General features: G+C 36.8%; 7 protein-coding genes and 1 long non-coding RNA gene across 14 annotated transcripts; 4 read left to right on the top strand and 4 right to left on the bottom strand.

Moving 5' to 3' along the window:
• Positions 1-48,240: 48,240 nt before the first annotated feature.
• On the top strand, positions 48,241-55,601 carry mrps22 (mitochondrial ribosomal protein S22). Of its 2 annotated transcripts, none has more exons than XM_058799119.1 (8): positions 48,241-48,417; positions 48,897-49,045; positions 49,274-49,438; positions 49,681-49,824; positions 49,907-49,990; positions 50,084-50,229; positions 50,802-50,910; positions 55,412-55,601. In XM_058799119.1, exons 1-8 carry the CDS (start codon positions 48,294-48,296, stop codon positions 55,499-55,501), a joined length of 1,011 nt encoding a protein of 336 aa, XP_058655102.1. In that variant the 5' UTR covers positions 48,241-48,293; the 3' UTR covers positions 55,502-55,601. The 2 variants fall into 2 exon arrangements, with proteins under 2 accessions (XP_058655102.1, XP_058655100.1); XM_058799117.1 differs by having other exon boundaries at positions 48,888-49,045.
• A 1,182-nt stretch (positions 55,602-56,783) lies between these two features.
• ech1 (enoyl CoA hydratase 1, peroxisomal) lies at positions 56,784-70,330 on the top strand. The gene is made up of 10 exons (XM_058745250.1): positions 56,784-57,062; positions 59,199-59,367; positions 59,720-59,808; positions 60,465-60,589; positions 60,822-60,870; positions 61,441-61,505; positions 61,681-61,751; positions 61,845-61,916; positions 62,087-62,237; positions 69,828-70,330. The coding sequence occupies exons 1-10, from the start codon at positions 57,032-57,034 to the stop codon at positions 69,930-69,932; spliced, it is 927 nt and encodes a 308-aa protein (XP_058601233.1). The 5' UTR covers positions 56,784-57,031; the 3' UTR covers positions 69,933-70,330.
• Positions 70,331-70,486: 156 nt separating this feature from the next.
• Positions 70,487-78,436, top strand: LOC131520781 (thymus-specific serine protease). Its single transcript, XM_058745248.1, has 11 exons — positions 70,487-72,092; positions 72,362-72,461; positions 73,260-73,389; positions 73,471-73,594; positions 74,107-74,184; positions 74,286-74,333; positions 74,423-74,707; positions 75,629-75,761; positions 76,390-76,569; positions 77,715-77,866; positions 77,998-78,436. The coding sequence occupies exons 1-11, from the start codon at positions 71,853-71,855 to the stop codon at positions 78,049-78,051; spliced, it is 1,524 nt and encodes a 507-aa protein (XP_058601231.1). The 5' UTR covers positions 70,487-71,852; the 3' UTR covers positions 78,052-78,436.
• An 8,709-nt stretch (positions 78,437-87,145) lies between these two features.
• meis3 (myeloid ecotropic viral integration site 3) lies at positions 87,146-99,682 on the top strand. Of its 4 annotated transcripts, none has more exons than XM_058744604.1 (14): positions 87,146-87,438; positions 89,694-89,843; positions 90,165-90,260; positions 92,221-92,360; positions 93,085-93,253; positions 93,722-93,772; positions 93,861-93,911; positions 94,460-94,609; positions 94,696-94,804; positions 95,667-95,812; positions 96,531-96,607; positions 96,839-96,897; positions 96,978-97,064; positions 97,172-99,682. In XM_058744604.1, exons 3-14 carry the CDS (start codon positions 90,249-90,251, stop codon positions 97,360-97,362), a joined length of 1,242 nt encoding a protein of 413 aa, XP_058600587.1. In that variant the 5' UTR covers positions 87,146-87,438; positions 89,694-89,843; positions 90,165-90,248; the 3' UTR covers positions 97,363-99,682. The 4 variants fall into 4 exon arrangements, with proteins under 4 accessions (XP_058600587.1, XP_058600586.1, XP_058600585.1 ...); XM_058744603.1 differs by lacking the exon at positions 87,146-87,438 and adding an exon at positions 89,352-89,452; XM_058744602.1 differs by lacking the exon at positions 87,146-87,438 and having other exon boundaries at positions 89,521-89,843.
• A 1,963-nt stretch (positions 99,683-101,645) lies between these two features.
• Positions 101,646-119,698, bottom strand: rinl (Ras and Rab interactor-like). Of its 2 annotated transcripts, none has more exons than XM_058744875.1 (12): positions 118,581-119,698; positions 117,322-117,453; positions 117,050-117,209; positions 112,759-112,867; positions 112,027-112,099; positions 111,341-111,429; positions 111,134-111,234; positions 109,533-109,755; positions 107,775-108,386; positions 106,732-107,049; positions 103,231-103,362; positions 101,646-102,583 (listed from the first exon to the last, which is right to left on the bottom strand). In XM_058744875.1, exons 2-12 carry the CDS (start codon positions 117,366-117,368, stop codon positions 102,141-102,143), a joined length of 2,307 nt encoding a protein of 768 aa, XP_058600858.1. In that variant the 5' UTR covers positions 117,369-117,453; positions 118,581-119,698; the 3' UTR covers positions 101,646-102,140. The 2 variants fall into 2 exon arrangements, with proteins under 2 accessions (XP_058600858.1, XP_058600859.1); XM_058744876.1 differs by having other exon boundaries at positions 117,322-117,450.
• Positions 119,699-119,851: 153 nt separating this feature from the next.
• sirt2 (sirtuin 2 (silent mating type information regulation 2, homolog) 2 (S. cerevisiae)) lies at positions 119,852-125,886 on the bottom strand. Its single transcript, XM_058744877.1, has 16 exons — positions 125,576-125,886; positions 125,360-125,406; positions 124,754-124,805; positions 124,564-124,674; positions 124,311-124,352; positions 123,901-124,007; positions 123,756-123,812; positions 123,113-123,181; positions 122,862-122,991; positions 122,705-122,764; positions 122,278-122,333; positions 122,119-122,195; positions 121,868-121,919; positions 121,718-121,785; positions 121,143-121,209; positions 119,852-120,805 (listed from the first exon to the last, which is right to left on the bottom strand). The coding sequence occupies exons 1-16, from the start codon at positions 125,583-125,585 to the stop codon at positions 120,671-120,673; spliced, it is 1,140 nt and encodes a 379-aa protein (XP_058600860.1). The 5' UTR covers positions 125,586-125,886; the 3' UTR covers positions 119,852-120,670.
• Positions 125,887-126,590: 704 nt separating this feature from the next.
• dmac2 (distal membrane arm assembly component 2) lies at positions 126,591-131,792 on the bottom strand. Its single transcript, XM_058744878.1, has 6 exons — positions 131,520-131,792; positions 129,961-130,154; positions 129,619-129,699; positions 128,206-128,345; positions 127,128-127,290; positions 126,591-126,982 (listed from the first exon to the last, which is right to left on the bottom strand). The coding sequence occupies exons 1-6, from the start codon at positions 131,535-131,537 to the stop codon at positions 126,784-126,786; spliced, it is 795 nt and encodes a 264-aa protein (XP_058600861.1). The 5' UTR covers positions 131,538-131,792; the 3' UTR covers positions 126,591-126,783.
• A 5,118-nt stretch (positions 131,793-136,910) lies between these two features.
• LOC131520714 (uncharacterized) lies at positions 136,911-140,106 on the bottom strand. Of its 2 annotated transcripts, none has more exons than XR_009266115.1 (4): positions 139,936-140,106; positions 139,331-139,378; positions 137,718-139,216; positions 136,911-137,529 (listed from the first exon to the last, which is right to left on the bottom strand). It is a non-coding gene; the product is annotated as an uncharacterized LOC131520714 (long non-coding RNA). The 2 variants fall into 2 exon arrangements; XR_009266114.1 differs by having other exon boundaries at positions 137,718-137,811.
• Between the last annotated feature and the right edge of the window lie 4,073 nt (positions 140,107-144,179).

The following is a 144,179-nucleotide window of genomic DNA, read 5'->3' as shown; positions in this document are numbered from 1 at the left end:
TTCCATTGGTTCCACTGTGGGCCTTTGCACTGGTTGTGCTCTTGGGTTTCTATGGTTTCTGATTATTACCTTGTTTGTTCCTATGGTTACTGATTATGTTCTCCTGCCTTGAACGTGACAGCAAAATGCTCAATTCTAATTGGAGGATGAATATTCTAAGGAGTGCAATCACCTTCCAGGAAACGCACAGCTATGAATTACTTCTAGGTCTGTTTGGAACACATTACAGTTCCAAATCACTGTGCTAAATTATTTAAGTTAAGGTTAAAAAGTTCAGGTCCTTACAACCTAAAACAGCAAAAGAACCAAAATTAACAAGGACACTGACCAAGCAAATAAATTTGACCAACATATGTTCAGTGCTGTCCCGCAACTGACTTTTTAGGGTATATAATTTGCAAGTGAAAAGCTAAATAACATTGCTAAATAACATTGCAAATAGCAAGGTGGTAACATTGCTGTTCTTGAAGAAAATTTATTTACAGTTTCTCTATTAATGGGGCGTTGCTGCTGAATACTGATGAGAGATGCAAAGACTCTTTGAGTGTGCATTATTTTTTAATAATGGCCCGTCATTAGTAATTCCTTACACACACACAAAAGACACACACACATTGACCCCCATGCGTTGTGTGTGAAGGGTGTCACAGCAGAATGACCTTCCTTATTTCAGATGTGGTAACTGTATCTGCTCTGACCCCTTCGACCTTTCCAAAGCTCACCCCCTGCCATCTCTGCCTCTCTCGCACACATACGGCTGAGGCAGCCCAGTCCCTTATTTGTTCAGTATGCAGGACTAATTTTTCGCATGTAGCGAGTGCACAAGTTGTGCGGCTGACCGATCTCAACCCTCGGCTTACCTTATGGAGTTAGTTACTGTCACACACAGTTCAACCCTGACACTACCAATCCAATCATGCGCTCCGACAAAGAAAGAGAGAGAGAGATCGCTTGAAGGGTTCCAATGTCTTTCCAGCCAGTGTCTCACCCCCCTGTTTAAAGCTCTGATCCTTATCGTAATTAATTCAATAAACTCGCAATGTGCCGCCAACCTCTTAGCCCCTCTGTCAGACGTGGACATGGATAGACTTTCACTATTCATGTCTGTATGCTTGTGTATGTGTGTGTGTGCATACAAAGCAAACTGCTCTCTGTGAGGAGTTCTCAGTTCGGTGTATGAACTAGCATCTTAGCAATTGTATCTGAGTGTGTTACTGGAATCTGGAATTATATTGGGTGTGTGTGTCTAGGTGCATGTTAATATCAAGTATAATCATGAACAGACTAGGCACAAACGTTGTTCATGCAGTAGGGCAAAGTATAAAGGTTTAATTACATTTGTTTTAGACTTTAAAAAGAGGTTTCTCCTAATAACTTAAAGCTTAAAAAAGGGAAATCCTAAACCAAGGTCATTGTCACTGCAACAGTTTTCAGTGTGTGTTTATGTGGGCCATGTTTGGACCTCTTCTTTATTTGAAATAATTGTATCTACATAACATAACTGCAGTTTTGTAGATAAACTAATTAGCTAGATTCTAAATGACTTGAATGAGCTTTATAATGCTTTTGAAATTTTTACATAAGTGTTTTCCTATGAATGTGAGTAGACACTTTCACACAAATCTGAGAGTCATGTCTCAAAATCCAGTGAGCTGACTTGCTGTCTTGCTACGTTTACTTCGAGTTAAAGTTACTGTAATTACCGTACAAGATGGTGATCCTTAGATTATGCTCTAGACCAGCTGTTTATGTCCTCATAAATTATTTGTTTCTACCACAGTTCTCATAATGACAGTGAGTTTATGTATCTTAGTATCTACAAATTCCCATAATGCATCATTACAATGATCAATATACAATATACTAAAAAAAAAAAATAATAAAATAAAATAATAATAGGCGTGAATAGAAATGCAAATGGAACAGCGAGTGACAAGCTAACGGGCTAGCAAGCTGCACTCGCGGTTTTTAAAAGCGAATGATCAAATTAGTTAGATTAGTTTGAAAGATAACACCAGAACTATGGTGGGAATTAAGTTATATATTATCACTTTAGACAAAAGGGAGTGAAAGTAAGGTAGAGATTCAATAAAAAGCGAAGGTACACGGAGCTACAAACACAAACCTCTCAGCAGCACAACAGACTGAAGCAATCGAACAGCAATGGATCCCTGTCCAGCATTGTCTTGTTTAGGTAATGCAAGCTGTTACGCTGTCCTGTGCTTTCTATCATTCCTGGATTATTGTGTTTTGTTTGATTAGAAGACTGCTGCAAATCTCTTCCTCTGTTCAACTTTGCCTTCAATGTGACAGAATACTGGACCAAAAAAATTGACTTTTTAGACCTGCTGTGCCTCACCCACTACCTAGACTGTGAGTTTATGTATCTTAGTATCTACAAATTCCCATAATGCATCATTACAATGATCAATATACTATAGTTTTTACAGTAGTTAATTCAAATGGTTTTAACACCCTGTCTTTTTACACAGGCTTCACATTCACAAGCTTCACAAAAAGCTATTAAGATCAAGAACCCTAGGTTTTGAGACACAATCAAAATTTTGGTTTAATCACACACATAGCACTTACCGTTTCAATCTTCTTCCAGGATTTTAGTGCACTACCCATGAAGTGCTGATTGATGCTCTGGTAACCAGACTCACCAGCACCTGGCTTAATCTGCACGCTTCGCACAGGTAACTAAACACTCCAATGGCATTAACTATCTCAAGGAAATCAGGCAGCACAGATGCATACAGATCCCTTCATGGCTACACCAAAAGCCATTAGCTACAATAATATCCAAAGTATCAGTATAAACAGACTAAATGTCATCATAGAGATTTAAAATAATTGGAAAGGTGATATGGATGGACACAGAACAGAAGCAAGAGGTATGTTATATTTTGCTAGGACTTTTTTAATGCTGCAGGTTGTGTGGGTAAAGATTGGAGAGTGCTACCCGTAGAGGAGAGGTGGATTTGTCCAGGGCTCAAAAGAGCTTACAAATAGTTTGTTAAGGTTTAGGGTTATCTGGGCCACCTAAGGCATAGTAAAAAAAAAAATTCTCAAAGCATTTATGTATTTTGATAAATACTTATTTATTTATCTAAGCAGCTGCAGTCATTTATATTTAGAGGTCTTACTACAATATGTGAGCATTACTGCATGATCATTTATTTGCGCATTAGCAGCATTTTATACACTATGTTTACATATAATCTACAAAGTAATAACTATGGATTTACCAAATGAAAGGTGTAGCAAATTCATTATTAGAAGACCAGTGAGAGTGATGGGAATCAAATCTTGTCACAAAACATGGCATCAATCAAATACAAGTTCAGTGTGATGTAACTATCCTGCGGTCACCATTTATTACATTTCAGAGCATATCACACTATTTACCACTGACCTTCGGCCCTGCTGGTGAGTCAGAGTGACCGCCATTGAATAGGGTAGGGAAAGGGTTTTCGGGGGTGGGGGGGGGGGGGGGGGTCAATGCACTCAGGATATTTGACCAGAATTTGCCCTCTGCCGCACCCCCGCCCGCCCTGTCCTCTCCGTTCCCCCTCAGATCAGTCAAATTGGATCAAGATGACACCAATAATTGATTCAAGCTGCAGTCGCGCTCAGACCCAACGATCCATATCTGAATGCGTTTGTAACTGGTGTCTGTGTTCACAGCGCTCCATTGCGGCTCCATGCAGCCCAGTTTACCTTGGCTCAGCCCGGCTATCCTTTCAGTCTGATCTCCCTCAGAGAGTCCTTGCACCATTACATCATGAGAGGAACAGTGAGGTTACAATTTTCACAGATATTTGGGAAATTATAGCTCCATCTTTTCATCAGCTTTTCACTTTGCACAAAAAAGCATGTGTTTTCTTGAAAATTGACAGTTCTGGTAACCGGATGTAATGGGTTGCTGAAGATAAACAAAGAACTGAGAGGGAACTTTGGAACTTTGAGAGCAGAGAGATACAGTGACGGTAACAGACAGACATACTAAACTGTATTTTTATATATGGTATACCATGGCACTGAATTATGACCATAATCAGTTACCTTTAGCTTTCAATGGTACTCCAAGGTACATCAAAGCATGGCAGATTTTAGTACTATTTTGAAAATCAGTGCAGTTTGCACCGTGTATGTAACCTAAGGCTATGCTCACACTGCAAGCATCAGTGCTCAATTCTGATTAATTGTTCAGACCTGATTGTTTTAGTTTGGCTGTTCATATCATTTATTTATTTAATTTTAAAAAATTTGATCAATATGAGATTTCAGTGTGAGCTGACCTGCATATGCAAAAGAAGAATAATGAGACAGCATGCAGCATGCTGTCAGACTGAAGTAAACACAGAGGCCAATATAGTGATGTGCCAAGGAAACCAGGAAATTTGTGAGCATGTGTTATGGAGGACGAAGATGAGGATAAAGACAGCAACATTTTTAAATATGTATTGTATGACCCCTTTAGTTCAGGTTGTATTGAGCTGCCACTGTAATACTTCAATACCTCACTCACTGTCCCTCCACTGACTACCTCTACAACTGTCCAGTATAACATTTTTAGAGTGACTCCCATCAGTGCAGAATTATGACAAATGTTGATCCAGAGTGACGAAAAAGAATTCACATGAATTTCGATATGACTGTTCAGACTGAGGTCACATTGCAAAACGTCTGACCTGTACTGGATTTAGAACCACATATGGAAGTGGTACAAATCGGAATCAAAAAGATCAAATTTGTTGGTTTGTGCTGTTCACATGAAAAAAAGAAAAAAACGATTTGAGTCACATATAATAAAAAAAATTGGATTTGGGCCTCGTTTGTCTGAACGCAACCATAGTCACCGTAAAAACTGGTACAACAAGAAACTCAAGTGCTCTGACAAGAATTGTAACTCTAGTTGCTCCAGTGACAGAATAAATAATCGAGACAGAGTTCACATGGTCTGTATAGATTAGCGTGACAGTATTTGTTCTGAGTTTTAAATATTTTCCCACCTCTAATTAGCAATTTTCAGCCTGCTTGGGTCCAAGTAAAATGTTTAAAGTTGTAACGAACTTAAATCAAATAATAACAGAGAGAGATATGAACATGCTCACACACTGTCAGACAGACACACACATACAGTAACACAATAAGAGAGAGTGAATGTGCAGTCTTAACTGGCAATGACATATTTATTTTCATTCCACATGTAGACTACTGAAACCTTCATCACCCTGCACTGCTTCAATAACCTCATGCTAACACATGCAGATACACACAGAGCACTGATACACAAACACAGACAAAGCACTAATTAACTGTGAATAGATACATGGGAAGACCAAGGCTAGTTGTTATACTTTTCACTCTTCCAGAGCTGTTTTTTTTTTTTTTTTTAAAGTCAAGTCTTGACAGAAAAAAAAAAAAAAGATATTGAACATTTTCCCGATTTTGCACAAGAAAATATATTGATAATATTAATATATTGAATTCAACAGCTGTTCACCTGTTTTAGTTCAAAACTGGGTAACACTTTATTTTGATGGTCCCTTTTGAACATTCTGTTGACACTAAATAATGTTGCAACTACTTGTCAACAAACTCTCATAAGAGTATTAGTAGACTGTCTGCTTCATATCTACTAACTCCTTATTGTGTTGGTCTCCCAACAGATATTCTACTGACTATACGTAACTTTGCAAGAACGTGTCAACTTAATCTAACCCTAACCCTACCAGTCAACTAATACACTACTAACACTTTAATGAGAGTTAGTAGAAATGTAGGTGCAACATTACTTATAGTCAATAGAATGTGTTAAACGGACCATCAAAATAAAGTGAAGCATTTTAAAAGTATGAAGCACAAAACAATCCATGAAACATCAAAAAGCAATATACAAAAATATCAAACTGAAGTTCTGGTTCAATGAAAAATAATGATCAAATGTATGAAATAAAAACACTTAAATAAAAATATGTCAATGTGCACAACTCGACTTTCATTGTACAAACAGTATGCCATTGTGTTAGTATTTTTTATTTTTTTGGTATTGTGCTCATCTTATGACAATGACCAAAATACGATATTAGAATTTTCAAAATTAATCATAATTCATAAAATTATTTAAATTTAAGACAGAGTTGAACTGCTGTTGAAATCAATATATAAACCACTTCTGAGAAAGCAAGATTTTATGCAATTGGATGTTTGACTCGACATTTTAACTAGCCCTGCTCTGCAATATGTTTGTGTATATGTGTTCAGAGTGACGATCTTTTGCTGCTGCAGTACACATGGTCTATGTGTTCTGTTATCAGATGATGTGATCAGGGAGTACTACTAACACAGCATTAAGTGATGCATTTAATTATAGTTCACATTATCTAACCCTGAAGCTCACAGAGAGCTACAGTACATACACACACTTACACACACAAAGCCACAATAGCTGATTTCATTCTCTAAGTTACCATGGAAAATAATCAAATTTCCACCCTCTTCCTAATATGTAGGATTTTTTGATTAAATGGTTGGCGATAGCTAAAGTGACTAACATGTTAGATAATATGTTGTAAGCACTGAGGTTAAAGTGTATTCTTTCACTCCCTTTTATAACCTTAGGCAGACACATTCTACAAATAAACTGAAGACAATAGACTGAATCCAAAACCAAAATAAAACCACAAATAAATGAGGAATTTAAAAGCTTTTAACACTATTTGACATATTTACATTACATTCAAGTTTGATGTAAAAATGTATAGCAAGTTTGAGCTGATAAACTCATGGGCAGCACTCTGACACGCAGCGTAGTTGCGCTTTGGATGACCGGAGTTTAAATCCCAGCTCGTGGTACTTTAAGATCCCATCCCCCAACTTTGCTTTCTGTCCATACTCTTCAATGTTTTGTCTGAATAAAGACAAAAATGGCAGATAGATACTTTTAATCAAAGCAATATGCAGTGCATTCAAAGTATAGCTACATTTTACCAGTATGTGTGTTCCCTGGGAACTGAACCCATGACCCTGGTGTTGCCAGCACACACACAGTTTATTTACATAAGTGTGACCTCTCACCTCAGTATCAACCAGAAAAAGCATCATAATTTTAGGATTTTTTTTGTTTGTTTCTAAACTGTTGTATTTATGCCCTGCCTTAAGTCTTTATTGGTGGTTTACGTCATGGTGCAGTGCATTCTGATGCTGATACCAAAACACAAAGACCATATCCTTCTATTGTGCCCCCCTTTCTCATTCACGCACACACACACACACACACACACACTATCGCCCAGCTCTAATCTACTAAATGCAACTATACTGTAAAGCATGAACATATTAAGATATTATAAACATTAACATCATGATTTTCTGTAAAGCTGCTTTGAAACAATGTGTATTGTGAATAGCACTATACACATAAATTTGAATTGATTTTGACTAGTAGCACCAAATGAAAACGAACAGATAGCTTAAGCATTTACACCGCCTCTTCCGCTCTGGCCTCATCTTCTATTTTTCGGAACACAGGTATTCCTCCCCCAACTCACACCCATTGGTGAGTTACTTTATTCCAATACATAATTTATTCAACACACCGATGCTTTATTTCACTTCCTATATCACAGTCTTTGATAAGTCTCTATTACACAACTCTTTGGAATACTTGATTCAGTCAGACCAATTATAAATAACTGACTGGCCATCTAGGCTACTTGTTTTCTATATAGTATTGCTTTGTTTCTCTCTGAAAACTCAAGTAAGATAATAAAATAAAAGTCCAATCAATATTTATTTAGCAAGGAGTCAATAAGGAGGTTGTTTTTGAATACTTTTGTTGTGCCTTCCGGCACACAAGAAGAGAAGAAAGACCTGCAGGTCACACTTTATATTAGGTGGCCTTAACTACTATGTACTTGCATCAACAAATAAGTACAATGTAGTTATTGTGGTCATATTTTATTGCAAATCACTACTGCTGCTATTGCGGTGGGATACGGGTAAGGTTAGGGATAGGTTTGGTGGTATGGGTAGGTTTAAGGGTGGGTTAAGGTGTAAGGGATGCGTCAACAGTGTAATTATAAATAGAATTACAGAAATGAATTACAGATGTAATTACATATAGGTATTTTTAAGAATATTAGTGCAATGTAAAAACATGTATGTACACAATAAGTGCATTGTACCAAATGATTCATTTAAATGTAAGTACACAGGCCACCTAATATAAAGTGGGACTGACCTGCAAGTATGAACAATTATATATTTACTTGGTATTTAGCATATAGCATTATAAAGTGACACAATATGTCTATGTTTGGAATGGAATACCATCTTAATATTTTTAAATACTGCACAGTGTTGTGTGTGAAATTGAGGTTACATTCTCTGTACGCATTCTCCGACAACAAGCCAAAATATCTTATGCAATCTTTCTTAATTCTAGATTAAATTTATCATGGTTTTAGTTTTTTTTTTTGTTTGTTTTTATTGGGAAAACAAGAAAATTATTCTGTATAAGAAAACCCGATATATTACAACCCGATATGGATTTTATTAATATAATCAATATATTATTTATACAAATGTAATTGCCTCTGCAACAGGGCTGTAATGTAAATAATATTTAATTTAGCATACAACTACAATACAAGTGACCACATAAATAACATAAAGGATACAGGCTGTTTTCATAATTGTGTATTTATTGGATTCTTGCTTCTTGTGTCAAAACATTTCATTACTGTATTTGCTTTAAAACTGTGTCTGAAATCGACCACTATTCCCTCAATCAGTATCTCCAGTGTAGTGAATGACATATAGTTCACTACATGAGAAAGAAGTGAGCAAAAATTTGCTCTTCCTTGCAGTGCATTATGGGAATTCCCTCTGAAGTGTGCATAGGTTGTATACTTCAGGTTGCAGTACATTATGGGACTATGTTTTTGGACACCTGAAATAATGCGCTATATAACGGGATAGAGGACACAACTTTGACTTGTGGCTGAGTGGTGAGGTGATGAGGAACAGGGTGATTCAGTAATCAGTTGAGAGTGACCATTGTAAGGAAATGACGATGGAGCCTGGTGAATCCAAGAATGCTGCGTCCCAATTCGCATACTATCCATCCTAAATAGTATTGGAAAATAGAATTAGTATGTCCCAAATCATAGTATGTTTTAAAAAGTATGCCAAAGATTCACGGATGGTCTACTACTTCCGATTAGAATTCGAAGTGTAGATCGATGCACACTCTAACGGCTAATATTGCCCACAACACATTGCGCTGTGGATGAGGATTCGATTAGAACTACAAACATGCATTAAAAAAGTCTTAAAAAACTACAAACATGGCGGATATGCACGACCGACGGACAGGTAGAGAAAGGGATTTGAGTGATAAATAATCAATGTCTAACCTGATGAAAAAATATTTATTTAATGTTATCCACTTTATATTTCATTTGCATAATTTTCCCTATTAATAACCCTATTAGAAAAAAGGGCATCTCAGGTCTTACCAGTCTTTGAGTCTTACCTGTCAGATAGGTCCTTCAAGGTATCTTGGGAGTGGTTGGTGGGGAGGGGGGTCCAAGTCGCAACATGTACTGGGGTGCCTCAGGGCTCAGTTCTTGGACCACTTCTCTTCTCTGTCTACATGACATCACTAGGTTCTGTCATTCAGAAACATGGATTTTCATATCACTGCCATGCTGATGACACTAAGCCCTACCACTCATTCCATCCTGATGATAAATAAATTACATACAGTTACCTATGTATTCCCAACATTTTATCATGTAATTGTTATAAGTAAAATGAAAAAGGAATATATAGTAATGTTAATAATTAGCCAGTCCACAATTTCCTTTTCTACTTGGGTATGCAGGGCATTTGCAGCTTAAATGGACTGCACACCCCTTCTATGATGACTGCTAGTTGACGTGTAATTTCAAAGTTACTTATAGTTAGTAGAATGTCCAAAGTGGACTATCATTTAAAGTTTTGTTCTTATCCAATGGTGTCAACAGGTCCGGAACCAAGGGGGGACATTCGTGGGCCATGACCCCCAAACGAGTTACTGTGCCCACCCTTTCCATCCTCTCCCCTCCTTGCTGGACGTGATTGATTTCGAAAGCGAAAGTGAAACCAAATAAAATGGCACTCATATGAAAGCGATTTCAGCTTTCTTGAGAGTCAGCAACTACACACGATCTCAGATTGCATGCTGCCCACCCAGAAAAAATGCAAAAACGTACCTAAAGATCCTTGCGAACAGAGATTACACTTAGGAGAAGATGACAGATTCATATAAAAACCTTTCATTGGAGTCAAGTAAACCCTATGCAGCAATTTCCAATTAATCATTTGGTGATTAGGGTTTTTAGAAGACAATTTAAACATACCCCATACTTGATCCGAAAATAAAACATGCACATCCTCATTAAGATCCTTAGCCCAAACAATTGTAATAGATAAAGGTTTGTATGAATGCTCAAGAACAAAGAGATAGATGACTGAGGCAGAGGAGGGAGATTCCTCAGAAGGAAGGATTAGTTTGCACAAAGGGTGAACAGGCAGTTGAGAGTTCCAAAGCACCCCATATGCCCGTAGGGACGATCTAATGCGCAAATACATAAAAAAGAGGTGCCTGGCAGATTATATTGAGTTTTGAGATTCTGGTAGGATTTTAAACCACTATCATCATAGATATCTCCCAGACTGTTTACTTTATTATGAGTCCATTGCAGACAATGAAATGGAGTACTGCTTGACAAAACATTATTATTGTGGAAAATAGGCGAATGCCTATGACCAGTGTTGGGGAAAGTTACTTTTAAAAGTAATACATTACAATATTGCGTTACTCCTTAAAAAAGTAACAGACACACTTTCTATTAGGTGGCCTTAACTACTATGTACTTGCATCAAAAAATAGGTACAATGTATTTATTGTGGTCATATTGTATTGCAAAACACTTTTTCTGCTGTTGCGGTGGGATACGGGTAAGGTTAGGGAGAGGTTTGATGGTATGGGTAGGTTTAAGGGTGGGTTAAGGTGTGAGGGATGGGTCAACAGAGTAATTATAAATTTAATTACAGAAATTAATTACAGATGTACTTACATAAAGGTATTTTTAAAAAATATAAGTACAATGTAAAAACATGTATATACGTGCATTGTACCAAATGATTAATTTAAATGTAAGTACACAGTAGTTAAGGCCACCTAATATAAAGTGGGACCAAAGTAACTAATTATGTTACTTAGTTACTTTGGTCACACTTTATATTAGGTGGCCTTAACTACTACTGTACGTACTTACATAAAAAAATAAGTACAATGTACTTATTGTGTTCATATTGTATTGCAAAACACTTTTGCTGCTATTGAGGTGGGATACGGGTAAGGTTAGGGACAGGTTTGGTGGTATGGGTAGGTTTAAGGGTGGGTTAAGGTGTAAGGGATGGGTCAACAGTGTAATTATAAATGTAATTACAGAAATTAATTACAGATGTAACTACATATAGGCATTTTTAAAAATATAAGTACAATGTAAAAACATGTATGTACACAATAAGTGCACTGCACCAAATAATTAATTTAAATGTAAGTACATAGTAATTAAGGCCACAAAATATAAAGTGGGACCATTATGTAACCCGTGACACCCGAATATCTTGCAAGTTATTTTATCAATGGACCAGTAAGCTCAGCAGTTTAGGTTCGTCCGAGGAGAAAGATGGTGCGACAGCAGTGAACAACTCAGACACGGGGTTTGAGGTAAGAATAAGAAAATATTATATTTTAACAAGAACCACAGAAAAATTAAAAATAAAAATAAAAATACAGTGTACAATGACCTCAGTTTAGTTTACATTCAATAGTAACGATTTGTACCGTTTTTCTTTCCTTACAGGTTTTATGGTAATATCAGTCGTCAAGGTAAGTTGATATTTCCCGTCTGTTTTTCTTTTCTTTGTTGATAGCTAATTCACCAAGTTAATTTTTAAAGATATTTATCATCAAGAATGTAATCAATATTTTCCTTCTTTAACTGTTTTGTTCTTAAATTTGTTCTTAGTTTAGTTATTCAATACTTTGAACATTTACCCATAAACCTTAAACAACCTTTGAAAAAAAAAAACAATAAAACAAAATTACATTCAGTCTGAATACTTCAAAATTGATCAAGAATCCAATGCTCGTGATGAACACTCAGAATGATTCTTTGAGGAAAAAGTAAATAATAAAAAATGAAAAATAAAGAAAATCAGTTCACAAATTCAGTCCAGGAATCCAGGAATTGATGAAATCTGCAGTCTCTAAAGTCTATGCCGAAATAAGAAGTGTGATACGAAATTCCACTCCTACCATTTGAAGATATACAAGTTCAATTTCTGTGTTCTTTCAAAACAGGAATGTTCACAGGCTCCAGTTAATGGGAGGCTCGCCAGTCCAACTCCACCGTTACAGACACAGGAGTTGAGACAGTTCACAATCCAGGAAGGGTTCACACTTCACTCGATTCACATCCAGAGCAGACCACGTTCAGCAGCTGAACGTCAACAGACATCACACGGAACCAAAACAAGCAGGAAAAAAAAAACCTGGCCAAGGAAACTCATTCAATATACATATGAAGCAGGAAAACTCCCGATGGTACACGTTTGAAGATATCACTCTCAGACACGATCTGCTTTTCTCTCAATCGTCCTTTATATTCAATTCTGAAGCACTGAATCTCCTGGAGCAGCGACGGACATCTGCTCTCATCTCAAGTTCACGGAGAAAAGAAAGATCTAGAACGCACTGCGTTGTAAAATTGCCGCGATAGCGGAAAACGTAATGACGTCATTCAAAACGCGATTTCATTGGATGTAATTATAAGCCTCAATACTTTACATTTATTTATGAACATAAATATATATAATGTATTAAATCACAGGTACATATTTATTCTGGCAGTACTTTTCATCCTTTTGATGTTTTTATTTGCTCTATTATTCTGTCTCTGCTACTACCCACTAGTAACCTGGGTTACACCTTCCCCCCTTGAATTCAGGCACGTCCTCGGGCATGCAAGGGGTTGAATTGTTACTACAGTGGGGAAAGCACCTGGTACATCAAAGGGCTGATCACTGGTGGATGTTTGTTCTTCCAATGAAGTGGTAAAGGCAGAGCTCAAACCTTGTAGTAGGGACTGGATGACCAGTGTCAAAGGATTTCTTTTACTGCGTCTAGGGCCACTGGCGCCTAGGTCATCATCCATGACTGGTTGGTCACTTGATTGAACTTCATCACCCACAGGGTCTAATTCCAGTACTCTTCCGCTGGTCTCCACTTCAGCCATATTTCCATCTTTTACAGACTCAACTCCATAGGTGTTGAAATCAACAGCGTTCACCACAGGTAAGTGATTCTCATTGTCATTATCTCGTTGATTATCCGTTAACTCTTCTTCTAGTCTAGTGTCAGGTAAGGTTTCCTTTTCCGGGTTTACAACAGCAGAAGGGAATTCAAAGGACTCTGCTTCAGGTAAGGTTCCTTTTACAGGATTTACCGCAACAGGGGGTGGTTCAATGGGGGGTGGCTCCACACCAGGTATGTTCTTTACGACCATGGGACTTCCTGAAGAAAGTAAAACAGTCGTAATGAATTCCAACTGGCGTCTTGAATTTCTAATATGAAGGGAGTCGTCGTCATCAGATTCTGACTGATCGCTCATTATATGTTCTTGGTGAGCAGCTTCTAGAGCAGAGTTAGATCTGGTTCTAGGCTTATGTTGTACATTTGGAGGACCCGACTCTTCAATTTCATTCACAGATAAAAACCCACAAGGCCGAAGTAAGTCACGGTGTAAAGTGCGAACTGGACCGTTCTTTCCTTCAGGCTGGACTACATACACTGGGAGATCTCCAACTCTCCGGATGACTACATAGACATCTGGCTCCCATTTGTCTGCCAGCTTGTTCTTGCCTCTCAGTCTCAAATTCCGTACAAGGACTCTATCTCCCACATCGAGAGTAGAAACCACCACATTTCTGTCAAATCTGCGCTTGTTACGTTGAGCCACTTTTGCAGCATTCTTGATGGCAATCTCATAGCTCTCCCTTAAACCCTCTTTCAGATCCCTCACATATTGAGAGTGAGACTTGGTAGATCCATTCACTGGCAGGCCAAAGGCCAAGTCAACTGGTAGCCTGGGCTGTCTACCAAACATTAGTTCATAGGGAGTATATCCCGTCACATCATTTCGAGTGCAATTGTAAGCATGCACCAAAGGCTTCACATACTCCTTCCAGCATGACTTCTTTTTGTTCTCAAGAGTACCCAACATCTGGAGAAGGGTTCTATTCAATCTCTCCACCGGATTTCCTCTCGGGTGGTAAGGAGTAGTTCTCACTTTGTGTATGCCTACAATGTGACACAGCTCTTTGATCAGATGTGACTCGAAATCCGGTCCTTGATCGCTGTGCAGTCTTTCCGGAAATCCATAATGTACTAGGAAGTTTTCCCATAAGCATCTAGGCACAGTTTGCGCCTTCTGGTTCCAGGTAGGCAAAGCCACAGCATATTTGGTGAAGTGGTCTGTAATGACTAATATATCTTTGGTGTTACTTTAATCTGGCTCTAAGGACAAGAAGTCCATACAGACCAACTCCAACGGTCTGGTAGTCTTGATGTTCACCATTTCCGCTGCTTTCTCTGGGAACGCTTTCCTACGTACACATCTCTCACATGTCTTAATCTTCTCTTCCACAAATGATGACATTCTTGGCCAAAAGAATCTGGTCCTGACAAGGTCAAGAGTCCTTTCCATGCCCATGTGCCCCATATCATCATGAAGACTCCTCAACACTGTTCCTCGCAAAACCACAGGTAAGGCTAACTGATAGAGTGTGCTTCCTTGATCTTGTCTCTTCCTGTAAAGCAGTCCATCTCTTAATTCTAACCGGTTCCACTCCCTTATCCACAAGGCAGTAGCGAGAGACTGATCCTTTGGAGTGGAAGGCTTCTCATTCAGCTCCAAACAATCAATGATGACTTTAAGGTCAGGATCCATCCTCTGCTGCTTTCTCAACTCCTCATTGGACAGGCAAGGAATAACCGGAAGACCATGCTCATTCTCCTGTTCAAACTCATCAGGTAGGACATCTGCATGCAGAGCTAAGGACTCAACAAGGGCAATGGAAGGATTGGACAATTTGCATTCACCCGGGAACTCTCCAATTTGATGTCTGTCGCAGATGGCTTTTATGGCTTCTGGCAGGATAACAGAACCTTCAGCTCCAGATTCATCTAAATGATGAAGGGTAAACTGTTTTATCCTCTCCCTCTCTTTCTGGGATGCAAGGTCATCCAAGAGCTCGCCATGTGGACGTCTAGAAAGCCCATCTGCATCACAATTCTGACTTCCAGCCCTGTACTGGAGCTTGAAATCGTAGGTGGACAGACTTGACAACCAGCGATAACTGGTAGCATCCAGCTTCGCAGACGTCAGAATGTAAGTCAAAGGGTTGCTATCCGTTACAACCACAAATTCTGCTCTGTATAGGTAATCACTGAACTTCGATGTAACTGCCCATTTAAGAGCCAGAAATTCTAGCTTGTGAGCTGGATACCTGGTTTCACTTCTCGTCAACCCTCTGCTAGCAAAGGCAATCACCCGCATTTGTCCTTCTTGTTTCTGATATAAGGCTGCCCCGAGCCCAGTGGTACTGGCGTCAGTATGCAGAATGTAAGGAAGCTTTGGATCTGCAAATCCCAAAACAGGTGCAGAGGTGAGTTTCTCAATGATCGTCTCAAAGGCTTGTTGACAAGACTGATCCCATCTGTCCCCAAACTCCTTTTTTGGGTCAAGATACTGTTTGCTCTCGTTCCCTTGTCTCTGACCTTTTCGAAGAGGTGGATACCCTACTGTAAGGTCATTAAGGGGTTTGATTATCTTAGAATAATCCTGAATGAACCTCCTGTAGTATCCAGAAAACCCCAGGAAGGATCTTAATTCCTTGAGGTTCCTAGGTCTTGGCCAGGTTTTAAGGGCCTCGATTTTCACCGGATCTGTCTCCACTCCATTCTCAGATACAATATGACCAAGGTATCGAACAGAAGTCTGGAAAAACTTGCACTTTTCAGGTGACAGCTTTAGCCCATATTCCTTGAGCCGTTTTAAAACGTGCAACAGCCTTGATTTGTGCTCTTCCAAACTTTCAGAGAAAATGATCAGATCGTCGATGAAGACCAACACCTCCTTCCTATTCAAATCACCCATACATCGCTCCATCAGCCTTTGAAACGTACTTAGGGCGTTGGTGATCCCCTGGGGCATCCTATTAAACTCCCAGAACCCCAGGGGACACACAAAGGCAGTCTTACACTTGTCAGCTTCCTCCATCTCAATCTGATAATATCCCGATTTTAAGTCAAGGACAGAGAACCATCTTGAACTGGTCAACACTGAAAAAACTTCCTCCAGATTCGGCAGGGCATATGCATCTTTGATGGTTTGTGAATTGAGCTTTCTGAAGTCAATACACAGACGTACAGAATTGTCTTTCTTCTTTACAACCACTATGGGGGAAGCAAAGGAGATTCTGAGTCTCGGATGATTCCAGCAGCTAACAAGTCCTGCAAATGTTTCCATACTGCATCAATGTCCTGAGGATGGATGGGTCGAGGCCTGTGTTTAAAAGGGGTCTCGTCATTAAGCTTTATACGGTGAGTGACTTTGTCTGTATGACCATAATCTAAGTCGTGCAAAGCAAAGACTTCGGGCATGGTATTCAGTTGATCTGTAATCCGTTTTTTCCATTCAGGTGTCAAGGGAGAATCTCCAAAATCGAATTTGAGATTGGAACGAGCAGGTAGTTTTTCATTCACAGCGCTGGAATTTGTTTGTCCACTCTTCATTACCTCTTGGACTGCCCGCATTTCAGCGATTATAGTTCTGGGATGGATGGTAATGTCGGTTTGGGTGTCATTCCTTAACACAACGGGTAACTGATGTTGCCTCTTAGAGGGTAAGGTATGCAAACAGCTGGCAACCAGCAAACCACCAGGTAAGGCGGGTGAAGTTGGAGACTCTAAAGCTACCCACTTCTCAACAGGAAGGCAGTTAACCAGAACATGTCCGTCAAGGACTACTGTACATCCTGCGGGTACTAACTCTGGAACATGTCCCTTGAATTTCACCCAGCCTACTACATCAGCACTTGCTTGTCTGTGCCTTGCTTCCAGAACCTTTTGCACTGCACGGTAACCATGGAAGTTAGATTGAGGACAAGATGTGGGCTGCTGGACATAGTTACAATAAAGGGCATCTAATGAATTAGTGCCAATCAGAACTTGAGGCGTGTTCATCAAATCTGGAACTACCAGGGCTAGAGTAGGTACCTCCATCTCTGTTCAAAGGAACTCTCTGGGGAATTTTAGAGTCAGTTCCACATATCCGAGATAAGGCACTGCTTGTCCATTCGCCCCTTCCACTTGCAGCAAATTATCCAACGACTTAAGAGGACAATCTGATAAATATTCTTCGTAAAATGACCAGGGAACCGTGGTTACCTGAGATCCTGTGTCCAGAAGGCAGGAAACCTTTTTCTCACCAACAGTAATTTGGGCAGTGCACTTCACTCCCACTAATCCTCTTGGTAAGTTCCTTGAAGGGAATGTGTCATATGCATTTCGGTTGGACGGGTGTCTAGGTTTCTTAGGGCAATTCCTTCCCTGTCCAGTCTCTGTATGCCCCACTACAGAGACCATCCTCAGTTTAAAGGTCTCATAGCTGCAACGTGGTGGGCATCCCACTGGGCCTGTCGCTCCCTCAGCTTGTGTCTTTTCTCTGCAACTTTAGTAGGATCAGAGCATTACTGCAGCTGCTGGCAAGATGACCATCTTCCCCGCATCTGAAACAATACCCCGGACGGGGTCTGCTATCAGGCAGTCTACCATCTCTAGACCACTCTGCTGTGCCTGGTTCAGGTAGCGTGTGCTTGATGCTGCTTCTGGACTGAGGGAACTTCTCAGAATGGTGTCTGTACATCTCAGGAGCAGTCATTTGAACCTTCAAGTCAGTGATCTGCCTCTTTAAATCAGCAATTTCGGTTACTTCCACATCACTCTTCATTTTTGAAGTGGCTGCAGTTTGCATAGCTGTAATCTGGGCTTGTAACTCAGTAACAACTTTTCTCAGTGCACTCACCTTGTCTGGTTTTGCATTTTTTGCCTTATCCTTCTGGCCTGAATGTTTTTGCAGAGCAACAACTTGAGCTTGAAGTTCACAGACTTGCTTGGCCAGAGATATATCAGCTTGGTCATCTTGTGCATCACATAGGTGTGCAGATACCTGGTGAGTTGACAGTCTCAACTTTGAGGGGGCAGGACACTGCTTGTTCAGCCCTAAATGTTTCCTCATTCTTTCTTCTTTCGAAGCATTCTTATCTTCTTCTGTGCGGATAAGAACTACTAATTCTGCAAATGAAGGAGGGTTAACTTTCCTCCTTTCCAGCTGAAGATCAGCAATGAGGCATTGTCCCAACAGCCACGACAAAACTGCTTAAGAAGACAGCAGTCTCTCTCACCTTCAGATATGCCACCTCGTCGGATGGCAGTGCTCAAGAGAACCTGCAATCTGTGCAGGTAAGTTGAAGGTTTCTCACCATGATTTTGGAGAGTGCTCATGAACCTGGATAGCAATTCATCTCCATCTTCTACAGAGCCATATACAGATTCTAACAACTCCAGATATACTGCAGGTAGGCTGTTGGGTGAGACATGTTTAACAATATCTGCTGCTGGGGGAAGCAGACTGTCTAGAATTTTCCTGGTCCGATGTAAGTCAGAAATAGAAGGATCTGTCAGTAGAAGGTCGACACTTGCACACCAAGTGTCAAAGTCTGGTTCGTTAACAGGTCTAGGAGCTTTTCCAGAGAAGGACCTGAGACGGAAAGAGGTATGATGTAATGGAGCTGTGTCATTGGTTTGGACAATGTGCTCAACTACAACTTTTTGTACACTGGAAGGATCAATTATGTCCATGGTAAGTGCTGGATAGGATGACACAGTAACTGCAGGATTGCTAGTTCTATGGTTAGGCTTTTTCTTGGACAGGTTTTGTGAGTTTGTATACTCAATTTCGTGAGATGGCGAGTTTCCTGATGAAAGAGTAGCTACTTGTTCGGTGGTCACGCTCTGTGGTATGACCGGGGATGACTGTCCATCTGGTGAGTCGACTGTGCTGCTATCATGTATTTGAGAATCTGCTGCATTTGGGTTTTCAAGTCTTTCACCTGAAGAAGGTGATGTCTCAGCAAGAGAAGGGCCAAATTTCATCTTCAGTAACTCCGCCTGGAGTATTTCCTCAATTGATTTCCCACTAATACTAGCAATGTTTTGCAATTCTTCCAGATACCCCTTAGCGGCACTGTCACTAGCAACATGAGGGTAGACGCAGCTTAAGGCACGCACAATAAAAGTGGTACCTGGGGTTGACATACTAACCACTGTTAGAGGCAACAGAGGCATCAATGTTTTCATTGCAGAGCTGCAGGTAAACTCTATGATAGCATGATGATGGAACTCAGAGTTTGGGTCATCAATGAGAAGATTTCGACTAATACTGCCATATCTCAAAAGCCATGACTCTAAGTCTGTGTCTGCCTCAGTCAGTGTCAAACCACCAACAATCACTGCATTTGAGATGTTTACATTCTCTTTCTTAATGATATCCATTATGTTAAAGTTCTGTTCAATATGTTATCTTTCTAGTTAACTCAGCTACTCTAATCAGTCACTGTTGTTGCAATCTCTCTCCTGGCTGGCTCGCCACTTTTCGGCTGTAACCCGTGACACCCGAATATCTTGCCAGTTATTTTATCAATGGACCAGTAAGCTCAGCAGTTTAGGTTTGTCCGAGGAGAGAGATGGTGCGACAGCAGTGAACAACTCAGACACGGGGTTTGAGGTAAGAATAAGAAGATATTATATTTTAACAAGAACCACAGAAAAATTAAAAATAAAAATAAAAATACAGTGTACAATGACCTCAGTTTAGTTTACATTCAATAGTAACGATTTGTACCGTTTTTCTTTCCTTACAGGTTTTATGGTAATATCACTCGTCAAGGTAAGTTGATATTTCCCGTCTGTTTTTCTTTTCTTTGTTGATAGCTAATTCACCAAGTTAATTTTTAAAGATATTTATCATTAAGAATGTAATCAATATTTTCCCTTCTTTAACTGTTTTGTTCTTGAATTTGATCTTAGTTTAGTTATTCAATACTTTGAACATTTACCCATAAACCTTAAACAACCTCTGAAAAAAAAAAAAACAATAAAACAAAATTACATTCAGTCTCAATACTTCAAAATTGATCAAGAATCCAATGCTCGTGATAAACACTCAGAATGATTCTTTGAGGAAAAAGTAAATAATAAAAAATGAAAAATAAAGAAAATCAGTTCACAAATTCAGTCCAGGAATCCAGGAATTGATGAAATCTGCAGTCTCTAAAGTCTATGCCGAAATAAGAAGTGTGATACGAAATTCCACTCCTACCATTTGAAGATGTACAAGTTCAATTTCTGTGTTCTTTCAAAACAGGAATGTTCACAGGCTCCAGTTAATGGGAGGCTCGCCAGTCCAACTCCACCGTTACAGACACAGGAGTTGAGACAGTTCACAATCCAGGAAGGGTTCACACTTTACTCGATTCACATCCAGAGCAGACCACGTTCAGCAGCTGAACGTCAACAAACATCACACGGAACCAAAACAAGCAGGAAAAAAAAAACCTGGCCAAGGAAACTCATTCAATATACATATGAAGCAGGAAAACTCCCGATGGTACACGTTTGAAGATATCACTCTCAGACACGATCTGCTTTTCTCTCAATCATCCTTTATATTCAATTCTGAAGCACTGAATCTCCTGGAGCAGCGACGGACATTTGCTCTCATCTCAAGTTCACAGAGAAAAGAAAGATCTAGAACGCACTGCGAAAACGTAATGACGTCATTCAAAACGCGATTTCATTGGATGTAATTATAAGCCTCAATACTTTACATTTATTTATGAACATAAATATATATAATGTATTAAATCACAGGTACATATTTATTCTGGCAGTACTTTTCATCCTTTTGATGTTTTTATTTGCTCTATTATTCTGTCTCTGCTACTACCCACTAGTAACCTGGTTTACAATTACTTTTTATGGTAAGTAATGCGTTACATTACTTTTGCATTACTTTCGCATTACTTTTTAAATATGAGCAGGGCTTGATTGTTTTTAATATACGAAGTTCTATTTATAGCAAATGTAAAAGCCCTTTCACACCAAAAAGTGTAATGAATAAACCTAAGGCTGAAGGAAAAGTAAATAAACGTCTGTACAGTAGAACGCAGGAGAAGAAGAAGGTTTAACACTCTTCAGCAATAAAAAAAAAAAACAATGAAGCGCAATTGTTAGTTTATGTAAAGTCATTTTTGCTTATTAGTATGGTTGAACTGGATCATCAAAGGTCAGCAGCAAAGATTAGATGGGATTAGATACATTTGTGTTATTTAACATATTTAATTATTGCAGGTTTGCATCATACTCTGAGTTTGCATTTCACTGTTTTAATTCATTTTGATGAATACCAAATCTGTTTTTTTTTGTGAGTGGGATGAATTAATGCACATTCACATTTAGTCTAGAACTACAGTAACATCATGTTCACACAGTGCACACAACTCCTCTGCACTTCCGATTTCTCCCAATATGGGGACAGGAGACTTGTCAGTCAATAAATTGGAAAACAAAGTAACTGGCGTTACTTTTTTGAAAAAGTAACTCGAATATTTTCTTGTAAATTAAAAAGTAATGCATTACTTTACTAGTTATTTGAAAAAAGTTATCTGATTACGTAACTGGCGTTACTTGTAATATGTTACTGTTCTGCCTCCGTTAGAGGCTGTGTACAATTTATGATGGACATTTGCATTTACCAATATTATATTTTTGTAATAATGTTCTGTATAAGTTTATTTTTGCCTGCCGTTATTGTGTAGGTTGTTATGTGAGGACTCTTATTTTGACGTGTTTCCGCGAGCGACGCACAAGCTCGTGACACAGCAAGCCTTGACATGTTTGTGCCGCATTTGTTAATCCTTCTTCTAAACCCTGTCGAAAGCGTTGGCTGTAAGTTCATTTAAATCATTAATATGTCCAGTTTACATTACAGAAGAGTATGTTCAGTTTAAATATGATATAATCGAAGATGTTTGTGATTGCCGATCGCAAATTGCATTGGTGCTCTGCATTGAGAATGCTTCTAAATTGCTTCTGAGTTAGCTATGTATCTGTATACATTTTACTTGTTAAAATTATAAGTTTGTTACAGGTTTGATAATTACTTTTCTATATTTCTTTTATTTCATTTACAGTTTTACTCGGTTCAATGGCCGCAGAGTTTGATTGTGTAAACCACACATTGCACTATTAAAGGAGCAAGGTGCTCATATCCTGGCTCTTGAACAGAGTTTGGCTTGCTGTTTATTTATATTACACGCTGGGAAAGCAAAACATATAAAGAGAACAGTACAGTTACCCCCAACACTGCCTATGACATATTGTAACTAGTTGTGAACGTCTTTCAACATCCCTCGATGTGGAGAGGAGGTGGGTTATGATGGGACCAAACCGAGATTTAAACTGCCTAAGCGGAACCCCCGAAAAAACAAGATGCTTCAATTTATACGGATAAACAATAGATTCTTCAATTGCTCTCCAAGACACAGAAGCGTCAGGATCAAACCAAACTGATAAAGGGCGGAGGGAAAAGGCTTGAGCATACAGTCTAAAATCGGGGAAAGAAAGACCTCCATGTAATCTACATTGTTGTAAGGTAGTCAGTTTAATACGAGGACGTTTCCCATCCCATATATACCGTGAAATATATGCATCAAGTTTGTTCCAGTAGCCAATCGGTGGAGTGAGAGGAATCATGGAAAAAAATAAATTAGGTAACACTTTATATTAGGTGGCCTTAACTATAAAAAAATATACGCACAATGTATTTATTGTGGTCATATTGCATTGCAAAACACGTTTTCTGCTATTGTGGTGGGAAATGGGCAAGGTTAGGGGCAGGTTTGTTGGTATGGGTAGGTTTAAGGGTGGGTTAAGGTGTGAGGGATGGGTCAACAGTGTAATTATAAATGTAATTACAGAAATTAATTACAGATGTACTTACATAAAGGTATTTTAAAAAATATAAGTACAATGTAAAAACATGTATGTACACAAAAAGTGCATTGTACCAAATGATTAATTTATTAATACGTGGGAGAACTTTCATTTTAATCACCGATATACGAGCCTGAAAAGAAGTAGGAAGGCGAGACCAATTTTCCAAATCTAAGGATATTTTGGCTAGAATACTATTATAGTTGTTTGAGACAATTTCCTGCAGGAAAGGAAAAACATATATCCCCAAGTACTTAAAGTTTTGAACCAATGGAATAGACATAGAAAGGGACATGGAATCAATTTTAGAATTGAGGGGAAGTAAACATGATTTACTCCAATTAATTTTAAATCCAGAGAGAGATCCAAAATGGTCAAATAAATTCAACACATGAGGAATAGAAAAGATATCATCAGCAAACAAAGAAATATGATGATGAGTATTCCGTATAATTATGTAAAGAATGGGTTAGAGCAAACAGCACCTGTGAGAACAGTGGCTGCTGGATTGGCACACAGATCTTTTATCATATTTATGAAACTGGATCCTAGACCCAGATGCTGTAGAACCGCCCATAAATAGTTCCATTCTAGCTGGTCGAAAGCTTTCATCGCATCTAGAGAAAGTATGATACAGTATAACCTGCGCAAATTATCCGAAGCTAAGCGAGATTTAATAAATCCTTTTTGGTCATGATGAACTAGCCCAGTGTTTCCCAATCCCAGTCCGCATATTTTGTATGTATCTCTTATCACGTACGATGTTTGTTCTATTCGAACGTAAGTGCCCTGCGAAGTGGACATCACAGGATATTCCGCCATGATTCCAGTTCGAAGCGAGTGTGTATGTTCCATTCAAAGGGCATTAAAGTGTGCAAAACGTGAATGTAAATTGTGTATATGTCGAAAGTCGGATCTTTATCTTTTTTTAACAAGAGAGAAATAACAGTTATATTAATAGATGGGTGAAATGAGTCTTGAGTAACTGAAAATTTTATCATATCTAACATGAGAGGGCCTAAATCCGACCAAAAAGTAGTATACAATTCGATTGGAATACCATCTATGCCTAGGGATTTCCCCTTGTTCATAGATCGGATTGCTGACTCCAGCTCTTGAAGAGTGATTTCAGTAAACTCAGCCAATTTATTTCTGAATTGACTGCAAAAGTTTTCATCCTGTAACAATTTAGGGTTAAATCGCCATCTAGTGGCACGAGATGTCAGAGGGATCAAAGATAATCAGCACAAATTTCCATCATGATCCGACAGAGATAAGGAACAGATATCGGCATCACGAACATCTGAAGATAAAGAAGTAGAAATTAAAATATAGTCAATTCGCGAATAGGATTTATGAGTAGCAGAAAAGAAAGTGAAAAATTAGCAGAAGGATTAAATAAACGCCAACTATCCACCAATGAGGATGAGGTTACACATTGCCAAAGTTTGTCAGAACAAAAAGCTTGAGAGTGTGATTCCTTTGGTCCAGATCTATCTAGGATATGCAACATTACAGAATTCTTATCTGCACCCAATACAATTTTAAAATCCGAAAATTTCAAGAGATAGGTTGACAAAACAGAGAAAAAAGTAGGGTCAGTAGTACAAGGGGCATGAGCTATATTCCTATTCTCCACTATTGTTTTTATATGTGTTATTCTACCGTCTGTATCACAACTTTTATCTAAAATAGTAATATTTAAAGTCCTCCCGCACCAATATTAGGACACCCTTGGTTTTAATATCCGAAGATGAGTGAGATACCACTTCATAAAACTTATTATTACACCTGTGTATATCCTCCTCTTTCAAATGGGATTCTTGAACTAACACTATATCAATCTTTCTTCTTCGCAAAATATCCAGAAAACCTGTACGTTTGTAAGGGCCATTTAGGCAATTAATATTACAACTCAAAATATTAAGGTCAGACATAGGTATCGAACAGAATTACTGCATAATAAGACAAACTACAAGTTTGAAAATAAAACCAGTTGAGTCTACCATTACTCCCTGTCCGTGTATCGCAACAGTTTAAAGATGAAAACCCATGGTTTAGCACGATCTGAGGAGAGCCTTGTGTACACGCAATGCGCTCACTCCACTTCAATCTCTTTGCCCTGCCAGAGACGGGAGCCACGTCGGTAGTGATCTTTTCAAAAAGCCCATAGGGTTGTCCTTTTTCGGAACCTTCTGGCAATCCGACCAGACGCAGATTACTGCGCCTATTGCGATCCTGTAAGTCCACAACCTGTTGCTCGAGCGTGGCTACACGCCTATCATGATCTGCGACAACTTTCTTTTGTTCTCTCATCTCCCCTGTAAGAAGATCCAATTTAGAGCATAGCGACTGAACAACTGACATGTGAGAAGCAAACTCGTTCCGCATCGCCAGCAACTCAGTTCTCAGAATGTCCTCAAAGTGTGTAACAGTGTTTGCTATCTTGTCCACCATATCACTCGCGGTCGGTAGCTTGGATTTCTTCTTAATCGGAGAAGCCGACAGAGACAACTCCTGCTGTTTCCGATTGTATGCCATCAGAGAAAGTATTATTAATGAATAAAACTTAAAATAAAAGGGGAAAAAAAATCAGCAAAAAGGGGCCAAACGTACGGAGCTCTACTAAAGTGCGACTAGGTTCAGGAGCATGTCACGTGAATCCCATATTGATACATTTCTGAAAGTTAAGTGTCTATCAGACCCCAACTAAGCATGCCAAAAGGTAGCAAGAACCCCAAACAAGTTGAAGAAATGCAGAAAAAAAACCTTGGGCGAAACCAGACTGAAAGGGAGGACTAGTATTCCTTTAATGCCCAAAACACACTGCACGATTTTAGCAATCCTATAAAATCATTTCATGTCACACTGTGCGACATGGATCTAATTAACTTGGCTACAATGTGTGTGTAGACTGTACGATGATGACACCTATCAACTCATACACTACGACGCATGGTACTATAGTAGAATAAATTGTCATCAGCATGCGCTAGTTGTAAACAAAAAGAGCATGACAAATCACACTTTATGAGTTGTATTTTTTATGTGTGCTGAAAAAAGTGGAAGCGGCGAAAGAGGAAGGGATAAGAGCTTGAGGTAAGCAGTTTTAGTGCCATGTCGCATTGATTTCATGTGACATTTTTATTGGTTGGTCAGTAAACGTTTATCTTTCCAGCAAACTCACTGTGCGATGATCATGCTGTATCGTAGGCTATCTTTGGTTGCAAGACCTTGACAACGGTCTTTGAAACTCTCTCACTGTACGACACAGGACCACCGATTAAGAGCCACGATCACAGAATGAATAAAAATTTATACCGGCATTATTGTGGACGGTATGATATGGCACACCCCTAATATATAGTAGCTACATGTGAAAATACATTACACACACACATACATATATATATATATATATATATATATTCACACATACATGACACAATAAATTTGCTCATATTTGGATACATATATTTTGCATACATGTTCACATATACAGTATATGTGACATTCTACTGCATATATGTTAAATTATGTGTAGCCAATATTTATATATTTACAAATATATAATTCCATATATGAAAATATATTAAAATAAATATTTACCTTGAATTGTGTTCATATATTGCTAATATATTCCCATATAAATGTGACTATATGAGCACCATATACAATATCTCACAGAAGTGAGTACACCCCTCACATTTTTGTAAATGTTTTATTATATCTTTTCATGTGACAACACTGAAGAAATTACACTTTGCTACAATGTAAAGTAGTGAGTGTACAGCTTGTATAACAGTGTAAATTTGCTGTCCCCACAAAATAACACAATATACAGCCATTAATGTCTAAACCGCTGGCCACAAAAGTGAGTACACCCCTAAATGAAAATGTCCAAATTGGGCCCAAAGTGTCAATATTTTGTGTGGCCACCATTATTTTCCAACACTGCCTTAACCCTCTTGGGCATGGAGTTCACTAGAGCTTCACAGGTTGCCACTGGAGTCCTCTTCCACTCCTCCATGACGACATCACAGAGCTGGTGGATGTTAGAGACCTTGCGCTTCTCCACCTTCCGTTTGAGGATGCCCCACAGATTCTCAATAGGGTCCATCACCTTTACCCTCAACTTCTTTAGCAAGGCAGTGGTCATCTTGGAGGTGTGTTTGGGGTCGTTATCATGTTGGAATAGAAGGGAGGGGATCATGCTCTGCTTCAGTATGTCACAGTAGAGGGTGACACGGGAGTGCATTTTCAAACCTCTCCCGTTCCACTCCCACAAAAAAAAATCTCGTCCCGTCCCAATCCCACGAAAAAATTTGGGGAAAATCCCGTCCCGTTCCACTCCCGGAAAAATTACTCCTATTCCCTCCCACTCCCGTTTTTTTTTTTTTTATTAATTTTTTTTTGGCCGAAATCTGTCAGTTACAGTAAAAATATAGTACAGATCACAGCGTGCCCACCTTAGCTGAATAAAAACCCAAAATGTAGTTTTTTGTTATTATATTGAACTGAAAGCCAATTTATGCACAGTGTAGGCTACATTGCACACATTGAATTTTATGTAAATCATCCATGCTAACACACATGTTTTCTATTTGAATTTTGTTTTTTCATTTGAAAGTAGACATTTCACTCTCTATAGATCTATTTTTCAAAGACGGAGTTTCAAAGTTTCTCGCTCAGAGCAGAGCATGTGAGCGGAGCGGGAGCAAGCGGGGAGCGGAGCGTGCGAAATATTGTCGGAGCGCGGAGCGGGTTTTTATCCAAAGGCCGGAGCGATCGCTCTGTCTCGCTCCGGTTCCACTCCGATACCGCTCATACCACGAGTCTAGGGCATGCACAAATCCACCCAGAATTCACCTGTACCTTCAACAATTAACAAAACTGTCAGCCTACACTTCAAAAATCGTTCGTTGTGAAGGAGAGATGGAGTTCTTGAAACATTTCCAAAAGCAAACCGACAGGTCATACAGGTGCACAATTATAGGATATAGGCTGTGTGGCGGACGCGTTGCAGAGCAGGTTTGCTGCAGCCACACTGCCTGCGGAATACGCGCGTATCAGGTGCGGTCCAACCACACTGCAAACCGCGGCCCCGCAACAGAATAGAAGTGAAGCGGATTTTTTCCGCAACAGTCACGCAACAAACCCGCTCCACGTCCGCCACACAGGCAGTGTGTCCCAGGCGTAAAGCTTCGGTTGAAAACGGCAGGTGTTAGGCATGCAGAGGAATTTTAAATTTGAGCGAGCGTTGAGCGATTTCACCGGATTTCACTTGAAATAGTAGGTGAGCGGGGAGCGGAATTGAGCGGAGCGGTCTGGTGCGACTTTGAGCGGTGGAGTGAACACCCACGTGAGCGGGGAGCGGAAATTCTGACCGCTCAGCTTCGCTCACATGCTCTGGCTCAGAGACCTAAAACGCACCCTGTTTGCTTTAAAGCGCAACGTTTCGTTGTTATTCTGAGTGTATACAAATAAACGAGTCTTTACAGATTCGAAAGATGTATTAGGCTACTTTTATCTGTATGATCAAAAATTACGGAGATTTTAAGAGCAAGTGAGCACACCGGCACCTGTCCTGCAGCGAGCGCGCTATTCAGCTTCCACTCTCCACACAAACACTTCAATAGCGCACATTTCTCTAGGTTAACATCATATTGAGCGGCCATGTAAAGTTGCTACTACATACATCTTTCAGATGAAAAACCATATTTGAGGTCGATGAATGAAAGTGTGTATTACCACATAGACCAGCCGTTAAAGATCTGTCCGTCACGGACTGCGTCATTCACTTAACCAGCCACACCAAAGCAAAAAGGAGGAGAGCAAGACAGGGCAACTACAATTGAGTTCAGAATTAAAATATACAGTTTATAGTTTATTTATATAAAAGGTATATTTGTGTATAAAGTTGGGTATCATTACTATTCCCGGTCCTGCCCACTCCCGATGACATTTTTTCCTGTCCCGTCCCAAGCACGTGATTCGTAGCGATTTTGTTTCCCATCCTGTGGGATTCCCGAAAAAATGTCAGCCTCTATGTCACAGTACATGTTGGCATTCATGGTTCCCTCAATGAACTGTAGCTCCCCAGTGCCGGCAGCACTCATGCAGCCCCAGACCATGACACTCCCACCACCATGCTTGACTGTAGGCAAGACTCACTTGTCTTTGTACTCCTCACCTGGTTGCCGCCAGCCATGCAGACCAATTTGATGCAGTGTGCGTCATATGGTCTGAGCACTGACAGGCTGACCCCCCACCCCTTAATCCTCTGCAGCAATGCTGGCAGCACTCATACATCTATTTCCCAAACACAACCTCTGGATATGACACTGAGCACGTGCACTCAACTTCTTTGGTCGACCATGGAGAGGCCTGTTCTGAGTGGAACCTGTCCTGTTAAACCACTGTATGGTCTTGGCCACCATGTTGCAGCTCGGTTTCAGGGTCTTGACAATCTTCTTATAGCCTACGCCATCTTTATGTAGAGCAACAATTTTTTTTTTTCAGATCCTCAGAGAGTTCTTTGCCATGAGGTGCCATGTTGAACTTCCAGTGACCAGTATGAGAGAGTGAGAGCGATAACACCAAATTTAACACACCTGCTCCCCATTCACACCTGAGACCTTGTAACACTAACGAGTCACATGACACCGGGGAGAGAAAATGGCTAATTGGGCCCAATTTGGGCATTTTCACTTAGGGGTGTACTCACTTGTGTGGCCAGCAGTTTAGACATTAATAGCTGTGTGTTGAGTTATTTTGAGGGGACAGCAAATTTACACTGTTATACAAGCTGTACACTCACTACTTTACATTGTAGCAAAGTGTCATTTCTTCAGTGTTGTCACACGAAAAGATACAATAAAATATTTACAAAAATGTGAGGGATGTACTCACTTCTGTGAGATACTGTATGTTGACATATATTCCCCAAAATATGGAAAGCGGCAATTCCTTATGTATTATTCAGTATATTGTAATATATTACCACAATGTATTATTCTATATAATTACCAATATACTGAAAATTCTTTAATATATTGACTGTTCATATATAATAAAATATATTTTCTTTCGGTAAGGGATGGCAGATAATAACCGTCTTACCTTTTCAGGTTTGGATTCAGAGGTGTTTGTGTGCTGAGTGATGCAGATTCATTGGTGCTGCGGATGTTGCTGACTCTGTGACAGTACCCCTCCCCCCATCCACAGGCAGTTCCTGATGACCACGGCAGACAACGACAGGGATGGCCTCTGCCTCTCGGTGCTGGACGATCTGGGTTCTTCGTATGGAATTCGAGGAGCAGAGATGGGTCCAGAATGTCATCACGGGCAACCCAAGTTATTTTCTTGTGTCTCCGAACTGCCCTCTTCAAGTGGATGTGATCTGAGTCCCAGACCCTCTCGCTCGCTTGAAACCAGTGGTGAATAGCTGGAAAGTCTGATGGTTCACCTGACCAGGGAAACAGGGGTGGTTGGTAACTAAGTATGCACTGAAAAGGAGTTAATCCCGTGGTAGCTTGATGCAGAGAGTCTATGCATACTCAGCCCATGGGAGAAAATGGCTCCAGCTGTCCTGATGTTCATGACAATATGACCACAGGTATCTTCCAATCTCCACAGCCTGTTACGCACAAGTAGTGGTACAAGCTTGCCTTTTGTTAGATGATGAGGAACTCTGGATATGGCACAGACTGAGCATTCTTAGATGAGGATATCATCAATATAGACGATGATGAAATGGAGGAATTCACGGGAAACACCTCAATGTGGTGGTAGTTTGGTTGCCAGCTGCTTGTTGAAGACATCCTGGAACGCCCAGTATTCTGGAGGAATTTCTTGTTGCTTGGAGGTGTTCAGACTCTCAATGGAAGTGGAGAACACAACAACATTTCTAGAAAAAGGGAATGGTTTCTGTTTGACAGGCAAGAATGTGGTCTTTTTAACAGTTTTTATACAGTTAGCAAAGCAGTTCTTACTCCATTGTTGTAGCTCACTAGTGTTCCAGTTTATGAGCAGGGCATGTTCTAACAACCATGGGCGTCCCAAGATGATGCCAGCCATGGAACCCTTCAGCACCATGAATGAGATCCTTTCCTGATGTAAATGTTCACAGTGGAGTGTCACAGCAGGGGTGCAATGATGAATATAGCCAAGGCCCAGCAGTTTTCCCAGGATAGAATTGCACATGGAGAACTTGAGGACAGGGTTTCCTTTGGAGCTGAAGCTTACGGAGCAGGCTGAGTGACATGAAGTTTACAGCAGATCCAGAATATATGAGGGTTTTCACTGTAATTGATTAAAGGGAAGTCATTACAATAACATCAGAACGGGACACAGAGACTGTGGATGGTGAGAAACATTATATATTCAATTTTTAAAAATCCCTCAAATTCCACAAAGAAAACTAAATATTCACAAAATAATCATGCTGACTAAAGGCAGCATCACAAAAGTCATTAACACAATGCTCTGATTGGTTGTTACATGTGTTTGATTGTGAGCATTTTGTCATTCACTGTAGGCAGATCAATTGCTTGTTGATAAAAATCTTGCACCTGGAGATGACCCATCACATTGTACCTGGAAAGGACAAGGAACTTGGAATTGTTCCACGTCGTATTAGAAAATGATCACAGAATTCGTACTTGAGGTCAGACATCTGACTGGTAAATATGGAGAAGATCAATCAAGCCTAACTTCAGTGAGAGGTGTCATATTCAAGATGTCACTGAACATTACTTCATGGTCCATATGTTATTTTTAATTGGAAGAGTTCCAATGTGGCAGAGCAGCATAATTAGAATGCTTTGAAGTGGGAAATTTAATTTGAAGTTTTCCCTCCTCCTTTAGTTGGAACACTGCATTAATAAGTCAAAGGTGTCAGCCATTTTATTCCAAAAATGTTAAAATGTAATTTTCACGAAAGAATGCCATTAAACAATATAGGTCTATAAGAGGTGGTGGAAATGACACTGTGGTGAGATTATTAATAACTTTCAGAAAAAGAAAAAAAAATGGCAGAATTGTTAGGAGATAAATTTATTATACTACTGAAAGTGTCCAGACCCAAAAGTATCCTAAGTTGTTTTAAATGTATAGACATTAATATGGAGTTGGTCCACTTCCACTTTCTAATACAGTTGAGTTTGGAATATCTAACAGGGATGAAATTTCACAAACTGGCTTATTGTAACTATGGCATCCTATCAAAGTATCACATTTGAATTCCCTGAGCTCGTAACTGCATGGCTAGGTGCTTGATTTCATAAACCTGTTTTAATGAGTCTGACTGAAACACCTGAATTCATGGGCATGTGGGTGAGGTCGTATCCTAATTCGGTTGCGCAGTGATTAATAATTTGGAGTCCAGGACTCGAAGGCTGGAGGCGGAGACAGGGATCCTCATGCCTAGGCAGAGCTGGAGACTGGAAGGCCCGAGGTGGACCAGAGCGCCCAGATGGCTCTGACTGAGGGTGAGCTGAGGGGCTACCAAAAACCAGTGGAGACAGGGCTGAGTGTCACAGGTGCGTGGTTGTAGTATATAATATAAATCAAAGACAGGAAAACGAAACAGCATCAACTCACATTCCCATTTATTTAACTAACTTTTCCCATTTAATGAACTTAAGATCGGACAAAACTACAAGGGGAGAACTGAGGATTTATATATAGACAGAAACAAAAGAGCAAACAAGATAATGAAACTCAGGTGGGGACAATGAATGATAATTAACAAACGAGAAACGGAACCAGACCAAATAAGGAAAACGGGAACTTCAGACAGGTAGACACGTGACAGTACCTCCCCCTCCCGGAAGGCGTGTCCCGTGCCGCAACAGTACCACCGGGGAGGGGGGGGTGGGCGCCCTGGAAGCCGGTGCAGGACAGGGATACTGGGGAGGCATCCAGGGCGGAACAGGAGACACTTAGAGACCATGGCGGGTCAGGGGACTCTGGCGGCCATGGCGGGTCAGGCGCTCTGGCAGAACCAGCTGAGACACAGGAGATTCAGGGCTAGGCGGAATCAGCGGAAACTCAAGAGACATAGGAGACTCAGGGGATAAAGTAAACATGGGAGACTCAGGAGAATTGGATATTACCTCCCCAAACCAGTCAATTAAATCAGCAAAGATGTCAATCAGTTCCTCTAAATAATTTCCAGAGGCCATTTGTAGCTCAGGTGGGAGTATAGACGGGGCTTCCCTCCAAGCTGTCAATCTCCACCAGTACTTTCTCAAGCACGTGCAGTGATGTCGGCTCGTGCACCTGGTCAGGCATGTTGTCAGGCTCAGGATCAGGGGGTGATGATTGGCTCAGTCGCGGTTCTAGCACTGGCTCTCATGTCACGGCGGGCTCAGGCTCTCCGTCTTAGGTTGGCTCAGGAGATCGCTCCGTGCATTGCGTGGAAGGTGGCTGGCTGGCCTCTGGGTTGGGAGTGGGGCTGAAGATGTCCTCCTCAGCGAGGCAGACTGAGAAATACATTCCATTATTCTCCAGCACCAACTCCCCAAATGCGGCAAAATCTTCCTTTAGACCAACCACTGGAAGGTGTGCCTTGGACCACTTGCTTAGGTTGATGTGGTCCTGTTAGTGTGTTTGGCATCTAGGTCGATGAAGTCCCGTGTGTGGTCTTCTAGCAGACGGTCTCCCTGCTCCAGGCATAATAGTGGAACCGTGGGCAGGTCCATGGGAAGACGGGAGGGGAAAAAAACAAAAAGAAAGAAAAATGCTGAAAAACTGTTTTGGTCCGTTCTTCTGTCATGCGTTGATGACACAAAACACACGAGGATGATGGAAATCAGAAAATACAATGAATCCAACAGATAAGGCAAGGAAACCAACTAAACCCATATGAGAACGTACAAAGAATGGAGTAGAACTCAGGGCTTAAATAATAAGGAGAACTAACAAGACAATTAACAGAACAGGTGAACAAGATCATTAATCAAACACACTGGGAAACTGGGTGAAAAGACAGGTATGGAGAGAACACAAAGAAACAGCAAACAAAACATAACCCTGACAGAGTCTTCTGGCTCAGCTGGTAAAGTCTATTACACCGCTTTTGATCTCAGTCTGTCTGAAAATTCTATTTTCACATGGTATGTTGTCAAAGCCTTAAATTATTCATATATTCATATTCTGTATTTGTTCATAAAGAAAATGTTCTGAAGAGCTTGAAAAAAAACAAAAAAAACAAAAGCACATTTCAAATTACGCACACTGAATGCACACACAGTGTGCCCCGGTCCATAGCAGAGGTGGAAAGAGTATGAAAATATTCTACCAAAGTAAAAGTACCATTACATTAATGAAATTTTATTTAAGTACAAGTAAAAGTACCAGTCTAATAATCTACTCAAGCAAAAGTAAAAAGTAGATCATTTAAAATTTACTCAAAATTACTTAGTTACATTTTAACAGTGGGAGCAACCTGATCTCACAGAATTCCGTGTAATGTTCACGGACTTAATTAACCCCGAATCTGTGGTAGCATCACGGAATCGCCGAAAATCCGTGCTGGGCTCACAGAAGGCATCAGCCGTGGTCCATGCACGGATTCACTGGTTCAACACCAGCGCTGCATCGGACCACGTAAAAAGAGTGACTCCGATGCAGTTATACTTTCACTGGAGTACCTGACCCCACCCCTACCCTAAACCTACCCAGTTCTGAACAATAATGATGACGATAAATTTCCCAGTATCGCGTCGGCATATTGATGCTAAGGGTTTCCGTGCGTGGAGCACGGCTGATGCCTGTCACTGACTTACATAGGTATCACTCCTGTGAGCCCATCACGGAATTTTTTCCGTGAGCCCATCACGGAATTTTTGGCGATTCCGTGATGCCACCACAGATTCGGAGGTTAATTAAGTCTGTGAACATTACACGGAATTCTGTGAGATCATGTTGCTGGGAGGGAGGCAAAACTGGGATAGGCCAGGGTGTCAAACTCGATTCCTGGAGGGCCACAGCCCTGCACAGTTTAGATATAACTCTAATTAAACACATCTGATCCAGCTAATCTAATCATTTAGGATTATTTGAAAACTACATGGTATGTGTGTTGAACCCAAACTCTGCAGGGCTGCGGCCCTCCGGGAACTGTGTTTGACACCCCTGGGATAGGCCTATAAATGTCAGACTAGTTGTTTTTAATTAAAGGAATCAGTTATTTAGAATAATAAGACATTTGGGCTGTAACCAGGCAAATTAAATCAGTATCAACAAAATTCATCTTTGCAATGCAGAGGAAACACAGAAGCTTCATCTGAAGTGGCATTTAGATGTATTTACACACTGTTTAATGCAGGACATGAATGCATTTAACCTGCAGTTACAAATGCATAAATAATGTTTTGATATGTAAGACATAAAATATTGAATACTCATTTGAAATTATATATGAAGAGTTCAGATGCAAAAGCCTCTAAGTGCCATCTGAAATTTTCATCTAAAATGAGCATTTTTATCAGGCCGCTATGTTTAGGTTCAGTTATTTTACTCTAATGCAATATATAGGTCATTTTCTATGCAATTAAAGTGAAATAACTGAACATAAATATAGGAGCCTGATAAAAATGGTCATTTTAGAAGAAAATTTCAGATGGCATGTAAAGGCTTTTGCATCTGAACTCTTCATATATATATACAGGGTTTAAATTGGGCCGGGGCCGTCCGGGGCTAAGACCCGGCACATAGACTCCAGGGCTCGACATTAACGCTTCATTAATGCCAGACAAGTAACATGATTAAAACATCAATAACCAAAAATAACTATGTAAACACCAAATGCAAGTATTATTCTGATTTCATTACATTTAGACTAGAGTAAGTGGCGAATAGTGGATATATTATACTGTATATAATGCATCTGTTGACAGTATAAGGTTGCGCTGCTGAGGCGCGAGGTTCACGCAGCCTCTCGAGGAGAAATCAAAACACGCAACATTAAGAAACTCAGCATACTGAGGTAAAAATTCAAAATGGAAAGTTTTTATATTTAAAATACAGTTAGTTAGGCAACATCATTTACCATTACGACTGTTTAATAGTTCTATAAACAGTTCAATGAGCAAATACAATAATAATAGGTCACTTACATTTTTGGCGGTATCACAGCGCATCTCAAAGCAACCAACCGATTCATTGCTAAATGATTCCGTGTTTTGAACGAATCGGTTGAGTCAAAGTATCATTAGCCCATGCATAAACATCTTATGAATCTGCCGTTTGAACGAATCGTTTGAATGAATGACACTCATTAAAGCGCACTACTGGCACATACTGACGTTTTAATTTAGTTTAAAAGTATAATTTCCACCCTTTCTTTTTTGTATATTCAATTTTTTTTTTTTTTTTTTAAAGAATCTCATAATTTAATGTAGTTGTATTTTTCAGTGTAAATGATTTAATTTGATAACGTATAGATAATAACAATCACATTATTATAATTGAATTCATAGATCAAATGTAAGAATTTGAAATGAAAGTTAATGAGATTAGTGGGAAAATGCCCTCTATAAAGGTAAAGAAAAAAAAATACCTTGGATAAAATGTAAAAAACATGCAGATTTTTAGCCTATGTCACAGCTGATAGAAAACCGATGAGAATTTTGCATTAGAATAAATCATCTTTGCAAAAAAACAAAACACACACACACACACACACACACACAATACATATTTCCATTGTCCTCATTTGTAAGTCGCTTTGGATAACAGTGTCTGCTAAATTACTAAATGTATATATATATATATATATATATATATATATATATATATAAGCTCGATACGATAGAGCTCCCCCACATAACAAATCCCAGTTTAACCCCTGTATATATACATATAAAAAAAATCTAAAGATACTTTGAATGTGAAATTAAAACCGCCAGTAGGTCAAGTCAAGTCAAGTCACCTTTATTTATATAGCGCTTTTAACAATATAGATTGTGTCAAAGCACTTAACAGTATCAAATTAGAGGATGGAGTGTCAGTAATGTATAATGATAAGATTAAACACTCAATTTTAAATTTTCAGTTAAAGGCATTTCATTATTGAATTCAGAGATGTCATTGTCTAGCTCAGTTTAGTTTAAATATTATCTGTGCAATCAAATCGGCGATAATCGCTAGAAATTAAGTGTCCCCAACTGAGCAAGCCAGAGGCGACAGCAGCAAGGAACCAAAACTCCTCTGTGACAGAATGGAGAAAAAAACCTTGGGAGAAACCAGGCTCAGTCGGGGGGCCAGTTCTCCTCTGACCAGACGAAACCCGCAGTTCAAAAGTTTATATTTCTATTTTAATTTTGTTGCAATTTCTAACAATAGTAGTATTATGTAGTTAGGTATTTTATTATATTTTAGTTATTTTGTTATATTTTTTAGTTTTATTGTATTCAATCGAGGTTTTCACTGGGGATATGTCTCTGGGGGTCATCTGGGTGTCCTGGTCTCCGCTGACGATCAGGGCTGTAGACATCATCTCTTGGTGCTGATCCACCATCTGATCGGATACGGACTGAGAAACAGAATAGGAAAGAAACAGACAAATATTAGCGTAGATGCCATTCTACTTACGATGTAACGAGTACATCGTGTGTTATGGGGAGTGTTCCCGGTTCCGGTTGATCTAATTAATGCAGCCTAACAATCCTTTAACGGATTTGAATAATAGAAGCGTATTAGTGTGTTATGTGTAAGCCAGGCTAAAGAGATGGGTCTTTAATCTAGATTTAAACTGATAGAGTGTGTCTGCCTCCCGAACAGTGTTAGGTAGATTGTTCCAGAGTTTGGGTGCTAAATAGGAATAGGATCTGCCGCCCGCAGTCGATTTTGATATTCTAGGTATTATCAAACGGCCAGAGTTTTGAGAACGCATTGGACGTGGAGGACTATAATGTGATAAGAGCTCGCTCAAGTACTGAGGAGCTAAACCATTCAGGGCTTTATAAGTAATTAACAAGATTTTAAAATCTATGCGATGTTTGATAGGGAGCCAGTGCAGTGTTGACAGAACCGGGCTAATATGGTCATATTTCCTGGTTCTAGTAAGGACTCTAGCTGCTGCATTTTGGACTAACTGTAGTTTGTTGATCAAGCGTGCAGAACAACCACCCAATAAAGCATTACAATAGTCTAACCTTGAAGTCATAAATGCATGAATTAACATTTCTGCATTTGACGTTGAGAGCATTGGTCGCAATTTAGATATGCTTTTGAGATGAAAAAATGCAGTTTTACAGATGCTAGAAACATGGCTTTCAAATGAAAGATTGCTATCAAACAGCACACCTAGGTTCCTGACTGATGAAGAAGAATTGATAGAGCAGCCGTCAAGTGTTAGATAATGTTCTAAGTTATTACATGTGGAGTTTTTAGGTCCAATAATTAACACCTGTTTTTTCAGAATTTAGCAGTAAAAAATTAGTATCATCAACATAACAGTGAAAGCTAACACCATGTCTCCTGATAATACCTCCCAAGGGTAACATGTAAAGTGTGAAAAGTAACGGCCCTAGTACTGAGCCTTGAGGTACTCCATACTGCACTTGTGATCGATATGATACCTCTTCATTCACTGCTACGAACTGATGGCGGTCAGATAAGTACGATTTGAACCATGTTAAGGCGCTTCCATTAATGCAAACAAAGTTTTCTAGTCTATTCAAAAGAATGTTGTGGTCGATAGTGTCGAACGCAGCGCAAAGATCCAGTAGAACTAATAAAGAGATACAACCACGATCAGATGATAGAAGCAGGTCATTTGTAACTCTAATGAGAGCAGTCTCAGTACTATGATACGATCAAAATCCTGACTGGAATTCCTCACAGATATGATTTTTCTCTAGGAAGGAATATAATTGTGAGGATACTAACTTTTCTAGTATCTTTGACAGAAAAGGGAGATTTGAAATCGGTCTGTAATTAACTAGATCTTTGGGGTCAAGTTGTGTTTTTTTAATGAGAGGCTTAATAACAGCCAATTTGAAGGTTTTGGGGACATATCCTAATGACAATGATGAATTAATAATAGCCAAAAGAGGATCTATGACTTCTGGAAGCAGCTCTTTTAGTAGTTTAGATAGAATCGGGTCTAACATGAATGTTGTTGGTTTAGATGATTTAACAAGTTTATACAATTCTTCCTCTCCCACAGTACAGAATGAATGGAATTGTTCCTCAGGGGATCTATAGTGCGCTATCTGATGCGATACTGTAGCTGACGGCTGCAAGGATACAATTTTATCTCTGATAGTATCGATCTTGGAAGTGAAGTAGTTCATAAAGTCATTACTGCTATGCTCTTGGGAAATGCCAACACCTGTTGATGCTTGATTTTTCGTTAATTTAGTTACTGTATTGAATGAATACCGAGGGTTATGTTTGTTTTCTTCTAGAAGAGACGAAAAGTAATCAGATCTAGCAGTTTTTAATGCTTTTCTATAGGATAGGGTACTTTCCCGCCAAGCTAAACGAAATACCTCTAATTTAGTTTTCCTCCAGCTGCGCTCCATTTTCCAGGCTGCTCTCTTTAGGGTGCGAGTGTGCTCATTATACCACGGTGTTGGACTCTTATCCTTAATCTTCCTTAAGCGTAAAGGAGCAACCGCATCTAAAGTGCTAGAAAAGAGAGAGTCCATAGTTTCAGTTACATCATCAAGTTGTTCTGAGCTATTGGATATGCTGAGGAACTGAGATAAGTCAGGAAGATTATTTATAAAGCAGTCTTTTGTGGTAGAGGTAATGGTTCTACCATATTTGTAACAAGGAGTTGGCTTTACAGCTTTAGCTATATGGAATATACAGGAGACTAGATAATGATCTGAGATATCATCGCTCTGCTGCCAAATTTCAATGCCACTGACATCAATTCCATGTGACAGTATTAAATCTAGAGTATGATTTTGACAATGAGTAGGTCCACGTGTTGTTTAACACCAATAGAGTTTAGAATGTCTATAAATGCTGATCCCAACGAATCTCTTTCATTATCAACATGGATATTAAAATCATCAACGATTAGGACTTTATCTGCAGTCAGCACTAACTCCGATAGAAGATCAGTAAATTCTTTAATAAAGTCTGTATGGTGCCCTGGTGGCCTGTATACAGCAGCCAGTACAAACATCACAGGGGATTTATCATTAACACTTGTTTCTTTGGATAACGTTATATGAAGCACCATTACTTCGAACAAATTATACTTGAAACCCGACCTCTGAGAGATACTGAAAATATTGCTATAAATTGTAGCAACACCTCCCCCTTTACCTTTTGGACGCGGTTCATGTTTGTAACAGTAATCTTGGGGTGTAGACTCGTTTAAAGTAATGTAATCATCTTGTTTTAGCCAGGTTTCTGTCAGACAAAGCACATCTAGTTAATGGTCAGTGAACATATCATTTACAAAAAGTGCTTTTGAAGAAAGGGATCTAATATTCAAGATCCCTTTCTTATATTTCTAATATTCAAGTAGGTGTCAGCAAGTCACTGTTAATAAGTGAGTCATTGCAATTGAACTGAATCATTTAAACGATTGATTCATTCAGGAACGAATCACAGTCATTGCTCAGAGACGCAAAACTGTGCTATGGTGGCTTTGTTTGGAATTATCTTTGTTGTTGAAAAAACAGGCAATATGGTGTCTAAAACGCAAGTCTCTTAATTAACTTCTTGTTTATTTAACTGTTGTAAAATTAGACTTCACGGCACTCTGTAGGAGAGTTTTGTTTTGTTTTTGGCTAAATATTGATAATGTCAAATCGCACATAGTTAAAACAACAATTACGATATTATTGCAGACATCGCACAAACTGTCAAAGCTTCATTTTAACCACCAATGCAACGATGCAAGTATTTACTTTACCTCTAGTTACATGCTTGCGAAGGGTTGATGTCGAGATTTTATACGCAGCTTGGTCTCCCTAGGCAAACACAGTTTACACTGCATAATAGAGCTTAAATATGGCCAGGGGTTCACTTCATTTCCTTCGAGTTCAACTTCAGCAGACAATGGGGTTTGGTTTTCAGCCTGTCTTGTCCGTCTGCATCTTTCTTCTGATTTTAGCGCCAGGTTGTTCTGCTGCCCATTATTTACTGCAGTAGTTTCCAGGGAGCGACTTTTTTTTACTCAGTAATTAATGTGTTTTAAAATGTAGCGAAGTACAATACTTCAAACAAACTATGCTTAAATAAAAGTAAAATTACAGATTTTAAAAATTACTTTAAAAAGTAGAAGTACACAAAAAAAGCTACTCAATTACAGTAACGCGAGTAAATGTAATTTGTTACTTTCCACCTCTGGTCCAGAGACATGACGGCACACAGTGGATTACATGCGCTAGCCAAGACAGACCACAAAATGTATCTGCAGTCTTTTAGTACCAAGTCCATGACAAGACAAATTTTTATCTTAGCTTGAGATGGACTTAAAACAGGGTCTGGGTATTACAACATTGTATTTCTGCATTTTCTCTTGTCTTACTTACTGCACCAGTAATTCCAAAACATATTTCTGTATCAATCCAAAGAGTGGAACATTTAATTTAAAAAAATTGACAGAGCATGTTGTTTAGCCACTGAAAACAATCCTCACTTTTTTTATATAAAATCCTTTAGACAGCATGATTAACAAGAAGGAGAGACCTGAGGGAGGGAGAGAAAAAGATGAAGGTCTCCTCCACACAGCTGTTATATTATCAGTCTGTGTGTGTCTGTGTGTATGAGATTGTGTAGTAAAAGTACAGTTTGCGCTTATCTTCAGGGTCACTGTGAACTGGGATCCAGCTGTTGTGTGTATGTGAAAGAGAGAACAATTTCTGTGATAAGAAGTATCTTTGCAAAAAGTATGTTCAGAAGCAGCTCTTCATTAATAATTATATCACCTAATCATAACAACAATCATTTTCCTTTTTGTGTTCTTGCGTGTAAACTCATTTCCAGATTATCTGGAGCTGACAGTTATAAACAAGCATCTTTTCCGCAGTTTCTGATTGTTCTGTAAGAATGGGGAAGCATTAAAATCAGGCCTATAATTAGAGTCCCTCTCATTCAGCAGCTACATTTGCTATGTGTGTTTGTAATAGTAATAACATTCCTGTATTGTGTTCTTAGTGATTACAGTCTTCCTACTCTTGCCTCTGAGTGTTAGTGTAACAGTGTTTGTATGTAGATATTATAGTGCTTGATTCTGAATTGCTGTGACTTTCTATTCTTCTGTTTCAGTCACAGGAACCTTTCTTCACAGCCACCATTTTTATAATGTCAGTGGTGGAAAAGCAAAAGCAAAAAATTCGAAAATATTTGAAAATCCAAATTAAGAAATATTTTGAATATCATTTTTTGTCTATACCAGAAGTAAACACAGACATTGCCAAATCTGACATTTGCAGAGATGTACATGTATTTAACCCATAAACCATCAGTGAGTACAGAAGCAGACCGGTATGAATATCTTGTTTTATGCTCTAATTTTGTCACAGTATTACAAAGAAAGAAAGAAAGAAAGAAAGTGAGATGATATGTAGCTGCTGCTTTCAGAGCACTGGAAAAAGGTCCTCGAAAAGAACGCGCAGAAGGCAACCCAGCATGCATTTGCCATCTTTTTGCCATTTGCCAGTTATTTTAAAAATTACTGTTGCATTTCATTCATGTTGTTATTCATTAAAAGTATCTTTTAAAAATGCAATCTCTGGTCAATTAAATAAACTGCAATATCACTATATCAAGTTTAGACACAAAAGTAAGAGTTTTTTTGCTGCTATTGTCATATCCCACACTAGCATATGTATATGTTAATAACTTTCTATCATAAATAAGGCTCAGTATCACATCAAAAGAAATTATCAACCTATACTGTAGCAAAGTTTAAATTATGATTCACAAACTGAGGTTACACTTTATTTTGAAGTGTTCTTGTTACAGTGTAAATACACAGATAACTATTATGATCTTTTAAATTAGCATTATAAAGGCGTACGGTAACACTTTATTTTAAGGTGTCCATAATACAGAGTAATTACCTAATTAAGTACTTAGTAGTAGCCGTTGTACTTACATGAAACAAAATGTACTTACCATGTAACTAAGTTATGGAACAGCCTGTACTTACAGTTTGTAATTATGTACATGTAATAGGCAGCTACGGTTACCGAGTCTGTTACACAGCTACTTATGTAACCAAAAGATTGTTACATGTGTTGCAGACTTTATACAACGTAATTATAAATGTAAGTACACAGACATAAGCTACTTAAAATAAAGTGTATCAAGATTGTACTTAAGTGTATTTCATGTGTATCTATACTGTATACCTTATCCAGCTGCACCTTAGTTTGATTTAACCCACCAGTACACAGCTTAAATACATGTAATACATTTCTAATTACATTACAATTACATAATATTACACAAACATAAGCTACTTAAAATAAAGTGTATCAAGATTGTACTTAATTGTACAAGTAGCTGTGTAACAGGCTCGGCCTGTTACGTATGTGTAACAGTAGCTGCCTATTACATCTACATAATTACAAACTGTAATTACAGACCATTCCATAGTTACATGGTAAGTACATTTTGTTTCATGTAAGTACAACAGCTACTACTAAGTACTTAATTAGGTAATTACTTTGTATTATGACACCTTAAAATAAAGTGTTACCAGGCATACTACTCTTACTATTAATACTATTTTTGCAAGGCCAAGGTTATTGGTTTGATTCCTAGGTATAAAATCATGAATCAAAGTTTCATTGGATGAAGGGATCCACCAAAGAAATAAAATGTGATATTGGTGCATGTATGCATTTATATACAGAACTGAAGTAAAAGTAGATTTTTAATTTTTTTTATTGTGAAACAAACAAACAAATCCACTAAGACCACTTTTGCTGTTTATGTTACTGTTCAGAATGTGTAAATACTGCAAGATTACTTTCTTAAAATGAAAGTAGAACTATAATGAAAAGGAAAACAAGAGAGCAATTCTTTTGGGAAGCAGATGAGTGTCACTGTGCCCTTTTCCAATCTCTTCTTTGCCTCCCTCCCATTGAAATGAGAAATACCAATGCTCAAGTCCTTGAAGCCTTAGAGCTGCCTCTGAGAGCACACACACACACACACACACACACACCAACAAACTCCTTTCCATTTCACTCTTTCCTGAAACCTCAGTTTTTTGACTAGTGTGAAGAAACCAAAACGAGCATAGACTGAATTAGTCTTTATATACAATAAGTGTGCATGCATAGATGTGTAATAACACAATCACACACATTGCCTGTGCAGCCAGGCAATCCTAGTTCAAGCTCTGACCTTCCTGGACACACACACACATTTGTTTACTTAGCTCTCTAAATGGAGACATTCCATAGAATTGTATTGTTTTTTTTTATATATATATATATATACAGCTAGTTATAAATACTACAGTCTAACCTTAGCCTACAGCCTAACCCTAACTGAAAACTTTCTTGAATTTTTGCAATTAAAAAAAAAATCTTAATTGACATTATTTATCTATGATTTAGCTAATTTGTTGGTAACATTTTGTCACACACACACACACACACACACACACACATCAGTACACTCTCACATAGTGTCCTAAATTCTATAATCACATCATATAGCTGTGCATGAAGCTCGACAATTATAGGTGTGTGTGTGTGTGTGTGTGTGTGTGTGTGTGTGTGTGTGTGTGTGTGTGTGTGTGTGTGTGTGTGTGTGTGTGTGTGTGTGTGTGTGTGTGTGTGTGTGTGTGTGTCTGGTTCAATATGGAGACAGCTGTTGCTTGTTGAAAGGCTAAGTCTTGCCTCTGGTGACTACCCTCCACCATTAACATGTTCACGCGTACGTATACACACACACACACACACACACACACACATACACACACACATGCATGATTACTTAGTTATCTTGGCTAGCTGACTTTCCTTAAATTTCTGTTGTTTTTACACACCACTAATTATAAACACCACAGTCTTTTGCTTATAGTTTGGCGACAAAATATTTCACAAACAAAAGCCCCCTTTGATGATATTCAGGTACATGTTTTGTTTTTATTAATGCAATCTGGTTTCTTATAGTGGATTCAGGGTTATGTTTGTAGTTGCATTAAAATAAAGTGGCCATCATTATTTAAAAAAATAAATAAATAAAAATCATATAAGGGTCAAAGCACATTTTGCTTTAAATCAACTGATATCAGCAGGTTTTGGTGAGGGGTGAGTTTAGGGCTAACCCTAGCCCTACCCCTAAACCTACCCTTACAGAAAAACTTCTGCTACTTCAGATTTTTAAAACACTTCATTCTGTATTATTTATAAGCTGTTTTTCTCATGGGGACCAAAAAATCTCCACAAAGTCTCCACAAGGTCAGAATTTACTGGTATTACTATACTTGTGGGGAAATAGTAATAACGTAGTGAATACCAGGTACACACACACACACTTATGTTTGTTTCATATTATTGAGGACACCTCATAAATCTCCATTGTTTTTATATCAGGTTAATATTTTCTATAGCCTAACCTGACCCCTACCCCTAAACATAACCCTCATAGAAACATAGACTTAAATACAAACATGATTTGGACTAGTGAGGTCTGGCTCTCTATTCGGTGTTTAACAGGTTTCACAAGTACAGTCATACCACTACACACACACACACACACACACACACACACATACACACACACAATTACCCTGATCGACCTTGGTCAACAACAGTAGTAATGAAAAGGGAGACAGTATCATAGCTCAGCTATTAGACTAACATTGCATCAGATTATTGTAAATAGTGAGATCACTAAATTAGTCTGTTAGTGGTGATCACCATCTGTCTGATACGAACAGCTATGAGCACCTTTAGAGGACATACAGACCTTCTAAACACTCAGGATCCCACAGTCAGCTCTTTGGGTCTGCTCAAAGTGATTGACATAAAAAAACATGCATACATACATAAATACATAAACAATTTTAACAAATAATAATAAGTTTCACCTAAAAACTCATAGCTGTTCACATGAGATAGATGGTGATCACCCTTGTCAGGAACCTTGAGGAACCCTTGTCAAAAGTGGATAGACAACACAAACAGACAAACCCAACAGATAGCAGATTTTTAAAAGGTATGTAATATGTGGTGCTATTTTTCAATTATTTGATCAATGATAAATGTCAGTATCACAGCAGTTTAGCAAAATATGAGCAAACATCAGCATATACAAAAAATAAATAAATAAATAAAAAATGAGAAGATTGATTGATTGATTGATTGATTGATTGATAACAATTGCTTTGAATCTGGGCATAACATCTAAGCTGATAATGTAGCTATCTTGTTGAATCCCGGTGTCATCTGATTTCAACTTTGGGGTGTGCAATGAAAACAATTTATTTAATTATTTCATTAAGGATATATTTGACCATGTTATTGTCAAAAAAAAAAAATAAATAATAAAATAAATAAATAAAGTACATAATAAATAACTAGCTTTATTTTTGTCTGTGTTGGTACGTCAAGTTTGCGCGTGGATGCGCTGTATTAATCCAGGATAACTGTAAACCTCTGGCGCCATCTACTGAGTAAAATATTCTGGTCTCATGGAGATGATTTGACCTGTATACAGGTTCACCATCTGTACCATTACTTGCTTTATGATCAAATGTTGGGGTCTAATTTATGTTTGTTTTACTATATTTGTGAGGACATCTCCATGGACTTTAAATCAGGTTTATGATATTTTCTAACCTGACCACAGCATCTGATCATATCCCTAAAGAGAAACCTGTGCAAATCACTGGATTTATATAAACATGATTTGACCGATTTATAAGCTTTTTTGGCTTGTAAGATCGAAGTATAGCGCCATCTTGCGACAAAAAACGTTTAACCTGGGCTAAAAATACAGGGCTTTAATAGGCCTAATATTTTCAACATGTATGGTGAACACAAAATATTTCAGCATTCATTTTTTGTTGGGATATTTGTTGCTGTATTTATTTTAATTAAAGTCTAATTACAAACCATATTTAGAATACATTTCTCAGATCTCCCACTTGAGGTATGAATCTACTGGCTGGCCACAAGTTCACATACAGTTCAGGTTGATCAATTTTACAAATGATTAGCGAATTTGACAGTGTAATAGTGTACTATTAAAATTCAAGAGAGAGATCAATGATCCTGTCATTAATTCAGAATTCTGGCCAGTGTTGCAATACATAGGAAAATGCGTCCTGTACTTTACTTGTTCTTATTTTTTGTCCCCTTCTACATGAAGGTAGAGCTGCCACTTAGTAAGCAGTGATCTAGTTTATCAATGGCCATTTCATTTGCATGATAATCTTGATAGGCTACTTGTTAAACTCTGTGTTTACAGTCCTAGCAGGTCCAGGCATGATGCGCTCATCGTGTTCATCACACTCGCATTTGTTATTAGATTAACAACTATTTGGTACAAATATGTATATAGTTTACCCTATGCTAGAACATTTTATATGGTGCATTTTTTTCTTTTAAAATTTTACCTTTATGTGGATTTATCTTTTGGGGGACATTTTGCCCTTTGTCAGTGGAAGAGAGCAGCCTAAGCTTCAATAGCCTACTGAGTTTAGTACGCAGGCATTTGTGAGAACACAACTGACAGCCTATCCTCTAATCTACAACATATTTACCATTAAACATTCATTTTTTGGGAATTGTTATGTTACAACAAAACGTTGTTTTATAGAACATAATGCACAGAGAATTTTGTTTTCGTTTTATAGGCTACCACTGGTGTGTTTTTCTTTTTTTTTTCTTTTTTTTGCGTACATGTGTTTTCACTTGGTAAATATAAAAATCTTTTTTTGTTTGTTTGCTTGAATGAAAATGGTGGTAGACAGTGAAAAAGCTGTCCCTTTCTCTTAGAACTCTGTTCTCGGATGTTATTTACTACATCTCCCAGCATCCCTTGTGGTTCTTTGAAAGGTGGAAGTTCAATACACAGCCGCAGTGATATCATTTACAGCATGGCTGCGTTCAGTTTCACAAGGTGTTTAGTAAGGTCTTACTTTTGCGTTAAATGTGCAACTCATGTGCAAACGCGTTTGCAGACAACTACGCGAATGTTCTGTGTATCAGCATCACGCAGTAGTAAGTATAGTCACTGTAAATGAGACGTAATGGTTCTGTGCTTCACAATAGTGTAGAGCTGACCTTGTATATCACGTTTAATGTTGTGCAGTTTTAATGTCTCATGTGGCTACTAAATATAAAATAGCTTTGAAGTCATTAGAACACTGAAACGAAATTCATGCTTAACGAAAAAGTACAGTTCGATGACCATTTTGCTATAGCTAACAAAATTACCATAGTAATTTACCGTGTTTTATACTTTGATGCTGGTGTTCTTATTTGGAATTAATTTTTACGCATTTAAATGTTGAGCTGTTATGGTAATTAAGTATATAAGTAGTGTGGTATATTTTTAAGTATTTGTATTACCATGCGATAACATAACTGTTAAGTTAAGCGTCATTCAGGTGATCAGTGTTTGGTCGTTCATTCAGTCAGTCATTGATTGATTGATTGATTGATTGATTGATTGTCCCTTCTTCTTCCAGACTTTGTAGATGTACCTAAAGCTCAGTTCACAGACACCGAGGTTCAAGACATTCTGACCAAAATCACAGGTCTGGACCTGACGAAAGTGTTCCGACCCATAAGACAGCAGCTAACGCCACCTAAATACAAGCTTATGACAGACACAGAATTAGAAGAGGTGAGATTTTTCATGATAGATCAGGATTCGTGATGGGATGGAATTTGTGAGATGATGGTTATATGATATAATAGGATTAATGAGGGAATGAGATGCATCATGAAATGGAAAGAGATTCAGTATGGCATTTGGGAATAACATCAGATAGCGTTTGTGGTGTGATTGTGCAGTTATTCTATTCTAAAAACTGCGGTCTGAATTGGGTTCATGTGTTCTGCTGCTGAGCAGGCCGTGCATAAGGCAGATGAACAGGCGAAACATTTGCTGAAGATGCCACCGGTCCTTCCTGAGAGGAAGCCCATAAATGATGTGCTCTCTGAAGATCAGATGCTAGAAGGCATGGACACTGCTAAATATGTCTTCACTGACATCAACTTTAACGTCCCGCATCGAGTAAGTAAAGGACATTGTTTAGCGAATCTGTGTTGTGTAAACTTTCATTTTACATTGATTTTAAAAGTAATTTATGAACATTCCTGTTCTTGGGTAAAAACCTGAATGAGCCAATCTTTTTTATGTACTGTAATTTTCTGATCTATTAATGCAATTTCTGATCTTTTTGTGTGTATACAGAGGTACTGTGTTATTTGTCTTTCTTACTGTTGGAATTTTTGTTTCTCACCATTATTCCAAAGGAAAGATTCATTGTTGTGAGAGAGCCCAATGGAACCCTAAGAAAAGCAACATGGAATGAAAGAGATAGGCTAATACAAGTTTATTTCCCCAAAGAGGGTCGTAAGATTACACCACCACCCATATTTAAGGAAGAAAACCTTAGGGTATGGAACGTGCAAAAGCTGATTAAATCTCATTGATTTGCACATGTATTCATTTCTGATGAGTGTTTCCTTCTCTCTACAGGTGGTCTTTGAACAGGATAGACACGAGGAGGCACTAAACCAATGCGTTGTCCAATTCGAGCCAGACTCTGCAGAATTTAAGAACGTGAGTTGCTGACAGACAGATGTGTGCAAGGGTTGGCTGATAAACTGTACCAGTGCATGAAAAAATGAGAAGAATATTTATATGGTCTTTTAGGTGCTCATGCTGACCTATGAAGACATTGAAAAGCATGGGAAATACGATCTGCTCAGATCCACAAGGTTCTTCGGTGGTTTGGCCTGGCATCTGGTTAATGGCCGACGAATTGATGGCCTTCTTGTGGACATGTTGCAGAGAGACCTGTGAGTATGTTGGAGAAAAAAGGAATGATCTGGGTTCAGTGCATAAGCAGATGGAGTCAGTTTCCACAGAATTTTTTTTTTTTTTTTTTTTTGATTTGTCACTCAGTTTTGTAAAAAGAACAAAAGCGAGCTTAGAGTATTGCACTTGCATTGAATATCTATTGGACAAGTGTACCGTACAGTTTAAAAGCAGGAATTAATCTTGTATTATTGACACGATTTATGCCATAGCAATGTTTATTGTTGGTTTATAAATTGTCTTTTTTGAAGAGTTTCAAGTGTGCGTTATTGCATTGCTGATATAATTCCATTGGGGAAGCGTTTGCACCTTGTAAAATGTGCCTTATACATAGTTACATCATATCACTTTCTGGTATCCTTGCGTGTATCATATGAAAGGAAAATGAAGAAAACACAAAAGAAGCTTTTTTTGTTCTTTTTTTTTTTAAGTTCTTGGAAGTTTTTGGTTCACTGGCATTGCTCCAAGCACCTTTAATTTTAATTTAATTATGCATTGTGTTGTGAGAAGTCTGGTTGCTTTATAGGATGATCATATGTTGTCATGGTTTCAGAATGCAGGATGCGGTGAGGTTGGTGTATCTGTTCAACTTGGTTCATCCTCAGAGTGAGTCTGCACAGCAAGCTCAAGGACAACAGGCTGCTGGCCTGGACCTGCTCAAGGTGAATACACAGTACATGGTCATCAGTGGGGGGTTTTTTGTGCATATCAATTCCAAATCTGTTACTGTGACCACAAATTTTAACTAAAGTTCAAGCATAACTATAATGGTTTGAAATTATGGTTTTCTATTACCATTTCTTATTGTTACTATTAATTAATGTGCATGAAAAAATGTCCTGTGGTTACTGTGAGCTCCCGTGACCTCAAAAACCTTTAAGCTGTATTTTAGACTGAGCCATTTCTTTTTTTAAGATGTGTAAGTTAGGGGTGTCAGTTGATTAAAAAATTAATCCAGTTAAAAACTCTAACTAATTGCTCAGGTTATTTAAACATGTAATCATAAATGGATTGAATCTCTAAATGTATGTAAGGTCAAATTGTCACTATTATCTAACTATTAACTATGACTTTTGCCTCAATAAACTCCTAATTTGCTGCTTATTAATAGTTAGCAAGGTAGTTAAGTTATCTAAAATATAGTCATGCAGAATAAGGCATTAATACATGGTTTGTAAGTACTAATAAACAGCATGCTAGTTAATAGTGAGAACTGGTCCTTAAAATAAATCACCTCAGATTCTAAAACTGCATTTTTAATTAGAGCGCAAGATCATCCACATATATACTAGAGATATAAGTGTTTAGCCATGCTATTCAGCTCACATACCTGCAGAACAGATCAGCAGAGCCGGTCAGCAAAAATCTTCGTGTTCAGTCACCGTTGAAAAAAAAAACACTCTTACAATAATGATGTGTGCTTTTGACAACTCTGGAAACAGGGAATAAGGGGTCAGGTCCAGGGTACATCACTTCCCATTAGCCTGTGGTTAGACCTTTAACCCATGCAAGGACGTCATTCAGAGTGCATGGAGTAAAGAAGGGCAAAAAAATATATTTTCGAATTCTGAGATGCCACCAGTAATTTGGTAGAGATGGTGGAGTGACAGGTTTTAATGTGTGTAAGAGAAAGTGTGTATATTAAGTTCTTTGAAAGGAAATGGGAAAGCATGGTAGATTTGATGAGGGGCCACTGTTTAGTCACGGTTCCTGCTTAGTGCACACTCCACTTAACCCTGTCTTATGTCACACTGACCCTTTAACCCCTGTGCCAGGAAGTCAAGCCAGTTGGTGTAGCCGGCCCAACTTCAGAGGTGCATTCAGTGCTTTTTTCCTCAAAATTTACACACAGAAATAAACGGCACTTTTGAGAAATATCATTAAAATGATTTGGACTCACATGAGGCAAAGACGCTGAAATCTGTACTAAAAGCTGTTTGATTCTATATGGAGTGGATTTGCCACCATGTTGACATCAGTATATGTATGTAAATATTTTCAAAATATATACTATGTGTGTGTGCGCATTTATATATACATAATAAATATACACAGTACACACACACACATATTATGCAAACAAAAACTTTTATTTTGTATGCGATTAATCGTGATGAACCATTTGAAAGCACTACTAAAAACATTTTTTTTAAAATGCATTACTTGAAATAAAATGAAATAAAAGTTGCCAAGGCAAAATTTCTTATTTTCATTAAAGTACTAAAAAAACTAAAACAAAATAAATAAATGTGATAACCAAACAGACACAACAACAACAACAAAAAAACATAATAAAAATGACAAAATTACTAAAACTAGCTAAAATGAAAACGGAAAATAAATAAATATATACAGTATCTCACAGAAGTGAGTACACCCCTCACATTTTTGTAAATATTTTATTATATCTTTTCATGTGACAACACTGAAGAAATGACACTTTGCTACAATGTAAAGTAGTGAGTGTACAGCTTGTATAACAGTGTAAATTTGTTGCCCCCTAAAAATAACACAACACACAGCCATTAATATCTAAACCGCTGGCCACAAAAGTGAGTACACCCCTAAGTGAAAATGTCCAAAATGGGCCCAATTAGCCATTTTCTCTCCCCGGTGTCATGTGACTCAAAGGTCTCAGGTGTGAATGGGGAACAGGTGTGTTAAATTTGGTGTTATCACTCTCACTCTCTCATACTGGTCACTGGAAGTTCAACATGGCACCTCATGGCAAAGAACTCTGAGGATCTGAAAAAAATTATTGTTGATCTACATAAAGATGGTGTAGGCTATAAGAAGATTGCCAAGACCCTGAAACTGAGCTGCAGCACGGTGGCCAAGACCATACAGCGGTTTAACAGGACAGGTTCCACTCAGAACAGGCCTCACCATGGTCGACCAAAGAAGTTGAGTGCACGTGTTCAGCATCATATCCAGAGGTTGTGTTTGGGAAATAGACGTATGAGTGCTGCCAGCATTACTGCAGAGGTTGAAGGGGTGGGGGGTCAGCCTGTCAGTGCTCAGACCATACGCCGCACACTGCATCAAATTGGTCTGCGTGGCTGATGTCCCAGAAGGAAACCTTTTCTAAAGATGAGCCACAAGAAAGCCCGCAAACAGTCTGCTGAAGACAAGCAGACTAAGGACATGGATTACTGGAACCATGTCCTGTGGTCTGATGAGACCAAGATAAACTTATATTGTTCAGATGGTGTCAAGTGTGTGTGGCGGCAACCAGGTGAGGAGTACAAAGACAAGTGTGTCTTGCCTATAGTCAAGCATGGTGGTGGAAGTGTCATGGTCTGGGGCTGCATGAGTGCTGCCGGCACTGGGGTGCTACAGTTCATTGAGGGAACCATGAATCCCAACATGTACTGCGACACACTGAAGCAGAGCATGATCCCCTCCCTTCTATTCCAACATGATAATGACCCCAAACACACCTCCAAGATGACCACTGCCTTGCTAAAGAAGCTGAGGGTAAAGGTGATGGACTGGCCAAGCATGTCTCCAGACCTAAACCCTATTGAGCATCTGTGGGGCATCCTCAAATGGAAGGTGGAGGAGCCAAGGTCTCTAACATCCACCAGCTCTGTGATGTCGTCATGGAGGAGTGGAAGAGGACTCCAGTGGCAACCTGTGAAGCTCTAGTGAACTCCATGCCCAAGAGGGTTAAGGCAGTGCTGGAAAATAATGGTGGCCACACAAAATATTGACACTTCGGGCCCAATTTGGACATTTTCACTTAGGGGTGTACTCACTTTTGTGGCCAGCGGTTTAGTCATTAATGGCTGTGTGTCGAGTTATTTTGAGGGGACAGCAAATTTACACTGTTATACAAGCTGTACACTCACTACATTACATTGTAGCAAAGTGTCATTTCTTCAGTGTTGTCACATGAAAAGATATAATAAAATATTTACAAAAATGTGAGGGGTGTAATCACTTCTGTGAGATACTATGTGTGTGTGTGTATGCATGTATGTGTGTATATATGTATATGTGTGTATATATATATATATATATATATTTATTTATTTAAGGGTTGGCACGGTACATGTGTTCGTACCGAACCGTCACGGTACGGGCGTCTCGGTTCGGTGCATGAGGCCTTATGACGAATACAGGCAATTCACCCCCCAATTGCTTGATAACCGCCAGCAGAAGAACAGCGAATGCCATGAGTTGCACACTTGAAAACAAAGCCCCCTAGACAGTGTCCATGTGCTGATTCTGAATACGTCTCTCACATAGACTGACAAAGGAGTACTTTAAAGGCTTGCGCACTCAACTGTTTGCGAAATGGGGCTTTGTGCTTGTGTATCCTACCTCTCTCATTCGGCACAAATCCAAATATTCCATAATATTTACATATTTGCGATGCAACGTATCTGAATGCTAAACTATTATTTATGTAAATGATAGGCTTCGTACTTCAGTCACGTTCCAATGGTGACACAGAGGCGGGTGCGCTGATGTTTGGCTCACTGTATTTTATTTTGATAAAGTACCAACTGCGCTGTCAAGTTAGCAATGCTGGAACTGATGTGTGTGTGTGTGTGCGCGCTCCGGCACGATCGCTTCAACTGTTTCCTTATACCAGCAGAATCAACTTTAAACACTTATTGTCTTATTAATAATCACTGTATAAAGGTCTGCTTTTATTTGTGTACACTCACAATGAAAACAAAACTGATTTTATATATATATATATATATATATATATATATATATATATATATATATATATATATATATATATATATATATATATATATATATATATAACGTAATATTCGTATTTTCACATCTAGATGGAAAAAATTGTAATTTGCACTACTGTGTTAAAAATAAATGAAAAGAAACTGAGCATAGTAGATTTCTTTTTTTTTTTTTTTTCCTGTTGTACCGAAATCATATCGAACCGTGACCCCCGAACCGAGGTACGTACCGAACCGTGACATCTGTGTACCGTGCCACCCCTAATATATATAAGTATGATTCTAAAATAACAGTGGGTAGCACACAAGGTGAATAATAAAAATCCAAAAACAAAATACTATTATTTATTTTAGATAGGCTTGTGGTAATCCATTTTGTACATGTACTGTATATACTGTATGTGCATGTCTGATGTTTTTCCTGTCTTTTTCCCCTTATTCTTAGATCTATGCCCAGTATGAGTCAAATAGAGCTGCATTCATCGAGTTGGCGGTGCAAACCTATGAACAGACCGAAGCACTGAGTTCTTTTTAAATACATTGAAGTGTTAAAACACTGGAAACAATAATCATTATGAATGGAAGTATCTGTCATATAGTTCAAATGTTGATGTGAAGTTTTGAAATATGTACTCATTCTGTACATAATAAAGAAATCTTTTGTATAGAAGGTCTCAGTTTCTTTATTTAAATATTAACAGTTTCTTTAACATTTTTTCAAGTGTACCAAATGTAGACATCAGAGTAGTTCTCTTGTTTTTGCTCACAAAAACAGGCAGTCCCACCTCAAATATACTCTACTGAAGGATTGAGCAAGTATTTGGCATGGTTGGCTGCTCAAACACCCAATATCGTCTCTGCACGTTACAGGAGAGATTATTTTTCACGTTATAATGCTTTTGTTGAATGCTGTGAGTTCTCTGTGAGTCTGATCTGGTGGTGAGTAAATTCCTGAAGTTGATCAAGTTACCATCAATGGAATCAGTTCATGATAGTCCAGCTCAAAATTGCACTACTCTACTGTAGATGGGGCAAAGCCTGTAAATGTCGACAGAAAACAACAGTTTGCAGGAATCTGTTTTTACCTCCTTTATAAAATCTAATGGCAGTAAATTATTCCATCCATAAATACCCATTTGTACAGTAAAAAAAAAAAATATCAAAGTGATGTTTGCAAAATAAATGTCTTGTTTTTACTATAATAAACATTGTATAAGGAAAATAATGGCAAAATGCCGCTGTGCTCCCGAAAAGGGAAGAAAAAGCAGTCCTGTTGAATAGATGTCAAATGAGAAGATATTTCAGTACGCTTTTCTGTGGAAACACCCCGTTACTGGGTGCTAATCTGCATCATGTTTGCATTACATATAAAGTTTGGAATTAGCTATATTTGGAGTGTTCAAAATATCGCTGATTTATAAAAGGAAACAATTTGCAACAGATATAATTAATTTTACAGCACTGCCCATTCATTTGTGAAGGGTCGAGATTTAATCAGAGAGAGTCATATTATTGGGAGATACGCAGCTCTGCCTTGGAGAAAACATATTGGCCAACTTGGATCACGTGTGCCTTGATGACCAATCACATGACATATTTTTTGTCAGAATTTTGTGCGTCAGTCAATCGTTGTTTACGGATACCATACCATAGAAATGAATGAGAAATGCCGTGAACTGAATCCTATCCTAATCCTACGCATGTCATTCAGCATAGTAAAGTCTCTCCTCCACTGACTCTGGTATCCTCCCATACGGGCCAACGTTTCGTTTACTGCCGTACAGACTGGCATCTCCTCTGTTAATAATATAATCTTTGTGCGTTGTCCTTAAAGAGCCACCGTACGCCAGAGGAAAAACATGGTGACGTCCTAAAAGATAAAAGCTGCAGAATAAAACAACCTTAAAGACAGCTTTACATATGATCCGTGATTTCGTTTTGTTGTGACGATTACCTCAATTATTTTTAACCACTTAAACAGAAAAACCACAAGTTAACATTGTGATAGTTTTCATAAACAGGTCTCCACCTCTCTGATAGTGAATATATTGGTCAAAGGGCACCAATGGCATTTTTATTGGGTTCTGCGTTCAGAAGTAAGTCACCTAGTTTGATCATCAAACTGCATTTGTTCAAATACTCACATTAACAATATTCACTGTTTGTATATGTTATTGTGATTAAGTAGTGAACACTGGATGGAAGGATCAAACCTGTAAGAATAAAAACTGTAAAAGTTCGTTTTGTTAACCGTTTTGTTCTAATGACAGTTACATTGACGTTGTAATGGAAACATATTATTTGTCTGTAACTGCAGCTGAATGTAGGTGAATGTGTCATTACATACATACTGAGTTCAGTTAACTGGGTGAAAGGTCACATACTCAATAATATGTTATTTATCTCTTTGAGTGTAGAATTAAATAGATTTAAATGATATATCCAAACGATATAGCATAGATTCGTAATTGTGATTGGACAAATAAATATAATCATAAATAAAATGTTCATTTTTAATATTTTGTTGAGAATCCTTTGCAGGCAATGTCTGGAACTTATGGACATCATCAGAGACTGGGTTTCCTTCCTTTGTGATGCTTTGGCAGGCCTTTACTTCAGCTGACTCCAGTTGTTGTTTGTTTGTGGGTCTTTCTGCGTTTAGTTTTGTCTCCAGCAAGTGAAATGCATGCTCAATCGGGTTGAGATCAGGAGACTGACAGAATAGTCCACTTTTTTTACCTTCGAAAACTTCTGGGATGCTTTTGCTGTATGTTTTGGGTCATAGTCCATTTGTACTATGAAGCGCCAGCCAATCAACTTTACTCCATTTGTCTGAATCTGGGCAGACAGTATATCCTTATACACTACAGAATTCATCCGGCTGCTTCGGTCTTCTGTCGCGTCATCAATAAACACCAGTAACCCAGTGCCACTGAAAGCCATGCTCATGCATCACACTGCTCCATGTTTCACAGATGATGCTGTATGCTTTGGATCATGAGCTGTTTCAAGCCTTCTCCACACTTTTTTCTTCCCGTCATTCTAGTACAGGTTGATCCTAATTTCAGACGTCCAAAGCATTCTTTTCCAGAAGTGGTCTGGCTTCTTTAGATGTTTTTGCAAAGTCTAATCTGGCCTTGTTTGCACCTTGTGGTGAACCCTCTGTATTCTCTTGATTGTAGACTTTGACAGGCACACGTTGTCTACCTCCTTGAGTGTGTTCTTCTCTTGGCTGGATGTTGTGAAAGGGTTTTTCTTTACCATGGAGAGGATTCTCGATCATCCACCACTGTTGACCTCCGTGGACGTCCAGGCCTTTTTATGTTTCTGAGCTCACCAGTGCAATCTTTTTTTTTTCTCAGAATATACCAAACTGTTGATTTGGTCACTCCTAATGTTCCTGCTATCTCTCTGATGGATTTGTTTTGTTTTTGAAGCCTAACAACTGTCTGTTTCACTTGTATGGAGAGATCCATGATGTGGGTTCACAGCAACAGCTTCCAAATGCAAACGGCACACTTAGAATCAACTCCAGACCTTTTACCTGCTTAATTGATGTAGAAATAATGAAGGAATAGCCCAATAGTACATGAAATGGCTTTTGAGTCAATTGTCCAATTACTTATGGTCCCTTGAAAAAGGGGGAGGTTCATATTAAAGAGCTGTGATTCCTTAACCTTTCCTACAATTTTGATGTGAATACTCTCCAATTTAAGATCAGAGAGTGCACAGAGTGTAAATAATACAGCATTTGATCAGTTTAATGCATCTTTGCTGAATAAAAGTATTAATTTCTTATTTTTTTATATTCTTGCCTCTAACTTTTGAATGGTTTCCACAAAAAAAAAAAAAAAAAAATTTCAAATTTGATAATAATAAGAGAAGTATTGAACACTAAATCAGCATATTAGAATGATTACTGTAGGATCATGTGACATCATATCTTTCATTTGAACTTAAATAATTCCAAATTCCAAATGTTTGACCTATAGGCAAATTTCTCTCCCCGATTTGCTTAAAATGACCTTATTTGAACTGCAATATTGTGAATTGCGTGAAGTGCTAGAACACCTGTTTGAATAGGAATTTTATAAATCCAGATCCATATCTAAAGTACATTTAATTAGTGTTAAACTATTCATTACCTGTTTAGTAGTTTAATTTTAAACCATTTTGTCCTCTGCATGTTAGAATTGTAAACCTGTGTGTATTGGTCTGTGTTTTGTGATTAGAACAGGCTCTGTTGATACCGTTCATGAAAGCTGTTAGAGGAATGTCTTCATCAGGAGGGCCGACACCCCCCTTCACAACCCTGTCAGTCACACGGCCAGCTGAGACCATCACTCACGTTGAGTTCTGCCGCCCGGAGAAACGAAATGCAATGAACAAGGCATTCTGGCTGTATGACATCCATGTCCATATCACACGCTTCATTTATTTCATTTAATTTCTTTTCAGATTTCCTGTAATGCTCCGTAAGCAATCATTTCACGCGAACAGAATGACATATTTATTTTAACTATTAAAATGTTTACATAGTATGACTCATCATTTATACAGGAAAGAGTGTCCATTTTATGCCATTTCTATGTTAAAATGTGCTTATTTGAATAGTGGTATGAGATGAGAATTTAAAGTGCACAATGATCTCAGTTATCTAAAATATTTGCAATCAAGTTATTATGCTGAATTACTGTGTGTTGGTGTTAATTCTTTGTTGTGCTGAATTACTGTGTTTTTGTTTTACCTGCAGTGAAATGGTTGACTGCTTCAATCAGATCGCTGAGGACTCAGAGTGTCGTGTCGTGGTTTTCTCAGGTGCTGGAAAGGTCTTCACTTCAGGTAAAGCTTTCAGACATCTTGCCAAATATGACCAGTTGCTAGTCTAGGGCTTGTTTTATTGCATTCTTGTGTGTGATTTGTTGATTGGACAGACTGTTTCTCATAATATGAAAATACATTTTCAAATTTGCATGATGTTTCATCTCAACAATGCTTTGACCACTGCCAACTGAATAGAACATTCTTCAATTTGACCAAATAGTTTTGTGGTGATCTAGATCTAGATTTTTCATTTTTTACAGAATTTTGCTTGCCCGTGTAATAATCAGTGACATGGTACTACATGTAGGTGATCGACAAGGTGTTGCTGTGACGGTGGTTGTTTTCTGACAAAAGTCAAAATAAGTCTCTATGTTTTGCTGTCTCCTTAATTGTAAGTTAGTGGATTTTTCACACCTAATTTATCCATCAGATGGAAATTTGAACCACCCAATGAAAGGTATAATTCATATACATAGCACCAATGTTGCAGTAGTTTAATGCTTAGGGTTAGGGGTTTGTTGAAATCATTCAATATGAGCATTAGTTACAGCAACACTTTTTTCATTTATATGTTTAACTGCAGCTGGAGACAAGCATTTGTGAAGATACCAAGATTGCATTGCTTATGTTTTATATGCTGTATATACATATTTCATGTAATAATTTGTGCACAGGTATTGACCTCATGAGCATGGCCAGTGATATTCTTCAGCCTGAAGGAGATGACACAGCCAGGATCTCATGGAACGTGCGCCGCATCATAACTAAATACCAAGAGACCTTCTCTGTTATTGAAAAGGTTACTATCATTCTGTGAAAGCATATACAGATAATTATCAAAATAAAAATGAGATATAGGTAATGGGAAATATAAGGGAAAACATGAAGATTACAAGATTGTTGAACATTATGTTTGACTTTTACAATCAGCCCATTCCAAGATATGGATTTATAAATGTACTGTCAAATAGGCTTTATCTCATATGCACAAATCATATGTTTCATAATGTCTCTTGTGCTTCATTGTACAGTGTCCAAAACCAGTGATTGTGGCCATTCATGGAGCATGTATAGGAGGAGGTTAGTTTTTTTGTGAACAGAGGTTGCCATTTTATACTTTCTATCGGGTTTATAGTACAGATAGAAGGTTAATTCTGTTTATTTGCATAGCACTTTTCACAATACATATTGTTCCAAAAAATAATGGATTACAACCTCCCTGCTGATCTTACAAGTTTAACCTATTCAGTTACAAGAATGTTCTAAGTGGTGTCTAGGTGGTTGTTTTCTGGCCCTAACCAAAAGAGCTCATTGCCAAGTCTCTATGAAATTTTGCTGTCTTATTAATTGTAAGTTTATAGATTTTTCTTCCCCAAATAATTCATCCATCAGATGGAAATCTGAACCACGCAATGCAAGGTATAATTCATATCCATAGGACAAATTTTGCAGTAGTTATAATGCTAAATGGTTAGGGATTTATTGAAATCATTCAGAGCAATAGTTAGAGTTATAATTGCCTTAGTACACACCAGTAACATTTTATTGTTCCAAAAAATAATGGATTACGAAACTCCCTGGTAAGCAAAAAAATAAAAATAAGATGTGTAAATTATACATTTTTCCTTTGTGTCTTTTTTTTCTTTATAGGGGTGGACTTAATCACAGCGTGTGATATACGACTGTGTACGCAGGATGCCTGGTTTCAGGTCAAGGTGTGGGTATTTTTAGTTTGTTGTTCATTTTAACTGACCGCTTTTTAATCATCAATTCTGTAAAGCTCTTTGTAGTCCCAACTTGAACCCCTTTTATTTGTTTAATACCATTTTAGCATAAACATAGATTTGCGTTGAATTTGAATGCTTGAATCGATCACCCTTTCCTGTTCAGGAGGTTGACATTGGTTTGGCAGCTGATGTTGGGACTTTGCAGCGTCTCCCCAGAGTGATTGGAAGTCGAAGGTACTTGCATAAACTTAAAGCATGTTATAGATCCAGTAGCAGTGCCCTGTGTTTATACAATTGATAGTAACATTTTCTTCTAATGTCTTCCAGTCTAGTGAATGAGTTGGCTTTCACTGCAAGGAAGATGTATGCTGATGAAGCCAAGAGCTGTGGACTGGTCAGGTGAGATATTTAGACAATAAAATATGAGATGATATGCTTTATTTTGAATATATAATATAGCAGCTGTATTCAAAACATAGAACAGCCTCAAGTTTTATTATAAATTTTAGTAAATATGATTGTGTGTGTGTGTGTGTGTGTGTGTGTGTGTTCTCTTTTTTTGCACACAGTCGTGTTTTCCCGGATAAAGAGACTATGATGGCAGGAGCTATGGAGATGGCAGGAGACATTGCCAGCAAAAGTCCTGTAGCAGTCCAGGGAACTAAAGTCAATCTCATTTACTCCAGAGACCACAGTGTTCCAGACGCCCTGAATTACATAGTAAGATCTGAACTGAGTATTGAGTAAAGTAAAACGATATAAATTGACAAAGTGACAAGAATAATAATAACCATAATAATAAAGAAAACACACACACGCACACAAACATGAATTCAGTTGGGATATTGGAATTAAAATAACTTAAACACAAATGTAATAAAAGGCAGTGAAGATACAGAGAAACAGGGAAAAATACTTATTAAAACCTAAAAAAAACAACAACAACTTAACAGTACATCCATTTGAATCCAAATGAAGACCTTTGAAATGCACCTAAGACAAACAAGGGCTTTTTCAGTATTTGTGTTTGTCTTTGTGTAGGGTAGTGTGTTGAAACAATCTGTGTGAAAATGTCACATGTTTACATATACAAAATGCACTAAAACTACCAAAGCACTTCATAGAGTACATGTTTCAAATCAACCCATTCTTTTATAACACCAGCAAAAATTGTCAGTCAACAAGCACAGTTTGTCACTCTTAAAACAATGACCAAAAACATTAACAACAGGTGGTATTATACATTGTATTCTTTGTAACATTTCTTTACAAAACAAGAATGACAGCACTTTACTGCTCAGAAATGTTAATGAAATTGAAAGATTAGGTATTCAGCTACATCTAATTGTTTTGATAATATTTCATTATTTACTTTAATATATTCAGTTACTGTAGAAATGTAGCAGACTGCTGTCTTAGTCAGTTTTGTAATATGTTGTTTAGGTTTTATTATTAAATCTCCTTAAATGTGTAAATTAGCTTCAATTAGAAAGAGTGCTGTTGTTCCAACCCAGCCATTACCACAGTGATTTGCAAACTAATAAAAACCGTCAACCGCCTCCTTACATTTTTCGTAGGGTAATCAAATCATAATTTATTTTTAAAGGGTTACTCCAGCCCAAAATGAAAATTTGGTCATTAATTACTTACCCCCATGTCGTTCCAAACCTGTAAAAGCGTTGTTTGTCTTCGGAACACAACTTAAGATATTTTGGATGAGAACCGGGAGGCTTGTGACTGTCCCATTGACTGCCAAGTAATTAACACTGTCAAGGCCCAGAAAAGTATGAAAGACATCGTCAAAATAGTCCATCTGATGGCATGACAGATCGCGATCCTGAAAGGTGCTCGGCAGGCATATCCGGTGAAGTATACGCAGGACAATGTCACGCTACTATTTTTTCCCGACTTTAGTCCAGCCACAACTACCAAGAGAAAGAGCTTTAATCCAGTCTTGAAGAAGATGACAGCATTTGGTCTCCAGCCCTTCCTCACCTATCCGGCGGTAATTAAACTACTGCACAAAGGTGAGCAGATGATGTTCGACTCTCCTCAAAAGGCAGAGGATTTTGTTACTTCACTGTCACTGAATACGTATTCTGCAGCGCTACAAAGCAGCGGGAAGGCGTCGGCTACCGTCTCCATCCTCTCAGCTCAACGAGGGAAAATTAACGATGAGGTCTGTGGTGATCCTAACGGCCCTGAAGGGGACAATAACAAGTTGGCCATGGACACTTGTTAATTTCTTTTTGGAATCTTGCCCCTGCCCTGTACATTTCTCCGCTGATTGGTAAATAATAACGATTTATTTTCTTTATTTTTCTTTATTATTATTATTATTAATCTGGCTGATGGAGAGCAGGTTCAGTCACTACGCTTTTGGCTTAGTGGGCCTTTTGGGGACGTGTCTTGCGCTGAAGTGGACTGGTCAAGCATGAACATTTGTTTCTGTTATTTATGCAGACCTACACTCTCAGTAATGTGCGGTCTGCGTTGGTTTTTATACACAGTTGTTTGTCTTTCCTTGTTTTTGCTTTTTTTTTCTATGCCCTTCAACAGACATCAATACTTTTATTTATTCTGCTTTTCTTTTAAAAGGACTATGCATCTAGGTGGATTGGTATCCAGGATACATACTAATGTTTACATGTCACTGGCAGTATGGCATTGCTTTTGTTTCTCTTCACTTAGACAGAATCTTGGCATTGCGAGCACACAATGCATGTTCTGAATATCTTATCATTGAATGTGAATGACCTAAATTCTCCTATTAAGCATACCCGGATATTAGAATATTTGCACCGTAAATCAATTTCCTGTGTCCTGATACAAGAGTCTCAGTTAAAACAATGCGATGTGGCTCGTTTTCAAAACAAGTATTACAAACTGGCAGCCTTCTCTTGTGCTCCTAATAAAACTAAGGGGGTCTTAGTCGATAGGAAGTTACATTTAACTATTGAACATACTGGGAATGGTGATGAAGGTAGATTTGTTTTTATACGCTGTAAAATACATAATGACAGGTTAGGACTGGTCTCTGTTTACTGCCCGAATGAGGCAGACAGTGCATTTTTCACGAATATTTCCAATATATTACTTGAGCAGATTGATTGTTCTTTAGTAAAGGGTGGTGATTTTAATGCTGTTTTAAATCCTGCACTGGATAAATCTCACCCTGACTAACTAAAGTCAGCTAACTAAAGTTATTGAATAAATTTATCACTGAACTTAATGTAATCGATCTTTGGAGAATCCAGAATACTTCATTTAAGGACTTTTTTTTTTTTCTAAAAAGGGTGGAACGTCTGATGGGTGGACCTTTCAAATTTTGTAACAACACACCCTTATGGCACAACTTATGTTGAAATTGGCCATTTGTCCAGCCCTCTTGGTCTACATTGGGCAGAAACACATGCGGTGACTTATATGATAACCAGGGACTCTGCTCACTTCAAGAACTAAGAACTAAGTTTTGTTTACCAGCATCATCATATTTTGTCTTTTTTCAGTTACGTTCTGCTCTCAAGGCCTATGGATTCCCTGGACATCCCCTATTTCCTCTCATCCTATATGGGATTGGATCACACTACCCTCTGGTCGGCCATCTATTTCTTTAATATATAGTAAACTTAATGATCATACTACAAAGTCTCTTTCTATTAAATCTATCTGGAATCGTGAATTAACAGATTTTGATTTATCGGTCGACTGGGAGAGGGTGTGGTCTAATTTAATCTTAACTTCTAAAAACCTAGCTCATTGTCTTATCCATTTCAAAGTTATCCATTGAGCATACATAACTCCTTACAAGCGGTTTAAAATGAAACTGCAATCGACCTATAACTGTCATATCTGTAACACTGTATCAGCAGGTACTTTTCTCCACATGTCTTGGGAATGTTCAATTGTTGTCGGTCTGTGGACTCATGTGGATTCTGTTTTGTCCTTTTTGCTGCAAATTGAAATTGAAATTATGGTGTGTCTGTTGGTTTCCCCCTCCCTGTTGTTTGTTTGTGTGGATGTTGTTTTGTTGATTTAAAAAAAAATTATTGAACTTTATTCAACAATTTGTTTCCTCTGCGTCAGCGTAGCGCCATTTTGGAGAGGATACGCAGGACGCAAACTGTTCTGTGTCAGCCGCACCGCACGGATACACTGTTTTCGTTCAAATCAAAGCGTAAACAAACGTAGAAAGCAAAAAGTATTCTTGTAGCTTCATAACATTACGGTTGAACCACTGATGGCAGATGGACTGTTTTGACGATGTCTTTCATACTTTTCTGGGCTTTGACAGTGTTAATTGTTTGGCAGTCAATGGTACAGTCACAAGCCTCCCGGTTCTCATCCAAAATATCTTAAATTGTGTTCCGAAGACGAACAAAGGTTTTACGGGTTTGGAGCAACACGGGGGTAGTGATTAATGACAAAATTTTCATTTTGGGGTGGAGTAACCCTTTAATGTTAATCAAACTTATATATGACTAATTATTAAACTTTTTAATTTAAAACATTGAATAAAATCAGAAGAAATATAAAACAAATACATTAAACAGGCTAACAATAGAATTTAAAAAAACAAAACAAAGTGTGTTAGACACTCTCACAACTGTAGCAGTGCATACAATATACTCCCTATTTTTTTGGATTATTTATTATTAATATTATTGCAGTGTTGACAGAACCGGGCTAATATGGTCATACTTCTTGGTTCTAGTAAGAACTGCGGCATTTTGTACCAGCTAGAGTTAATTAAGCACGCCGAGCAACCACCCAATAGAATATTACAATAATCTCACCTTGAGGTCATGAACGCATGAATGAACATTTCTGCATTTGCCATTGAGAGCATAGGTCATAATTTAGATATATTTTTGAGATACATTTAAAACCATACAAATGCTAGAAATGTGGCTTTTGAAGTAAAGATTGCTATCAAATAGCGCACCTAGATTCCTAACTGATGACGAAGAATTGACAGAGCACCCATCAAGTATTAGACAGCGTTCTAGGTTATTACATGCAGAGGTTTTTGGTCCTATGATTAACACCTCTGTTTATTCAGAATTTAACAGTAAGATATTACTAGTCATCCAGTTTTTTTTATTTTTTATATCAACTATGCATTCCATTAATTTTGCTAATTGGTATGTTTCGTTGGGCCACGAAGAAATATAGAGCTGAGTATCATCAGCATAACAGTGAAAGCTAACACCGTGTTTCCTAATGATATCTCCCAAGGGTAACATGTAAAGCATGAAAAATAACGGTCCTAGTACTGAGACTTGAGGAAATCCATACTGCGCTTGTGATTGGTATGATACCTCTTCATTCACTGCTACCAATTGATGGTAGTTCGATAAGTACGATCCAGTAGCACTAATAGAGAGATACAACCACGATCGAATGATAAGAGCAGGTCATTTGTAACTCTAATGAGAGCAGTCTCAGTACTCTGATGCGGTCTAAATCCTGACCGGAAATCCTCACAGATACCATTTTTCTCTAAGAAGGAACATAGTTGTGATGATATTACCTTTTCTAGTATCTTTGACAGAAAAGGGAGATTCAAGATCGGTCTGTGATGAATTAATTTGTTGGGGTCAAGTTGTGTTTTTCTAATGAGAAGCTTAATAACAGCCAGTTTGGAGGTCTTTGGGACATATCCTAATGACAATGATGAATTTATAATATTCAGAAGAGGATCTATGACTTCTGGAATCACCTCTTTTAGTAGTTTAGATGGAATAGGGTCTAACATACATGTTGGTTTAGATGATTTAACAAGTTTATACAATTATTCCTTTCCTATAGAAGAAAATGAGTGGAATTTTTCCTCAGGGGATCTATAGATACTGTGGCTGACGGCTGAATGATTACTTCCAAGATCGATACCATTAGAGATAAAATTGTAAAGTAGTTCATAAAATCATTACTACTTGCTGTTGGGAAATGTCTGCACCTTCTGATGTTATATTTTTTGTTAATTTAGTCACTGTATTCAATAAATACTTGAAGTTGTGTTTGTTTTCTTCTAAAAGAGAAAGTATCAGATCTAGCAGTTTTTAAGGCTTTTCTGTAAGAGAAAGTACTTTCCCACCATGCAACATGAAATACCTCTAGTTTTGTTTTTTTCCAGCTGCACTCCATTTTCCGGGCAGCTCTCTTTAGGGCACGAGTGTGCTCATTATACCACGGTGTCAGACTGTTTTCCTTAATTTTCCTTAAGCATACAGGAGCAACCGTATCTAAAGTGCTAGAAAAGAGAAAGACCATAGTTTCAGTTACATCATCAAGTTGTTCTGAACTATTGGATATGCTGAGGAATAGAGATAAGTCAGGAAGATTATTTACAAAGCAGTCTATATATATATATATACAGGTGCATCTCAATAAATTAGAATGTCGTGGGAAAAGTTAATTTATCTCAGTAATTCAACTCAAATTGTGAAACTTGTGTATTAAATAAATTCAGTGCACACAGACCGAAGTAGTTTAAGTCTTTGGTTCTTTTAATTGTGATGATTTTGGCTCACATTTAAAAAAAACCCCCACCAATTCACTATCTCAACAAATTAGAATACTTCATAAGACCAATAACAAAAACATTTTTAGTGAATTGTTGGCCTTCTGGAAAGTATGTTCATTTACTGTATATGTACTCAATACTTGGTAGGGGCTCCTTTTGCTTTAATTACTGCCTCAATTCTGCGTGGCATGGAGGTGATCAGTTTGTGGCACTGCTGAGGTGGTATGGAAGCCCAGGTTTCTTTGACAGTGGCCTTCAGCTCAGCTCATCTTCAGCTCATTTTTTGGTCTCTTGTTTCTCATTTTCCTCTTGACAATACCCCATAGATTCTCTATGGGGTTCAGGTCTGGTGAGTTTGCTGGCCAGTCAAGCACACCAACACATGGTCATTTAACCAACTTTTGGTGCTTTTGGCAGTGTGGGCAGGTGCCAAATCCTACTGGAATTTCTTGGTAAACGGGTGCAGTGACTTGGACCAACACCGGCAGATGACATTGCACTCCAAATCATCACAGACCGTGGAAACAACACTGGACTTCAAGCAACTTGGGCTATGAGCTTCTCCACTCTTCCTCCAAGACTCTAGGACCTTGGTTTCCAAATGAAATACAAAAATTGCTCTCATTTGAAAAGAGGACTTTGGACCACTGGGCAACAGTCCAGTTCTTCTTCTCCTTAGCCCAGGTAAGATGCCTCTGACGTTGTCTGTGGTTCAGGAGTGGCTTAACAAGAGGAATATGACAACTGTAGCCAAATTTCTTGACACGTCTGTGTGTGGTGGCTCTTGATGCCTTGACCCCAGCCTCAGTCCATTCCTTGTGAAGTTCACCCAAATTCTTGAATCGATTTTGCTTGACAATCCTCATAAGGCTGCGGTTCTCTCGGTTGGTTGTGCATCTTTTTCTTCCACGCTTTTTCCTTCCACTCAACTTTCTGTTAACATGCTTGGATACAGCACTCTGTGAACAGCCAGCTTCTTTGGCAATTAATGTTTGTGGCTTACCCTCCTTGTGAAAGGTGTCAATGATTGTCTTCTGGACAACTGTCAGATCAGCATTCTTCCCCATGATTGTGTATCCTAGTGAACCAAACTGAGAGACCATTTTGAAGGCTCAGGAAACCTTTGCCGTTGTTTTGAGTTGATTAGCTGATTGGCATGTCACCATATTCTAATTTGTTGAGATAGTGAATTGGTGGGTTTTTGTTAAATGTGAGCCAAAATCATCACAATTAAAAGAACCAAAGACTTAAACTACTTCAGTCTGTGTGCATTGAATTTATTTAATACACGAGTTTCACAATTTGAGTTGAATTACTGAAATAAATGAACTTTTCCACGCCATTCTAATTTATTGAGCTGCACCTGTGTGTGTGTATGTGTATCTGTATGTGTGTGTATATATAAATATATATATATATATATATAAATAAATATATATATATATATATATATATATATATATATATATATATATATATATATATATATATATATATATATATATATATATATATATATATATATATATATATATATATATTTAAGTGAAAAGTTTTGTAGATCTTGTACTGAATATTGAATTAAACAAATTTCAGCTTATTATCAGCTTATTTTCACATGAAATTGTAAACCAACAACAATTGTAAGATTCAGTTTCTGAGCGGTCAAGTGCTTCTTTGAGGAAGACAGTGTGTCTTTTGTAACAACAGTAACAACATTTGTCATTCAATGATAAAACTGAAAACTCTTCTTATTTGTTTTCTGTTCCTGTTTGTTTTTGCAGAACACCTGGAATATGAGCATGCTTCAAACCCAAGATTTAATGAAGTCAGCTCAGGCAGCGATGGAGAAGAAAAACCTCAAAGGAATTACTTTCTCTAAGCTCTGAGAGTCTACACACCCTCACTTACAAATAACTGCTTCTTTAATGAAAAACGCGTGCTAAGTTTGGTTTGCTCATCTTAATTGACATGATTTTTACAACTAAAGTGAATCTTGCTATTGCATATTTCAATTCTGTCTTCACATTCAGTGCCTTAATGCTGGTTCACAAATGTCAAATAATTAACCAAAAAATACTGCTAAACATGTTCAGTGCTAAATGCGGTAAAAACTAAATACCTTAAGATGGAATGGAGGTAAATGGTTTGATTTGCTTTTGTAGTTTATGACTTGTTTTATGATTTATCAGTGACTTGTGTTCTGCGTTACATGAGATGTTACAATCTGTATCAATTTCAATTGTGATGTTTTTGCATCTCAATAAAACAACTAATGCTAAAATAAGTGTATACTGTAGAACATAGTCATATCAGTATGGATGATTTGTGAAGAGAAACTAGTTTGGTTTTGAAATATGAACTTCGTCACAGCTTGGATATTGTATTTTTCTGCGCGTCCAGGTTTCAGGTGTTCATTATCAACACTGTAAAGTTATTCACAGTACTCTGGACATCATATCGTATTACTTTTATACCCCAGTTGGGTATAAAAACTGCTCTTGTATACACTGGAAACCATCATCTACAGCTAACCACAGGGTTCTTTTAGATTGACATCTGTGAGATAATTAGGTAGAATGATGTCTGTGATGAGTTGGCTTACAGTGATTCTGCTTATTGACCTGGTTTGCTCTGGTAAGACTGATTCTGCATTGCCTTGAATTAGTTTGTATTAACTTCTTACCCTTAACTTCTAACTCAATTTAAAATACTATGAAGTTAAAAAAAGTAATTTATCTATTCATAGTCATGCTACTAGTTTGAGATATTTCAGTGGGTAAAAGTATAGTCTGTTTATTTTATTTTTATTTTATTTTTTTATCTTATTATTATTGATAATATTCTCTGCAAGCAGGGTCATTTCTCCCTTATTTACACCCCCATGATTAATTTGTATAATTGAGAAGATGATGTTTATAGAACGTTAGTGTGTAAAGGAATTTAAAATAAAACTATATTAAAAATGTAATATAAAAAAAAAAACTTTTTTTCTTCTTTTGAAGATCAGCCAATTCCCCAATCATCATTATTATAATGGGTTATATGGAGTAAGACAGAATTCTACTTTTTCCCATTTTTCTTTGTATTGCAATTTATGTTCTTATTTCTAAAGTGCTCTATGCATTTTATGAATGCAGAATTTGTCTGTCACTTCATCTGTTTTTTTGTTTGTTTTTTTCTCACCTGCTCCTTCTGACATGTTTAAATGAAACCGTTACCCTTCAAAGGGGACAGCATTATTATCTCCAGTATTTGACCACATTATTGTATTTTAAGTTTGTCAGTATGTTTACACTTACATTGTCTTCTTCAAGCTCTGAGTCAGTAGGCTTTTCTGGATGAAATCACTGTTCTGTTTCTTGTTGTGAGATATAAATCTCACTGAGTTATTAATGTTCTTTCAATTAGCGTGTGACTTTTGTGAAGGTACAGCGAAGCTTTACTAGATTTGATCGATGGGGTTGAAATAATTTAGTGCTAAAGGGTTGAGTAATGAGATCAATATTAAAAATGTTCAGGCATGATTCCTGAGAGTAACTAATGCATCATATAGAACTGTAATTAAATACTAACTCAATTTTGGCTCCTACAAGTCCAGATAAGCTTTTGTGTGCGTGCATGTGTGTGTGCGTGTGTGTGTGTAAAATGTATAAGCATGATAAATAAACTATAAAACTAACAAGTGCTGCTAGTTAATATAAATCTAAATCTAAAGCGAATCCTGTATGGGGAAAAAATGGCTGACAAAAAATAAAACAATATATGCCTAAACGCTTACTTCTGTTCCAACTGAAGCATACCATTATATGCTTCAGCCCCATCAGATTATTACATTACCAAACACTCACACACTTTTGTTTTCATATAGATATATGGTATATTTTCTAGGTCAAATTCTATGGAGAATGAAGGATCACGTGCATAAAATCCAACAGGCCAGAATAAAACAGAGTGTGACACACACTTCCACTGTCATTCCCAAAAAAGGCACAATTCACCAACCCCTGAACCACTTTGATAGGAGAAATGACAAAACTTTCCCACAGGTACAAATTATAGACACAACCTTACACTCACACTCTTCTTTAAATGTGATATCATCAGGATGGCACAAGAACAAGTAATATGCCATTTTAAATAATGTGTTGTCATTATAATATTTTAATTAATTATGTGAAATAAATATAACACAGATTACTTAATCATTATTATTATTATTTTATTATAAAATGTCATATTAATTATATTAAAATGAATGATTTACCCTGTCAATTATTTTGCTATCATCATTTATTCATTAATATTTGATCTGCAGAAATTCTTTGTGAACGACGTTTATTGGCAGCGTTCAGATGGACCAGTCTTTCTCTACATAGGAGGAGAGGGCCCACTGTCTAAATTCAGTGTATTGTTCGGTTAGTACCAGTTTTCCTTGTTTAAAATCATACTATTACATTGAACCTGATCTGCTAAAAAACGTGAGATGCTACTTATACTCCTATTACTGCCGTGTCCAGCTGCAAATGTCCACTTGGTGGCGCCAAAAGCGAGTTTTATTTTCTCGAATCTATAACAGGTAGCATACTCAGCACTCTCAGGAATGTTCCTGATTTAGTAAAAGTTAAGCTCTATAAAAAGCATCTTTCACATATCAGTTACAGTACAAAATATTTTTGTAACATTATTATTTTTCCCTATCAGCTGAAAAGACTTCCAATCATGAGTCACATGACATTCGCTGGTTGCCTCAATAATTTGCATTTACATTTGTTCAAAAGTTTTAATTTAGCAGCGAGTTTTAGCCAAAGCAATTGCTTACAAATGAGGAACATCACAATGGCAGCAGATTGTGTACTTCTGGGACTGTATATAGACCAGCCGGCCAAGTGCTATAGTGATGAATTGAACTTAACTTGAAACCCAAAATAAAATTTTTGGCAAAAATAAATAAATTAATTAATTTAAAAAAAGGAAATGTTCTTTGAGTAACTATGCGGTAATTATACAGTTATGTTTTGGAGTTATTAATGTATCATTACTAGTTCTCTAGATCAATATTGGTTTGTTGAACATAGAAAAACAGATAGTTTTCAAGACCTAGTGAAAGACATTTTAAAAGGTTCTGTAATGGAATCAGGCTAAAACATTTCCATTTCATTTTAAGAATGAATGATACAGATGTGAATATATACTGTATTTTGAAAAATTGTTAGGTCACCATGTGGACATGGCAGAGAGATATGGAGCACTGCTGGTGGCCCTGGAGCACCGCTTCTATGGGCAGAGCATCAACCCCGATGGTCTAGAGACAGAGAACCTGAGAGATCTCTCAAGCCAGCAAGCGTAAGTTATGTTGACAGACCGTTTCTCAGATCACAATGATGATCACAGTGACATTTATGATACATGTGGTTTCTGTCTCAGTTTAGCCGATCTGGCTGCGTTCCATCATTATATCAGCCAGCGTTTCAGCCTCTCCCATAAGAACACCTGGATCAGCTTCGGTGGTTCCTATGCTGGAGCTCTCTCAGCTTGGTTAAGAGGAAAGGTTTGTGCCAAACAAATCTTTGTTGTTTAGTTCCAAAATTTACTAAAGATGTTTAATTTTTTTTCTACATCTTTAATTCAAATAAACCATTTTAGATGATCAAATCTCAACCAGTTCTATTAACTGCACTTTAAAAAGTAAAGAAATAAATGAAAGTAAACACGTCATAATAAGGTCCCAGAAGTAGGTTAATGCGTTACATTTGTTACAGTATTGATTAATCTTTGTTAACATTAGTCAATAAAATTAGGCTACAACTGTTCACATTGTTAGTTCGTGTTAGCTCAGGTCCACTAAATAATATTAAAAGATACAACTTTTGTTTTTAATAAAGTGTGAATAACATGAATTATTTCATTGTTAGTTCTAATGTAGTTAACTAATGTTAACAAACGGAACCTTCTTGTAAAGTGCTCCAAATTCTGTCATCATTTATTCTTGTATCACCAAAGACTGCTTCAGTGAACATAAATAACAAATAATATATCTTTCAAACTTTCTTTCTCTTCTAGTTTCCTCATCTTATCTACGCAGCAGTGGCATCATCTGCCCCTGTTCAAGCTCAGTTGGACTTTAGCTCTTATAATATGGTATGGGTTTGTAAAACACATGTTGGAAATGTTTTATCAATTAGAGCACATTATTAGTGCATTACTTGTAAAGTTTGGAATTTATTTATTCATTTTTGCAGGTGGTTGGTCATAGTCTTATGAATGAGGCAGTGGGCGGCTCTAAAAAGGTAAGAGCACATTTAGGGTCACTATGAATTTCTCTATGTGTGTTTGAGTGTCTATCTGTGTGTGTGTGTGTGTGTGTGTGTGTCCTCAGTGTGTAGCAGAAGTGAAAGGGGTGTTTGCAGCAGTAGAGGCAGCTCTGCTAATGGGGAATGAGGTAGAGGTGGGAAAAGACTTTGGCTGTTGTGAGACCCCTATCAAACCAGAGGACAAGATGGAACTGTTGCAGAGTTTGGCTGATATCTTCATGGGAACCGTCCAATACAATGAGGAGGGGGTTGCATTCAGCATCGCAGAACTTTGTGGCATCATGACCAATAAAAGTGAACAGAATGAACAGAAGGAGGAGGCATATGACCGTCTGGTCAAACTAGTGGCGGTAACATTTCTTGATCTCATATTATGTGGTATCCTAAAAATGTGTTTGATTCAAATTAAAAGTGAAACTTTTGTGTAAAGAAAATTCTAAATTTAAGCATTAGGATGTATTTAAAAGTGTGGTATAACAGTATTTATTACCACAGATTGATTATTTATTTATTTATTACTTTTTGCTGTTTTAATAACGTTAAGCTTGATTGACTTCTCTATCCCCTTAATTATGTGTATTAGTTCATTCTGTATATACTGTAAGTTATTTCATTGGTATACTTACCTTGAACTCACAGTTACTGAAATGCATGTAATGAATTGATAAATGAACAAAGAAATGTCAAGTAGACACTGAACACATCAATGTCCGTGCTCAGAATTTGCATACTAGCATATGACATTATATACCACAGAAACAGTGTACTGTATGTTTACTGTCACTGTGTGGAATACTGTATCCCACAATGCCATATGTTCAACTTAACCATCCATTTCTGGAGTGATGAATGAGCTAGAAGTAATATCAGCTGCAACATCTTTTTTCTTGACTTAATTTTGATCAAGCTCCTGATGGTAAAATACGTTTACTCCAAATTGAATTACAAATGCACAGTAATGCTGAATGTAAATTAGATCATATGGCAACAATTATCATAATAGTATTTTAAAAAGTTTATCCTATAATGCTTTCAATTTCATAGTAGACAGAATACATTGTATTCACTAGCAGTATGTTGTTAGTTTTATATTTTGCACATAACCCGAGCTGTTATATCTTAGTTATATCTAACCAGCAGAGGGCATCAATGACTGTGGAAAAAAAAAAGTTGCCTGATTTAAAAAAAAAAATCTCTATATCTTTCCTCTTGCTACAAAATACATTTTTCTCAATTGAAAAAGTCACATAGATTTTTTGCCATGTATTCAGATGTACCGTGCCAGAGAGAAGGTGTCATGTCTGGATGTTTCTCACGAAAAGCTTGTGCTTGAACTCAGAAACACTACAGCTACATCCAGCTACAGACAGTGGTTCTACCAGACCTGCACTGAGTTTGGCTTCTGTGAGTATTAGATCTAGCCTACAGTGCTCTTTTTGATCATTCTCTAGTTTCTGGGTTTCAATCAAATTCCCTATACAAATATTCACACACACAGACACCTACACAGTAGCCCCAGGAGTATCTTCACACTTCTGTCTGAAAGTCATTACATTAGAAAACAAAAAATAATCAAACCAAGTGGCATCTGCAAACAAACATTTTCTCAGAACTAACCTTATCTTCTTTCCATTTTGCATTGACTTTTAACAAACTGGCGTCAAGGTGATTTTTATATGGCCATTTTTTAGTAACCACTGGTGTAGTTTCTATGTGTGGACATGTTTGGCTAATGTTTGTATCACACTTGAACAGTATATCTATTGTTGCATGAATTAAAACCTAACAAACATTTTGTGAAATGATTTGCTTGAGAATTGTGTTGATGCTATCTTTAAATGCCATTTGGTTTGACATATGTAATGTTATGACATTCATGAAAATGTTGAGTGTAGCTAAGTTCTTGTAATGGCTGTGTATTTAAGCTAATTGAATAATCTTTTACAAGTGTTATCCAAATTTAGTTTACGTGATAAGTTTTGAGTTATTTTATAATCCAGTTTTGTACCTTTTGTGTTGGTTGATGGTGCAGATCAGACGTGTGAGGACACTAGCTGCCCCTTCTCACGTATGTCAACCATCCAGTCTCAGACTGAGCTCTGCTCTCGAATCTTTGACATCCCTCAGGACCGTCTGCCTGTCCACATTGACTTTACCAACCGGTACTATGGAGGGAACCGGCCCCAAACACAAAGAGTGCTCTATGTCAATGGTAAGCATGTAGCTGGAGTTTGGCTTTCATGTGGGCTTTTACAATTAAGGGAGTTTACTGGTTAGCTAGTTCGGGAACACGCCCCAAACGATCACCTGACTTCCCGAAACCTCCATATATCGGGCCGTCTCATACCGTAGTGTTTGTCTCTTTCTTTTGAACCCACCCTTCCCTCCCTTTCTCATCCATTCAGCCAACCTTATCCCACATTCTCTTTCTTTCAGGTTGTATCGGGGGTCCTAATTGTCTGGCCTAAATATATGATTGAGACGATACCCCCACCCCGAGTCTCTCTGAGCCATCAATCTAGATGCCCTAATCAACCTGACCATCGCCCCATTCCCTCTACCCCTTCATCCTCTTTCTACTCTTCCCCAACACTCTGTTCAACTAACTATTTCATAGCTCGTTTGTGGCGTGGTCCTAGTTAGTGAACTAACTGTTAATACATTTATTAAAAATAGGACGATCTGTTAAAAAAATCTTAGCAAACCAAAATCGAAGATGATAAAAAAAAACATCAAAATTATTATAAAAAAAATTATAATTATTATTAGTGTGTAAACAGCTGTTTTTTTTATTTACATACTTTCAACTTAGATGTAATGACAGTAGCTGCCTGCTCAGAGTACAGTGACTGAACATTGCCATACAGCATTTATATATATATATATATATATATATATATATATATTTATTTATTTATTTTTATTTTTATTTTTTCAAATATATTTTTTATATATTTCAAAATGGCCAAAAATATATTTGTTAAGGTGTATTTAAAAATAAAAATAAAATACGTACAGATATTTTCTACCAATATATTTTTGTCCAATTTTTAAAAATATATTTTAAATATATAAATATACATATTTTAAAAGCATTTAAAAATATATATTTTGACCTCTATATATTCCAGTCCAAGAAAATGCATTTTCTTGCCTCAGAAATACATTTAGAAATATGTTTTTGGTATATGAAGTTTGAAACTAAATATATTTCCTATTTCAAAAATATATTTCATTGAGCTTCACTGTTTGCAACATATATTGAGTATATATTTCAAATATATTTTGGCCACAAATTTGTAATCTTTTTTGCCATATGGGTTATGTGATTCATTAAGACATGTTTTTCTGACCAAGGAAACATTGACCCATGGACAGAGCTAAGCGTGGTCTGGAATGACACTATGGTGGACAATGACAGAGTCATTCTTATCGACGGCACCGCCCACTGTAGGGACATGAACTCAGATAAATCAATGGATAAACCTGCATTGCACCAAGCCAGGAAGGTAAAAATCTAAATGTGACAAAAAATTAGTTTATATAGAATAATTAATCATTTCTGTTTAATTTCACTTTAAAAATAAGGAAGTTAAAGTGCCTTTTTTCTCTCACCGTTTTCATGTTCTTACCCCCATAGGAGATTGGAAGACGTGTGGCCATGTGGCTCAAAAGTGCAGCACTGGCACCATAAGATTTTATCAGCATGTCTTTTTGATAATCATATGACCAAAGCATGCTAACTGAGTTTCCTTTTATCCTTAATTTGCAAAAATAGATATTGAGCACTTGAGCATATCTTCTACATTAGATTGTTTAACCTTTAGGAGTCGAGAGACTAACCAGATTCACATTGGCTTGGGGTCAGGGGTACATTTTGTGTTGAGGTTTGGTCAGCATTGCAATTTTGTAAGCAATTACACACAAGTACTTTAAATAGTATTTTATCGTACACTGAATAAAACATTCATGTACTGTAAGTACATAACAGTTAAAGACACCTACAGTTATATAAAGTCGGCTCAATATTACTATATGGCATTTTCCCCCCCTTTTCTGTAAAATAAGTTCCATTCTAACCAAAGGCCTTTAATAAATAAATGTATGTGTAATGAATAATTTATGTGTTGTTGTGTTCTGTGGTAAATTTCACACCATGAAAAAACAAACATTACTGGTTGTGTATTCCAGGGGTAGAAATGATCATGCTGTTTCATTAGGCCTTGCTGAAATGCCATTTTTGCTCAAATTTGAACTTCTGAAATTTAACCTTTAAATTTAAAAGTATAATAGGCAATTTACATCAATGATTATGTCTATGAAAAGCCACCAGCTTGTCTTATACAATAGGAGGCGCTATTGGTATTATGTATACCCCCTCCTATTAACAATCTCTTCTAGAAAAACGTGATGAGGGTTGATCTGTAAGTACCTTTCAGAATGGACAAAAATATATATATATATATTTGCATGAGTAATGGTGTAGTGCAGTTGCTTCAATTGTAGATCCAATTTACATAACAGATGAATCTTGCAAAACTTTCTGTACTGTACACTTTACAAATTTAACGATGCAATTCCAGGACAAAGAGACATATTTTGAGATGCATGATGTTAAGAACAAGAAGATTATCCTGTTATTCTCATATATTGCTATTGCATGATCTGTACATTACAGGAGTAATCAATTGTTTCTATGCAAATAATTTACAAATAGAGGCATGTGAAGTGTTGTCTGAACAACAGCAGAAACAGAAAATCAATCATACTCAGTCTGCGAATGTATGAGTGTGTGTAAGGTGAGCAAGAGCCAGTTGTTACAAGGCCATCTGCTTGGCGGCAGTATGTGTGTGTGAGGGGGTGGTTTAGGGGACAGGGGGTGTGCTCAGCTCCTGCTGTTTGGTCCTGCCTCTCGCTGATTGATGATCTCCACTCCCCCAGGGTCGACCAGGTCACGACCTCCCACTACTGACCCCCCCTCGGAGAGAGCTCATTCAGCACCCTGCCTTCACACACACACACACACACACACACACACACACACACCATTCACTCCATTTGACTGCCCCCCACCCCCCCTTTGCTTTCAGCAGACATATGAATACATATACACTTGCCAATATACTGTCCACGGTCATTTATCCTGTTTTAAATATGACATGCGAATAGCAGGGTCCTGTAGTGTGACATGCTCTGCTTCATCTAAAACTTTTTTAAACAACATTTTTCTAAATATTTTAGAATTATTGTCCATGATAAGGTTTTATGTTAACTATAAATGTATAGAAATGTAATATTTGTACTTTTAAAAAATGTATTTGTGAGACTCCAGGACACTGCTGTTACATGTCATGTCAACTGCCCATATATAAGACACACACACACACACACACAGAGAGAGAAAAAAAAGTAAGAAAGAGAGAAAAAAAAATGTTACACTGAATGACAACAAGTTAATTTATAATCCTAATAAAGCATATTTCTATAATTATGTATACATTTGAATTTAAAATCTTAAAAAGCACACAAGCATTTCTTTCTTTCTTTTTGTTTTTTACTATTTTAGTTCACATATGTATATAAATATTTATATACGTTACAATTAATTGTTTTGTTTTTGCATTTTATTAATGTTTTTTTTAAATCTTTTTACAGACATTTAAACATTGTTTTACATACATTTTTACTTTTAATTTATTTTATAATTCCATCAATCGATTAAACAACAATAAAGATACTGTGAATAAATAATAAAATGTTATAATAAATTAGTCTTTTATATTTCCATAGGTGATTAAAAAACAATAAATATATTGTCAAGAAATAATAAATAATAAAATACATGTTGCTCATAGTTGAAAGTATCATGTTTCCAGTAATAACATCAGCATCACATAAAGTTTGCAATGTTTTTACAGACACTATTTTGTCTTTAACTTATGTGAGTTTGTGTCATTAAAACCAATAATGATTATGTAAATAATAATAATAATGAAAAATTTGACATTACAATTAACTGTTTCTGTATTTTATTAATTCATTTGGTTTTAAAAATATTGTTTATTGTTGTCCATTGATGAATAATAATAATTAAATATCTCTGTGGCTGCATAGTACAAAGTATTATTATATTTCCAATAATAATAACACACATCACACACTTTATGTTTAGATTTGTTAGCAAAACACATGCTAATATATTTTTAACCATTCTGTACTGTAAATAATATCACTATGAATTACATTTTGTAAAAGCAGCCTGCGCACAGGTTTTATCTCATCACTGCAACCAGATAAGCAGAAGCTAAGAGTCTGTTGTAGAAAACTCTCTCTCTCTCTCTCTCTCTTTAGCCTGTTCTCTTGATCAATGAGCAAGTGCCAGAGCCACAACTATTAATCAGGGCCTATCGGCTATCTGTCTACCACAACAACCAATCACAGCGCCCCGACAGCTACTCCATAACAAATGGAGCAGGGCGGCAGGCAGAGGGGAGGGGTGAAGCCATACTTTATCTGATCTTAGCCAGGTCACAGCACAACGACACTTACAGATGACTACAGATGCTGATTGAAAACACACATGCGGTCTGAAACAAAAGTACACACGCTTGTGTAAACAGGGATGCCATGCTACAATGTACAAATATGTGGCGAGCTCTGCTTGTGAAATTAAGTCTGTCCTATTACAGATTCGAATTACACCTTACTTTTGGCATGAAACTGTTTGGTAGGATGCATAGAAAAATAGAAATTATGTTGGCTTGACAAATCTTAAAGTTTCAAGGTTATTAAGCATATAAACAGCATTAAGGGTTAGATTTTTGGTTAAGAACCAAAAAGTCTTATCTGATAGACAAGATAGAAGTCAGAACAGACTGAAGCACTGCACTGAGTTTAGTGGATGTAGCTTGAAAGCTCTGAGAGGAGTTAGTCAGAAATATTGACCTGTGATACTTTTTTCAAGATTCTTTGATAAAAAAAAAAAAGTTAAAAAGAACAGTGTTTTTGTTGTTACAATAAACACAACTATTCCAAAGTTTGGGTCAGTCAATTTTTTCTGTCTTTTTAAAAATAAATTAATACTTTTATTCAGCAAGGATGTGTTAAATGGATAAAAAGCGATAGTAAAGATTGTATTGTTAGAAAAGATGCTGTACTTTTTATTCATCAAAGCATCAAAGAAATCACAGGTTCCAAAAAATATTAAGCAGCACAACAGTTTCAACACTGATAATAAATCAGCATATTAGAATGATTTCTGAAGGAGTAATGGCTGATGAAAATTCAGCGCTGCGTCACAGAAATAAATTATATTTTATTTTATTATATTTTTATTATCTATCTATCTATCTATCTATCTATCTATCTATCTATCTATCTATCTATCTATCTATCTATCTATCTATCTATCTATCTATCTATCTATCTATCTATCTATCTATCTATCTATCTATCTATCTGTCTGTCTATCTATCTGTCTATCTATCTATCAACACATACACACACACATTTGCTGTGCTAATACAATAAAATAAGTAATCCTACAATAAAATAAGTTTGTTGATTAGATTGGACAGTATCATATTCTCCATAATAATTTCAGCAACTGCCTGAGATGATTTTGTCAGTAATATCACAGTCAAAAAAATGCTGATATCAGAATAGCGATTTAGAAAAAATCTTAAGCCTACTGAGTGTTTTTTTTTGTTATTTTCTCTCTTTTTTTGGCTGACAACTTCAAACACTGTAGTCCCATTTCAAACCCCTCCTCAAATAACAACTGTTCCCGGGTCAGCAGGTCCTTCAGAAAATCAGTGTATACTCATAAACTCCCACAGTAAAACGCTATGTGCAGAGACCAAAGTTTGAGAGCTCCTCTCCCTTCACATACAGCAAAAACATGAAATTCAGTCCAATCAGCAAGCGGTAAAGCAGTCATTCATCATAACACCTCTGCAACAGTCTGTCAGTGCCTGATGCAAAGCAGACCTTCCATTAGATTTATCGAGCACTTGGCTTAGCGTTCCTCCCTTGGCCTTCTCTCTTACCTCCCTCTGTCCTTCTCCACATCTGTCCATCCATCATCTCGGTGGCCAGCGGAAGAGTATTAATCCCTCCACCCCATCCTTCACTCCTTGGGACTGATGAGAGGGAGAGCAGGAAATGGGAGAACCTTGGATTTTTCATAACATTTTTGTAACAGTGGAAAAGAAAAACTGTATTGCATTACAGCAAACTTATGCACATACGTTACACGCTGCTCTGGGTTCACTGCAGGTGTGTTTAGCTGGTTGTCTGAGGGTCATGAAAAAGTTGTCACTGTATCAAGATATACCATCATATGCGTTTAGCACCTGTGTTAAGACATGTTGAGCTTTATTGTTTATGCAGGTGATGCTAGTTTGATGTTTCCAGATCCAATTCCACCTTTTTGTTATCTTCATTCTTACATCATCTTTCATTTATGTCTGTAAACAAAATTGGCAAAAACTTAATTGTGAATTATTCCCTTTCACTTTACGTTAAAAGAGCTTAATGTCATGCATTGAGCTTGAATATGTGCAAGTGTGACTGAGATTTCATCCTCATGGATGATGGAAAGAGTTGCAAAATAGACTATATTTTAGGCTGATAATCATAAATCTGCATTTACATCCATACGTTTACATCACAACAAAGTTTTGAACCTTTTTATATATAAAATACCAAAATTTACAGTTTTATAAATATGTCTCTTCTTTTTCATATGCGCTTGACAGGCAGTAATTTACTACACAACACATAGCATTTCCATGTTGGCATTTTCCAAATTTTGCACGATCTTGTCAAATTAATTTGTGCAAAAATACCGTAGTTTGTTTGAATGCACAAACTCTAATACTTAAATTTAAATATATATATATATATATATATATATATATATATATATATATATATATAATACATTTAAATATTTGTATTACATGTGCATTCCTTCCATTTGAATTACACATTTTTAACATAACCAAACTAATAAACTTAATGTGATGCATATTTGTCAGTCACACATTAATGAAGCAGGTAAGGATTCATTGATTTGAACTAATTGAATTCTGCTTGTTCCACAGCTAGCCATATTTTACATGTCTTGACTGATTAAATGTAATTGTTTTCACAATTAAGAATGCTGATCCTCAGCAATTTGAATAAATTCAAATAAAATAGATGCAAATAGTTAATAAACCATGCCACGATTTCTTTTCTTTCTTTCTTTTTCCTTGTAGTGCAGCAATTGTTTCATTGATGTATGACTGACAAATATGGATCACATTAAGTTTATTAATTTGCTAATGTTAAAAACTGTGCAATCCAAATGGGTGGAAATTTTCTGCAGCTCAAATACATAAATATGTGCATGGAAAGTATATATATGTATAATGAATGTGTGTATGTATATGGAAAGCTTTTTCTCCGTTTTAAAAGTTGGTAAGCCTGTTTATGTTGCTATCTTAGTTGTGTGTCATTATTTGCATTTAGTGACCTTATCAAGAAATCACAATATCTAAACTGAGCCTTCAGATTCCTACTCATAATTGTATGTGATGTGAATGTATAATATTAAGATTGTGATTAAAAGTATTTGACATGTTTTCTGCAATTAAAGGGAAGTCAAAGCAAAGCAGAACTATTTGCAAGATAAGCCAGACCAAAATCTTTCCTCTTTATTTCTCTCTTTCACTCATTCCCTACACTCTGTTCTCCTGCCTCTCCCCCCGGAGTGACAGGTAGATTAAGGGGCGTGATAGATGCCTCTCTCTCTATCTCCTTCTCTCCATCTCCTCCCTCTCTCCCTCTATCTATCATGGGCCCTGCTGTAATTGCGGTTGTGTCGGGCTGGCACTGCAAGCCACCATCCATCTCTTTAATAACAAACAGTCAGGGAAACGGATGGTGCTCGGGCTCGGAGTTAATCTCCATCTGTAAGAAGACCATCAGAGAGAGAGAGAGAGAGAGAGAGAAAGAGAGGGGGAGAGATTCTGAGAGTTGAGGATGAAGAGAAAGACAGACTTAGGGTTCTAGAGAAAGAAAGGAAAGCCTGCCATGGCTTCTTTGCTCCCAAATGTGGTGAAATAACGAACAAACAAGAGCTACACAAAGAAACAGAAGAAGAAAGAAAAGGGAAAATATTGACTGTTGAACAAAATATCCAAGTAAACAAATCTTCTAATCTCTGTTTAAAAATGCAATGAATTGCTATGCAGATGCTAAAGAGATCTGAGTGCTATACAGTTTCTGGGTGGATGCTACAGGGTGTTGCTAGTGTAGTTTAGACTAAAATGTGGTCAAATGCATTTAAACTCTTAAAAATAAAAGTTCTTTATTGGCATCAATGGTTCCACAAAGAACCTTTACCATCAGTGGTAAAAGGTTCTTTAGATTATTAAAATATTCTTCACACTAAGAAAAAAAAAAGGTTCTTTTAAGAACTGTTCACTGAAAGGTTCTTTGGGGAACCAAAATTGGTTCTTCTACGGCATCGCTGTGAAAACCCTCTTCTGGAACCTTTATTTTTAAGAGCGTATTACCTTAAAGAGCTATTTCGACATGATTTAACTGATTTAAAATGGGCTTGTTGGCATAAATTCAGGTATATCTGACTTAAATAAAATTAGAGATTTTAGTTGTTAGCATTTTTAGATTACATTTTTTTTTTTTTTTTGTATACTGGCCCAAGTCAAAAGAAACCATCCCTGGGTTTTTATGGTCCCTTCAATGTCTTTGGGTTCTTTATCAGTATGTGACATTCTGATTTCTCCTTAAATATTTGTGATTTTAAAAAAATTTGCCAGCAAGCCTAAATCTTCAGAATGAGCAACAGTGATGCTTGCCTTACCAAACATCAACAAATAATAATAATCATTTACAGTGATTCATTTTGTTTAAAAGTAATTAAGAAAAATATTCAGCTTATTAAGAAACATCTATAGGAGGTAAACATTTCAGACCAAGTTCAGGCAGAGGGTGAACTCATATATGGCACGCATAAGAGGCCTGATGTGAAAGATTGAAAAAGTGAAAGAATATTTATGGGTGCTGGGCCAGACGACAAAGTAACTGGAGAGGAGCATGCTCATAAAAAAGCACTCTCTCCCTCTCTCTTTTTACCTCCCTCTTTGGTTGTTGCCTCACTGCTATATGTAGCTAGGCTTGCTTGTCTTTGATGTTCCATGTTGCACTGCACTAACCTGCTGCATGTCAGGGTTACACTGGCCATTACAGTTAACAGTCATGTCAAATGTGTCATCCCTGAGCTGCCAACACAAGCAAACTTTTCTGCTGATGTACACAACCAAACAAACATTTCGATGTTCAAATATTATGTTTACAGGCTTTTGTAGTATGTGCCAGTTACAATATATACCAAAAGCTTTGTCACTGGGTAATACAAACATTATTAAATGTAAATTATTTAAATATCTTTTTCTGTATCAGCCATTTCCAAAAAAGAGAATGCGACACCATAAGTGATTCATCCTAGGGATGCAGCCAGTATGTTTCCATTCAAGCTTTTTTTTTAGGAGGGCTACAATCTTTAGCTGTGTGCATGACACAATGCATAATTGAATATTTGAAGGATTAAATACATGCTATACATCACCTCTGCATTTCAGAGGATGCGCACAATGCCAAAGCCAACTGTAATTTGATTCATATGTACACATGCTACAATCTCATTATCTGGGTCTGCTAGTCTGACTTCGCAAAATGTTTACAGGACATTTTAAAAGGCAAACTATTACTGAAATCAAACTTTCAAAATGCATGTAAATACACTGTGTAACATGAGCATGAGAGCTATAAAGAAGCAACAAAAAGCATAAAAAGGCACCAAAATGTTGACAGAGAGATCCTGACCTGAGGATTTGGGGTGAACGGACACCAGAGAACGACTCCCTCAGGGCTACACAACGCTCACAGCAGCAGATATAGATCCAGATGTCAAAGGTCAGGCCTAAGAGACTGTGTGAGGTTGTTGGGATGTTAATTTGTGAGGTCAGTTCGTTAGCATCATAAACTGTAAATGTAGGACCATAAGATCAATAAGCTCCGGAATAATATTAAACATCATTATACAGTGCACAAATGAGAGAGAGAGTTTTGTCGCATCTAAAATAGTACTGTCACTTCTCTATTTTTATTTTTTTGGCTCCTGATGCTTTGACTAATGACCGAATGTCTCTCACACGGCATGCACACTCACAGACACATACTGTGACAAATGCCCCTAAACAAACATTCACAATTTGAGAGGAAGTGACAAACAGCCACATTAAACAAAAAATCACACTAACCTGCCTTGCACCACAATACTAATGAGCTTATTCTCTAAAAACAACCTGCCCTCAATTTCACTCCCACAAAAACACACAGCTAATGTCAAACACAGCATGGCAACAAACAGTCAACCGACCATGTTACATACTGTATGTATAAAATGTTTGTATGTAGCCCTAGATGTTATAACAAATGATTTCACAGAGTATTTATGAATAAATTTAATTGGACCAGAACACTTGAAAATATACCTGACAAAATATTTATTATTATTCATCTGAATTATTTAAAAAGTTATAGTATAACAGGCGTTGCATTAGTTATAAGGCATTTTGTACGCATTAGGCTACAAGTGGAAATACCCGATTAAAGGCCGCATTCAAAGGGCGTTGCTCCATTGAGCGTCTTTACAATCACTGTTGTTGCGCTGTTAATGCCTTTATTTAGCTATGATCATCTCTGTTGGCCAGTGCCCTCCCATGGTGTTGAAAGGCCGAAGATCGCCTGATCCTCTGCCTCGCTTATGTCACGCCGCCCACCGCCCACAGGGCGCGTCGGTCCGGCCGCGGCGCGCTGGAGAGGGCCGCGGTGATTGAAGTCCTGACCGCCTGTTGAGGGCTCGCTCAGCGGGAGAACAGTTCAGGGGACGTGTGGAATAATTATTATGTTATTTAAGGGTGATTTACAACACAAGACCACGTTTGGTCCGCCGTGGAACTGTTTTCCTGTTACAGGTTGCTCCAACTGATTGTTATGCCACTTATTGGTACATATTTAAAGCCCATTGTTGTCATTCACGTATCACACACACCCTGTATTTAAAATGTTTTATAGGCTATTTAATGGCTTTTCAACTTTAAGCAGCAAAACAATTATCAAACAAAAAAATAAGTGCTTTTGGCATATTGTAATGAATGCATTGTATAAAGTTGTATACAAATACATAAAACACATGTGACAACTTGCCCCAATCCAAAAAAAAAAAAAAACACCTCTTGAAAAACAACCTTTCAATTACAACCTACCTTCGTTATGTAATTTACCATTGGTCTTATTATGGTTTTATTAAGTGTGGAAACTGGAAGTATAGTTCATTTTCTCCATACAACAGACACAGTCTCCCCTATTACTGGTTCAAAGATAAGACAGTCATAAATAACAGAAACATATTGCTGTAATTTGCCCTGCAATTAAAACAATTACATGGTAATGGTTGTTATTTATTATGGTAAGTTTAACTGGCAGTTAGCATTATCAGCTGATTGCTACTTCATTGCATTTTTTTCCTATTTCTTGTCAGCTTTCTGCAGCATAAAGTGGACCCGCGGAATTATTTTGGCACTTAAGAAACACAAATGAATGCCAATGCTTTAGTTGTCAAGCTAGTTGCATTTATTTCAAAGGAAGAAAGCACAAGTTGTCCTTTCAAGCAAATATTTCATTATAAGAAATTTAGTATGTTCAATGTTACAGTTATATAGAGGACACCTGGAAATGTAACACTTTTTGCTGTCGTTTGTAAATGTAACATTGTATTATTTATTTATTTTGCACCATGTACAGTATATCTCCAACTTTTTAATATTATCTACTACAAGTTGAAGTTGTCTTCAATTATTCTTAAACTTTTAAATCACTCTTAAGTGCAAAGAGTGCAGTTGTTACATCCTATCCCACTGCCGGGTGAGTTGTAACAGTTGGGTGCGATTGGTTGTAACACTAATAGAAAACATGGACATCAGGTGTTTACACACATTTATTTTGTTTAATGATTTTCTTCGTATATCATCCACCGTTAATCCCTTCCCCCAATTCACCTTGTTTCATTTGAAGTGTTTTCATACAAAAAAGTGAGATGTGAAATATTATATTTTAAAACAGCAAACACCCCTAGACACAATGACACACACACACACACACATGCTCACAGACATATGAATGTTGGCTATCCATATATATATGTTCCTTTGTCCAAGTGATTCTATTTTTGGCACATGTAAATATTTTCACCTTCTTTACTTAGCCTATGTTTTTTTACTTATATGTTTGGTCCATGGGATTCTGTATTTGGCACATGTAAACATCGTCACATTCTTTACTTTGCATAATAATAATAAAAAAACAATAATAATAATAATAATTTTTTTTTTTTTTTTTTTTTTTTTAATTGTATAAATTTAAACAAGAAAATCTGCTGATTCTGATGCTTTTATTTTCTTGTTGTGAGTTAGGGCTAAATGCAAATCAAATTATAGCCAAGACGTTTTTCAATTTTATTTAGCCTATTTATTTATTTGTTAATTTATTCATTCATGTAAATCTTTTATATTCTTACACAGACACTTACAACTTTTACTGTCCCCTCATGAGGGTGGTAATCACGAACAGCCTAATTTCACATAGCCTACTATTTTAAATTTAGGATTTTGATTCATTCTGGTTATCAAATGTTATGTTAGATCCACTATAAAATCACCTTGACACCAGTTGTTTTATATGCAAAGATGTCTGAGAAGTCAAGTTAGTTCTGAGAAAAGGTCTATCGTGTGTTTGCAGCCATTTGTTATAATGCATTTTAAAATGCGGTATAAGTCTACAAATACTTTTTGGTGGTATTGTGTAAAATATGATGTGACGCGCGTGCAGTGGAGAATAACGCATGTGTGTGTAAATTTACCAGTGCAACCCAGTGCATGCTTCAAAACAGATCTGCTGCACATGATAGCCTACCGATAATCAGACAAAATGATTTTTCGCCGGAATAGCGATGATGAAACTCGGTAAGCACGGTCTGTGTGTGTGTGTGTATGAGAGAGAGAGAGAGAGAGAGAGAGAGAGCGTCCTTCAGATAAAACGAAAGCCTCTGCGTTTGTAATGCGCGAGTGTGTGTACGTGTGTGTATGTGTGTGTTTGTAATGCGCGAGTGTGTGTGATAAGGAGGTGGGGGTGAGAGACCCCGTTGTGTTTTGACCCCCTAAACAACTCCCAGTCTCCATCTCTCTCCCTCTCTCTGGTTTAAAGCTTCATCTCTCGTTGTGGAGAGACGCATTTGAGCCCAACGCGTCGCTTCATGGACGTCGATAGAGCGGAAAGGACGCGACATCATCTCAAACGCGCCGCTAATGTTGGATACTCGGCCCGGTCCACGCTTCTGCTGCTAGTCTTATTAAGGTGGGGTATCTTTACGCCTTCTCATCATATCCGTAATATAACCCAATTTCCATCACATTTACGTGGATAAAGAATTTGTTGTTCATTTAGTATGTGTGCGTAATATAATATTATTATAGGCATTCCTCATTCACTCTAGAGCACTTAAGCTGCTATTTTGGTGGATACTTTTAAAGTGAAAAGCAATCTTATCCACTACTCGTGCTTGCATTTATTTTATGATGCCCCAAATGCTTGTAGACCAGAATTTGAATATGGTATCAGTAAACGTCTGTGTTACAATGCATGCTTAGTTTTCTTCAATGTTTTTTTATGCTTTAGTTCTTGTAGAGAGTGTGTCTTATCTGCCGCTCTGGTGTGTGTTGTCATCCGTCAGTGAGTGTGTGAGCTCGGCTTCCGTATCGCATGGAGAAGAGGGTAGGTCCTGTTTTTCCCTTTATTTTCCAGGTCCTTTTTTTTTTTTTTTTTTTTTGTTGCTACTTTGATGCAAAGGATGTTATCATGTGGATACCAAAAACAAATTGAGTAACACGTAAGCATAACTAAAGATAATAACTATTGAGATGTAGGCTACAAGCAGTATATCAAAAAAATAATTCTTATTTTGTAATTGTTAGATTTTTGGCTGACATTTTAACTTCCTATCCAACGTCCAAGTCAGTAATAAACATTATTCCATTATGTGATGCTTAATTGATGCTCATTAGGTAATGTGCATTCATTAAACTTTCATTTATATATTTTCATGTAGGCTTACATTTACTTGAAAGACAACGGAGTTCACAAAGGTGCTTATACACTTAGCTACTCGGTTTTATCCTTATTATAATCAATTACATGTATTCAGAAAAGCAATAAAAGGCAAATATCAGATGGAGTAGTGTAGGAAAATAGCATACAGGCCCTAGTAAGGCAGATGAAGTTGGTAAGTAGGTCAACATTTGTGCTACAGTGAGCGGCCAAATGGAAATTCTTGTTGCTTTCTGTCTACTTACAAATGGTAGTTATGATGCTGTTAATTTGGCATCAGTCTGTTCAATCTCAAATATAAGCTCTTTTATCTGTCCCCGCAATATTTGTCCTTGTGTGAAATGATCCAGGAAATTCAATGATTTTTTTATTGCCTGTAAAAGCCTGTTTGATTTGAAGTTAAAAAAAAAATTGGCATCACTAAAAATTTATATTGGTAAGTCTCACAAATGTTATATTTTCTACGATCTTCTACATTACGTTTGCACCTTTAAGGTTGTGAATTACATGCTACTTAGAAAAAGCAATGCTGCAACATACAAAATTACATATATTTTGTTTGTTTAATTCTGTTTAGTTTGCTTTAAACTCTACTATGTGATTACCAATCAAAATATGTTCATCAAAGTTTGATCGTGTTTCCGTCAATAGAAAGAAAAACATTTTGATATATGCATTTGAGCTATTTTTCTGTTAAGCATTAGATGATGTCTGTTAATTACGTAAACGAAGTTATTATAAAGTGTTAAAATACTAACATAATTGATCACATTCGAGACTTTGGATGTTCTGCGTGTTTATGTGTTTTACATATTCTTAAATTCTTAAATTGTCCCTCTTTATAGTAGGCATACTTAATTTTAGCTCAAAAAGACCATGAATATGAGAATATTGCAACTTCAGAGGCAAATTAAATGTTTCATGCCAAGGTGAAAACACATATGGAGAAATAAGTATATCACACATGTAAATATGGAGTTTATATGCTACAGAAAATGTTTTTTTTTTTGTTTTGTACTTTGCAGAGGTGGCTTACATTAAGTAATGCTATTAGTAATGATTAATACAACTTCCATCTCAATAATAGGCGAGCAGTCATTGGAAAATGCTCAAACGAAATTTATAGTTGTGCAGTGTGAGAAATAAGAGTTTTTTCTTATTATTGATTCATTTGAAAGCATTGTGTAAATCTTTTTCTTCTGTGTTGTTTTTCTGATCGTTTATCTGACTACAGCATTAATAAAAAAAAAGCTGACTGTAAAAGCACCTAATTAGTATAAATGAAGGCTGGATGAATTTATATATTTGTATGTAAGGCTGTTAATTATAAATCAGCTGGAAAGTTTTTTCTTTGGAGTTTATGTCCCTGGGTGAATGTTGCCTGGTGCTCTGAAAAATCGCACATCAAAGCCTCCCCGCATCCAGTGTTTATTAAGGAGGAGATACAATTAGCAGCGACTTCAAACAGCCTAGCGCTAGCTCACATACTCAAATGTACTGTCAACCCTGTATATACTTATACATCATAATAAATTTCCCCCAAACACAGCACATCTCACTAACATAAGGCTGAAGCAGGCAATGTCTTATCTTATAAATTTGTCTTATCATGTCTCTCCGTATCTAGTATGAGGAGTTGGTGCAGTACCCAGGCTCTGACGCCATGCCTGTGGGAGACTACAGGGACGCCATGAGGTCACTTCCTCCGCCTCACTACGGCCACACTGTGCCTGATTCCCTGAAACACCACCGGGACCAGATCTACGGGTCAGAGTCTGGTTACTTTAACCATCTGTTACCTCCCACGAAACATGAATGAGCACTGCATTTGTTAATATATATTGCCTTCAGGTCTTGGTTAGTTCTGACTAGGAGAATTATGGCATCATATGCGGTTTTTGTTAGAATAAAATTCAGTAATATACAAATTTAAATTCTTTGACTTTCTCACATGAATATATATATATTTTATATATATATATAAACAAAACTGTTCTTTCACAATTAAAACTTTTAAAAAATGACTTGCACAGTTGTAAAGTTGAAGTTTGTAATCTTTGCACCACTAGAGGCACCAAATGGAATTGGAATGGAAGTCATTTCAATTTTCGGATTTTCCGAACACTCCCATTGGTCAGATGAACTATTATTCTGGCCCCAAACTCACTTCATTGGTCGAGCCAGTGTTGATGATTTTGGTTACTCAAACAAAAATAGCAATGTTTGAAATATGCCACAGAGCCATTTTATTTGCAATTTGAGGGAACGCCAATCTACAAGTAGTTTACTTATAGTACTCTATCCACATTAAGCTGAGAAAGGATATAACATCAAAACAATTACACAGAAAATCCAGAGTAGTTATGACATTTGTGGTGGCATTAATTTTTTCTAGCATAAAAACAATCAATTTTAGGCAGGGTTAGCTGTGTAGCATTTTCTACCCTGCTGTGTTTTCTTACTTGGAGCGTATATGTGTGTTTATTTGCAGTCATCCTCTGTTTCCACTCCTGGCTCTGGTATTTGAGAAGTGTGAACTTGCCACCTGCTCACCACGAGACTCGATATCAAACTCCGCCCATCTTCCTGGCATGACCATTCACAGTGACGTCTGCTCCTCTGAATCGTTCAATGATGATATCGCAGCCTTTGCCAAACAAGTGAGTAACCAAGCCAATCACATTAAAGCCAAGCACACGCCACAAGACTGAAGACCGTCGTGCTGCGTATTGACTTTTATGACTTTTAAATTCCAATTCAGTTCTTAAATTGAATTTGCATCGAGGCAGAAAACAGGATGCGGGCGTATAATTCAAATTTGAATTTAAGAAAGTAGAATTAAATGAAAGGCAATTGAAAGAAATTCATATAACTGTATATTTGAACTATAAAAGCGGCATGACAAATCCTTGTTTGAAACCCAATCCGACAGTTTATAGGCCTTTTGTACAAAGAGAACAATAGACTGGGATTTTCAACTTCTTGTCTCGGACTAGTTTATAACACATCAGAGACAACAGTCTTATGTCTTGTAGTGGTGTTTTATGATCTTTACTAGAGAAATACCTGCAGAAACCTCAAGCATCAAATTCAGTATATGTTGATTTTTTTTCTGTTAATTATTTTAGATTCGGTCAGAGAAACCCATCTTTTCATCAAATCCGGAACTGGACAATCTGGTAAGATATACATGAGCTTTTAAATAAGTGGTTCCGTGTAATTTTGTAAAGAGCATGACTGTTCTAATCATATGATCTCTTTGCACAGATGATCCAGGCCATTCAAGTTCTACGGTTTCATCTATTAGAGCTAGAAAAGGTATGTTTTTTTTTTGTTTTTTTCCCTCTCTTACAACATGTTTATAAAGCTGACCCTTATATTATCATGGAACATGTCCTAAAAAACATGGTAGTGTGATTCAGTGTGTGATTTTCTTCAATGAAAATCCTGCTGTAATTTACTTGCCTCGTTTATTCATTTTTTATTTACTTTTTTATTTATTTGTACTTTTTTATTTAGTGTGTGATTTTATTCAATGAAAATCCTTTTATAATTTACTTACCGCATTTATTCTTTTTTATTTTGTTTAATTTTATTTACTTTTATTATTTTTATTCCATTTCTCCGCAATTGTCCTAAGGACAGCCCTTATGCTTCCCCATATTCAAACGTGGCACGTGGCTTGCTATCAGTGTCACCAAACAGCACACTCACATGTTTTAAAACCAGGCGTACCAGGCTCCTTTTTAGAGATAGACAGCTCTTCTCACTATACTCTTAGCTTTTATTGTAGCAGCATGAACATGCTATGAATTTTTAGCTTTATGTATGTCAATGAGCCTGACATCTTCACTTGTCTCTCGTAGGTTCATGACCTCTGTGATAATTTCTGCCATCGGTACATCACCTGTCTTAAAGGCAAGATGCCCACTGATTTGGTGCTGGAGGACCGGGAGGGTGGATCCAAATCTGACATGGAAGATTTCACTGGCTCTTGCACCAATCTGTCAGAACAAGTAAGTCAGTAGACATCTGACACAGGGAGCTAGTTGTTCCCTCTTACTGTGTGTGTGTCTAACTGTGCCTGTCTCTCCTGATCTAGAATCAGTCTTGGTTGCGAGATCCGGATGACTGTGTGTCGACCCCCTCGGGCACCCCCAGTGCCTCCTGTGGCCTCACCTCACACAGCGCAGAGAACTGCAGCGATGCCGGTACTTATCATTTTACACACACCGGCTATGTTCTAAATGAAGTGCTATAGTGAAGTCTAGCATTTTTCCTGCATACTGTTTTATAAAAATCTAATGGGAATTGTGTAATCTATATGCAGTGATAAATGCTACAGTTTTGCATGTTTGATTCAACAATTGGCATCTTGTTATCGTCTTGGAAATAAAAAAAAAACTGTGTTAGGAAGGTTACTTTGGAAATATAATAGGTTACCCTATTCAAAATGTAATAAGTTGTGTAACTAGTTCAGTTACTTTAGTAAAGAAATGTAAGTGATTAGATTTGATTACATTTCTAATGTTAATCATTTTAAAACATTTAAAGCAGGCAGGGTTAACCTTACAGTAGGACTCGACACTAATCAGTGTCAGACTTTCAAAATCCTTCACCAGTTGAATAAAGATTATAATAATTTAATTGTAAAGCACAGCCACCACAAAATCAGACGTTAACACCTCTTTTTACCTTGAGATCATTCTGAGGTTAAATACAGATTTAAAATCATAAGATATAGTTTAATAGCTATGATACTGTTTTTGAAATCAAATCTTTGCATAGAAAACACTGGCATCTAACAATGCTTTAGAAAAAACTGTTAATCTTTGGCAAAGAAATCAATCAAATTTATGTGTGAGAAAATATTCAGATGTAACCCCCTTTGTAACCATTTTCATAAGTAGCTGTAATTGAATTACACTTTTTTTTCTTAGTACTTGTAACAGACATTCATTTTGTATCTATTAACTTGTTACTCCCCAACACTGATGAAAACATATATTATTTTACATTTTCAATCCAATCCAGCAAGATATTTCATTATGCTTGTGTGTTGTTCTGTGTCAGGTGATGGGTTGGATGGAAGTGTGGCATCTCCCAGCACGGGAGAAGAAGATGAAACAGATAGAGACAGACGAAACAACAAGAAAAGAGGAATCTTTCCCAAAGTTGCGACAAACATTATGAGAGCTTGGCTCTTCCAGCACCTGTCGGTAAGAGAGAAAACCAACTCATTTACAGTTAAAAACAAGATTTTTCTTTTGTGTTCCATGGAAAAATAACAGCATAGATGTGGAAGCTGTGGTATTTTGGTATTTTGTTACTATAAGGGTTGAGAGAAACAGTAGCATTAGGAGCTAAAACTGGTGGCAGAAAAATAAATAACAGCAAACTGAGCTTAAAGAAAGTTAACAAAGACAAGAGGAAAGCTTAGAAAAAGAAGATGTTATAAAAGGTTTGGAAAAGGTATTATGAAAAATAGTCATCTTTATTGACCATCTCAAGTTAATATCCATGATAAATATTGCATAGATGAGCACAGCCGAATTGAGCAAAGCTTTAGCAGAAGTAATTACAAATGACAGAAGATCCAGAAGTTACTAATAATAACAAGAATAAAAACAATGTGGGTAATAATGCGGGTAACAAACTGACTTGAGTGAATAAAGTTAAAGAGCATTCTCAGATTTACCTCAGAGATGCACAACAATAACTAGTGTTAAGGAACTCGTTCCTTTAAAAATATATTTAATATAGTTATTTATTGAAAAATAATAAGATAAAACGTACTTATTTGAAAAATTATTTGCTTGAAAAAAAAACATTCAGTGTGATTATGTAAATAGGTAACCCCCAGCACTTTCTATGACAATATTTTTGTGCTCTCACAACAGTCACACCACTAACCTAGACCTTTTTGTCCTCTCTCAGCATCCATACCCGTCTGAAGAACAGAAGAAACAGCTCTCCCAAGACACGGGTCTCACTATACTGCAGGTCAATAACTGGTTAGTAATCACTCTCTTTTACCAACCTCTCTCATTACATGCCATCATATTCACTTACTTAAAATAATGAGCAATTTAATTAAAAGTTCAAATGTGTGTGTGTGTGTGCGTGTCTTGTATTTACATTTTTGTTCTGTATTTTTAATTACTGCAAAATGGATTCAAATATTCTCATTTGGTCTGTTGAATTCATCAAAATAACTCGTGTTTGCTGTTGCCGTCTCCCCTCAGGTTTATAAATGCCAGACGCAGAATAGTCCAGCCAATGATTGACCAATCAAATCGCTCAGGTGAAATAAAGTTATTCTGGATTTGTAAAATGAACATTCGTGGCTCTGTGCACTGAATGACTCATATCTGTTTTTCTCAGGCCAGAGTGCTCCATACAGTCCGGAGGGGGCGGCTCTAGGAGGATATGGGTTAGATGCACAGTCTCATTTAGGTCTTAGGACAGCAGGTGAGAACAGCTTTCATAAGCTACGCACCAAAACAATGCTCCGGAGTGGGCTGATACACCTGTTATATTGGCTTTCGTTCACACTCTCTTTCTTTCTCTGTTGTCAGGACTTCAGGGAATGCCGTCCCTGCCCACAGATTACCCCGGGGCCCTTCTGCCCCAGCCGGGATACTCCCACGCTGGCCCATCCTTGCACCCGTACCCCGGCCCCCACACTGCCATGCTGCTCCATCCACCACCCCACAGCCACCCCGCTGAACCCCTCATAGGACAAGGCCTTGACATCCATGCCCACTAACTGAGAGCGGAGCAGGGGAGGGTGCGCTGGAAATGGGATGGAAGGGTACATTGTAAATTGACTTTGCAGTACCACAGCCCATCACTCTCACCAAACCTTCAGGGCATCACCGCGGTCGACACATAATGACTCTGAGAATGTCTTAAATGCACTGACCTGGCATCTTAAATGTATCAAAATGTCCATTTTATGCACTCAGCTTCCATGCAATGCCCATCTCAAATGCCTGACAGACTTGTTACATTCCTTAACCATTTATTGCTATCTGATCTCCTCACGACAATGCTCTGAATGCACTGTACTTAATACATCTCTCTACTAGTTTTTATGCACACTGCTGCGTTTGATTGATATACCCACGTCTTCCTATGGCCTTAGGGGTGAGCTGAAATCTCCCTTAATCTGACATTAAGGCCTTCATTGCCTTTCTTGCCTTGCCTCCGAAAACCCTCTTGAGGAGCACAAACGGAAAAACACAGCGTATACCTCCTCAGTCAGGACCCAACATGTCAGAAAGTCCTGAAATAGTCTTCTGAGATGAACAATTGCACCAAATCCTTACAACCTAACACGGTTAATGTAAGGTGAAGCTCATGAAACCACGACGTCATGTTTCACCCCGAAATCAAAAGGCGTTTTGCACAAGAAACCTATTATTAGAAGAGAATTAGGAATCATTTTGCATTGTGATCTTATTTCTATGAATTGCATTTTCCACAAAAATCTCATTGCTGTAATGCATCTGGATGTTTTTTTTTGTTTTTGTTTTTAATTCATATTATTCTTTATAGTAATTCTCATTAGTTTCCCATATTACAGTAATACAGTAAAAACCTGTTTTTCTTGGAAGAAAAATATCGCTCTTATTTTGATTTTGGGGTGAAACAGATATCACAGACATGTTCCTGGGAGATTTTTTGAGATTCACCTGTAAAAAGTCTTCCTAGCTGAGGACCATATACATTTCTTTCAGTTCTTCTGCTAAGTCAGTCTCACTTTTGGTTTAACACATTATTTAATTAAATTTTTATTTTTTTGTATTTATCTGTGTCAGAACCATGGCTACTCCAAATCTTTAAAGTTACAATAATCTGAGTGCCACATTTTTTTTTAGTTTTTTTTTTAATATCTCGATTTGATAAAGAAGTGAATATGTTCTTCAGTTATTTGAAGTTTATGTGAATGTTTACCTGCTGAGGTCCCGACAGGCACATTTTTGGTTTGCTCTAAAGGACCTGACTGACATTACCATCAATATTTCACCCAATTTCATCACACGGTACCAATGTATTAATGAATACCAGAATATCTGACGATACATTTTGGAGATTTGTTTGACTTCAATCTTGGAAACCTGAGCTCTTTTTCGTCATTCCCCTGTCTATATTAAAACATATTATGTGACTGTTGATGATGTGTTTATGATGATATGATTTAAGGTATTATATAATTTTATTATTAGGTTTTTTTTTTAATTTTAGGAATTTAAAGTCAATTTAACTAATGGCTAATGCATATTTAATTAGACACATTTCTCAATCCAGAAATATTTATAAAGCGCAACAAACCCACCCCACAAATGGAAAAGTGAGATCTTCCTGGCGAAAAAAAAAAAAAATCTAGTTAATTAATAATTGTTTGACTTAAAATGAAATGAATCAATTAGAGACTAAAAAGAGAGTACATTTGAATTTGAGAGAAGCAACATTTCAAGTAATTTAATAAAATCACCAGTGCACTTTTTATTTGTTGTTTTTGGGGGCAATTTTTATCTATTTTATCTCTTTGTTTAAAACGTATCAAAAAGCTGAAATAAACTGCAGTCAAAATAAAATAAATAAACGTTTCTACATGTGGGCTGGCTTTTACTTTCCTTGTCATCACAAATCTCTGCCAAAGTGTTTTTCATGCATCAGTGCTTTTCTGGCTCCATGTTCACCCCCATACATGCCAACCAGTCTTGTGTGATAGATTCAGCCTGCAGCAGGGGTCAGAGTTCACTGAAGGGTTAACAGGAAGAGGCCCATCTTTCTGACCCCTTAAGGTCACCCAAGTCCCTCCACTTTAATTTCTTTTCCTAATTTTTCTGGACCATCAATTAGCTTTTCTTCTTTTCCTTTGTATACATTTTTCATTAACATGTTATCCATTAATAGGAAAGACACCGATTTTGCTCAGTTTAAGCTTGAAACATGAGCTTTCTTCATTTTTTTAATTCTGATATTTATTTGCAAGGCTAGAATCTATTCTGATTTAACTCATGGAAAAAGCAGATTGAAAATACAAGCTCAATTTGTATTTTTATTATTTTTAAATTATTTCACCAATAAAAAAGGACTTGATCATTGGATGTACTCACTGGTTTCATCTGTGCATTAATTAATCTGAAAATTAACCTGAACTTGTATCAATTTGTATCAATTCCAAAATCTTAAAATAGCTCATCACATTTTCTGTTATAGTATAATTCTGAATATATTACAATATTGTTCAGTGAAATGTTAAATAAAAATTTTATAAAATAAATATTAATTTGGTACTCTTTTCTTTTTCTTTTTTTTGTATCCCATTGGCACTATTCTTGTTTTGAGTGTAAACCTTACTAATTTTTGATATCAAAATATATTTGTCAATGGGTTAAGACTTCTTTGACAAAATTAACAAAGCTTGATGTCTTAATGTCAATTTTGAATTTTAGGGATGTTCCAAAATTATATGGGAAATCAAGACAACAATGCTGATTAAAAAATCATATCTTAAATTGTATAATATACTGTTGTTTAATATATCGGTAATGAATGATCACTACACTCTCAGAAATAAAGGTACCAAAGCTGTCACTGGGGCGGTACCTTTTCAAAAGGTACATGTTTGTACCTAAAGGGTCCATTTTGGTACCTTAAAGGTACATATTAGTACTTAAAGTGTATATATTTGAACCTAATAGGTACAAAAGTGTACCTCTTGAAAGGTACTGCCCCAGTGACAGCTTTTGTACCTTTAATTCTGAGAGTGTATTGTCATATAATACCATGCTATTTAGATGTAGCACAATAAAGCAGCTCCACTTTATAATTAAATGTCACTGTTCACAGCACAATATCAGCAAAATTGTCGTGAACAAGCTGCTGCAAATGATACATGCATTTTTGGGTCTGTGACTGAAGAGAAGTGTGAAAGTGTGTGTGAGACAGAAAGGAAAAATCCAGGCAGGTTGTTAATGATCCATCCGTTGGTTTAATGTAGAGAATAATTGGTTTGAAAGTGTTGGGGTGCATTTTGCCACCGGCGCTTCTCTATTTATCTCCATTAACTGCAACTTCGTTATAGCTCACACTCCTTACAAAGCTGTCAATCAAAGCGTCACAAATTCAGAATGTGTGTATGTGAAAGCCAGCTCCTCTTTGTTGCCGTCTTTAGTCTTTAAATAGCTCAGGCTTTAAACATTCAGCAACACACAAGAGAAGGTCATATATCTAATTTATGCCCTGTGCTGGATGCATTATTTCACTACATATACACATGATCCATTGCATGAGTCAAAAATGCATAATTGTTTATTTCTAAATGATGACTTAAGAGTTTTGGATGTTGTTGTGGCTGAAATACAGCCTTAATAGACTGTAGTATTTAAATATTTAAATTTAGACCGAGTGCAAGATGTCTGGATACATAATGGGGCTTGTCATCTTGTTCATCTAGGCTTTTGTTGGCTGTTTATATATGGATTATTCTATATAAACAAGCATTTTTAAGAATGTATTAACAATTATGTGTCTGTGTGATTGTTTATGTGCACCATTACCAATATATACCAAGTGATAAAGAATTCTTCTGTAAGTGTAAAGAATGTTAATTATTACAGTCTCCTGTTTTTGCACTTTCAAATTTAATTGTATGATACATTAATGATGATTCTGTTTAAGGGTGAACTACATGTTGTCTGTTCAAAAAAAAAATATATACTGCCATCAGAAAAAAACTGAATTTAAATGACATAAATAATAAATACCTACCGTTTGCAAAGCAATATTAGAACACGATGATAATCTTTCTTGGTAAAAAAAAAAAAAAAAAAATATATATATATATAAAACATGTACAATACTTCCCCCTAGTGGTCACAATGAACGGCAGCGAATTCATTGTAGGCCTACATAAGTAGACTGGATGACAGGAAGAGGAAATGACTGCATTTAAACCGATTCAAGACAGTCACACAACAGAGAAATTTCATTAGTCCAACAAGATGGACAAAATAAAACAAAATTAATCTTCCAACATTGTCATTCAAATGAAAGTTAATTTATTAAATATAAAGCAATATACTGTATATAGAAAATGTGAAGTGCATGAGTAATTCGCGGTGAAAAAACATATTATTAGAAACTACTTTCAGCAGTTTAAATTCAGTCCATATTCACTCAAAAGGCATTCTCAATTTAATTTAGCATAACCGTGCTACAGTGGTTGCTATAGAGGGGTTGCATACTGGCCCATGTCAAGCAAAGTACAGTATGTATTTGAAAATGATATGATAAAAAAACTATATTTTTAATTTAGATACTTCTGAAGAGAATGTGAGTGCAGCCTGCCAATGCAACAGCCACAACCATGATGTTAGGGTATTGTGGATGATTGCCAGGGTGTTTTTCCCCCACTCATTTTATCATCCAACAAGTGAAAATCAGAAATCTGAAATCTTAAGTTTAAGTTGCATGATTTGAGGTGAAATTTGAGTAACAGGCTTTGCCTTCACCATTTCCTCATTCTTCATTTTAGTTATCTTCTTTCCAGCTTACTCCATCACCTCCCACTTTATCTTCTGTTTTAGAACTGGTGAGGTGCAACGTCTCTGGTGACTGTATTTGTTGTCCCTCCTCTTCTTCCTTTACCGCCTCTAACTCTTCATCCAAACCCTGGAGTGTTTCTTGCACGTTAGAGGAGGCTGGCATGACGTCAGTCAGACTGCTGGACTCTGTGCTCGCATTCAAAGAGTTCTGTTCGTCTGATGTTTTACGGCTTCCATCTGCCAGCCCGTGTCTCCGGATGGTCCTTCGATTTCTGCTGCGGCGTGATTGGTTGCAGTGCAGTGTGCGTCTGCGGTGCCATTGGCTAAGAGACCTGTGTGCTTCTGCGCTAAGTTGCCGCTTCGCTAGACGAGGCCGGAAGCTGCTAATGTAAAAAAGGGCAGCGTAGAGAGACGTAAGGTAGTACCCACCTGAGAGAAAGACCAAAAGTCAGTATGCACATTACACACGCTTGTATGTGAATATTTAAAAAAACTACTAAACTACACCCTTCTGGGGGGAAATTCCATTGACGGTCATTCATTTTAAAATTCGTATGCAACAAATAAATAAAAAGTTATATGTTTGTAAATGTTTTGAAAATTCTTTAAGCATTTAGCCTCATGCTTTTTCAAATCCCTATGACTTTCTTTCTTAAAGGCGCAAATTTAAAAAGTTTTACCCAATAAGATTTTTTTTTATTTTGTAACACAGTCATCTGAATGGTGGATGCTCCAGTCCAAACAGAAAAATAAAAATGAAAAACTAAATTTAAAGTGGCTTTTATGACACACTTTAGGGTAGTTGCAATTAGAGGGCTTGAGACTATGCACAGAGAAGGGGTCCTGCCATTGAGATGAATGGGAATGCATTGGATAGATCTCTACGTGTACTATCTTGGTCTTGATCCAGACAAACTATCATTGAGCCAGAAGCTGACATGACATGTGACTGAGGATTGCATTGAAAGCATCACAGTGTTTGCCTTACCAATGCATTACTTGCAAATGTCACTGCATATAAACTAGTACAGCAAATACTTCATGTTTACAGGTTTGAATGTGTGTGTATCCCCTACCCTCTCCTTGTAGTTGCATGGGGTCTAGCAGCTCCATCATGTAGTCAGTGTCAACCTGAAGCGTAGCTACATCACTACGCAGCAACACCCATGTCAGGCATGGCAGGAAGTCATCTGCCCCAAAGACCGTACCTAACATGAAACATAAATCTACACTTTAATGACAGAGGTTTTTAAATGTTTTAAGTGCTTAAAAATGGCTCCATGGGTATGTTCTGAATTGCTGGTTATTCTGTACAGGACAAATCTCTGCATATACAGTGGTGGCCAAAATTATTAGAACATTTCAAATTATTAGAAAATACAGAAGTATTTTCACCAGCTAAAATGGTTTTAAGTCCGTAATTTCTATCTTTTGCTGTAGTGTGTCGGCAGGAAACAGCCAGTGCTCCACACAGAGATCTGATCTGATCATCATCCAGTCTGTCTGGATTGACATGAAGAAACTGTGACAGACTTAATCCAGAAGAACTGTGGCAACGTCTCCAAGATCCTTCAAGAAACCTACCTGCAAAGCTCCCTGAAAAACTATGCGCAAGTGCACAGAGGGCAAAAGCTGTTATAAAAGCAAAGGATGGTCACATCAAATGTTGATTTAATTTAGTTAATAGAAGTTAATTGATAAAGAAAATCTATTTATGACATTATTTTTGACAGCATCCTCATTTTACAGTATTTTTACGCAAGTCCCTAAAACTTTTAATCGTACTGTAGCTTTGCAGGTAGGTATCTTGAAGCATCTTGGAGACATTGCCAAAACGTTACAAAAGTCTCACTGGATTAATTCCTAGTTCTTTCATGAAACTCTAGATGGGTTGTTAACGTAACTGATGATATATTCATAGAGTTACACGACTTGGCACAAGCTGATTGGTTCACGTAGCGTATGCAGCCAACGAGCTTGCACATTCAAATGGCTGGTAGGATTCACTTGAGCATTTTGCAGCTTGCGTTCAGAGTTTCTCTGAAACCCTCCACCTTCCCCAGCTCCACCTGTATAGATCTGCTGCAGGTTATTTTATATGCTATTTGTGCAGCAGCAGTATGTCTTAAATACTCACAGCACCATATCGCAATATGTACTGGCAGTAGCAAGTTCCTGTATTTGCTTGCAGCAGCAATAATCTACAACTACACCAATAACCAACAGCAGCGTAGCAGATCTATTCCGACAAGACCAAATTAGGGTTGTCAACGTTAACACGTTTGATAAGGTTTGACCCCAACTTCTTGCCGTCATCGCAGCGCGGAAAGTTATCTATCATTGTGTGATGAGGCTACAGCGAACCAGTGTTGCCAGGGCAGCGGCATGAGAGGGCTATTTTGAAAATACAGTCGCAGGAATTATTACAGAGCCGTGGGTTGAGGTTTTTTGGGCTACTTTTATAATGTACCACGGCCGCCCAAGGTGTACGTATATAGACAAATAAAAATTAAAATAGATCCTTTTACTAATGTGTATTATACTTGGAATGTATCCCTGGCAACTTAAGAACGGAGAGGCGGTTGTAACATCACAAACAACGTGAGTTTCAGCAGAGCATACATGGCTTTTACACAGCAGAAATAAACATGACAACAGCCACTATAGATTATACAAGATAATAAACACACGATTACGATAGGATATTTGTATGTGATTTTCTTGAGTGTGAATGTGTACATCTGATATGCTAATTTGTTCAGCGATATAAAAGGCTATAAATAGCATATTTTAACAACAGTAAATGACCAAATTCCACATGTGTTCATAAAAGGAAGTTATTACAAACACTCGATTGTGGTTTGAAGTGAGTTCTGAGTAAAAGTGCACTATTAATCTCATAAATTGTCTTATGTAGCATGATGTTAATATTAGCTCTAATGCACCTGCAGAACAGGTCCAATTCTTCTTCATAATGCATTTTGTGATAATACTTCATGTAAGGTCGCAAGAAAATGTTTTGTTGTATTTATTTAGAAATACTTTTGATAATAGTTGGATACTGGGATTGAAGCGATGTGGCTTCCCTGCAAACAAGCCTGCGCTGGCCCTTTACGGGCCCACTTAACACTGCCAGCACAGGCTCATTGGCAAAACGTTGGCCCCTTAGCACTGGTCCTGCACGGCCAGCCCTCACTTAGCCTCCAGGAAGCCTATGCGCTGTTTTATTGAAAATAATAAAGTTTGAAGTCACCATTATGGAGGTAAGCGATTGCTTTAGTTGGACTCTTGACTTCTCAACTTTAATGTTTCTGAAGCACATTTGTTGCAGTAAAAGTTGTGAGAAAACAAACTGATCAGGTGGTGATGGTTACTTGGTCCTGATTCACTGATCTCATCCAGAGGCTGATGTCTGAGAATATTATTTAGGTTTAATAATTTCACTTTATAGTAGCCCTACAATGCCACTGCATGAAATTTTGTCTTGCTTTAATATTTTGAATGTTTTTAAGTCATTATGCAGAAATTATTTGGATGGGATCATGTAGACTCACACAGATATCAAGATTCAGCGTATGAACCTCAACAATGGTGACAATCAATGAAAAGCTTGTTTTGTGATGTTCAGAGTTGATCTGAATATTTTGTTGATCGTCACCATTGTTGAGGTTCATATGCATGTAAATAATTTCTGCATAACAACTTAATGTTCAAAATATTAAAGCAGAACAAAATTTCATGCAGTTGTATTCTAGGGCTACTATAATGTGAAAAAATTAAATCTAAATAATGTCCTCAGAGATCAAACTCTGGGTGAGATCAGGGAAGCTGGCCACTACGTGACGACTGAATCATCGAATTAGTTTTTCTTTTTGCAACTTTTGCTATAACAAACGTGCTTCAGAAACACACAGTTACAGCAGCCAGAGAAAATCTTAAGTTAAAAAGTCAAGGGTCAGGAACCCAACTAAAGCAAGCGCTTACGTCCATAACGGTGACTTCAAACTTTATTATTTTCAATAAAACAGCGCCTAGGCTTCCTGGAGGCTAAGTGAGGCCTGCACGTGCAGAGCCAGTGCTAAGGGGCCAACGTTTTGCCAATGAGCAAATTCTCAGGGGCCCTGCGCTGGCAGCCCGTAAAGGGCCAGTGCAGGCTTGTTTGCAGGGTTGGTAAACGTTTTATTGCCAGTATAAAGGTTGATAATGGCTGAATAAGAACAAAAGAATAATGATAAAAGAATAATAAGGATTATGTCTCATACCTGGCGGAAGTGTGAAAGGTTCTGTTTCCTTAAACTAGTTTGTCATGCATTTCTTTATTTCAACACATTTACAGGTAAATCCTAGTATTTTAAATTTGTGATTAATCATGATTAATCACAGTCCATGACTGTGATTAACGCAATAAAAAATTTTGATCGATTGACAGCGCTAGACCAAATACATTAACATTGTCATATAGATTACCATGCTAAAATCTTCAGAGAGTTGTCATGACAGAATTGCAATCAATGGCAAAATTAATGTTTGGAAATGTAAACTGATATTATGTCTCTACACAGTACTACTGCACTCACCAGGCTTGGCATTAGCATTCATACTATGGTAGATATTCTTGCAGACTTTGAGCAGGGTGTCAACTTTTTTACTGGGTGAATAGGCCTCATGCATTGTGGTCCAGCGTTGCTGGATCTTTTCCATCATGCTGGAATCAGGTACCCCGGCCCCTGCTGCGCCCTCCAGCTCCTCCAGGCTGCGGTTCTCCAGGGTGCTCTTGTTGGCCTCTAAACGCTGCAGAGTGTCATCATCCCTGCGCGCTGTCTTTAGACATACGTAAAGGTGAGAGTAAACTGGCTTCAGAGCTACTTTATGTAAGGCAAGCTCCAACATAGCATCTAAGGGCAGAGAGAAAAACAGATTTGTGAATAAATTTGGTTTTAGTAGAGGCAAATAAAAGAATTGTTACTGTATGGAATTCTTGCTAGAAAGTTTTGTGCTATGAACTGTATCATCATGACCAAACGTGTTTTCTATTGTTAACCACATAGCATTATAGCTTTAGTTTGTTCTTTAAGGACACATTTTCTTCTCAAGAATTGTTCAGTTTGCAGCTTTTATTTGTTTTTTTGTAATTCCACATATGCAAATATAAAAAAAATCTGACACATTTGTGAAATGTGTAATGCGTTGTGTTCTGATACAGTACATTTTGTAACACAGCAACATGAAACTTGAATAGCTGAATTCAATGTGTTCACTTGTTAATTAAACTGTATGGCTCTATTATTTTCCATTCAATTTCCCTGCACTTTCCTTCAAATAACTAATATACTAGCAAAACTCACACTTTATTTTAAGGTCCAATTCTCATCATTAACAAACAGTTAATAACTTTGACTTTTGCCTCAAACTTCTAATTTGCTGCTTATTAATAGTTAGTAAGCTAGGTGTTATGTTTAGGTATTGGGTAGGATTAGGGATGTAGAATATGGTCATATATGTGCTTTATATGTACTAATAAACAGCCAATATGTTATAAATAGGCATATCAGATAAACTGATAAGCTGTTATTTTATAACGCGCCTATAATGTTATCCCCAACACATCTCCAGGTCATACCCAGCTCAAAATCCGGAGTGTCTCCGATGCTGTCTGTGATGCTTTGGATCTCTGGACAATCAAATAGGGTTTCCCTCAAAGCAGTGAGAGACAAACGCACTTCCTGCAGCATCTCAGTGCAGGTCACTCCAGGACTGACCCTGCTTGCAAGAGTTTGCTCAACAAATCCCCTGACAGCATCTGCAAAAGCCCCACCCCTCCGTTCCGCCATCTCCTGAGCACGTTTACTCAGTCTCCGCTGTGGCGACACAAGTCCACCTAGAGCCTGACCCACGGCAGAGAGGCGGTTCTTCATCTTATCTGCCAGCTGGAAGCGGGGCGAAGGCAGGGATGGGGAGGGGCTTAAAGCTGGTTCAGACTCCTCCTCTATACTGCTGACTGACAGCGAGTCCAGCTCTAAGCCGGGGGGTTGAAGCAGAGAGGAAGGAAGTGACGAGTTCAGCCATATCTTGTCTTCTATCCACGACACACGGTGTGGTGACTGAGGAAGAGGGCTTTGAATGGAGTCAACACTTGCTCTTTTTATGGGATCTTCCTTGCTGGCGCCACTCGCCCTTCGAAGAACAACTCCACCTGCGGTAACTGGAGAATCTGGATTCTTCTCAAATGATCCTTTGACAAGAAACAAAGACATTAACCTACAAAACACTATCTAACTGAGATCTGATGTCCTGATGCAGTACATAAACATTACATGTTGGCTACTTGAAATCAATGTTGTTATTCTTAACTAAAATGATTTAAAATATAAATATTTAATGAAAAACTATATATACAGTATATAATTAAATATGTATTAAATTGCAAAACAATCTGAACATTCGATGAAGCCAGGTTCAAAATTCACTTCCATAATGTACTTAAAGTGCTCTAATGTACTTTTTCGCGCACTAATTATGTACGTAATATACTAAAAATAATTATTTAGTACTTCTTAAGATAAACTTAAGGTCAACTAAGTGTACTCAACTGTACTATTTTGGGACACCATGACTACAAGTGGTAACTAAATACATTTTTTAAAAACAGAGATAGTATGTTAAAAGCACATTTTGAAAAGCATTCATTTTTAGTATACTAAGTACAAAATTAGTGCGCGAAAATAGAGCACTTTAAGTATATTATGGAAGTTTACTTTTTTAACTTGGGATATTAAAGCTTTCTACAAATAGGGGATTTTGCATTTCTTTTTTCTTTCTTTTTTCACTCCATAAATCAGAAAATACTACCAACATGCAAATGCTACTAAAGTGGAGATTTTTGGGTCAGTGCAGGAGAAAAATAGCATTCTGAGAAAACTGGCTTTAAAGATATGCACTGTAATTTAAATCTACAGGCGCAAATAGATAAAGTGCTATAAAAGAAACACTTTAAAGTGTATTTAGGATTTTTTTCCCCCACTAGTCTAAAAAAATACTTCATGAAAAGCCAAAAAGCCATTAATTTCTACAGTGACAGATGCTTGAGATTTTTCAAAAACAGTGTTGTTGTCTGTAGTGTCTCACAATACATTTCAAAAACTTAAATGATAATTAGAAATGTGCCTTGGAAAAAAACTTAAATAAAATAAGTCGAAGCTGAAGTACTAAAATTACCAAAACAAAAATTAAATAAATTAAAGCTAAATAGAAATATTTAAACTAAAAATAAAAACTAACAGAAATTACAAAAGCCACATGAAAAGATTAGAAAAACTGAAAATAAAACTGAAAGTATAGAAGTAAAAGATAGCTGACAGAAATAAAAGACAGCCACTACCTCTGTCACGGTCAAAGCTGCTAGAGTTGTCGTCAGATAGTGTAGATGACCTCTGTTTGAGTCCTCTCCCTGCCCATGCTCTCGTGGTACTTAACCGCTTCTCTCGCCTCAAGTTCATTGGAAGACTTACTGTGCTGGCTGAAGAATGAGTCAGCCAATCATCACCATGTTCTTGAAGGTACAAGGGATTGATGAAGCACATGGCACCACTGGCAGCTGTAACCTACCAACAAGCAGAAAAAAATTCAAGGTCTTGCCTCCCACACATAGAATATAGTCGCAAAGATTAAAAAAATATATAATTTTATGTGCATTTCGGGATATCGCGTAAAAAAACGCTGGATGGAAACGGCAAGATGGGCATAAATTCTAAAAATGTGCATAAAAACTTTAAGTTACACTCAACTAAGTAGGATAAATTTCTTATCCGGTAAGAAAACATGCACATAAACCTCCTTAAAGCGCATCAAAAAAGACATATGACTTTGTGATGAGACAGCATAACTGGACCAACGGACCGATCTCATTGCACAGCATCTGAAATGCTAGTTTTGTCATTCTAAAATGCTTGAGCTAGAATTAACTCCCAGAACTGCTTTCCCAAACAGCAGACTCTGAAAATAAGATAACATGACCGTGTTTCGTTCTGTGTTCTGCGTGCTCTGAAAATCGCAATTTATCGCATACTAGAATTATAATATACAGTGCCTTCTCCTACTGCACTTAATTTCTAGCGATTATCGCCGATTTGATTGCACAGATACTATTTAAACTAAACTGAGCTAGACAATGACATCTCTGAATTCAATAATGAAATGCCTTTCACTGAAAATTGAGTGTTTAATCTTTACATTACTTATACATTACTGACACTCTATCCTCCAATTTGATACTGTTAAGTGCTTTGACACAATCTGTATTGTTAAAAGCGCTATATAAATAAAGGTGACTTGACTTGACTGCAGCAAATACATTTTTCTTTGTGAAATTTAGTGCAAGTTAATCAGGAAGTGACGATTTAGCTCTCTTCAACTCACTGGATGGAAACGGTGCTTTCTTCGCAAATGTTTTATGCAATATTACAATTTTGCGCATAAGTTTAATTTGTAACTTTGGATGGAAACATAGATCTAGACACACATTAAAATTCATGTGAATCAGACAGTCTAAGATATATAAATATTTGGTTAGACTTTATTTTTAGGCATCCTTGTTGCAGTGTAATAACACAAATAAGGACCAAATAATATTAATTGATAACATGTACTTACTTTAAGGTATAGTTTCTACTATAGAAAGTAGATGTAACATGAAACAAGAACACTCTACCAATTATTTTTCTCAAATGATTAGTAAGTTTCTCTAAAACTAGTTCAATACGTAAAACAAAACATGAGCAAGAACAAGTATCTTTATAGGTACAGTAGCTTTATGTCATACCCCAATTAAAAATTCTGAAATCAGAATTAGAATTACTAAGCACAGTTAGTTCTGAATGATGCTGTTACATATACCACTTATTTAATACTGAACAAATATTATAAAACTGAAAACATCAGAGAAGTAAAGTGAAGGTCACTGACTCAGAGGGTCTGTATCACCTGTATAGTGCACATGACTGTTTCTGGCGTTTCTGCTATGTCTTGTGTTTCTGGAGTCATACTGCTAATCAGCGGATCTGAAGAGGGGCACAGCCAGGTCTCTAAAGGTCAAACGCACAAATCACTGGAAATCAGAGAGTCCAATTCGCATAAGAGCAGAATTATAGTGTAGTACAGAGGATAGTAAATGATAGGGCAAGTACTAACTTGGACCAAGCAGAGGAACAAGATGATCTGGTAGACTGTTAAGGGTGTAAACCCATGCGGGAACCAATAAACAGACAGGCAAAACATCCCTGAGAGAAAATCAAGTGTAGCAAATGTCAGATAAAACAACAACACATTATTTATATGATTTAGCATTATTTATATCGTAACTTCAAAAGTAACTATTTTTAATAAAGCAAAAACATAAATATTATTTAACACCACTGATCCAACCTTAATACAACCTTCATACCAACAAACAAACTTTTAATCAGGTTTAATAAGGTTCACATATTTCTTTAATGTAACAATTACAGGCTGCCCCTTAAAAGTTTAATCTTATGCCAAATTACAGTTTTACTGCAATGGAAACAAACAGATTACTGATTATTTGAGACTGTTTCACAGTTTCATGTGAGACTGAGCGTCAAAAATTTCTGGTTTTATTCAAGTCAAAAATACTATTTAACATCACTGAACCAACCTACATGAATTTATACCAACAAAACACATTTTATGGGTGGAATCATTGCAGGTTAGCAGTTTTCACAGTGCATAGACGATTTAATATAATTCACTATCTAAAACAGGGGTACACAGAGTTTCCTGTGATAACATCCTATTACCAAGCAAAACAGACATGCTTCCTTATCAATAGCTGCTAGACAAAAGTAACTCATCCCCACCTGCTCACAGTGTAGAAGTGCAGCAGTTGAAAGAGATCAGGGAAAGCCAGGTGTGATGCCGTCAAGCGAAGAGCTATGAAAGAAAAACAAAAAGACAAGAGAACTAAGTCAAACTAGCACTATGAGTAACAGAGAGAAACTGGACAGACTAGTCATGAACTTCAAAAGTACACAAATGTAATGAGGAAATAGGAAGGCTGTAGGGTTCAGGATGTGAATTTTATCAGCGTGCACAAATAGAGAACAGACTACTGTGCAGAAGGGTTTACTGAACTTTGCACAAACGTCTCACGTAGCCAACATTGCATGGACTATTCCCATACTGTACTTCCTATGTCGGTTTGTAACAGGAAATGTAGAAAATTTGCATACTTTAGAATTGCATTATGACTGACTTTGCCTATGCTCATTCATTTCCTTGAATAAAAGAAAAAAAAATGCTCTGAGGTTGCTCTTTCATATGTCAGGAAACTTACACACGTCTCATAAAAATCTAAATAAATAAACTTAAAAAAGGACAAAAAAACAACAACAACTGGACAGTAATAGTATGCAGCTATAAAATGTGGACAGCATAGCTCAGATAATTTGCTCTTTTAGGAGTTGACAACGTCATGAGAAAATGCTGATCATGACAAATGCTTGAGTTCATGTTAAATTCTGACTTGTGGATTGCAAACTTGGGTATAGCATAGCTGAGCAGCAATCAAGGATGAAAAGGCTTTTTGGTACCTGTTCCAGTGGTTAAGACAGGGAAATCTTTGACTGGCTCCCCTCTGTCCCCCACAGACACGCACAGAAGCTGGTCTTGAGACAAAGAGTCTTGGACCACCAGGAAACTCTGTGTAAAGGAACAGTTATTTAAGTCATTTTGCTGTTATGCGAAGAGCACTGAGGATCAAAATATCATGGAGAATAATGTATCATTGTCATATTTTTATGAACTAATTAGATGAGCACTCATCTGTATAAGCGATACAACAACCACTGAATTCAAGGAAATGCTCACTTTGTGGGTAAGCACTCTCACAAGAGGAAGTCAGTGCACACAAAAGTTAGGTGCCAAAAAAAACAAAAAAACATCTAAATATAGATGACAGCGAAAACTACTTTAGTTATTAGCATTTATTTTGTTTATTAAAACCTATAATGGATATGCTTCTAACATATACAAAGCAGCTACCTTTCATTCAAATTCAAAATATAAAAATAACGTTTCAAGAACTTTGTTTGAGGATTTTGCTCCTTTACAATGACCACAAAGGAAGTGAAAAGACCTCTGATAATTGACATCACTCACTAGTTATATAGAGTGTAAATGTGAAAGCATATTTCATGGTTTTGAAATGCGGAGGAAAAAAAAAAGTTACACACACACATAGACTTTCAACATATGTCAACACTTATGCAAACAATAGATCCTTGGATACTTTATTCAAAATAAAGACAAGATTTTAAAATAATCATCTTTTCTTTATTTATTTTTATATTATGTAATCTTGTATTTTTTCATCATTATTTTTAAAGACACAAATGAGCGTTATACCAGCAAAAACACACACCAAAGTCAAATTCTATAAAGCTAGATAACACCAACATAAATAATCACTTCCACAAACTATGGAGTAGGTCTTTATCTTATCTTACACCACCACTTTGCCTCTCTTTAAGTGCTCTTGCAGTCATCCTTTATGCAAGCTTATCTAACTCTACTTCTGCAAATATCTGCAACATAACCATAGTTTTTATTCTGTAGAAAACACTAGACAAGAACTTCAGTTAATATCACAATAATCCAAGTAATCAACATGACTCCAGTCCATCAATCAAAAAAGCTGCATATTTGTAATAAACAGATCCATCAAGACATTTTTTTAATTCGGACCATTGCTTCCAGTCCTCTATTTGTAATATTTATTTCTACAGTGAAAGTCATCTCGTCTGAATCAAGAGAGAAATATGCACTGATCATGCACCATTTACAAGCAAAAAAACGAATATGTTCGTATAGCGGATTTTAATGTGAGATGGGGATGGACTATAGGAAGCATATTATGGGGTATGGAGTCGTATTTTCGTCAGTAGCAACGGTTTAACATTAAAACGCCTTTAAGGACGATTGGTTTCTTATTAACATGCAGCTTTTTACTTCACAGCATGGTAAGTGATGGACTGCATAACATTAGCATATGTTTTTATCTACATCTTGGATGGCCTGAGTGTTAGTAAATATTCAGAAAATTATTTCAGGTGAACAATTCCTTCAGTAATTTCAATAACATATTAAACATACATAACATATTAATGCAGTTGGCGTAAAGCTAAACCATGTAATCCCTCTAGAGATAAAAAAAAAAAAAAAAGATAAAATTGCATCTTCCAAATGTACATGGCATCGTCTGCACGGAAGAACGTGGTTTGAGGCACCTGTGTACAAATATAGGACCTCTTATATGCTAAAGTAAGCTATTTTCTGTGATGTAATGAGCAAGACTTCTGACTCATTAGCAGCTGTAATTAACTAGAAGAAAGTGCAGTAAATGGTAAAACTATCTGCGCTACAGACCACCGTGTTTATGAAAACTATAATAAATTAAAACAATATGATAAGAAACACCAGTTTTTATTATTATATGCAGCATAAGGTGTTTTTTTTTTTTAAAGAAAGAAGAAAGCAGCTAAAAGAAGTAGAAGCGGATGGCACTAAAGCCTTCACATTAAAAAAGTACAAATGGCTCTAATATGTTAATGGACAATGAACATTGATGAACAAATGGCATAAATAACAAAAGAAAGGAAAAGATGGATATCTGAAGATGTCATCCGAGCAGGTAAGTGATATTTCTGTTTGCTCACAACCTTTCAGCTTTCAGACCACTCCACAGTGTTATTTCCTGTGTACACAACTACACACGAGGGTGAATTACATACAATGCATTCAGAAAGTATTCAGACCCCCTTCACTTTTATTATGTTGCAGCCTGATACTACAACAGCTTAAATTCTTTTTTTTTTTCTTATTAATCTACACGCCGTACTTCATAATGACAAGGTGAACAATTTTAGAAATGTCTGTAACTTTATTGAAAAGAAAAAAAACTGAAATTATCAAATTTAAATAAGTATTCAGACCCTTTACTCAGTACTTGGTTGAAGCACCTTTGGCAGCAATTACAGTCTCGAGTCTTTTTGGGTATGATGCAACAAGCTTTGCACACCTGGATTGGGGGATTTTCTGCCATTCTTCCTTGCAAATCCTCTCAAGCTCGGTCAGGTTGGATGGGGACCGTCGGTGGACAGCCATTTTCAGATCTCTCCAGAGATGTTCGATAGGGTTCAAGCCAGGCCTCTCTAGGACATTCACGGAGTTGTCCCCAAGTGTGTTGCCTTGGCTGTGTGCTTAGGGTCATTGTCATGTTGGAAGGTGAACCTTTGGCCCTGTCTGAAGTCCTGAGCACTGTGGAACAGGTTTTCATTGAGGATATCTCTGTATTTTGCTCTATTCAGCTTCCCCTCAACCCTGACCAGTCTCTGCTACTGAAAAACACCCCAACAGCATGAGGCTGCTACCAGCACACTTTACTTTTGGGATGGTACTCTGCAGGTGATGAGCAGAGCTGTTTTCAAACATGAGATGCTTAGAATTGAGGTTCATCAGACCAGATAATCGTGGTTCTCAGAGTTTGAGGGTCCTTTAGATGCCATCTTGCAAATTCCAAGTGAGTTTCCGTAGGTCTTCACTGAGGAGAGGATTGAGTTTGGCCACACAGCCACAAAGCACAGATTGGTGGAGTGTTGCAGTGATGTTTGTCCTTTTGTAGGTTTCGCCTATCTGCATATATGATCATGGAGGTCAACTAGAGTGACCATCAGGTTCTTGGTCACCAGTCTAGACAAGGCCTTTCTCCATCAATTGCTCAGTTTGGCTGGGCGACCAACTCTTGGAAGAGTCCTGGTTGTGCCAAACTTCTTCAATTTGAGAATTATGAAAGTCACTGTGCTCCTGAGAAACTTCAGTGCAGCAGAAATTTTTCTGTAGCCTTCCCCAGATATGTGCCTCAATACAATCCTGTATCTGAGATCTGCAGGCAGTTTCTTTGACCCCATGGCTTGGTTTTCGCTCTGATATGCACTGTCAACTGTGAGGCCTTTTATAGTGTGTGCCTTTCCAAATCATGTCCAATCAATTTAATTTACCACAGGTGGAGTCCAATCAAGGTGTAGAAACATCTCCGCAATGATCAAGAGAAATGGGAGGCACCTGAGCTAAATTTCAAGTGTGATATTTCAGTTTTTTCTTTTTAATAAATTTACAGACATTTCTAAAATTCAGTTTTAACTTTGTCATTATGAGGTACGGAGTGTAGATTAATGAGAACAGAAATGAATTTAAACAATTCTAGTACCAGGCTGCAATACTTTCTGAATGCACTGTATGTGTCCAGTTTCCCTCAAAGTCCACCCCAAAAGCTCTAAAATAGGCATTATTACAGGTTTATCAAAATGTTAACTTTATATACAAGTTAGCTTTAAAATGAAAAGATAATTGTTTTACAGCACAGGTATAAACAGGAAATTATGACATCCTCTACCGTAAATCAATCACTGAATAAACCTCCCTAATAGGGCACTAAAACTATGCTTCCACTATGCACTTAGACAAAGAAATGGCTTATATTAAACAGGGAAACGCCAAAGGGAACAGTGACTTCCCACAATATAGTTTTATAAAATAGTATCAGTTAAAATGTAATAATTCTTAGGGTCCTATTTTTGTATCCACAGTAGGCATGGGTTATGCGCTATAACTACCTATGTCTATCCCCCAGCCTCAGTAAGACTAGATTTGATGGAATTTGAAAACAAAAAAATTTAATTATTGAATTATGAGTTATATTTCAAGTCATATTGAACTAAAACTAATTATTTTTTTTACTACTGACAACATCAGGGTTTACTGGAATACTGCTGAAACAGTTGAATGAATTAATTAGTAAGCACTGATAAAAAGGAAGGCACCCACCCCAGCAGGTCTGCCCCACAGAGCGGCGTGAGCTCCATGACTGTCCCAGGGGCTTTTGGGAGCCCACGCATCCTGACACATCCGTAAACCTTTCAGCAGACTCAGGAGTTTTGACTCATCTTTGAAGACCCCATTGGGTACCGTGCTAGCATTATTTTCTCTATTGATAAAAAAGTGTTTAATCGTGTCATTGAAGAAAATAATTATAAAAATGCACATGGAATAAAATGGTGATTAAATTTACTGAAGATTGTATCCTTGTTTTCTCTCACCTGTTCTCACTGGTTGTGAATTCATCTTTTGATTCTTTCATCATCATTGGTCCAACAGAATAGTGATGGACCTGTTCAGGAAATCTGTTCTATTACAAGCTCCTCCATTTTAGCTATGTTTCTGTAACCCTGCTGAAATTTAGAAATAGAAAAACAAAGGAAATGAAGAAATACGGTTTCTCTCCAACCCCACATCCTTTCATTTGTTTTTCACGTTCACTCTTTCTTTGTCATAGTTCTTTGTTAACAGCTAAAGTGTTTTATCAGTGGTGAAATCTAAAGTCCAGTTTTTTTGTTTTAATATGAGGGAGGAGTTTCATTTGTGATGAGCAGCTTTAAAAGTAGACGGCCAGCATGCTGTGACCAAAAAACAAAAAAAATCCTTTCCAACTTGTTGAACATTAAACAAATTATCAAACATTTATTGCTATTTATCACTTTAGAATAATAATACTGTGGATGGATCATGTATGAATGGTTAAATTAGCATGCAGTATGAACTCAAGCTTCATAACACATAAATAGTACCAGTAAAAAGTTCTCCGATTCTTTAATAATTTGTCTCAGAATTTTACTTTCTGTTGGTATTAAAATGGCAACATCTCCACTTTAAAATTTAGAAAAGCTAATTTGATTTTCAGAATTCTGACAATTATTACATTAATGTCAAAGTACTAAAATTACCCATCGTTACAACACAACTTAATACTTAAAGTCAATTAAAATACGTATTAATCTAAGTTCAACATAGCCACAATTATGTCATAACTGTGATATAAACAGTAAGTTGTCTGAATTTAAATGACATTTTCTGGGACAAAACATCAAATGAACATGAAACACGTCAAGATTTTTTTTCTCTCTCACAGGTAGGCCTTTATCTGTTATCTCTGGTCAAGGGTTTCTGTATCGGAGTGTCGTATGCAAAATATAATTTTGTCATCACCTTGAACTGTCAGTTCAGTTGTCATGAATAGGAACTGACCGTTTGAGAGAGCCCACCTTCTCAGTTTATTATACTCCATGTTTAATGTAAATATTTATAATATTTTTATTCATTTAATATTTAATTTTTTTCTACCTCTAACAGTTCTGACATTTCTGTAGAAAATGGAAGCAGCATGTGAAACCTACAGTAAATACCTCTGAACATCATAATGCCTTGATAGGCTATGGCTACATACAGTAAATGTGACCCATGTCTCAAGTACAAGTAACTCAGTTGTAATGATGCAAACAGAAGTCAGTGCTGAACTCACATGTGGTGTCTTCAAAATGTCCTCCTACATGAAGAAAAGACTGAGCATCTCTGAAAGCTGCTCCAAACACCTCCACACACTGCAGGTTCACGTGTGGGGTAATTGACACTCCTCATTACGAATCTGTCCTGTACTTCACGTCGCCAACAGTGAGATTCACCTTTGCTCCTGTGATGTATGAAATGTTCAAGGCACCAATTTCAGTCACATTAAAGTTCAATTTGAGCTTAAAAGTGACGGTACTCTTGATGATGCTTTGTGTGTGTCTCACACCATAAGCTCCACCCATGTTCATGGTTGTGGTAAACCTCACAGTGAAAACTTGACACAGTGATAGAAGTAGGATGTCACATACATCAGAAAGATTACAGCTAAAAGAGTGTTACTTTCATATGTAACAGTATCACGCAGCTCAGTTCAGATCGGTTCCATTTTAGTCAAGCCAGCAGTTACAAAATAACCCCCCTTTTCTTTTTATGAGAACATAAGTTCTGCTAATAATTGAGCTCAAGGGAATAGTTACCCGTTGTTCCTCATTGAATTTCCTCTTACAATAAAATCCATACAGACTAATTAAGGTCAAACCCATATCCATCTCTAAAGGTTTGAGAACTGTAACATTTCAATGCTGTCTATAATCTGGTACTAATGATCACAAAGGTTGTCTTAACCAGATAGTTTCATCACACTGTAAATACAGCAGGCTAACAAGAAATTTGAGTTAGAAAAGCTAATAAGAAAGTGTTACTAAAAATAAAGTAATAAAAATGAATATACAAACTATACAAAGATATTAAGGACACATTTCTTGTTTTTTTTTTTCAAAGCATCAGGTAAGCAAATTAATATAGTGTCATACTTCAAACTAAAAAGTTAAGGACCTGACATATGAACAGTCATATATACACAGCCACTAGGGGAACAGATGTTTTATGTCATATCTGTTATTTACTATATACAGATATATTTTAGCATGGCTGGAATGCTATATTGACTAATCAGCATCCAGGACCAAACTATCCCTTTTTTTGTTTTGTTTTAAATGACTATTTTAATGCCTTTTGACAAAATCACACCACATGCACACACAGTACAAAACCTCTTGAAAGTTTCATCTTTCATTCTGGTTTCTTCACACAAGGTTGCATTGGGCTCAATCAGATATTATATTTTGTAATGTTGCAAAACACTGTTAGGCCAACTTCCTCTTACACAACTGAGCCATAGGTGTAGATATCGTTCCAAACCAAAAATAAGCAACGGAGAATGAATAAACATCAAAAATGTATTATAATAGTTAGTATAAAGCAGAGATCATTAATAATTCATTAAAATAAACTTTCATTAACACTTTTAAAAATGTAACATTATACTAAAATCTACAAATGATTGCACAAAGAAAAAAATATTATTGACAAGGTCAGACAAAAGATCGTAAACCATCATTAGTATTATGGTTAAGAATTTTCTTGTAAATTCTCTTTATCGTAATGCACAAAATGCAACTCTCATTACTGTAGTGCAAGAATAAAGTATTTATACAGCATGATAGCATTTGTTGTACATCCTTTTGTACATTTCTGTAATTTAATTTAACTTAAATGTATTTAACTTAATTTAAAAGAAAATCACAATTATGAGAATTACAAAAAAACTCAAAAGAAAAACTTGCAGGTGCATTACAGTAATGAGAATCTGGGTTTCAGACACTTTTGTTTTATGCAGGATAAAATGAGACCCATATGATAAAGCATAAAGTGTAAGTGTAATAAGTTATCAACTTTAAGATATTACATTTAAAGCATTGTTATTCATAGTTGTGTTTCACAAACTTTTTTTAATGAAGGCCCAAGCATAACACCATGTTCCTGCGAGAGTGTCTGCTGTCTGTCTGTCTCGCTGTTCCTGTCTGAGCACTGTGAGGTTTCTGTACTATTTCTTTACTTATCTATATTGCTATTACAGGCAGATGAGAGACACAGTAGCTCAGAGAAACAGAAAGATGTGATCGACAGTAGACTCGAGAAGGCCAGACTTGGCTTCGAGACGTGGAGAGAATTACATAGACAGCCTCTTCATGCTGTGATTGGTTATTCTGTCTTGTCACTCTTTCCAGCCTCTGCCCCAGTGCTTCTGGAGCTCTGATTGGCTTCCTTATCTTTCTTTTTGGCATCTTTGCTGTCAATTAAAGCATGTTCACGCTTCACCATCTCGTCCAGCTCTGCCTGAAACAAGAGTGGTAACATCTCATGCAACAAACACAGTTCAAGAAAGGAAAAAATATATATATTACTGATTTAAATAAAAGATTACACTTTATTTGAAGGTGTCCTTGTTACAGTGAAATTATATATTTAAATACTGAGTAATATTAATTAACTACATGTACTTACTATATGGTTAGGATTAGGTTTTGGCCTAGGGTTACTTGCATGCAATTATGCATAATTAATTGTTATTATAATAGGAAGTACATGTACCGTGTAACAAGGACACCTTAAAATAAAGTGTTACCAAATAAAATGCCTGAAATGATCTGTGTGTGAATATGCCTGTATTTACTTTCCAGCCCAGCAGTTCGGCGAGAGCCATGCAGCCATCATCACAGGTGCTCAGGTGAGCCACATCTCTGTGAACAATTAATAAAAATCAATACAATCTTCTCAAACCCCACTAACACCCGTACGCATATTCACACCATTTTTAAAGTTTGGAAAACATTATTATGTTTTTTGAACATTCTATTCACTTACGATGCATTAAATAGTTTGAAAATGATTTTAATGATATGTGTTTTCACACTTGAGGGCCTTTCACACAATATTTTATATATTTCAGATCAAATAAATCATAAATTATTGAATAATTTATTCTGTGTTAACTGTTAACAGAGCTACATTCATAACAATGTAACTAAGTTCAGCATCCTGTTATATACAGTAAACAGTAAGTCATGGGGACACAAATAAATGGCACAATGCGAGAATGACCCATACACTATACCTACGTAAAATCAGTATTATGTCAGGATGGGTTTGAATAGTTTTGGTGTTCTTTTTTGGTCAGTAATTCATAATGTCAGTGAATAGGCCTAAAGAAACCAACCTGTTTAACAATACACTACTTGGAGGCCTCACCTGTAGGCTTTGTCTGAGTCAAAATCCATTCCTCCTCCAAAACCAAATAACCCCATGCCAAATTCTGACTGTTTGGGAAAGAAACTTAATTAAAATTAATTTGTTTTATTAAAATATTTATAGTAATTATACATTTATTCATCTACAGACCTGTCCGGTTTTCTCCATATTGATGAGCAGCCTAGGACAGCTGTTTGACACTCTGCAGATGAGACAATGAGTCAAGAGATATAAAAAAAACAACAACTTCATAATCACAGGCCTACATATTTTGTGCAAAGTTATCGCAATATATGTTAAATATAATTTAAATAGTTAACCTTTCACCTTATCTACATCAATTCCACAGCATTTCCTCCAGAATCAGCACGAAATCTTAAGATTTTGTTAAAAAATCTTACCTATTGACAAGTGATGCAAATGGTTGAACCTGCAGGGATGTGCCCATTATGATGAGAAGGTCACATCGAGGAAAGTCCTGCGGTAGAATGATAGTACCAGTGAGAACGTGGACCGACTGAAAAGGAAGTTTGACCTTAACAGATGAGCTGAATCCTCACCATTTTCATGGTAGCGAAGAATCGGGCTGGTAGATTCTCCCCAAAAAACACAATATCTAAAAAAGAGAAGAAGAAATACATCCACAAAAAGGCTAAAATCATCATAATAGAAGTACAGGCTAGTCACCAATGAAATCAATTTAATGATGGAATGAATTTTGGACTGATTGTCAGCATATATGGTTTCAGAAGACTATGAATGATCTCATATAGCCGGTATGGACTTCCATTATTGTATATTTTATATTTATGCTAAAGAGCAACTCTTGAGATTCTGCAATACATCTTTTGTGTTTCAAGGAAGAAAGAAAATCATAGTTTTGAAATGACATCATTTTTGGGTGAACTAGACCTTGAAGCCAAAAATTATTCAAATTACTAATTCAAATAATATATTATTCTTATTCTTAGAAATACTTTCTCTTACCAGGTTTTACCAGGCTCCCACAGGAATCACACTTAGGAATATCTTCAGAGAAAATTTTATCTGTGAGTCAAAAACACGAAATGTGAATAGTTAACTATATTCCCACATCTCATTTAAAACAGAAAGCACAGAGAAATGTCAGCGTTCAATACTGTACTTTTCATCCAGTCCATGGAGTACTCCTTACGACACAGGAAGCTCACACAGTGAGAGGTATGAAATGTACCATGAGCTTCAATCAGGTCCTCTCCTTCCAGACCTGCAACTCTCTCTAAAGTATCGATATTCTTAAAAAAATAACAATAATAATTGTATTATATGAATTAATTATATATCATAAAATACATATACAATAATTATTATTTTTCAACAATAGCATAACAATTACACATAAAAATGCTCTCTTACCTGAGAGTAGCATCGAGTCAGTAGACCTTTGTCCTTCAGCATCTTCATGAAATAGTGACAGACTGTGGGCTGCAGAAACCAAAGAGCATGTAACAGACAAGCATTATTTGTATTATCAAACTCATGACAAGACAAAGAAGAGCATGTCATATGTGTGAAATTAATAATAATGGAATGTGGCATAACACAGTGGAGGGTTTGCCAGCATTTCTGTAAACATGCATTTTATGTAACTCTTTTGTTAGAAGAGATGATGGCAACACCTCAGAGGACCACGGAGGATGCCAACCCTCAGACAACACATAATTACCAAGTTAAGTCTGTCATAACTTAAATATATTGGGTTTCTTCTGTGCATATGTGTATATGTATGTATATATATGTGCATGTGTGCGTATGTGTATGCATATATATATATATAGTAGAAACTTAATTTCCTGTAAAGCTGCTTTGCAACGATTGTATCGTAAAAAGCGCTATACAAATAAACTTGAATTGAATTGAATTGAATTAGTTACGTATATTCTACGGTGGCAAATAAAATATGCATTAGCTGCTGATTTCTGCTGATTTTTGGTTTGATTTTGTTCCTAACAGAATTTCATTGGTGACCCATGTATGTCAGAAAAGATTCATAAATTACCTTAAACTGTCCTGGGTAGAGTTCTCGGGCTAGAGCAAAAAAGGGCTCTGGATGTTTCTGGAAAAAGAGAATGACTAATTTGGCTGTTGTCTTCTTAGATGACAAATAATGAGATTGTAGCTTTTCTTCAGAATGACAATCAGACCTTGAAATAGTCGATCTGAAAGATGGCCTCTGGGTAAGGCAGACTGTACTTCTGCAAATTGGCATATAAACCAGTGCCAGGAGAGCGGAAATCTGGGATTCCAGCAGCTAAATGAGGAAGATACTACAGGTTAATTAATAGTTTAACATTTGAAACAATAATTACACATTAAAGCCATAATAACATTTACAGTTATTCATTTGGCAGATGCTTTTATCCAAAGTGACTTACAGTTGAGGAAAACGGCGATTTATCATAAGATGGCAACAAACACGAGAAGTGCTATATAATAATAATAACAGACCATATAATAGCATAAGAGGTCTTTAAATATAAATATTTGTAATCTATTTAAAAAGCAATGTGCTCAGTTTAATAAAATTGCATTTTATGGTAAGTGATTTACTTACATGTAGATATTCCAGCTCCAACCATACAGATAATGTTCTTGCCTGTTGAGACAGTCAGACAGATCTAACTTACTGAAAGGCATCTCACTAAGTTGACTCAAAAATAACTGCATAAACAAAGGTGCAATATGTTACCAGCATCACAGTGTTTGCACCTATAAATGGCTTTTTATGCAGCCGACTGTTATAAAGTATTTGAACACTGAACACACTTCACTTTTAAAGACTGGACTCATCTGAGAAGTTAACTCACATTTGCCACTCAGGATATAGCGGGCGACCGCATCCAGGGTCAGCTCATCCAAGACTTTCTCTCCAGGACTCAGGCCAAGAGTTCGTGAGAAGAGACTGCGCAGGAAATCCACTGAAAAAGAGCATATCTAACTTCAGCTTAGATCACGATTTCTTTAAATGTACTTTAAGACTGACTGTTTGACACATACTCTCAGTGTCTCCTGAAGCGTCGCCCTCGTCGCTGCTGTCGTCAGACTGACCCTGCAGAAAAGTGTAACAAAATAATACTTTTCGTTTTGGCATATACGTATAAAGTGGTGGCTTAACAGCTGTGTGTTGAACATGGTGGATGTTCACTACATTTACATATGTTGCGTTTATATCTCATGTAACATATTCATTTCTTATGCATACATCACCAGAACAAGCTAATATATCATCTAAAATTTGGCCTTTTTTAAATTATTGGCACAGGCTGGAGTATTTTTATTAAATAATTTTATTAATATGCAATTTTATTATTCTATTGTTATTTCAGATTTTAAATAATAATAATAATAATGTACTCTTACTGTAAAGTCAAATGGTTAAGGCATGGTATTTTGATAAATACATAGAATTCAATGTCACTTCCATGGTCCAAGTGCAAAAAATCAAAACAAAGCATGGTACTATGGTACATGTCCATGCTAAGTCTAATGGACGTGTTGTGTGATGTGTCTGATGTTATGCATATATCTTAAGTGTAATGTTTACATCTATAGACGTCTGTGCATCTGTTATAAAAATTAACTCACAATTGTATTTTTATTTACCTCGAGATCTGGTGTGTCAGCCTCCTCTTCTGCCCTTTTAGAAACCTCTACAGGACAAAATAACACACATCACACTGATGTGAATGTCATAATAGCTAATATCAGTCACATAAACAGTGGAAAAACTTCCAATACACAATTAGCTTTCTCTTTTGCTAAAGGCTAATATGTCTGATAATAACACCCACATAAACAAATGCGCAAGCATAATACTACCTTCAGACATCTATCCGCTTTCAAACAGTACTAAAAATCCCAAAACACAAAGTTAAGAGATGACAACAACAGTGTTTTATTAAAGGGACAATTGCTTGTGTGCGTCGCTAATATTTCATTGGGTGGCTAATGTTTTCGTTCCTGTGGAACATACGGTCCGTTCCTCGAGGGGCGCAATAGAGGCTCAGAGCCCAGTTCTCCGTTGAGTCGCGTTCAAATCAAAGGACGATTTTTATTTTACAGAAGAAACTTATAGGCTTAATCGTATGTTCATTTAAATGTATCAATGCAAACGACTGGTCCCTGGTATGCTAATAAAAACCCGCTGTTGCAATGTGTATAAAATTGTTTAAAAACAAACATGTTTCCCAGCGATTACAAACGACTGTGATTGGTCCTTGCTGACAGCGATGAGAAAAGTAACAAATATCGCATGATAATGCAGTGCGGTCAGTGCTGTGGCAGTCTTAAATATTTTACACCTGAATGACACTGTTAAAATAGCAAAAATTAACTATATGCAAAAAAACAGGAAGTTTATTTATCATACCTGACCAATTAGAGACACCTTCCGGGCCTCTAATGCCCGCCCAGTTTGGATTTCCTTAAAATTGCCATTATTAGGCACACTTCTGTATTATTTCTACGACGTAATATTTCTCTGCATTTTGTAGCTCAAATCTTCCGGGTGGAAACTTTGTACAAAACGTCTTTCAAGGCAATGTTAATGCAACAGTGTAAGAAAAAGTAACGTCAGGTTTTAAGACTAATATTCTGAACGAAAGTAAATTGCTTATATATTTGTATAATGGAAAAACATTACCGGTTTCTTCATCCACCTTTCCTGTGTATGTTCCTCAGTCCTTCTAACACTGAGCCAATATTCTCACACCTCCATAAAAAGGATTACAGGATTTACTCTATCTGACTAATCAGATTTGACACCTGTCCCCCTTTTTCTTTTTTTTAAATGGTAGCATAGTATAGTTTATGTTTAATAAATCAAATTTAAGAACACCTTCTTAACTTGCATTTTAAACATAAATATTTATTGTGTCTGTCTCAAAACAATGATCAAATACAATGTATTTTACACAGTAAAAACAGAAACATAGCCTATACATGAGCACAGCACTTTATTAAAATAACATATTTGGGCACTGTAATGAACAATAATATAGAATCTCCACTGTCAGCAGCCCCATAGTTTATAGTTGTCTAAGTCCAGTGTGTGTGGAAGCTTCGTGATGGTCCTCTGTTTGCTCTGGGCTGTCTGGCTGGATCAGGCCCTGCTCGTATTCAACTCCAGTGACCTGGCAGTGCGGCAGCATTTCCTCCAATAGAATCCGTACCAGGCCTGGATTCTGCAGCCGTGGAAGTCCGGAAATGTGCAGCCGCTCTAGCTTTCTGAGGGTTTAAGATGGAGGCGAAAAAAAATAACACAGAATGTGAGATTTTCAAAAATATACGATGTATGTTTTGGTTATTTGTCACCCTGAAAACAAAAATCAAGTTTGTCCAGATAATGCATATATAGGACACAAGTAAAGACCTGAGGTTCTGTAATGCAGCGAGGCCTCCCACAGTGATACGAGTGCAGTGGGACAGGTCTAACTCCACCAGACTTTCTCCAAAGACATGTAGACATGCAAGGAACCAGTCATCCACTTCAGGACATCCTCGCAGAGAAAGAGTCTGAAGTTTATTCTGTTTCACTGAGAAGAGACAATTTGTTTGTGTGAGCCAAATTGCACCTCAGCAACATGTTTTGGTGGCAGCTATGAGAATAATTATTTATCATAGGTTTTGTTTCCTGTTAGATTCAGGGAATGCTAATGGTCTATGGATAGACTGCAAAAAAAGATGAGAACGTAGAAAGATGAAGCCAAAATGTCCTCGAAATAGCCTCTGTAATCTTGCACTAATTATATAATTGGACCCAGAGTCTGAGCATTATTGATCATAAGGTAACACTTATGATCAATCAAGGTCCTGCCCATTCTCCCTCATGGAACCATGATGCCACACAGTTTTTATAGCATCAAATTAAACAAACTTACTAGAAAATTTAACATACAGCAGCGATAAGGAAGATAACTACCAAAAATGAAAAATAAATAAATCTTAAGAAAAAAATTACTTGGTGTCATTTTTTTTATTTTGGCTCACATCCCATTCGTTTACATGGAGAAAGAGGGGTTTTTGCCATATTTAAAGCCACCACGGGCTGCTTGGAATGTTTGACTTCACTTTTCAGGACATGTGTGGCATATTTCAGTCTATATCTATACTGTTCATCAAAACTGCAATGAAATTATGAGATGCTTTCAAAGCAAATAAGTAATGCTTATAGGAGAGGCCAAGGATATCATAATATCTCAGAACATTACTCAGAACTCTGATTTTTAGAAAACTAAATCTACAGAAGGGGCACTGAAAAAACATGATTTTGCATGGGTTTGATTTGGAACTCACAAAATGAGTTGTGACAGACGAGATGGTGACAAGAACATAATTTAGCTTGGCGGCAAATACAAATAAGGACCTGACCGGTCAAAGGCCTAGTCATCTGGAGACGCATGGTAGTTCATGCAACAAATGTATATTTAAATACAACAACAGTAGATTACCAAGGTTTTCAAGTCCATTATGGTTTATTAGGGTGCCACTCAGATCCACTTCTTCAATTTGTGCATCAGGTGTGTTCATGAAGTCATAGCTGAATCTTCCTCTAGAGTCTGGACGAAACCATTCGGACTGGCCTGCAAATCTAGAGACACAAGCATTATGCAATGGAGGCAATTTGTGACCCTGGAAGACAAAATCAGTCTTAAGTGTCAATTTTTAGAAATTGAGATTTGTGCATCACATGAAAGCTGCATAAATAATATGGTTTGTTAGGATCTGACAATATTTGGCCGAGATACAACTATTTGAAAATCTGGAATCTGAGGGTGCAAGAAAATCAAAATATTGAGAAAATCACCTTTAAAGTTGTCTAAATAAAGTTCTTAGCAATGCCAATTACTAATCAAAAATTAAGTTTTGATACATTTACGTTAAGCAATTCACAAAATATCTTCATGGAACATGATCTTTACTTATACTAATGATTTTTGGCATAAAAGAAAAATGGATAATTTTGACCCATACAGTGTATTTTTGGCTATTGCTACAAATATACCCCAGCGACTAAAGACTGGTTTTGTGGTCCAGGGTCACATTTAACAGTGTCTAAGAAATCCAGTAGGTGGTAAGAAGCTGAATCAGTCCATAAACATTTGTGACCCTGGACCACAAAACCAGTCATAAGTCGCTGGGGTATATTTGTAGCAATAGCCAAAAATACATTGTATGGGTCAAAATTATCCATTTTTCTTTTATGCCAAAAATCATTAGGATATTAAGTAAAGATCATGTTCCATGAAGATATTTTGTAAATGTCTTACCATAAATGTATCAAAACTTCATTTTTGATTAGTAATATGCATTGCTAAGAACTTCATTTGGACAACTTTAAAGGCAATTTTCTCAATATTCAGATTTTTTTGCACCCTCAGATTCCAGATTTTCAAATAGTTGTATCTCGGCCAAATATTGTCCGATCCTAACAAACCATACATCAATGGAAAGTTTATTTATTTGAAAAAATTGACACTTAAGACTGGTTTTGTGGTCCAGGGTCACATTTTAGGATCAATGACATATAAATGTGTCAGCGATACAGGGGTAGGGGTTCATATGGTTCTGTAAAATAAAAATGCCAGAAGCAAAAATAAAAATGTTAAGGATTCATTGACTCTTAAATATTATTATTTCCTGCTCTTTTCTTTTGTAGAATTTTATTCTTTTTTTTCTTCATTATGACATCAGGGCATTATGTATCACTGACCTAAATTCAGTTTAATTCAGAATTTAAAAACAGGCTCAGCATAAAAGGTGCATTCAATGAATTCATGTATGATTTTTTTTTTGTAAATAAATTAACATGCATAAATAAATCAGTAGGATATAAAAATGGGCATCACATCATTGACCCTTACCTGAAGCTCCCTCTGAGAGTCAGAATATAATAGGCTGCTGCTACATTATTCCCAAAATTCTTCTGTGCATAACCAAATAACCTATATAAAAAAAAGAACTCAACATCAACATTTCAGTAAAAAATAAATAAAAATTACATTATTTAATTATAGAGACACTATACAGAGCACAGGACACCACAACATCCAGACACAAAAACAGTTTCTCGTCATAGGCAATCTCAATGCATTAGTTGTCAGTTAGCAGAGCCACTTATAGTCTTACTATATTATAGTATATTTTTACAGTGGAACATTCTATACAGCAATATGACAAAAATCAACACATGCACTGACACTTACCTATTTTTGCGTACGACCGCTTGTGACCTCAACCAGTTGTTCCAATCCAAAATGTTCTCCACATCATAGAAGTAGTGACTGAGTTTTAATAAGAACCTGGTGAAGACAGACGGAGTGGCAGCACCTGAACTCAAAGCCCTCCTTACAGCAACAGCGGCACAGGTGTGAGCCGAACATCTTTTCATGGCTTGAGACTTTCGAAAGAGACAGTTGGAAAACATAAGATCCATAAAGCCATAAAGATCATTTACAACATGCTGCTACTAAAAAGATAAACAATTTCTGGTCCCTTAAGGACATACAAGTGAAAATGCATATCCAGCTATATCAACAACAATATTCAAGATGACATTTAGAAATATAATATAGTAAGTGAAACTGTAGTGTGAATACAGAAGGCTGTATGCTGGCACACAGATGGTATTATCATGGTACATACAGGAGCTGGACAAAATAATGTGGGGTAAATATCATTTGTATAGGCTACAGTAAAAAAACAATGTATTTCATTGTCTATAATCTCTATGTTGTATATGAGTCTATTATACGTTGTGTTCAGGCCATGGGTGAAAAAGGTGCCTTGTCAGTTTTCCAAAAAGGGCAAATCATGGAAGCATATTTAGCAGGAGCATCTGTAACCTTAACAGCCCAATTGTTTGGTGTTTTAAAAACAACAGACTGTCTTCACAAAGCATAGCAAGACATCATAAAGCAAAAAAGAATAATGGGCGAAAACCGAACGTTTTGAAGAAAAAGTGAGGCCGATTCTCTCCTACATACATATTTGAAGCAACTGTTAGATGTTCTGATATATATGAATCTATTCTAAAAAGGTTGGAAGCTGTATTAAATGGTGGTAAAACACTTTAATATTAAATTGACCATTTCACAGGTGTTATTCACATTATTTTGGTAAGGAATGACTGCCATATTCATGTTCCATGACATTTATAAGTTTTTTTTTTTTAACAATTACCTCCCTTTCAATTCATGAGCTAGAATATAAATTTAGTTCATTTCTATGGGTGACATTTCAAACAATGCATATTAATAACATAAAATAATATGTTTTATTTCATATGTGTATGGCTATTTAATAATGCAAATTAAAAAATTCTAATAAATATGCGACTTGGAATTTTTTTTTTTTTCTGTTTTTAAATCACTCCATTTTCATTTTACCTTATTAAATTAAATTTTTATTTCTGTATTCTTTTTGCTATCTCACTTTAAAATCGATTAAAGTTCAGGAATTAACATTCTGAATTCAATGAACGGCGTATTTTCATGATATTCTAAAGTACTTGATAATACCATGGTACCAGGTCCAAAAACCCATGACATTACCCTGGTACACATCTAAAAACATGGCAATGACATGGTGCATACTGCTACTCTTTAGCTAGCGAAGAGCTATACACAAGTAACTTTAATGCTCGACTATATAATGAACGAATTGAAATGTAAAACTCTGGCGTTTACTGTGCAGGAAACAAGAAACCTGCTACTATTTAATCAATAAACTATATTTACTTAAGCAGGAGAACAGTTAAACTCACCAACAAGGAGGCTGCCATGTTTGTTTTTTCTTCGATGGCGGCTGTGAAGGGACAAACCAGAGCTCTAAACGCTATGAGCGAACATCGCTTGTACACTCGTTTTGGGATGCGTTATGGTATCAAATAAGAGCACTCGATAAATATAGGTGTTACATACAGTAGATATGTACTGTTTAGATCAACGGTTCGGAGCATTTATCTAATTTCAGTAACCGAGGTCATGACTTCGTACGTTTCGAAATGTTAATAATTCGCCGTTAGGGGGCGATCTCAGCGAATCCATTAATAGTTGTTAAATGTCTCGTACTAGTCCTACAAATTGAACACATTTTATACTGGCACTTCACATTTAATAATTTTTTGATGATTTGTTGCATGTAATAATAAAAAATTTAAAAAACCTTCAAAAAATCATAAATTGTTTTGTAAAAGGTGTGTGCATGCACGTTTTAAATTGTACTATAGAAACAAACATTGTATTGTATTGTAAAATACAAAGGAAAACATGTGAAAACAAACTAAAACATAACTGAATAAGCGTGATATAAACAGTATTGTGTCACAGTATTTTTAACCTTGCTTTACCTACTTTTGTCAAATGCTCTTCACCTTCTGCTGCAACTAAGCTGTGTTCCAGAAACTCAGCCCCAGTGACTGGACAGATGATTGCTGGCCAGTACATGCAATAAACACCAGTTTCTTCTGCAAAAGTCAAGGAATGCTGGCCTGAGGGAGCAATTTTTATTTTTGGGTAATCTTTTCATTTTAAAGTATTTTTTGGAGAAAAGCATTAGCTAAATTAATATAAATGTAGTCAACCAGTTGCTAGAATGCATAATAAAACTTATGTAAGTGGTGAAGAACAGCTTTTATTTGAAATGGAAGTAATCATACTTTATGTAACATTATATAAATGTTTAATTTTAAATTTAATGTCCTCTCGGAAAAAGAAGTACTACTTAAATGTACTCATGTTGTGTTGGGATAGGTTTTGTTTTATGGTTAGGTTTACATGCATGGTTAGACTACATGTACATGTTTAAAGGTGAGTTTAACAGTGTAATTATAGATGTAATTATTACAAATGTATTTGCATGCAGGTCTTTTCAAATATATGTAGATACAACATACAAATAGTAAGATTGATAACATAAAGTGGGTCTTTAATTTCTTTAAATCAACAAGAAAAAAAATATAAACAAAATGTCTTATTTATTAGAACTTCTAAAAGTTGATTTATTAAAAATGCTATAATTTTACACAATTGCTTCTCAGTTCCGTTCCTGACACCCCACAGCTCTGCACATTTTGTATGCCTCTGATAAGATCAGATTGATTCAGATAATCAGCTCGTTAAAAGAGTAGTCCATGATCTGAACTGAGTGGCTGCGTCTGAAAGCTTAGGCAGCTGACTTGATGCCTTATCAGACAATGACTTTGCAGGCAGGTTTTGTGCACTAAAGGTACTTCGGCATGATAGGCAGCATGACAGCTTAACGAGCTACAGCAAAATAGAGAGAGCCTTGGTGATAACTAAGTGGATATTTAATTACTTCAATACTTTCTGCTGGAAATGACATCAAAAGTGGAAAAAGTTGGTCAAAAACCTACATTTACACACAAATTAACCTCAACTTTCGGACAACATTTTTATTTTTTAGCTCAACTGTCACAGAATTGAATGCACAGGATTGAGGGATAATCAAAGACCGAAAAGAATAAATCTATGCTGCTTTCAAAAATCAATCAGTTGAAGGCATCTCAGAAGACAGGAAGCGAAGCTATCATTGGATTCGGACAAGTCGTGGTACCTTTTTACCTGGAAATGTATCCTCCGAAGTCAGCATTTTAAGCTTTCGTATGCAGACAGTGTGTCTGATAAGAGAGACCGAAATTAGGAACCGATGCCCTATCAGCCACAACATTAAAACCTCCTGCCTAATATTGTGTAGGTCCCCTTGTGCTTCCAAAACAGCTCTGATGCATCGAGGCATGGACTCCACTAGACCCCTGAAGGTGTGCTGTGGTTTCTGGCACCGTGAAATTAGCAGCTGATCCTTTAACCCTGTTGACAAAAACAGCATGCTGGTTAGATATGTTTTGAAGCATGGCTGCTGGTCATGAGCTGGTCCTAAGCTGGTCCTGAGCAGGAGCTAGTTGCTTAGGACCAGCACATGACCAGCTAAGGACCATCTTAAACCAACTCTGCTGGTTTTTTCAACAGGGAAGTCTGGCAAGTTGTGAGGTGGGCCCTCCGTGGATCGGATTTGTTGGTCCAGCATATCCCATAGATGCTCAAGAACTGACTATTAACTTGCTGCCTAATAAATCCCACCCCTTGACAGGTGGCATTGCAACGATATAAACAGTATTATTCACTTCACCTGTAAGATGTCAGGTCAGTGACATGTGACATGAAGCTCTGCTGTCTCATCCTTGAATGATCAGCTATATTATAAATTTATAATATAGCTCATCATTCAAGGATCAGAAAGCTACATGACAGATGAAAAACTGTACATTGAACCACTCACAACTCACATAAAGAGTCAAGTAAGAAAACTGCCACAAATCATTCGTTTTAATTTAATCGCCCACTCCCTGAGCTCACTAAATTGATGAGTGAATATTATTACATTAAACAGCGCAAACTTTCTCAAAACAAACATGTAAAAGACTAACAAACCAATAAACAGTAACAAAAATATCTACACTAATGTTACTGTACATGCAGACTAAATATAAAAAAAATCATGACATAGTATGGTTATTATCTTATTTTTTATCATATGTAATTTGATTTTTATAGTGCTGTCAGAGAGCAAACAACTACTTTTGCCTGCAGTACATTTATGCATAATACCTTCTTTTTAATTAAAAATGTATTTCCAATAAATGCTTTTGGCTTGAAATCCATCCAACAATGCAGTATTTATATAAAATCTACATATGATTATTCAGGGTCATTATTAATTTATGCATACATTTGAATATGCATGCAAAATTTTAGATCGCTGTGTGATATGCCAGTGATTTATTCTAATTTACATTTTTTTTGTTTTTTTACAGTATAACTGCAGATGTTTGCCCTCAAACTATTTCCAACCCAGGATTATCCAAATAATAATATGCACTAAATAAATAAATATGCACACATGCTTCATATTTCCATACAATAGAATTCATTATACCTTGACAATACTTTGAATTATGATAACATTCAGTTTCTGGTTACTGTGTTGCCAGCCTTGTGTAAAATGTGTAAATCTTAGCTCTTTTCCTTTAGTACAAATATCCAAATAACCACATAATCTGTTGCACTATGAGTTTTCTGGTGAATACATTTGGTGGTTAAACTGTTTTAATGTAGTGTATGGCACTACATCACTAACTGTTGAAACAAAAAGTAGAATGTTCCTAGAAATACTGTCCTATTATAAAAACAACTAAACTAATGTCAAACTATTGAACGATGTAGTCAAGTTAGAAACGTTTCAACGTGCCAGAAGTTGACATGTCAGAGTGCTTAAACAAACAGAGCAATGTTTGGAAAGAACCAGGGCCACGGTGTTTATGCTCTTCAGGAGGTCAAGCTATAAATAGTTTACTTAAACTGGGATAGGAGAAAATATTCTTTAAAAAATTGCACTCCTTACCTTCCATGTGTCCACGTGATGAGTCTACTGTAAACACTGTGAATGAAAAAAGTATCTTGTGGCCTAATTATGAGGGCAGTCAGGATACATTGCTGCAAACTTTAAATGAACAGCAATAAATGTCAGAGTCTGATGTCTGTCGTCATGGAAAGTTTTCATGCACTTTCTCTAAAGGCAAATGTTGAGTTTGACACTACATAGGTCAACAATAAATCTGTACATAGATAACTCTGGAATTTTTCAACAGAGCAATAAGATGATAATCATAACAACAGTTGAAGTTGAAACCATCTGTAATTATAAGTTTGGCTTTATGGATGAATGTTAATTTAACTATGTAATTACTCTTTCTGTCCAATATAGGTGATGTTAGATTACATGGTTTTTGTCCCACTATTTCTGTGAGTAGTGAAATCTAAATAAGCTTGAACTCGATTTTCATTAGTATGAAGAGCACATGTTGGTTGACAACATCAAGTTATGGTAAAACTAGGTTTACATTTTGTAAATGTGAGTGTGAGTAGAGCTTTTTTTCTGTGCAAATCTCACTGCTACAATTCTAAGTGGTTGATGGAGGTTGCCAGCCCACTGATATGTGACCCTGGAGCACAAAACCAGTCATAAGTAGCACAGGTATATTTGTAGCAATAGCCATAAATACATTATGGCTCAAAATGATTGATTTTTCTTTTATGACAAAAATCATTAGGATATTAACAATCTGGAAAGATCATGTTCCATGAATATATTTTGTAAATGTCCTACCAAAAATATTTAATAACTTAATTTATGATTAGTAATATGCATTGCTAAGAACTTCATTTGGACAACTTTAAAGGCGATTTTCTCAATATTTTGATTTTTTTTTTTTTTGCACCCTCAGATTCCAGATTTTCAAAAAGTTGTCTCTCAGCCAGATATTGTCCGATCCTAACAAACCATACATCAATGGAAAGCTTATTTATTTAAATCTGGTTTTGTGGTCCAAGGTCACATATGTGGTTTCTAGGGTGGTTGCTCTGACTTTCTTGGTAGTTTCTAGGTGGTGTTCTGGTACCTGACTATGGATTCCTTTTTCAGTGTTAAAAAGGGATTTTTCCTGCATTTTATAATAAGCTAAGTCCAGATGCTTAGGTAAATAGCAGTGTTTTTGACTTTATACCACTGTTCTCTTTTGAAATATCTATTAAAACTAAAGAAAGTCATGTTCACTTTAGCTTCAATTGGTGTCATTGCTCATTGGTTAGATTTTCAAGTAAGTATGAATGATGTGACAGGTGAACAGAAAAGCTCCTAGGCTATGTTCACACAGGACAGGTTGTCCTTGTCTCAACTGTTGCTGGTCTTCCAGAGAGAATGACTTCAGTGGGGAAGGATAACAGCTGATGGTCAACATATGGTCATGACTGTCTGAGTTAAATACAGTCAATGTCATACATCTTCTCTTACATACTCTTCTTTTAAAGTATTTTATAATGGCAAGATATATATTGTGTTCAAAGTTAAATTGGGTTCATTTCAGGAACCTGTACACTGAAACATATCTGCTAAAATTTTTAATGACTTAAGCTGGTAAGTGCACAATGAAAAGTTGATGCTTTAAATAGAATTTCAGTAAATGGAACAAATTTATTTGGTTTACCTGGTAACAAATATTATATGGAAATGCTACTAAAGCAATTAACTAAAAAAAAAAGCAAAATGAATAATTAATACTACATTTAAAATGCTCCCAATTACAATTAATCAGTGTATACCCTTGTGAACAAGTAGGCCTACACTCTTAGAAAAGATGTGTTAAAAATGACACAACCTGTGTTCAATTTTAACACATTCATGGGTGAGTTCTGGGACAACGTTGTTTAGCTTGTTGTCAAAATATTTATTATGATGAAATATCAAAAATTACATAGAACTGCAGAATATATATATATACATACAATTTTAAGCAGTCAAAAAGGAAATGTCCAACACAGGACAAGAAAGTTATTTTCATCTCATTAGGTTACATGACACATAACCCCACTTTCATAGTCATTTCACTTTTTTCCAAACTTTGCTGGATTGATGTACACTGGTGGCCAAAAGTATTTTGAAAGATGCTCAAAAAATATTTCTTATTAGCAATGTCTGTACTCCTCCATCTTTTCCACAGCATAGGAGTAAAAGTCATTATCAAAATAGCCTTTTAAAAGCCAACACAATGTTTTTGTCCACCTTTGGGAATAAATGAACTTCTCTGAAGACTGGATCCTGCTCAGAACTTTGCCAACATCAGAATGTTCCCTGGTCTGTCTGCATGTCCACAAACACAAATGTACTCAGTCCTTCAGTAGAGATCCCTGGTTCCAACACTATATTAAGACAGAGAGAGGGGAGAAAATTCCATTAGTGTCAATTTATATTTAACCTACATTTTTAAACCTTTTTTACTCTAAGGTAAGAATATATATATTTGTAAGTAACAGCTTGTCAATAACATATACAAACATTTCAGCTGAACTGTAAACTAAATTATGTCAGATTTAATTTTAATACTTACATATTCTAAATTCTGTCCAAAAATGCTGAGATCCATAGAGAGAAAGACTCCAATTGAGGATTTAGCCTTCAGCTTGTCTGCAGTGAAGGGGTAGCTGTTTGAGACAAAAACACACTAAGACACATGCAAGCAATCACTATGTGATGATCTTTCTCCTTCCTACAGTAGTTAACCCACCTGTGCGCTGATGTTAGGTACCGTCTAGAGCCCTGCATTTCGGCCCGGGCCTGACGGGCCCCGACTTTTTTTACTGCCCTAGGGCCGGGCTTCAGGCCAATTTTCACGTCATAGTTCAGACTAGGGCCGGGCCTCGGGCCTGTTTTAGTTTTCTCCTTATTTTTATATTTTAGACATCCATCAATGTCTAAGCAAAGTGCTTAGAAAAGCGCTATATAAATGTAAGGAATTATTATTATTATCAATTAGTGATGAAAAAAAAATGCCGCGCTGGTGGAAACAACACGAGATCGTGCCGCAACTGTAAAGAGCGGCTCGACGGTGTTTAGTGTCCTGCAGCAGCGATCGCGCCGTCAGCGCAGCTGTTCTGAGTTCAAATGTCAGTGTTAGTGTCAGTGTTGCATCAGTGTGGATTCATCTCCTCATTAGACGCGCCTTTAGAGAGAAGTGCATCTTCACGGATTAATAATGAATGAGTTTTTATTTTCAATTAGATTTATTTCGTTAAGTAGTAATTTAAAGCTTTCTATATATATATTTATCATGTCTGTGAGGCATGTATTCGCTGACTTTCGGTTCATTTTTGTGAAGCGCTCCTGTTCAAGACGAGACGGCAGAAAGCTTATCGTTTTCTTAAAAGCACAACGTTTTGTTGATATTGTGAGTGCACACAAATAGAAGTAGACCCTTTACAGTTCCGAATGATGTATTACCTTTATGAGCAAAAATTACAGCCTATTTTAAGTTGTTTCCATTGAAAACAAAAATGCAATTGATTGCGCTGGCGCCTCCATGTCCTGCGCTTTAGCTTCCGTTCTCCGCACAAACTACTGGATGCAGCGCACATTTATCTAGGTTTAACGTTTAAACATTTTATATGCTTGAACTGTTTTATTATATCTATAGATTTTATTTTAGGCAAGTCGTGATGATTTGAGATGGCTAAATTGATCAAACATGCTATGATCAGCCTGCCGGTCTGCCGCTGGCTGCTTGGTCGTTATTTTAAGAAAGAAATAACTTGTTTAACGAACAAAAAATGCTCCAAACGTTTTTCAAAATTAACTTAATAAAAATAAATAAATAAATAAATGCCATTACATACAAAACTGAACTATTTTAATAGCTGAAACATGAGCCGTTTTGGGAGAAGTGAAAAAAAAAAGACGGGCTCGGGTCGGAAATTCTGATAAGCTGTCGGACACGGGCCGGGCTAGGGCCTGAGTATCTCGGGCCAGGGCCGGGCTAGGGCCTAAATTTGAGGCCCATGCAGGGCTCTAGTACCTTCCTGATCATGTGGGACTGCAATGGCAGAGAGTCTTCTGCCAAATGAAAGATCAAAATAATGCTAAAATATAAACTAAAGATTATAAACTAAAGAATGCTTGATTTGGTATGAATGAATGATTTAGTGCGAGTTTTATTGCAGTGCTTACCTGAATGGTCAACATAGAAAATGGTCCATCTTCTGATTGGTTCATTTGCTGTGTAATAAACATAATGCTAGACATCACTTATTTGATATAATGTTAGCAAATTTAGATTGTAAGCTACCTGGTCTGCACCAGTGGCTCCAAAGCACTTATAACATATTGCTAATCATTTCAGCAAACTTTTAAAATACTTTAGACATAATAAATAAAGAGCATTGCTAGCACCATTTCTTTATTGACAAAAAAAGAGTCTAAAAGTGCGGTCATATTTACCACTGCTTGGCGAAATTTCACTTTTCTAAATTCAGCCATTTGTAAAGGTGTCTTCTCTCTCGGGAATTTCGAGTGAGAGTGAGAAAAGATTGTCTATTTGAAATCAGTTTTCAACGCGTTTTCGCCGCGCTAACCAACAGAAAGCTGCTTGATTTAACTTACAGTAAAGTTACATGACTAATGTGCTTCAGCTAACTAATGTTATTGACAATGACCGGGTTTTGCCCATAAAATTTCGCTGACCGCACGTTTAAAACAGTATTAAAACAACAGCAGCAGGAAACATTGCTTTTGTTAATAAATGTAAGCAAAATATGATTTCAAGTACATCTTACCTCAGGAATCTTGCTAGCAGTCTCCGGCGCGAACTGGCGCGAATCGTCTCCTCCGTAGTAAAAAGGTGGTTTTGACGAGCAGTTTTGATGGGAAGGTTAGTCGATTAACATAATTAAGCGATTATGGTATAAATGCGATATTTTACTTACAACAATACAGAAATAAAACGAAATGGCATGTCACTGTCATAACAGACTTAAGGTTAGCCCCTATTGGTTCACATTAGCTAATTTAAATAACGGACATCTTTAAAAACTACACATAAAGTCTACACATATTGTGTTAAATGCTGTGTGTAAATTCAGAAGTTGTGTTGATTTTTAAACTACACATACATATGTGTAAAAGAGGTTATTCTTTTCTACACATTTTTATTTAATATTGACACAAAATGTGTAAATTAGAGTGTTACACATAAAATGTGTATTTTTTAACACATCTTTTCTAAGAGTGTACACTTTAGAAAAAAAAGGAAATGGAAATGATATACTTAAAAAACAGACTTAAGTGCAAACTGAATGTAATGTAATTTACAATTAAATGAAAATGTATTACAGTTTAAATTTGTTAAATGCAATGTTTTTTTTACTCACTAAAGTTTGTAGCATGGCCACATAAGAGGAAGATATTTAGATATTGATTGATTGATTGATTGATTGATTGATTGATTCATTCATTCATTCATTCATTCATTCATTCTCCACATTTTTTTGGTTTTGGCAGCAGTATTTTTCTGTTGTTCTGCTGTTCTGCTGTTCATCTCTCCAGGAAGCAATGCAAGGACTGAGTGAGGAGCGGAGCAGATCAAACCCACCAGAATGAACCCAGCCGAATTACATTACGGCAATATTAATATAGTTTTTAATCATACCACATTCTTACCATGTGTTTATATTAATAGTTTACTTCTTTATGTAGCATATTATGTACCATAATGTTACTTTATGTAGAATATGTGACCCTGGACCACAAAACCAGTCTTAAGTGTAAATTTTTGAAATTGAGATTTATACATCATCTGAAATGCTTTCCATTGATGGTTTGTTAGGATCTGACAATATTTGGCCGAGATACAACTATTTGAAAATCTGGAATCTGAGGGTGCAAAAAAATCCAAATATTGAGAAAATCGCCTTTAAAGTTGTCCAAATGAAGTTCTTAGCAAGGCATATTACTAATCAAAAATTAAGTTTTTATATATTTACGGTAAGAAATTTACAAAATATCTTCATGGAACATGATCTTTACTTAATATCCTAATGATTTTTGGCATAAAAGAAAAATTAATAATTTTGACCCATACAATGTATTTTTGGCTATTGCTACAAATATCCCCCAGCGACTTATGACTGGTTTTGTGGTCCAGGGTCACATATTATTCTGTTGTCTGCGTAATTCTCAGTCATTCCGGGATAAACTAGTCATTATTAGACAATGTAAGTAAATACTGTCAGAAGAACACAGAATACTGAACCAAGCCAGGAGTCAAGACCGGCTTAAAAAGTGCAGGCTGCATGTGGCAGGATTACATAACCATGTGTGTGTGTGTGTTAGACTGGGAGGGATAGTCTTGTCAGGAGAGCCTGTGTGTCCTCTTTGCTACGGCTGTCACTGTGACTATATTGAGGGCTCAGGGCTTTGGAGATAGTGACGTGGAGTGACCCGGGTCTTGGCGTGCCCACTGCACACTGTGGTTCCGCTCTGCATTGTGTGGGCAGGGTTGCAGGCCAAACATGGCCACAGCGCAGTGTCGTGTGATAGTGTTGCTGCCAAGCTGCCAGACTGGGGGAAGTGTGCATGTGTGTGTGTGTGTGTGTGTGTGTGTGTATGTGTGTGAGGCACGAGTGGCATGCTACACTGCTTTTGATTGGCATGTGTGGTAGTTCACTGCAGCTATCACCACTCATCTCACTTATGCAGCGTTTAAAGACATCATAGTACAAGGCTGTACCAAAATGTTAAAAGGGACATTGTTTTGGCTAAATTTTAAGGCAGCATCAAATGATTCCTTCATAAAAAAGAACAATATCGGCATGCATTGCAAGATCAAATGATCCAAAATGGTAGACAAAGCAGATTAAATGTACACCAAGAAAGAAATGTACATTAAAAAGGTACAGTTGCTGCCTACAAAGTATTCCAAATCAGTCACTTATGAGATTCCATTATGATAGACAGCTGTCTATGGCAGTAGGCGATGATGCAGCTCACTGGTTTTGGAAGAAAGCCAATAAAATCCATTTTGCAGCTGCAGCTGTGTTGTTTTAATCTCTTTCAAACGGCAGCTCTTTCTGTCTAAATCCACTTCTCTCTCAGTGTCTGTCTTTCTAAATCTCTCAGCTTCTTATTGTTCCATCTCTGTATTATTTATGCCTGCCACCTATTTTTAAGTTTGTCTTCATGTCCCTTTGTTGATCCTTTCTCTATTTATCCTGTGTACGTTTGTTTTTCACTCCCTTTGTTGTCTCACGCCATCACGGTGCTAAAGTTATCCACAAAGAGGCAATTTCATTGTTTTCCAGAAACTAACATACACAACTAAATGATGCTGAAAATGATATTGAATATGATATAGAACCAGCCATAAACTCAAGATCAAATCCTAAGTGAACAGAAAAGGTATATGTAACAGTCATAATATAAGCCTTCACTGTCAACTCAGACTCGTGATTAACCCTGAAACGTGCTCATAAAACATCAACTTAATTACACGTCACATGATGCTGTCCAAAAACTTTACTGAACATGAAATATTCCCTCATAGGCGATGTATGCCATTTCTGTGCTGCTAGTGCCCATAATAATTACTGTTTTCAAACAGGTTTCCAGAACACTCCTTCTGTCTTCCACTGGCAAAACAAACAGAATCCCACCCCAAACATAAAGCCTTTTATTTCAAAGTTAACATTTTATAGACTATTTTTATGAAGAAAACTAGGAATAAATGTTATATTTTACCAATATTTCAAGATAAACACTTCCTGGACTGAAGCAACTAATGTTTACTTTATCAAATATGATACATCAGGTTTTTGGGTAACATTTTATTTTAATGGTCCCTTTTAAGCATTCTGTTGACAATAAGTAACCTTGCACTTACATGTCGACAAACTCTCAGTAGAGTATTAGTAGGCTGTCTGATTAATATCTGCTAACCCTTTATTGTGATTGTCTCCCAACAGACATTCTTCTGACTATAAGTAACTTTGCAAGTACATGTCAACTTATTTTACCCCTAACCCTACCAGTCTACTAATGCTGTACTAACACAGTATTAGAGTCAACAGAATGTGTTAAAGAGACCATCAAAATAAAGTGAAACCGGTTTTTGAAGAACACTTATTTGTACATCTCTCAATCATCATTGCACTGCATAGCATTATATGCGTTACCCCACAATAAAAACTACAGAGCTTAGATCATAAAACTAGATATAGAGTGATAGTTATGTGCATTTGATGAAAGTAGTCTGCTGTTATTAAAGATATTACTGATTTACATTTCAAGCTATCTGAATTTCATCTTACTCTTTGGCCATATAATTATCAGCAACTGGAACAAATTTCATATTTTCACTGTTTGGGCCTCTGAATTCTTTTTTTTTCTCTATGTTTTCACTATCATACGATATGAGCCATAAAATCCTGATGTATCAAATATAATACTCAACAAACAGCACATATGCAAACGTTTTTTTTTTTTTTTTTTCAATATAAGGTTTAACAAACTGTTTAATTAAAAAAAAAAATTCAAACTATTAATTTTTATGTCAGGCCTTACATATTCTCTGCATATAGGAGAAAGCATTTTAACATGGAAAAATACACACTTTACACTTTTTTCAGTCTTCAGTAGAGTGTAAAGCTCTTTTCTCTTCATCTATAATCTATCCATCTATTAGTCCTGAACATATGAGCAGTCAGGCAGAGCCTGTCACCTCGACCCCAGCAGAGAGCTGTTCTGCCAACTGAAGCCATTTCTCTTGCTCACGGGTTTGTCAAATAGAGGTCATTAGTATCTGAAAGCAGAGTGCATGTACATGTCGTTACTGAACTCATAATAATTTCACTGCTCCACATTCACAATTTATTGATAGCTGTGCCACACTATGAGAGGAGGATGCTTTACATAGCACATCAGTGCTCATGTTGGCTTCTGAAATGATCATCTGAATTTCCAAGTAGTTTCTCAGTGTTTCAAATGTATAATTATGGTCATTAATAACGATACTAATCAAAGGTGA

This window comes from Onychostoma macrolepis, chromosome 15, assembly GCF_012432095.1.
Source record: "Onychostoma macrolepis isolate SWU-2019 chromosome 15, ASM1243209v1, whole genome shotgun sequence".
Lineage (NCBI taxonomy): Eukaryota > Metazoa > Chordata > Actinopteri > Cypriniformes > Cyprinidae > Onychostoma > Onychostoma macrolepis.
The sequence above is the reverse complement of the archived record's forward strand: the minus strand, read 5'-3'. Positions and strand labels throughout refer to the sequence as shown.

Coding starts and splice junctions, on each gene's coding strand:
- ech1 (XM_058745250.1), top strand. CDS start 57,032: ATGGCATTTTTATTGGGTTCTGCGTTCAGAA. Junction 61,752..61,844: donor AGAGTGATTGGAAGTCGAAG/GTACTTGCATAA, acceptor AATGTCTTCCAG/TCTAGTGAATGAGTTGGCTT. Junction 62,238..69,827: donor CAGACGCCCTGAATTACATA/GTAAGATCTGAA, acceptor TTGTTTTTGCAG/AACACCTGGAATATGAGCAT.
- dmac2 (XM_058744878.1), bottom strand. Junction 129,700..129,960: donor GCGGTCGTACGCAAAAATAG/GTAAGTGTCAGT, acceptor TTTTTTATATAG/GTTATTTGGTTATGCACAGA. Junction 127,291..128,205: donor TAATGGACTTGAAAACCTTG/GTAATCTACTGT, acceptor GTCTCTTCTCAG/TGAAACAGAATAAACTTCAG.
- sirt2 (XM_058744877.1), bottom strand. Junction 122,196..122,277: donor TCTTCGCTACCATGAAAATG/GTGAGGATTCAG, acceptor ATTCTACCGCAG/GACTTTCCTCGATGTGACCT. Junction 121,786..121,867: donor ATATGGAGAAAACCGGACAG/GTCTGTAGATGA, acceptor TTTCCCAAACAG/TCAGAATTTGGCATGGGGTT.
- meis3 (XM_058744604.1), top strand. Junction 94,610..94,695: donor GCACCAATCTGTCAGAACAA/GTAAGTCAGTAG, acceptor CTCCTGATCTAG/AATCAGTCTTGGTTGCGAGA. Junction 97,065..97,171: donor TTTAGGTCTTAGGACAGCAG/GTGAGAACAGCT, acceptor CTCTGTTGTCAG/GACTTCAGGGAATGCCGTCC.
- LOC131520781 (XM_058745248.1), top strand. CDS start 71,853: ATGCTTCAGCCCCATCAGATTATTACATTACCAAACACTCACACACTT. Junction 72,093..72,361: donor ATGACAAAACTTTCCCACAG/GTACAAATTATA, acceptor TTTGATCTGCAG/AAATTCTTTGTGAACGACGT. Junction 75,762..76,389: donor CTGCACTGAGTTTGGCTTCT/GTGAGTATTAGA, acceptor TTGATGGTGCAG/ATCAGACGTGTGAGGACACT.
- rinl (XM_058744875.1), bottom strand. CDS start 117,368: ATGATGATGAAAGAATCAAAAGATGAATTCACAACCAGTGAGAACAG. Junction 111,235..111,340: donor TGTTCCTCTGCTTGGTCCAA/GTTAGTACTTGC, acceptor TTTGACCTTTAG/AGACCTGGCTGTGCCCCTCT. Junction 102,584..103,230: donor CATGCAACTACAAGGAGAGG/GTAGGGGATACA, acceptor TCTTTCTCTCAG/GTGGGTACTACCTTACGTCT.
- mrps22 (XM_058799117.1), top strand. CDS start 48,294: ATGGCTGCGTTCAGTTTCACAAGGTGTTTAGTAAGGTCTTACTTTTGC. Junction 49,046..49,273: donor CAGACACAGAATTAGAAGAG/GTGAGATTTTTC, acceptor GCTGCTGAGCAG/GCCGTGCATAAGGCAGATGA. Junction 49,991..50,083: donor ACTCTGCAGAATTTAAGAAC/GTGAGTTGCTGA, acceptor ATGGTCTTTTAG/GTGCTCATGCTGACCTATGA.